Genomic DNA, 144,179 nt, shown 5'->3' with positions numbered 1-144,179 from the left:
CCATAAAAAGGAATAAAATTGGGTCATTTGTAGAGATGTGGATGGACCTAGAGACTGTCATACAGAATGAAGTAAGTCAGAAAGAGAAAAACAAATATCACATATTAATGCATATATGTGGAATCTAGAAAAATGGTACAGATGAACCTGTTTGCAGGGCAGAAATAGAGACACAGACATAGAGAACAAACATAGGGACACCAAGGGGGGAAAGGGGGAGTGGGATGAATTGGGAGATTGGGATTGACATATATATACTAATATGTATAAAACAGATACCTAATGAGAACATGCTGTATAGCACAGGGAACTCTAGTTCACTTTGCTGTACAGTAGAAACTAACAGCATTGTAAAACAACTATACCCCAATAAAAAAAAAAAAAAAAAAAAGAAAGAAAGAAAGAAAATCAACAGCTCACATCCTTTAGCTGAACAGGGCCACACACAGGGAGAACTATGTATATCAGGACTAAGCACTATTATAAAAGGAAGGAATTGCCACCCCTTCTGCTTAGGTGTAAGGAGAAGCTTAAACAAGCCATTCTTATACTATAACCTTATATTTACAGCCAGTGAAAAAGCCCAGTCATTGAAATCCAACTTTGTAATTCTCCATTGAGAATGACATTATAGGAAAAACATCATGTTTAACTCTGTCATTTGACATTTTTCATTCCAAGTGGGTGTGTTCCCTATTTGAATTTCAGCCACACAGTCTTATTACTGACCTACTCATATCTACCATGGTGATCTGAAAATAAAACTGGCTATTTGCCCAGATACCTCAGTGTACAAAACACAGCAAGTTAGAAGTAGAATGGGGATTTAGAACTTGAGAATTGTAAATCTGAAAGGGAATGTAAGTAGTTAATCCCTCCCACCCTGCTTTTTTATTTTCTAAATTGAGAATACCAAGGTTCCCAGCAGTTCTGCCTGAATTGGGTTGGTGCAGTTTCCCGGTGACTTGAACACAGGACAAGGTAGTATGAGATGCCCTAGGGGAGCTCCTCCCTGTATTCCAGACTTATCCTTCTTGCCCCCATGGTGTAGTACAACCCAATTCCCCCTAGGCTGTCAGGACCAATCAGCCCAGCCAACACACTAACCCCCTTCCTTCCCTTTTGATTCAAAGACATGAATATTACCCAAGATTACAAAACTATTCAGTGGGAAAGAGAGAACTAGAATTCAGAATTCACTCTTGTCTCTCAACAGATAGTAATTAAACAGCATTTACTGATGCTTACTGTAAGTCCTGCATTTTCTAAGCAAGTTCCATGGAGCATCTCATCTAATCCCTACAATAGCACTTTTAGGGAAGATGCTATTATTACCCCCATCTTACAAAAGGAAAAACTCAAACCGAGATATGGAGAGCTCAAGTTACAAGGTCACACAGTTGATCAGTGACAGAGCTGGGATTTGAATGGAGGTAGTCAGATGCCAGATCTCCACTCTTATCCTCTAGGTCTTACTACTTCCTTCCCATCTAGGTCTCCCAACCCAATGCCACTTCCACTACACAGGCTCAAAGGGGTCCTACCGCTTCATTTCCGGCCTCAGCACCCAGCACGGAGTCTGACACAGAATCGGCGCTTGGTTAGAGATTGATAAATAGGATTGAACTTCTCTAGGTAACAAAATTAGGCAACTCCAGAGGCACTGTTCTTAAAATCAATATGGAATTACATAACTCAGGAACAGTGACAAATTAAGGCTGATTGAAAACTTCCTGGCCTGAAGCCATGATATGATAAATCATAAAAGGTTTGGTTTGTGGGTTTGTTTGGGTTTGTTTCTTTAGTACTTCCAATGTGCCTGGACTGTACTAAGCACTTCACGTACATCATTTTATAGAATTGCTCACAACAACCCTGTAACGTAGGTGCTGTGATTATCCCCAGTTTGCACAGCCTGCGGGGGCTGGAGTAACTTGCCCAAGACCATGCACTAGTATGGGGTAGAGAGAAACTTTTAACACAGAAATGTTTCATTCCAAAGTGTGCACTTTTCTACTATAAATATAAAATATGTGTTAATCCAGCCATTTTGACTATTTTTTCCCATGTGGTGACTCACCATTTACTGTGCTGGTGTTGAAAAAGAGGATTAATACCTTCCTTGAAGAGCAACCCTGTTATATCAAACTTGTGTGGCATCATCCAGGGCACTAAGTGATTCACTGAAATGTGCGTTACAAAAATAGCATGACAATTAAAACCCACCACTACAAGGAGCCCTACATATATTATCCCTTTTAGTCCTCACATCCAAGTAGGCATGATTAATAGTGTTTACAAAAGAAGATCTGAAATCCAGAGAGGCAAAGGTACTTTGCCCGAGGTCACACAGAGGAGCAATGGTAGCCAGAACTAAGGGAATGCAATCCTGCAGACTTCCCAACTTGGCATACTGCCTCCCGGCATCTAACCCCAGTCCTTATACAGGCTGCAGGCCGTTCTGAGCCCCATGGGACATTAGTTATCTATGTGAGAAATGGGCTGTGATCCCAACTATTTATGAATATCATATCTTAAATATATGTTGTTAGCTAAAGTTAGTTGTTGAAAGATACAAAAACTTTCGAATGGCATGCCTTAAAAGGTAATATAGGGGCTTCCCTGGTGGCGCAGTGGTTGGGAGTCTGCCTGTCAATGCAGAGGACACGGGTTCGAGCCCTGGTCTGGGAAGATCCCACATGCCGCGGAGCAACTAGGCCCGTGAGCCACAATTACTGAGCCTGCGCGTCTGGAGCCTGTGCTCCACAACAAGAGAAGCCACCGCGATAGTGAGAGGCCCGCGCACCGCGATGAGGAGTGGCCCCCGCTTGCCGCAATTAGAGAAAGCCCTCGCACAGAAACGAAGACCCAACACAGCCATAAATAAATAAATAAATACACACATAAAATTTTAAAAAAAAAAGGTAATATAATTCAATGCTTCCATTTTACAGATGAAGAAACTGAGATCCAGGGAGGTGAACTGTCTTTTAATTCAACCAACAGTTACAGTACACCCACTTCGGGCAGAACTTTGTGCCAGCTCGCACAGGGTAGACACATGTTAGTAAAGGAGATAAAACAAATATGCCAATTATTAAAATAATAGGCAGAAGGGTTATAAGTAGCCATCCTCTAGGAATCTCTTCTAAGCAAATATAAAAAATGTGGTCAAAAATGTATATGCAAGCAAGTTCACTTTGTATTATTTATAATAGTAAAAACTTGATAGAAACCTAAATGCCTAACAGTACCAACAATAGATGAATGATTACGTTAATTATGGCACAACTATATCATGAAACACTGAATAACCATTCAAATCATATTTTATAAGACTATTTAATGATCTGAGCAAATGTCCATAACATAATAAGAGGTGAAAACAGCAGAATCCTATATTGTATGTACAGTTAGAGCATAATTAGGAACATTTTGCACCAAAATGTTAACAGTGGCTAATTCTAGGCAGTGGGATATGGGCAATTATTATTTTCCTCTTTATTCCTTACATTCTCAAAATTGTCTACAATGAGCAGGTATTACTTTCATAATTAGCTAAACAAGCAATATTTTTTCAAAGTGCTTGGCAACCTCTTCCAAGATTACTTTCCACTGGAGCCATCTGAGAGTAACACAAGAGTAGGCTGGAAAGGCAGACTTGGGCAAATAACCTGCTAAGGGCCTGAACTTCATTCCTTTAGCATCAGGACCCTGTTAAAGGTTTCTGAGCAAAAAGGTAATAACTAGGGCTGGGCTTTAGGAGCAGCATCTGCCATGGGGCAGAGGATAGAGAGGAAGGAATTGAAAGCAGAAGCCAGTCGGCTGTCAGAAGTGGTTAGGGCAGCCGTAGCTCATGAAGGCTGAAGTGCATGAGGACTGTGGGAAGGAGGGGAGCTGTGCCAGAGACATTGCACAGGATTAGTGCTGCCCGTTTGTGGAGAGGAAAATGCTGAACGTCAGTTAAAATGCGGTTTCAACATGGCCCTTTGGACTTCGTACTAAATAAATGAAACATAGGCATAGAAGAGAAAATATCGAATCAATAAACCCTGACAAAAATCATTTCTCCTTAGCTTAAAAAGCCAGGAGCTGCCATCTGACTCATGGTTAATTTCGTTCTGGTCATTCTGAATTGTGTTACTGACGTCACAGCTGTGCAGTGCAACATGTAATACAATCAATACTCTAATTACTCCTAGCCATGCCAAGCACAGTCCTTGGACAGAGGAGAAGAGTTGGCAAACTCCTCACCATGTCTTGTTTACCCTCTTCTTGCTCTTGTCCTCTTTTTTTTTTTCTTTTTTAGCTCTGAAATCTGCAGTTTTCCCCAATGACTGGCTATCAAAGTCACACCACGGAGGGGTTAAAAACACCGGAGGGAAAGTTACTGGAAGCATGTGCACCAGAATATTCACAGTGCCATCTGTAGGCAGTGGAATTCATGGTGATGGATGTTGTTTCTTTTTACTTAACCATATTTCTTAAGATTTTTCCAACTAGTGTGTATTAATTTTGGAATGAAAAAAATCATTTAAAAATGTCAAACCATGCAAAAAAAAAAAAATTTTATCAGTGGCTTGGGCATCAGAGCAGTAGCAGGAGAATTGGTGTCCAGGGTTGACTCTAGTGCCAATGTTTGCAAATAAGTAATTTAAACACAGCAGCTGCCACTTCAGACAAACTTATTCTTCCAACTGTTCCCTGAACTCTGGCTGCTTTTAGGTCCCCAGAGCTTCCTCATCTCTCCATAGCCTCTAATTATTTTCCATCAGACATTTCCACTTTCCTGGAATATCTCACATGGGGCATTTGGGTATTAAACTGCCTCTTTCCTAATGGAACAAAAAGGCTTTGCCCCATCATAGAATTTCTAGCATTTGGAAGACTTTCTATTGTTGTTGTTGTTGATGATGATGATGATGAAGTTGATATTTTTATCTGGAAGCTTCCTTTTCTTACTCTCTTGAATTACACATATAGACCCCTGTCTATCTTCTCAAATAAAGGTATATGTGTTATATAAATAAGTGATAATAAATCTTTATGAGCTGCAAAGCTAATCAATGCCTCAGGAGAAACAGAGCAGTTAGTTTCCTGAGGAATAAGAACTTAGGGGAGTACCCTGAGAAAACCATAATTCAAAAAGAGTCATGTACCAAAATGTTCATTGCAGCTCTATTTACAATAGCCAGGACATGGAAGCAACCTAAGCATCCATCAACAGATGAATGGATAAAGAAGATGTGGCACATATATACAATGGAATATTACTCAGCCATAAAAAGAAATGAAATTGAGTTATTTGTAGTGACGTGGATGGACCTAGAGTCTGTCATACAGAGTGAAGTAAGTCAAAAAAAAAAAAAAAAAAGGTCATGAAGAACCTAGGGGCAAGATGGGAATAAAGACACAGACCTACTAGAGAATGGACTTGAGGATACAGGGAGGGGGAAGGGTAAGCTGGGACAAAGTGAGAGAGTGGCATGGACATATATACACTACCAAATGTAAAAGAGATAGCTAGTGGGAAGCAGCCGCATAGCACAGGGAGATCAGCTCGGTGCTTTGTGACCACCTAGAGGGGTGGGATAGGGAGGGTGGGAGGGAGACACAAGAGGGAGGAGATATGGGGACATATGTATATGTATAACTGATTCATGTTGTTATAAAGCAGAAACTAACACACCATTGTAAAGCAATTATACTCCAATAAAGACGTTAAAAAAAAAAAAAAAGAACTTAGGGGAGTACTGAGGATTCACTCTTGCAACAAAATTCACTGATCCCAACAGTGTACCAGGCAGTGTGCTTTGGATTGAAGTGGAGCAGAGATGCCAAGATGAACAAAGCCCAAAGTCCAAGCATGTTCCTTGGGAACTCAAGGAAGGGCACCGCCAGCTGGAGAGGGGACCCACAAGGCTTCCAGAGGAGCTGACGGAGCTGGTTCTGGAAAATGAATGTGATTTCCTAAGAGCTGTCAGTGTGTGCAACGGAGGGGCAGCGGGTAGTGGCAGGGCCAGTTCCGTAGGCCAGGTGGCGTGCAGGACAGGGATCTGGAGGGTAATCGAGCTGATGAGCAATGCTGGAAGGCTTGAACTTCATTTCACAGAGCATAAGGAGCTATTAAAGGCTTTTGAGCAAGGAATAACCTGGAAAGACTCATATTTTAGCCATGTGGGAGATGGGCTGGAGAGGCAGAGAAGGAAAAAGGCTGAAGGTACAGAAGGTGCCTTTAGAGGAGTGGTTCTCAGTGGGAATATTGCTTCCTGAAGGATACTCTAGAAATTTATGAGACATTTTAACTGTCAAAATGATTGGAGGGCACACTGGCATGCAGTTGGCAGGGGCTAATAATGCTAGATGTACTGCAATGGGCAGCATAGTCTCACAGAAGGAAGAACTGCCCTGCCTCTCATGTGACTTTCAAATGCCCCACTGGACAAACATACAGGTGAAAAACCTGTTGACAATTGTCTGAGCCCAGAACATAATACCATTTTACATGCAAATACTATGCATAAATTTTATATATGCCATAAAGACAGGCATACAGATCAATGGAACAGAATTGAGAGCCCAGAATTAAACCCTTACATTTATGGGCAAATGATTTTGACAAGGGTATCAAGACAACTCAATGAGGAAAGTATAGTCTTTTCAACAAATGGTGCCGGGGCAGCTGGATATCCGTATACAAAAGTATCTTACCTCAAACCATACACAAAAATTAACTCAGAATGGATCAAAGACCTAAATGCAAGAGTTGAAACTACAAAAGTCTTAGACAAAAACATAAGCATAAATGTTCATGACCTTGGATTAGGCAATAGTTTCTTAGACATGACACCAAAAGCATAAGCAATAAAAGAAAAAAACAGATAAATTAGACTACATCAAACCCAAAAACTTTTGCATTGTAAATGATACCATCAAGAAAGTAAAAAGACAGTCCACAGGATAGGAGGAAATATTTGCAAATTATATACCTGATAAAGATCTAGTATTCAGAATATATAAAGAACTCTTAGGTCTCAATAATAAAAAGACAAATATTCAATTTTAAAATGGACAAAGGATTTGAGTAGACATTTCTCTAAAGGAGATATGCAAACAGATAATAAGCACATGAAAAGATGTTCATTAGTTATTAAGGAAATGCAAATCAAAACCACAATGAAATATCAATTTATACTCTCTAGGATGGTGGTAGTAAAAAAGATGGACGATAACAAGTACTGATGAAGATGTGGAGAAACTGGAAACTTCCTGTGTGCTGGTGGGAAAGTAGAATGCTGCTGCTGCCTTGGAACACAGTCTGGCGGTTCCTTAAAATGTTAAACATAGAGTTGCCATATGACCCAGCAATTCCACTCCTAGTATATACCCAACAGACTTGAAAGCATATGTCCAGACAAAAATTTGTGCACAAATGTTCACAGCAACATTATTCCTAATAGCCAAAAAGTGTAAACAACCAAAATGGCATCAACCAATGAGTGGATAAACAAAATGTGGTATATCCATACCATGGACTATTATTCAACCACAAAAATAAATGAAGTTCTGATACATGATACAACATGGATGAACTCTGAAAACATTATAAGTGAAATTTATGACACAGAAGTCCACATATATTATTGCATTTATATGAAATACTTGAAAAAGGCAAATCCATAGAGACAGAAGGTAGATTCGTGGTTTCCAGGAGTTGGGGGAAGAGGCAATGAGGAGTTACTGCTCATGGGTATGGGTTTCTTTTGGGGGTAATAAAATGTTCTGAAATTAGACAACTGTGATGGGTATGCAACTAAAAACCACTGAATCATACATTTTAAAAATGAATTTTATGACAGGTGAGTTATACCTCAATTTTAAAAATTTATATGTGCTGAATTTTTCAGAAAGGCAACTAACATACAAATCAAGGGCAAGTGGTATTAGGTTTAATTTGGAAGTTTTCAGAAAATCACTTCACTCACAAACCCTCATCGGTAGTATTTGGATCACCAATAGCCCGCAACTTTGTTACTTGTGGCTGTTGAGATCACCCTGGGCATAGATGCAAGTTTGAGTACTTCATTATGTTGTGCTTGAGCATTTACAGTTTGAAGAGCATTTTTATTATAAATTAATTGCCTTCTAGTTCTTCATACTACGAGGGCATTATATTGATTTTTCTTAAATAATGTCTGTGGGTTAATTATATTACCTATGAATTTCATGTCAGTATAGGAGTGGGTGTGACTCCCCATCACATTAATAATGTAATGTGTGCTATAAAGAAGCTGGCACTGAGGCTAATAGAATTGAGGACCTTGACCTATTTTCAAATCAACCCCTCATTACACACATACCCAGTCACAACCATCATTTAATTATAGCCCAAGATCTTCCTCTTTTCTTCATTGAAGCCTTCACCCATTAGGCCTCTGCCCCTGAAATTAGAAGATTTCCTGTAAAGAGCTTAAATTGCTTTTCTATCTTTGCCCTCATTCAGACTCCCCATGCCTCCGTGGGTTTGGGGTAAGGTGATTTTTCCTGATTGATCTACATATGCTTTCTCCCCTGCTCATGTTTTAAAGTATAGTGTGGAAGTGACCACAGGCACCATTGTTTATTCTCAAAGGATGCAATCTTCATGTCACTGTTCAAGCCACGTGCCTCTCTGTAGGATGTCAGGTGGGGATAACTGTTAGTATTCTTAATTTCTGAGATCCTAAATAAGTGTTACATTGGGGACATTTAAACCAATTTCCTCAGCTCTGGCTGAGTATAAAACCTGTAGAGGAACAGCCTGGAGAGGCAGAGAAGGGACAGAAAGCCAATGTCCAAATCTGGACCTAAGCTGTGTCATCATTAACAAGTCACTTTATGTCTCTAAACCTCTTTTTTTCATTTTTAGTTTAGGGATATTAATGCCTTACTTCCTGCCTTACAGACTTATGACAATTGAATGTGAAAATATTTACAAAGGGTTTTGCAAGGAATGTCAACTCATGTATCCATTCCTGTGTTGCCAGAAGTTCTGGCTTGGTGCTGGGGACACTACAGTGCCCAAGACAGACACAGCTCTGCCTTCATGGAACTCAGAGACTAAAAGGGACAAACTCTAATGAATAATGACACAATTAATTCATTTATTCCATGGAGTGTTCAAAAGGAGAAGTGTGGCGTGCTATAACAGCTTATAGAGGAGGGGGATAGGACCAAACTCATTCACAGATCAGAAATGATGCTCAGGTGAGGGCTGGGGGTCAGTAGGAGCAACTTAACCAGAAGTTTCAAGAGTCTGGTCTGTGATTTTGTTTAAAATACGGATTCTTAGACCCCACTCCCAGAGATGTGGAAAAGCCTGAGGAGCTCTGTTTGTGCTTTTGGTTTTTTGAGTTTCCTGGGTGATTTCTCATGTGCAGCCAGATGTGGGAACAACTGACCTCAGCAAAGAGTGGGGAGGATCAAAGCAGGTAAATAGAACAGCTACTGCAAAGGCCCAGAGGTGGGATTGAGTCTTGCTGCTAGGTGCAGACCAACTGCACAGACAGAGGCATTTTCTGGAAGCTTCTTAGAAACGCAGAATCTCGGGCACCATCTCAGACTTACCGAGGCAGAAACTGCATTTTAACAAGATGCCCAGGTGATATTTACATACATGTATGTACCCAGGAGCACTGGGTAGGAGAAGGCAAGAACTCTGGCTTATATATCTTGGTATTGTTAGCACCCAGGACACATTAGACCCTCTGTAAATGCAGCCTGAATCAAGTTTTACTGATGCAAATTTTTATTTTATGGGAACTGCCAATTTCAGAAGCTGTTAATACTGGCAGGAAGTGGGTACAGGCATATGACACTGAGGAGTGTGTAAAGTGCCACAATCTTTTGAAAGGACAATCTGGCAAAGGCACCAGAATGTAAAAGATGCATACCTAATTAACTTGGCAACTCCACTTTTAGGAACTTAGGGCAAAGGATTATACGGAAATGTCTGCAAAATATACGTCCACTGTGGCATTGCTTATGAGAGGAAAATAATGAGAAGAGCTTCAATTTCTATTAAAAGAAGATTAAACTAATTGTTGAATATAGATGTTCCTCTATGATGGAATTACATCCCAAGAAACCCATCATAAGTCAAAAATGCATTTAATACACCTAACCTACCAAAAATCACAGCTTAGCCTGGTGTAGCTTAAATGTGCTCAGAACACCGGACTTCCCTGGTGGCACAGTGGTTAAGAATCCGCCTGCCAGTGCAGGGAACACGGGTTCGTGCCCTGCTCCCGGAAGGTCCCACATGCCGCAGAGCAACTAAGCCTGTGCGCCACAACTACTGAGCCTGCGCTCTAGAGCCCGCGAGCCACAACTACTGAGCCCACATGCCACAACTACTGAAGCCCGCGCGCCTAGAGCCCATGCTCTGCAACAAGAGGAGCCACTGCAGTGAGAAGCCCGCGCACCTCAACGAAGAGGAGCCCCCGCTCACCACAACTAGGGAAAGCCCGCGTGCAGCAACGAAGACCCAATGCAGCCAAAAAAAAAAAAAAATGTGCTCAGAACCCTTATATTAGCCTACAGTTGGGCAAAATAATCTAACACAAAGCCTATTTTGTAATAAAGTGTTGAATATCTCATGTAATTTATTGAGTACTGTACTAAAAGTGAAAAATAGAATGGTTGTGTGGGTTCAGAATGGTTGTAAGTGTATCAGTTGTTTACACAGCGGCTGACTGCCACTGCCCAGCATCAAGAGACAGTATTGTACCACATACCGCTAACCCAGGAAAAGATCAAAATTCAAAAGTTGAAGTATGATTTCTACTAAATGTGTATCGCTTTCACACCATCATAAGTCAAACCATCGTAGGTTGGGGAATGTCTGTATACATAAAATGAGCAAATCTTTGCAGCTCTTTAAAATGAAGTACATCTACATTAACGGTCTTGATATCTCTAATACACTAAGTGAAAGATCATAAAATAGTGTCTCAATTTTGTAAAAATATATACATATGTGTGTATGCATGTGTGTGTGGTTAAAAAGAAATAGTAGTAGTTTTAACTTTCCTTTTTAGATCTCTCTAAATTGAAATTATTTATAATAGGTATATATTGTTTTGTTTACGGGAGATGGAAAATATTATCACGTTCATAAAAGAAAACAAAACCCTCCAATTCAGAAAGTGGAACTGACTCTCTCTGGCTTGTTGAGTCACCGCAGGAGATAGTGAGGAGGAGAAGGAGGAACAGGACAGGGTTCTGATGTCCTGAGGTTGCTGGTTGCTCCATCCAGGGTCTTAGTGCACTGGAATCACCAGGGATCCCCCCGTATCACTGATGCCAGGTTCCCAACTCAGACCAATTAAATATAAATCTCTTGGGAGTGGAACTGGCTATTGTTAGTTCTTTTTTTTTAAATTTATTTATTATTTTATTTATTATTTTTATTTTTGGCTGTGTTGGGTCTTCGTTTCTGCGCAAGGGATTTCTCTAGTTGCGGCAAGCGGGAGCCACTCTTCATCACGATGTGCGGGCCTCTCACTATCGCGGCCTCTCCTGTTGCGAAGCACAGGCTCCAGACGCGCAGGCTCAGTAGTTGTGGCTCACGGGCCCAGTTGCTCCGCGGCATGTGGGATCTTCCCAGACCAGGGCTCGAACCCGTGTCCCCTGCATTGGCAGGCAGATTCTCAACCACCGCGCCACCAGGGAAGCCCCTATTGTTAGTTTTTGAAGCTCCCCAGGTGACTCAAATTGTTCTAAAAGATTCTAAGGCTGAGAATGTCTGGGGGTCTAACATGAAAGACCAAGGAGATCTGTGTATCATCCACCTGCATGTGGTATTATTCACGGTGCTACAGCTCTCACCAACAATACTAGTCCAAGTCCAGCCTTTAGGCAGAAAAAAATGATTTGACAAGTAAAAGGCTGAACCAAATCACCTTCTAGAGCCAGCTGAGTATCAGTGTGAGGGGCCCCCCTCTGATTGCTTTATTGGTGGACACACCAGGAAACAGCATGGGTTGACAGTGGAATTGCTCCAGGAGGTGGCTTGGAGGTCTGACTGGGAATAGAAAAAGCTTCTGTTTAAAAGTACAATGCTAGATTTCATATCTTGAGAAGTTATAAAATGCCTTATCCCTTTCTCCTTCTCTATTTGTACTACCACGTGAATTTGTTCCCTCTAAAGAAGTCAGTGGAAATGAGAACACTAATTGACGTCATTGCTCTGAATTTTTAAGTACCATCAGGTTGGCTGTAGTTGCATAACTCAGTCATCATTTGAGATCCACCGAGTCCAGGGTATGTCACTGGGGAACAGGAAGCATCAAGGAGACTCAAACACAGATGCCCTTCCTCCCCGTTCTTCAATGTCCTAAAAGAGTCCTCCTCAGTCTCTTCTCAAGCTGCTTTCCAACGAACTCCTACTTTCCAGGTCATTGGAAATACTGGCTTGCTCCTCCCTACCAGGAAACATTAGATTCTGCCTCCTGTCTGGGAGTTGGATGAGTCTTGTCTCCAGATAAGACAGTGATAGCATTTTGTGATCAGATGGGCAGACTGTTATCTGAAGAAGTCACAGCGTTTCTTCTCTTCTGGTGCCAGAAAGGATTGCCTGGGTGCTTGAAGCCTGGGTACACTAGTATTTGAATTTGGGCTTTCTTTGTTGAATAGAGTTCTGTTTTGTCTGTTCATGCCCAATAGTTAAAGTGGGGTTTCCTATTCGCATAAGTTCTAAGTCACTAAAGTAACATAGAGGAAGGCAAATCAATGAAATGTTAATAGTTATTGAGAGGTTACTGGGTACAAGACACGGTGCTTGGCTCACCATGGGTTAACATAAAGTTGGTTTATTCAAAACTATGCTTTAGACACATGACAGTCTCCCAAACCATACATGATTGTCTATCTTTTCTTTAATAATACTGTTAGCAATGGGAACCTAATCGAAAGAAGCTTCTTTTTTTTTTTTTTAATTTTATTTATTTATTTATTTATTTATTTATTTATTTATGGCTGTGTTGGGTCTTCGTTTCTGTGCGAGGGCTTTCTCTAGTTGAGGCAAGTGTGGGCCACTCTTCATCGCGGTGCGTGGGCCTCTCACTATCGCGGCCTCTCTTGTTGCGGAGCACAGTCTCCAGACGTGCAAGCTCAGTAGTTGTGGCTCACGGGCCTAGTTGCTCCGCCGCATGTGGGATCTTCCCAGACCAGGGCTCGAACCTGTGTCCCCTGCATTAGCAGGCAGATTCTTAACCACTGCGCCACCAGGGAAGCCCGAAAGAAGTTTTTGTTCTGTTTTGTTTTGGGATGTTTTTCTTGGTGGGTGAGGAGTTCAAATTAAAGAACAAAGCTGGAGGTAGATATAACTTTAGTACTTTTAACCAAAGGCTGTTTTGATTTGGGGGCACATATTTTGTTACCAATGGTAAAAGAATTAGGGTGGGTTGAAAGGAGGAATAATCAAGAAGAAAGAGACAACAAAATAATAGTTTGAGGTAAGCCCTTAAGAATGTTAAGAATGAGTACACTACTTATTACCAAGCTGTTCCAGTTTAGTCAATGAAACTCTACAGGGCCATGCCACATCCCCCAAACATGTAGCATGATGTTCTGTCTCAAAGTGCTGTTCTACTGTTACGGCATTAATAATGAAGGAAGGGAAAAAGAGACTCTTTGATAAGGGTGAAGGAAGAAAGATAGGCTTTCTGATCCGGTTTGGAAAGAGATGAAGAGCCAGGAGAGTGGATGGGGGTCAGAGGCGGGGGTGTATCTCTGGTGACCACAGCACGTGGTTTTAGAGGCTGGCAGCCTGGCTCTTCCACGTTCCAGCTTCAGAACCTTGGATAAATCCTCAGCTTTACTGACACTCACTGTCCTCTTCTGGAAAGGATACCACCACCTTTCTGATGTTTTTTGGAAGTTATTAAACACAGACTCTACACCTATGTTTTCCAGTATAATAGCCACTAACCACATGTGGCTATCTAAATTTAAATCATTAAAATTAAATAAAATTTTAAATTCAGTTCTTCAGCTGCACTAGCCACATTTCAAGCGCCCAATAGCCACGTGAGGTTATAACTACCATATCGGACATCACAAAGAACACTTCATCACCACAGGACTCTGCTGGACATTGCTGCTCTAGATGGGCCACTGCTCTGGAGATACAAATCCTGGGTTCAAATCCCATATCTGCCACTTGGTAGCTGTGTCACTTTGAATAAATGCCTTAACTGTTCTGTACCTCAGTTTCCTCATCTTTCATTTAGAGATGGTTAAAAAAATGAATCTCCCTCACAGGGCTGTTGTAAGAATAATATATATATAAATCAGTTACAATTGTGCCTGGTACATAGTAAGCATCATATAAGTGGTGCTATTCTATAAGTGAATTGTTACCCAAGATAGGATATGGGCAGCATCTGGCACATAGAAGGAGATGGGCAAATATTTCTACCTGACGTGCGATGAACAGAAAAGGCAGAGAGGGAAGACCCTCTTTTTTAAGCACTATGACTTGCATTTTAGACATATAACCATGTAACCTCCCCGTTTTTAGCCTCACAATAAACGACTCTCTTTTTTGTCTATTTTACCCTATATCCATTTGCAACAGAATGAAATCCAGAGTTCAAAATAACAAGGGGGCTGTTTTAATCTTTTTATGTGTCCCAAAGGGAGTTCATCCCTTTTTACTTGGAGATTTTCACTAACTAAATAGAATGGGGTCCTTAGTCAGACCCAAACCACAGACAGGAAGAAATTACACTCTCAGCCCTTGCCTATGACAGGTGAGACCAATTAAGTGTTCTCAATACTGGGCTCTGAACAGAGAGGCTCATTTGTTGGGATACTCATCAGTTGTCAAAATATGACACAGAGTTTGACCCACCCTACCCCGCTTGGTGCTAGAGAGACTGTACTTCTTTATGTATCTCATTGATGCAGAATATACTGAAATGGGTCTTCTGGGGCTGGTTCTGAACACCAGACACCATGGCCTTCTCTTCTGGAGTAGACAGAGAAGAGTAGGTCACATCTGGGCTGGCGTCTTCCGGGGAAAGGGAGGAGGTCAAAGGCTCCAGGGCAGCAGGTCCACCAGCCTAGCTTGGAAAAGGGACTTTACACCTTCTACCAAGCTTCAGATCTCAGAGAAGGCAACAGTCTCAGACACATCAGTTCCAAGTACAGGTCAAGGTGCACGGATGACCAATAGTCCAGATGGACCTGAAAGTTTGTAAACCATCTAATCCTCTACCTCAAGGAATATTTTTATTCTTGTTTATATTTGTTAAGTAGATTCTCCCATTTCTTTTTCATGTTGAATGAAAGGGTGTCTTTTCCCCTTCTAAATCACTCTTTCAGCCAAGACATTCCAGCATCATGGCATAATGGTTTCTTGATGTTGACTCACACTGACCAATACATGGTTACTTGTAAATATCATCCTATGATTCCATTTAATAGTAGACCCCATATTAAGGACTAAAAATGTACCAGCAGTGAGGATCTTCTAGAGGATGCATTCTTCCTTTTAAAATCCCATCACACTAAAGAAGAAGAAGAAAATCACAATAGCTTATTCCTAATAGGAGGTCATCATCAAGCTTGCACACTACACTACACTCAACCCATGGCTCTCACTGCTATAAGATGAAATAAGAGTGTTTGAGAAGGAGGATGTGAACAACAGTGTTGAATGCCTCTGACAGGCCAAGGGAGGGAGATGAGGGCTAGAATATGTCCATTGGATTTAGCAACACAGAAGCCACTGATTACTTCAGCAATGCAGTTTTGGTGGCAGGGAAGATACAGAAGGCAGAACAGAGAAGGCCAACGACTGACAAGATATGAAGAAGCGGAGACAGCCTGGAGGACAATAGCTAAAGTGTGGCAATATCTAAAGAGGGCACGGCAGTTTGGGGGAGGAGGGGTGTTTTTACTTGTTTGTTTGTTTTTTGGGTTTTTGTTTGTTTGTTTGTTTTTTAACATCTTTATTGGAGTATAATTGCTTTACAATGGTGTGTTAGTTTCTGCTTTATAACAAAGTGAATCAGTTATACATATACATGTGTTCCCATATCTCTTCCCTCTTGCATCTCCCTCCCTCCCACCCTCCCTATCCCACCCCTCTAGGTGGTCACAAAGCACAGAGCTGATCTCCCTGTGTTTGTTTTGTAAGATGAAACTATCGAGAATAATTCGAATTCTTAGAACAGTCCAAGAAATTATCAGAATTAGCTGCCTTTGGGGGGTGGGGGATAGTCAACCCGGAAAGAAAGAAAACCAATCTAAGAGAAGCCAGGGTCATAGGGCTGAGGTATTTGCTTCGGGGGCAGATTCTATCTTCCTGTATTGGCCTGAGCTTTGTGTAGCAACTGGGAGAATCCTGACTCCAGGCTCCTGGTGATTCCAATCTGCTGTGTAAGGCTGATTCTGTAACCAAGTCAGAGCTCTCCTTGGAAATTCTCTGAAAATTCTATCTCCAAAGTGAAGAGTGATAATGATAATATTGGCTAATCTAATTCCATGAGGGAAACAGATCCTAAAACAGTTCCCCATAATGGAGATGCATGGAGACATAAATACAAAAACCGAGGATATATCTTCATTGCCAGGAACAGGAGCAGGCTGTTCTGATTTTCAATTAAACATTTTTCCCTGATTAAAAAAAAGATACATGCTGACCACAGAAAAGATGAAAATAGAAATCATTCTTAATTCTACCACCTACTGATTCCTCCTTTTAACATTTTAGCACTCTGCCTTCAGAAGAGAATGAAATTAAATCATACACTGTACAGTTTATATCCTTTATTATTGTTATAGTTGTTTTAAATTAATATATTCTGAGTAATTTGTTATGTCATTAAATATTATTTTAGAACAATATTTTATTGGATGCTTAAAATTTTATTCTTTGAATACCTCATAATCCATTTAACTCTGTCCCAATTTTTGGCATTTAGATTGTTTCCAATTTTTACCACTATAAATGATATTGCAGTGGCCCTTGAAAAAAAAAAACAGAACTTCTTTTGCACCTGATTATTTTCACATGATAGATTTATTTTCCAAAAACATTTATGTCAGCTCACACTCCCACCATCAGTGTACTGAAGTATCATTTCTTTGACCCATTTCTTTGATCCATATTACTGAATATTTGTATTTGCATTAACAGTTGCTATTTAATGTGCTCTATGAGGAATACATTTGAATTTAAGAACTTGCAGTTTACAAAAATTTTAACTCAACAGCTTGGAAGCAAGCACTTTTAAGTCAAATAGCTTGTAGGTTGGAAATTCATTTACAAGTCCCCAAATGGAATCTGGCATTCCTCTGTGAGTTAAGTGCTGTTGGCATTGAAATGTGCTCTCCCAGTTTTCAGATTTCCTAATGAACAGACATGCTGATAGTCAGGAAAGAAACCTGCCTCCAGAGAGGAGTTCTCTGGGCTGTGGATCCAGAGTATACCCCAAGGGCCTGCAGATCCACGAACCCTGAGTGGGTGCTATCTTCCAAGTAGACTCAGAAGCTAGAAATGAACAGTATACCCATAGGGCAAAGTGATCTCCATTTTTCAAAAACATATTAAATTCCAGGCTGTCAAAGTTCTCAACTATTTTCCTCCCAGATGAAGGAAAAAAAAAAAAAGCAATGAAGCAAACTAAAAATTGTACCTTCTCTTCTATGGTGCATACTCTATAATGTATGAGATATTTACTGCTCTGATTGGGTAAAAGACTGTTTGAAGTCTCCAAGGAGCTATTGTACATGAACCATCTATATCAAAATGTACAACTCTAACCTTAACTAGACGTAAATGTTTTAATGTTAAATATTTTAATATTATAATATTGTGGATTTTTAATTCAGTCTTCCCTTGACTTAATTAATATTAAAGGATCAAAAACACAGAAATGTTACTTATTTATAACTAGGTAATATAGATAATTTGGTTTTCCAAAGGGATTTGTGAAGGCAGTCAATGAGTTTAATCATTTGTAAAATCTGAGACTTGAATTAAATGATTTCTGAGGTTTTGTGTTCTTTGATGTTATGCACAAAGGGTACTCAACAAAGGAAGTCGTCTCACACTGTAATAAATGTCTCAAGAGAACACGGATTATTACAAACTCCTATTGTAAATTATATCTTTTATAAAGAAATATTTTATGCCAAATATTCTTTTTAGCTGTGGAAAAATCTTCATTCTACAAACAACTGTTGATTACCTACTGTTTGCCAGTCCCTGCTATGGTCCCTGGGGATTCAAGAAAGAACGAGACAGACAAATCCATACCTTCAAGGAGTTTACAGTCTAGAGAAAGGATACAGACAATGAAAACATAACTAAATAAATGTCAAGTAGGGATAAATTACTCAAAAATAAATGGATGGATAAATACATAAGTAGATGACAGACAGATAGAGAGATAGATAGATAGACAACAGAACTTGAGAGAAAGAGTCTGAAAGACCAGGGCTACTTTTAGCCCAGATGATCCTGGAGGGCTTCTCTCTGCAGAGGTGACATTTCAGCTAAGACCGGAATCAGGAGAAAAAGAAAGCTGTGCAAAGACCTGAGATAGGAGATTCCAGGTAGGGGAAATAAGTGCAAAGGCCCTGAAGCAACAGAGAATTTAGTGTGTTTCAAGAACGGAGAGGAGGTCAGTGGACCAAAAGGGAGGGTGGCAGGCAATGAACTCTGAGAGGAAGTAGACACCAGGTCACTTACGGCCCTGTAGGCCATTGTAAGGAACTTGGATTTTATTTTCTTTCCAAGACAAAACCATCTGGGGGGCTTTAAAGAGATCCAAGCCTTCAGGTGTATAACAATCTGTGGCAAGACACAACTTAACATATGCTGAGTTGGGGGAAATCAGAGAAGAGGAGTCCCAAGTGGTTAACATACATTTAATGACAGATGGGATATGAGCTGAGTGCCAAAAGAACATGAAAATATGGATAGCTTTGGGGAGGGAAAGAAGCAAGAAGCAAAGGCTAAGAAGTAAAATCTTGGTAGTCAGTGTTTACTTCATCATCATGCCTGTCTTCCTGGCCAGCCTGGGAGCTCCGAGAACAAGGGGGGCATCTTCTTCCTCTTTCTGTCTCTGCATCTTGCACACACGATGCCAGACATTTAGTAGGTGCTCTGAACCCATTAAAGAAGATGATGTGTATTGAAAACAGTACAAACCCGGAGCAGAGAGGGGTTGGGTATGTGGCGTCAGGCTTTGCTGAGAACCGAAAGTTCATGAGGCGTGTATAATAACCTACATCGATAAAATTAAGATTCTGTCCACTTGTCTGTTTATTGTTGTATCACATACAAACGGCCGTTATCAAAATTTGAAGGATCTGCTTGAAATTATCTGACTTAAAATGCAGACTCTTTAGAATAGTAGGAATTTCCTTTGGGGGGCACTGGAATGAATCTCAGAGACAAGAATCTCCAGAATAACTGAATCAAAGTACAAAGAGGCCTGGGTATGGGTTAAGACACAGTGAATAGGGAACACAAAAGGAGTTTCAAATATGGGCTCCAAACCCAAAGGCACAAAGCTATCCAAATTGCAGTTATGGATTTGTGAGGGAGCTTCTCATACGGGCAACTCTATTTAGCATATCCAGGGAGAGAAGCTGCAGGGATGTTATCTACTTAAGGATTTTCCTGAGCGACGCTGAGGAAGCCAGCTGGTTAACAATGAAAAGTGTTTATTAGACTCCTGCAAGACTCTTGCTTCTCCAAATTAGGATGAAGAAATTTCCACTGAAGCCAAGTCGACAGGAAAAGTTTTGAGGAACATTAAACACCCTCAGCTCCTTTAAAGGAACATTACCACATAGACAACTAGGTGAATGCCTCGTTATCCTTCGGGGATCATCCCAAGCCTGGCATGACTGTGATATCATACAAAGAAAAGGTAGGCAGCTCTGTCCACCTTCTTAAATATGAAGCAGTAGGAAGAGCACTGGCGTGAGGTCAGGGGGAGGAAGGAGGGGAAGATGATGTCAGGTGGGGATATCCTCCCTGCCTGGGTGTTGGAGGAGAAAGTGACATATATATAAAACTGAATCACTTTGCTGTACACCTGAAACTAACACAACGTTGTAAATCAATTTAAAAAATAAATATATATTTTAAAATATATATCAGAAAAAAGATAGATGTCATTGTTTTAACATATTGAAATTTAGGATTGCTTCTTACTGCAGCAAAAGCTGATTAATGCAGTCAATAACTTTTTAGAAACAGGAAAAGAAATAGCAAGCTTTGTAAAGGAAGCCGAAATGATACCACCTCTTTTGCATAGCTATTCAGTTGTCATAGATTCAAACTCTCCTTTAAAAAACATTCCAAGCAAAACAAAGCCAGCTGTGTCTGAGATCTCACATACAATGTAAATGGGCTAGCACACTGATAAGTAACGTGGTAGGTGATCAAGAAATACCTCAAGTGGACTTGATCAATCAAACACTTAGCAAAGACGTAACTGGGAAGATTGGCAATCTGAAAATCAGGAACCCTGGTTTTAAAGCCAGTTGTACATCTGAGTGAATTTGTCAGGCACCAGCATTGTATGATTTAGGAGGTTCATGCGTGCACACACACACACACACACACACACACACACACAGGGCCAGACTGATCAAAAACATCTCCCTTACCACTCTGTTATGGTCCAAAAATGTCACCATGATAAACTGCAGCCTGCCCAAGAAGTACAAATCAGAATGTGATTGATCTAGAAGCCATACCATGTGAGACACTGCTGATCACTGAAGAAATTGAAGACGTTTAGTCTGGGGAAGACAAGACTCCAAGAGATATGTTAGTTGCCTTCAAAAACTTGAAGACTTTCCTATAAACAGATTAACCTTAATCAGTACAGATACAGAGAACAAAACTGGGGACAACAGGAGAAATTTACCAGGACACAGATCTCAATTCAACTTACTAGCGTGTTCTGTTCGGACGCCGCAGACCCTGGGATTCACATATATCCGACCTGTATCTGGCCACCCCGTGTGAAATCATAGTGACTGACAGGCAAGTGACTCTGCAGTTGGGATACGAACTTAGAGCCATAACTGGCAAGTTTGGAAGAAACAGAAGAGCAACAGAAGCCAGGACCTCAGCAGAGAATCTGCCATCAAAGACTCTGGCTGAGTGAGCCACAGTAAGCCACAAGCAAGAAAGTCAGAAGGAGGTCGTGCTTTCAGGGATAGGGTGGTGACTGTAGGTGAATCCACCATGCCCTAGCCACCTTTGTGTGTGTGCATTTTGGGCAGAAAAGTCAAGGGTGTAAAGGAATGAGAGCAGATATAACATCCAAAGGTCCGAGCAGATCGGCTGGGGACACCCCTTTAGATAACAAAACACGGGAGAGGGGAAAGCCCTTCCCTAAAAGCATGAAAAAGGCAAGCATGAACACCTAGGGGTGAAATTCCAGGGGGTACAGTCTGCAGCCATAGAATCCTGGGGAGCTTCCGCAGAGAAGAGCCCTGGGTAAGGGCTGGGCAGTAGGCCGGGGGCCCTCCGAGAGCTGCCTAGGGAGGTGGGAGGGGGTGACCGCAGTCAGGGACGAAAAGACCTGGTCGTCGGCCAGAGGAGGGTGAGGCCGGCAGGCTGCCGCTTCCTGGCAGTCAGGTATGCCAGACACTGTGCTGAAAGCTCCACACACACTAACTTCTTCGCTCCTAACCAGCCCTGCGAGCCAGTTAGTGCCCTTATTATCCCATTTTATAGATGGCAAAACTGAAGCATGGAGAGGCTCTTAGCGAGTAAGTGCAGAGCCAGACTTTGAACCCGGGGGACCTGGCTCCTGAAGTAGGTTCTTAACCAGGAGCCAGGAGCTCAGCCCAGAGGAGAAGCAGCGGGGCTGGGGGGGGAGGAGGGCTAGCACACGACCCAGGGTACAGGAGTTGGGGGCGGGGCCTCAGAAGGCTCCTTCAGATCCTGCAGTCACCTGGAGGGGCTCACCAAACCTGGCACTTTCAACTGCAACCTCCTTTTGCCTGGGGACATCGATGAGAAGAATTTTGTTGCAATCCTAACTGTTCAACCACGTGAAGGGGCAGCTCCCACCAGCCAACGTTCCTGCTGCTCCAGATGTTCCAGCAAAGGCTGGACACCAGCTCGTGGGAAATGTCAGGAAGGGATTTTTGTAATCCCTTAGTGTATTTGCAAAATCAGGCAGGAATGATTCGAGGCTGTTTCATTAACCTTCGTTTCCTTCCTCTCTTCACCTCCAAACGCCGGCTCCAACCTAATTCAACAATCCTACCTAGTCGGTGAACTTCCAAGCCATAATTATTTTCATCCTCACACAAACCTGCTCTTACTGTCATTATACTTGGAGCCCACTGAACCCTCAAGCATGCCGCCAGACACCACAATGATGACTCCCTTCTCCCAGGGGCCCTGCAAGCCTTCCTTAGCGATAGCTGTGAAATATTTTGAGAAACTTAAATTAAAGTGCTAGAGAAAGCACAACACACATTTATTGCTCATCTTGGAAAGACAACAGCAATAAGCTTCCAAAACTCTCTTTGATTAACATAATCTGGGGGTAATGAATATGGATATTGTCAATAGTCACTTAGAAGCATGTTTTCTTTTGTACATTTTGTTCTCTCCAGTAAATTTCCAACCAAGAAAGGAAATGCCCCAAGCCCCTGTTTGCACCAATAAAGCAATCACTCAGAGGAATTACATGGAGGGAATGGAGCCAGGAAGGAATTCTACCACCTCCAACCTTTATTCTAGTTGATTCTCTATGTTTTCACCATGATTTCTAGTTATCTACCAAATTGAAACTGTCACGTCCCTAACCAGCCTGGTTCTTTTCTCAGTGTCTCTGTGACAGTTTCTGAGGAAGGGCTGATCAGGACAAATATCCCAAAGGGTATCTCCAGATCCACAGTCACCGCCTGCAGAAGACTTGCTGCTGAAGGGCCCAGTTTCCTGCCCAGGAAGAGAAACAGGAAGTACCTGTCGGCCTTGGGACCCCACGTGGAAAACCGCCATGGGTCAGTCAGGGTTCTCCAGAGAAAGAGAACCAATAGGATTTATACAGATACATATGAGGGGATTTCTTACATGAGGAATCGGCTCACATGTTATGGAGGCGAAGAAGTCCCATGACCAGCTGTCTGCAACCTGGAGAGCCAGGAAAGCTGGCGGTGTCATTCAGTCTGAGTCGGAAGGCCTGAAAATCGGGAGGGGCAGGTGGTGTGAGTCCCGGTTTGAGTCTGAAAGCTCAAGAACCAGGAGCACCAGTGTCCGAGGAGAGGAGAAGATGGGTATCTCAGCTCAAGCAGAATGAGTGAATTCGCTCTTCCTCTGCCTTTTTGTTCTATTCAGGCCCCCAGCGGATCAGATGAAGCCCACCCATGCAGATGAGGGGATCTTCTCTACTCAGTCCACCGATTCAGATGCTAATCTCTTCCAGAGACACTCTCGCAGACACACCCAGAAATAATGTTTTACCAGCTACTTGGCATCACTTAGCCCGGTCAGGCTGACAAGTAAAATTAACCATCCCAGGCAGTATCTGGTTTTCTACACCAGCACTTTAGTCACTACTCACAGGGCAGTGGACCCTAACTAACCCTGCTGTGCTAGAATCACCCGGGGAGCTCTAAGGATCTAAGGAATCCCTACATCTATGCCACACCTCAGACCAATTAAATTGGGATTTCTGGGGCTGAGGCCAGGCACCATTGTTCCTGAAAGACCCCCAGGTAATTCCCCTGTGCAGCCAAGTTGGAGAACCATGGCCGCCCTCAGCAGCAGGTCCGCACCTCACTCCCCTCTGTACCGATACATCTGTCCTGGCACTGACGCATCATCGGGCGTGAGTCTTCAGTTAACTGCGCAGCAGCTACAATGAGCTTTTAAAAATGTAAATCGTATCATGTTGCCCACCTGAATAAAACCCTCCCATGGCTTCTCATGGCTCTTAGAGTAAACACGAACCCCTTGTCTTGGCTTGAGAGACCCTCAGCAGTCTGACCCTGTGCCCCTCAGGCAGGAAAGCGTGGAATAACAGCTTGGCAAGTGGAGCCAAGGCCCAGCTCTGCCCTTATGGGCTCCATGACTTTGGAGAAGTTAGTGGACCTCCCCGGTCTTCTCTGCCTCATCTGTAAATGCAGATTTAACTAGTTGACTCATGTAAAGCTCTCACGTGGTACCTGAATCCTCCTCGTCACACTGTCCCAGTGTCACTCAGTTCCCAGAGCAGGCCACCCCGTCTCCCCGCTGGCCCAGCTCTGCGAGACACTCTCCCCTGACACCTGGCATGACTGGCTGCTTCCCGTCACTCAGGAGCCAATGCTGTGACCACAGAGACCCTCTCGCCCTTTCATCACCCTGCTTGACTTCCTTTATAGCCTGTATTCATTTGCTAGGGCTGCTATAACAAAGTATCACAAACTGCAAGGCTTAAATAACAGAAATTTATTGTCTGGAGTTCTGGAGGCTGGAAGTCTGCAATCAAGGTGTCAGCAGGGTTGGTTCCTTCTGAGAGCTGTGAGGAAGGATCTGTTCCAGGGCTCTTTCCTAGCTTCTGGTGGTTTGCTGGCAATTCTTGGTGTTCCCTAGCTTGCAGATGCATCACCCTGATCTCTGCCTTCATCTTCACAGCTCGTTCTCCCTGTGTGTGTGGCTCTGTGTCCAAATTTCCTCTTTTTATAAGGACACCAGTTGTATTGGGTTAGGGCCCCATCCTACTGCAATGTGACTTCATCTTAATTAATTATTCAGTACATCTGCAACGACTCTATTTCCAAACAACCTCACGTTCTGAGGTACTGAGGATCAGAGCTTCAACATATAAATTTTGGGGGGACTCCACAACATACCCCTTATCCCTCTCTAGAATGATCTGGTTTTATTTTTCTATCTGTGTGTTGAATTGTCTTATCTATCTTCACTGAATGTTATTGTTGATACTGCCTGATTTTTCTGCAATGGCCATGCTACATACATTTGTAATATGAAAAATAAGAAAAGACAAGGTTTTCAGAAAAAAAAAAAAAACCTTCTCCCTTGCATTGTGATTTGGGTGACCATCATCTCCAGTTCTAGACTGGAAACTCCACGAGAGCAGGGACCGTGTCTTTGCATCCCTGAGCCTAACATCATGCCTGGCACATAACGGATGTTCAGTACATGTTGGCTGGGTTGAAATTAAATAGATATGTACACTGATTTCCCCACAAGAGCTCAAGAGCTCAAGTTGAGCAGTTGTTCTTGCAGCCTTCCTGGTATACATTTTCTCACAAATCTGGAAATCTTAAAAAAAAAATGCTGGCACTCTAGGCTTTTGAATGACTCTGGTATATACAGTGGCACTATCTAAATGTACTGATATCTAAGATGTCAAGAATTAACACACAGCATGAAGCAACACTGTCAAATTTAGGAGGAAATTAAAGCAGTAGGTCCATCACCCAACCCCTGTGAACCAAACTGCTACATTTCACCTGATTCTTCTAATTAGGTTTTATCTACAAAGCTTTTAGAAGTGGACAAGTGTTACATTAAGTGCTAAGTAGTGTTAATTAATAATATAGGTAGATTACACGGGCTGGAACTTGCTGTAAATGTAAATGTCCTAGGCTTATCAGCACAGTACTTGGAATCAATGTTCCAGATGTACTTTAAAAATTCTTTATAGAATTTTATGAAGCTTCTGGCTTACAAAGAAAGTAACTTCATACAATCTTGGCATTTTCTAACTTGACAAAACTTTAGAAATCATCTAGTACAATAATTCTCAAGTCTATCAGACCTAGCACCTCTTTTTTGTAATACATGTTTTGATACACCCCTCTTTAATATCCTAAAGCAAAATTCATGGGTAACCTGCCTGTATATAACACATTTCAGTATTTAAACACTCAGGCAAGTACAGCTGTCATCATGAGATGCTTGCACTATATGAAAAAGTACTGTAAACGTGCCAGTTTCAAATGGCAGGCTGTTACAGGTGTGCTGAATGGGTGATGCAGCACCATGGGTTGCACTGAAAGGCTGTCTTGGTTTTCTAAAACAGTGATGAACTCCACTTAAGTTCAAAACTAAAGAATTTACAATCTTCCTTCAATTTATTCTATAATTGTCTTCCTGGAAAAGTCAAGGTACTTGTCTATTAAAACCATCCAAGGGCTTCCCTGGTGGCGCAGCGGTTGAGAATCTGCCTGCCAATGCAGGGGACATGGGTTCGAGCCCTGGTCCGGGAAGATCCCACATGCCACGGAGCAACTAGGCCCGTGAGCCACAATTGCTGAGCCTGCGCGTCTGGAGCCTGTGCTCCGCAACAAGAGAGGCCGCGATAGTGAGAGGCCCGCGCACCGCGATGAAGAGTGGCCCCCGCTTGCCGCAACTGGAGAAAGCCCTTGCACAGAAACGAAGACCCAACACAGCCATAAGTAAATAAATAAATAAATAAAATTAAAAAAAAAAAATAGGAATCTACCTTTAAAAAAAAAAAAAAAAAACCATCCAAAATAATCTCATGTGCTTATATGTAAAACAGAGTTAGGTTTTAGGTTCAGATCATCATAACCAGAATTTTCACCTACAAGAATGTCCAGGGCTTCCCTGGTGGCACAGTGGTTAAGAATCTGCCTGCCAATGCAGGGGACACGGGTTCGATCCCTGGTCCGGGAAGATCCCACATGCCGCAGAACAACTAAGCCCGTGGCCACAACTACTGAAGCCTGCGTGCGTAGAGCCCGTGCTCTGCAACAAGAGAAGCCACTGCAGTGAGAAGCCCATGCACCACAATGAAAAGTAGCCCCTGCTCACCACAGCCGGAGAAAAGACTGCGCGCAGCAACGAAGACCCAACGCAGACAAAAATAAAATTAATTAATTAAAAAAAAAAAAAGAATGTCTGATATCTGAAAATGGTACGACACCATCCCACACGTTTAAGATCTCTGGGGCCCACCAACCAAATGCCATGAACACTCCCCCTACCCAACCTCTGAGAGCAAAAAAATTCTCAAAACATCTTCATTTCATTTGAGAACAAAGTTCCAAGACAATCCCTTGGGGTGGCACTGCCCCTCTTGAGAGTCATAGATCTCACAAATCCTCACAAATGAGGATTTGTGTCCCCAGAGATTATGCCCAAGAATCACAGACCAAGTCTCGGCAGAGCCAGGTAAGAAGCACTTAAGAGTTTGACAGAAGAGCATTTCCCACAGGCCAGGCATTGTCTTAAGCTCTTTTTAGACAAACACTAATTTAATTCTCACATCGACACAAGGCAGGAGGCTTGATTATCCCCACTATGCAGTAGAAACTGAAGCACAGAGACATGAAGTAACGTTCCTAAGGTCCCAGAACCGTAAGTAGCAGAGCCCTGACTCAGACCACCCTCTTCGTAACGACTATGCCACACGGTGCAAACTACGGACTGTCATTTAGGACTGGAGGCAAGACAAAGGGGGACATGCAACCCTCCTGCATTATAAATACACAGGTTAGGTCAGTTCTACCAGTTCGGTACACTGACCTCCATCCGTGCCTTCAAGCCATGGTTTGTTTCCCACTTGGTCTCATCTTCCTTTTTCTTGTGTTTTTCCTGCAGACATTCATTCCCAGCAGAAGGCTGCCGTGGGTCCCTCTCGACCTTTCCTAAAAGGGACAGCCCTGGTCACTAGATGAGTTCCAGAAGCATCCACTAAGGCCTCTGCAGCCCTCTGCCATCAGTTGACCTTCACCACAAGCCGTCTCGCCCAGGATGAGTGGCTTCCTCGCCTCCCTGGACCCCCGGCGAGTGCAGTGGGGGGCTGCTTGGTACGCCGTGCACTCCAGGATCCTGCGCACCAAACCGGTGGAGTCCATGCTGGAGGGAACTGGGGCCGCCGCGGCACATGGCACCAAGCTAGCCCAGGTGCTCACCACCGTGGACCTCATCTCGCTCGGAGTCGGCAGCTGCGTGGGCACTGGGATGTACGTGGTGTCTGGCCTGGTGGCCAAGGAGATGGCAGGACCCGGCGTCATTGTGTCCTTCATCATCGCAGCCGTTGCATCCATATTGTCAGGTAAGCGTCCCGTGCAGGCGCAGGCCTGTGGAGAGCGTGCCTGCAGGCCTGTTACTGTTCGTCCCACCCTCCTAGAGTATTTAGTGGTGAGACGAGCCAAGTGGTCATCATGCTCCCTTTTTGCCTTGACTACCAGGGAGTTCAGCGCTAGGTTTTGGCCCATTGTAGTGGCTTCCTTTTTCTTTGGTTTTTCGATCCAAATAAATATTCTGGTGCCTAGCCATTGCCCAACTTCTCATTCCCTGTCATGTCCTAATGGCTCTATTTTTATTCTGTCTCCCTTTCACGAGAAGATAGGTCAGTCCTTTCGTGGGGGGTGGATATAGCCAGGATATAAATAATAAATACTGGATAGGCAGAGTAGCAAAATGACAAGTCAGTAAATCTGATATGATTGGGATTTGATGAGCCTCAAACTGGCATTGTGATCTCCAAGCAGGAGGAAACCAAGTTAGGAAATAAAGCCATTGTGAGAATCACAAAGCACCGTCTGCCACAGCACTTCAACAGACTGATATTCTGCAGAAGTAGCTCAGCTAGTCCCTTCTCTCTCCTTGAGAAAGAATCATAAAACTCGTTTGTTTGTTTTTTTTAATGAAGTACCAGGACTTACATGGTGATAATAGTTTGTGAAATAGCTCTATTTCCTTTTCCTCTTTCCTCCTCTTCTCTTGAGTTGGAATCCACAGTATCTTCCCAGATGCTGGGGATGGGTCAATGGACACCTTGAAAAAGAAAGAAAAGGAAAACTTCCTGCTTCTTGATGGTTATACTGCAAAAGCATGAGGCTTTGCTGGGTTTGGGATTGGCAGATCACGTGGGTCAACTCATGTCTTGGCAGTGAATGTTGTGGCCTCTTCAAATGTTTCTGGAGAAGTAAAGATGCCAACTTACATTGGGAGTCCTGTGTACTAATGCACACCATCACAAGAAGAGTTCTACATTAGTATCGTACATCCAGACTAAACAGTCTTCATCCATGTGGGATGCACAGACTAGGGATACGTAACCAGAAAGTGCACTCGTTTATATCTGACATCGTTTTAATGTGATGAGGAAAATACTTCCAGAACCGATTTTATTTATCTCCTGTCATGGCTTATATCCTTGTTGGTCTTACCACTATCTTTTCCTGAAGTCATTCTCTAATATGCATGAATATCCTAATAATTGAGATTCCTGCAGAATAGAGGATTTTTTCCTTATAGATGAAAATAAATTATTCACATGAATAAATTCGGTGGATGCTTGAAATTCTATTAATATTAACCTGATTGCAATCATTTTCAAACTTGTTTGGCAAGGAAAGTATTTGGGGGAAGGTGCCAGATTCTTACTCACCATAAATTTATAAATCTAAAAATGTTAGCACATAGAACAGAATAGCAGTGGTAAGACAAAAGACAGGCATGTAACCAGGGAGTCCTACAGAGGGCGTAGGGCAGACGGTTCAGAGTCCTGCCTGGTCAATGCAGACTGCACAATTCCCTCTAGATCCCATCCTATTAAGGCCCAGTCCCCCAAACCATGACAATTCCCACAAATGAATCACCCACATCTTATCCTTCAAGGTGCTTCATTACATTTAGAAATTAGAACAAGGCCCAGTCACATTCTGGGAGCCTGTCCCCCTGACATCGTGCTCATGGGCGCTGTGTAACCTAGACTGGGGCTATGGAGGGAGTATTTACACCACAGAAGTTTGCAAATGCTGTAAATCAGAGTTCGTTTGTTTGTTTGCTGTTTGTTTTCAGAGAGTGAGTTGTTAAACATTTACCAGCACATCACTGAACCAGCTCCACCGAAGGCCCTGGTACTGGCCAGTAATTGGTGCCTTCACCACGGCACCAGGTACCAAAAGAAAGCCCTGCTTCTGTCCCAGTAGGGGTGCCCCTCTCTGCACATGGGCTCACCCATAACACTTCTCTACACTTTGTAACTGACATCTCCCAGCTGAGGCCAGCCAGAATCCTCCTAGAGCCCCCAGCCAGGGACAGGACCAAAATAACTGTGCCAAAGTTAGCAGTTTTATATCAGGTATCTTCAACCAGGCCTCTCACTCTATGACCCTTTGTCATTAAACCAAGGAAAGTCCCCCTCCACCCTCTTCTTTCCACTCCCACACCATCATCTCCGTATAGCTTCTCTCTGGACCCAACTTCCCACTGCTTCTCCATGTCTGCACCTATCTCCAGCAATAACTGCTGCTTGGTTGCAAGAGTAGAATAAAGAAAAAGTTGGGATTGACTAGATTTAGCTTTTCCCAGGCAGAGAGAGAGGGGGAAAGAAGCAATGGGGCTAGGAATACTAGAAAAGGAAGAGGAAATACTGCTGGACCACACAACTTAGGTTGGATGAGAAGGGAAGTGAGAACATGAAGGTAGTGGTGATTTATGAGAAGTGGTAGGATCGATGAAGACTGGTGTTCTCAATGAGGTCAGGAAATCACTGAAGTAAAAACACTGAGAAAGTGAACTAGAAGATAGAAGTGAAGTTGAAGAGTAGGATGCTTGAAATTAAGATTTCAGAGTGGTAAAGTAATCAGTAACGATAAGTTTAGACTTGGAACCTGGCTCAGCCACTGACCAGCTGTGAGACCCTGAGCAAGTTCCATAACTTCTCTGAGCCTCAGTTTCTCCAACCTGAAAGTGGTGACAATAATACCTACTTCATAGAGCTGTTGTAAAGACTAAATGAGGTATCTGTAAAATGCCCATACAACACCTGGCACGTAGCACCTATTAAGTGGTTATTATTATTTTGTGCGAAACCCTATATTAGGAGCTTGCCATACGTCATCCCATTTAAAACTCATAATATCTCTTCAAAGTAGGTTTTATTATCTCCAGTTTTACATATGAGGAAACTGAAGTTTAAATAACAGAAGCTAGATTTGAATTTATTACGCCAGCAATATCTCTCAACCCTGACTATGAATTTAAATTACTTGGGGAATTTGCTTCTGAATAATGGATTGGGGGAGGGAGGCTCAGCTTTAGTGAGTTATAAGTACATACAGTAAAACTGACCCTTTTAAATATACAATTCTATGAGTTTTGACCAATACATACAATTGTGTAACCTCTAGTACAATCAAGATACAGAAGAGTTCCATCACCCCCCAAATAATTCCTTCATGTTACCTCTTTGTGATTTTCCCCTCCTGCCACCCCCAATCCCTGGCAACCAGAGACGTCTTCTGTCTCTATATTTTTGCCTTTTCCAGAATGTTATATAAATGGACTCATTCAGTATGTAACCTTTTGAGTTTAGTTTCTTTCACTTAGTATGATGCATCTAAGATTCATTCGTGTTACATGTTATCAGTGAGACGTTACACTGTATTTCTAAGTAGTATCCCACTGTATGGATATTCCACAGTTTGTTTTTTTTTCTTTTTAATTTGTTTTATTTTTTATTTTTATTTTTTGGTTCTGTTGGGTCTTCGTTGCTGCGCACAGGCTTTTTCTAGTTGCGGTGAGCAGCGGCTACGCTTTGTTGCAGTGCGTGGGCTTCTCATTGCGGTCGCTTCTCTTGTTGCAGAGCAGGGGCTCTAGGCATGCCGGCTTCAGTAGTTGTGGCGCGCGGGCTCAGTAGTTGTGGCGCACAGGCTTAGTTGCTCCGCGGCATGTGGGATCTTCCCAGACCAGGGATCAAACCTGTGTCCCCTGCGTTGGCAGGTAGATTATTAACCACTGCACCACCAGGGAAGCCCCCCACAGTTTATTCATTTACTAGTTGAAGGACAACTGGGTTGATCCAGTCTGGGACCATTATGAATTAAGCCATTATAAATATGTGTACAGGTTTTTGTGTGAACACAAGTTGTCATTTCTCTTGAGTAAATACCTAGGAGTGGACTTGCTGGGTTTTGTGGCAAGTATATGTTTAACTTTATAATAAACTGCCAGAGCTTTTCCCGAAGTGGCTATATTATTTTTGATTCTCACCAGCTATACATGAGAGTTCCAGTTGCTCTGTTCCTTGCCAGCACGAAGAATTGTCAGGTGTGTTTTTTTGTGGTTGTTTTATTTGTTTGTTTGCCATTTTAGAAGGTGTATAGTGATATTTCAGTACGGTTGCAATTTGCATTTCCCTAATTATGAATATTTTGAGCATCTTTTTACGTATTTATTTGCTATGCAAATATATTCTTTGGTAAAGTGTTCAAATATTTTTCTCATTATTTAATTGGAGTCTTCATTTTCTTATTAACTTTTAAGACTTCTTTATATATTTTGGATACAAGTTCTTTATTAGATATATGGTTTTGCAAATATTTTCTCTCAGTTTGTGACTCATTTTAAAATTTTCTTATAATTTCTGTTTATTTCTTTTTTAAAATACCGATGTTCAGGTTCTACGCCCTAGAGATTCTAATTCAGCTGGACTGGGGTACAGCCCAGGAACTGGCATTTTTTAAAAATTCCCCGGGGAATTCTAATATGCAGCCAGGGTTAAAAACTACTCCACTATAGGAACCAGGACCTACTTCTGGAATAGCCATGACCTACAAGAAGAGGAAACAGGAACTATTTGGCCAGCAGATTCTTCAGAGACTTTTGCCCTTGTGGCATCATCTCCCATGAGATGCAAACCAGCTTATAACATGAAACAAATCTAAGAGAGGGAGCCACTTTCTCTATAATTTGACAAGACCCAAAGTTACAAAAACTTCCCAGGGACTTCCCTGGTGGCGCAATGGTTAAGAATCCGCCTACCAATGCAAGGAACACGGGTTCAATCCCTGGTCCGGGAAGATCCCACATTCCGCGAAGCAACTAAGCCCCATGCACCACAAAAACTGGGCTCTGTGCTCTAGAGCCCGTGAGCCACAACTACTGAAGCCCACGCACCTTGAGCCCATGCACCGCAACAAGAGAAGCCACCGCAATGAGAAGCCCTCGTACCGCAACTAAGAGTAGCCCCCGCTTGCCACAAATAGAGAAGAGCCTGTGTGCAGCAACAAAGACCCAACGCAGTCAAAAATAAATAAAATTTTTTTAAAAAAAGAAAACTTCCCAGGCTCCTCCTACCGTTCCTGCCCCAACACCACAACTGCCACAGCCCTATCACAGGTGGAGGGAAATTTATCAGAGGAAGCAGCCTGTGCTGTAACCTTTACCCTTGTCCAAAAGGTCTTATCTACTCTTGAATAGCTCAGCAGCCCACAGCCAGACCCCGTGCCCATGCCAAACCTTAAAACTCTTTTGTATATACCAGACTGTATAAACCAGATAGGGGAAATAGTTTTTCTTCCTGGTTCCCACTGACAGCTTTGTTGCAAGATGAGGGATGGAAGGAGGGTAGTTTATAGAGGTTCTCTAGTTCACTGGCTTGGGATGAAACACAAAGCAAAGCCTCCGTGTCAGCGACACCTGGCTATTAAAAGTAATCTGCCCCAAGAGGCTCCTATGAACGGAACGTGAGTTGAGAAATAAAACTTGTTTATTTCCAGTTCTTTTAATATTAATAAAATTGAACCTCAAACAGAGTGTAGGTCTGAATGACTCCTAAGCTCTTGCACTGTCTACAACTACCCTTTCAGCCCATTTCTCAGGTGGTTTTGGTAAGGATTAAATGACAGTAAGCATGCATAGTATCAGTCCCCTGCCCAGTACACAATACCAGTAATTTTTATCATCTGCTCATGAGAAATAGTAGCAAAAATCTAATAAGATATGGTTTGGGAAAGCTGCATTGAGTACCTACCATATGCCAGTCCTGGAGCAATACCAAAAATAAATAAGAAATTGTCTCTACCTTAAAGGACCCATCATCTCCATTAATGGAGATGAATGCTAAACCTGATAAGTAATTATGGCAATAATAGTAATGATAATAATAATGATAGCAGCAGCTACCATTTACTGAGCACTTACTGTGTACCTAAAGAGTTCTAATTGCTTTACACATTATTTTACTCAATCTTCACAACAACCCCATGTGTAAGTGGTGTTATTTTCCTCATATTACAGATGAGAAAAAGGAGGCTTCTGAAACCTTTGGTAATTGGTTTAAGGCTCTTGTTTAAGAGGTGACAGAGCAAGGAATAGAGTGAAAGCAGTCTGACTCCAGAGCCCTCTCATGAATCACTCTGCTATTCTGCTACTGTATTAGCAGACTAGGATTAGGTTCAATTGATACAGCAGAAAACTAAAAAGGAAAGATAATTTCACTTCTCTCTTGTATAAAAGAAGTCTGGAAGGAGGCTGCTACTGTAGCTCTGCAGTCATAGGTAATCGGGCCCCTTGACCTTTCTGCTCTACCCTCTGGATACCTGGCTTCCATCCTCAAGGTGACTGCAAGATCCACGATGGCTGCTGAAGCTCCAGTCAACTTGTCTGAGTTTTGGAAGGCAGGAAAGAAACAGGAAGTTGAGGCAGGTCATTTCCCACCTTTCTGCCCCTTTTTAAAGAAGCTTTCTCATAAATCCTTTCCTATAACTTCCATTTATATTGCTTAAAACCTGAACACTTAAGATACAGCAAGTGAGATTGAGAAATGTAGTCTTCTGACTGGGTACATTGCCAACCCAAGTATTATAGGGGTTCTATTGGTGGGAAAGAAAAGGAAAACTAGCTGTCACTGCCACATGTATAATCGATGCATAGCCCCTAAGCCCTCCAGTTTGCTGAGGTCAAGTGGTTCTGAAACATTTAAGTAAAATTTGTTCTGATTCCCAGTAATGTACAATCAGAAAATCTAGAGTTTCCCTCAATAAACCTAGAGAGTTGTGAAGCTTACTTCCTCCTAGTTCCTCCAGCTCTGAATCTCTGCTTCCGTAGAGTCTCTGTCTCCACTCCATGTTTCATCGGCTTCTGCCCTTTTCTTCACTTCATCATCCAACTAGATGATACCCAGCCCCTCCCGTCCTCCAAGTAACAGCAAAGCTGTTAAAGCAAAGCAGGTAAAGCTGTATGTGCAGTGAACTTTATGGAAAGTTTGGGCCTGAGATAGGCGATATAATGCAGTTCATCCCAGCAGACATCAAGCTTACGATGGAATATAGGCTACTCCAATTCTCCCTGAGTTTAGAGAATGTCCATAAACCCTCTGTTCTTCTTGACTTCAGCCTCCAGCCCCACTGATGGGCAGCCTTCCTCCTTTAAACTGACCTTCTACTCCCTCACCTGCTCACCGTCAAGCCCTAAAACTCTTGTTCGTATCTTATCCAGAGCAGTCTACATATCTTTCTATCACCCTCCAAGTTCATCCTGGCCATTCTCCAAAGACTATCATCCCCTAACCAAAATGGTCCACCAGGATCATTCATTTAAACAAAGTGAGTTCTAGAAGGAGGGATTTGGGGGCCAGGGCAGGAAGGTTAGAGATCATTCTGTAGTCGTTGAGAAGTTCAGTGGCGTGACCAGATCTGTCTTTTGGTAACACAGTGGGGAGAGAACAGAGGTGGGGAATCTGGCAGTGTGCATATTGTACAGAACAGGCAAGAGACTACGAGGCTCTAGGCCCTGAAGTGGGGGCGGACAGGAAGCCTGGGACGGAGAAGAGGATCTGGGCATGGCTGGATGAGGGAGGGTGAGGGAGAAGGATAGATGCTCTTTCTAGCTGAGAAAAGGCACATAATAAATGAGAATTTTTTGAGAAAATGTCATTTGAATAATGGATTTACAATACCATCCTGGTGAAAGAAAGTGAAGGCAGAAGCAGAAAAGTCTAGAAAAGAGCCCCGCCACAGAACACCACGAGGTACAGTAAACTAATCTTTGTGTTCAGAACACTGCATACAGTGCTCTCGTGTAGCGCCTCCTCTCCATCCCCATCAAGCCAGTGGAAGGAGGGGTGATTTTAGTTCTGCCCTCAGATGAGAAGCCAGGAGGTCAGAGGTTAAAGTAACTTCCTGAGAAGCAGGCAGATATTTACTGGCAGAGCCAGAACTCAAATCTAAGATTGCAGGACTCCAAAATGCACGGTCCTCCATTTCAGCAAGCTGACTCTGAGATCTTTAAAGCAAAACACTCTTTCTCATTTGATGGGGATTAATAAATTGCAATGGATGAAACGGTCTAAAAGGCAGCAAAGGACCCTCACACCGAGCAGTATGTTTCTTGGCACTCTAAGTTTATTGTTCAGCACTGGGGTTGATCATTTGTATTTCCTGCCATCCTCACTTGCTCTTTAGCATCTTCTCAACCATCATTAGGTGAGCCCTGGTAACTGAATCCCTGGAGAGGTGGTAAGGGGTACAGAGCTCTTTCCCACAGACGAGGCTCCCAACTGCCTCCCTGGGCTTGTTCTGCAGACCTTCGCAAAGTTTAAGCAGAGTCTCCTCGTTCCAGTGTTCATCTCAGGTTGGATTTTCATGCCGAGGAAGATCGCTAAAGATTTAGGATCTATTTAGATAGTCTGGTGAGTTTCTTTGTTTTGTTTTTCAGAACAGACCATTTTCCCCTCCCCAAATTGAAGCCAGACCTGAGAGGTGACCACCAGAAGGGCTGGCCCTTCTGCAACCTATTTTCAATGACCAAAGATCACTCATTCATTCCACAAACTTGCATTTATTTGTTCCCCCAAACATATCTGAGAACTGCTCTTAACCACACTGGGGGGCGGGAGAGGCAGAAATGCAAAGTGGGTGAGAGGGTAGAGAGGAAATGCAAAGATGAACAAATTCAGGGCAGTCTTCAAGCTTCTTGAAAACTAGCTCTCCAAAATATTGTCCAAATACACAGCTGTAGGTTGAAATCTTAATAATGATGGCAGCTGCCCCTGATGTTTGTAAAGTCTCCAAGACATAAGTTAGTAAACACTCAATAAATGTTAGTCATTACTATTATTATTACTATTGTTTTTATTATCATTAGGCAAATTCTGTGCCCTGGGCACCATGCATATACTACCTCATTTAATCCTCTCAGCCTCCCTGGTAGGTGATAGTAGCTTTCCTGTAGTATGCCCAATCATAATAGCTAGGCCACTGAGCACTGATAACATGCCTGGCACTAGCTGAACACCAGCTGCACAGTCCTCTCAACAAATCCTACAAAATAAGTACCATTGTCAGATTCATTTTGCAGATGACAAAACTGAGGCTTGTGGGGGATGGGTGACTTGTCCGGGGCAACGAAGCAGTCAGCGGCAAAAGGCAAGTCTCAATTCGATTCTGCCTGCTCCAGAGACTGTTCCCCCCATGTTGCTCCATGCAGACACACCCCCTCAAAAAATTTAAAAACTGGCCAGAGAGAATCGAATGAATCAAGGAAACCCTCATTCTTGTTAGGGTTTCAAAAGAGCCTGTAGCTCATTCTATTCCATTGATTAGGAGAGCACTTTTCTAGCTCAAAACTTCTGTAACCCAGGTCATGAAAATGACTTCTAAGCTCAGCAGCTTTCTGTCACCTGTCAGCAGTGAGAAGGGTGTTGTGAAGTGCATGTAGCTCTTCTATGTGGGGCTGGATTGACAGCCCTGTAGGAAGGATGTCAGTTACCAGTTCAGAAAAGGTGAGCGCAGTTTAATAGAAATATGCAAGTTTCTCAAATTGCTGATTGTGAAAATGAGTTTCCTCCAGCAAACCCAGGAGAAACTGGGCTTCTTTTACATCTTCTCCAGCACTTGCTGGGGTGGACAGTGCATACCGAGAGCCCCCAGCACGGCTGTGAGAGGGACTGGCCACCGGCTCTGGGCTCAGCATGGCAGGGCACCGCAGAAGACAGGAAAGAACTCCGAGACAAAGGGCTTGGCATCGATGGATGCAAAGAAACAAGACAGGCACACGTGAAATAGTCATGAGCGCTGGAAGAGACAAAGGGCCTGGGTCAGAAGTCAGGACACTTGGGATCTAGTTCCAGCTCTGTCCCTCAGCAGCTCAGGACCCTGGAGCAAGTCATTCACGTCTCTTGACCTCAATTTCCTCCTATGCACAATGAAGAGTTCAGATTAGATTGCCTGTATGAGTTAGGGTGAAAAAGAGAACTCAGGGAGCGGAAAGATTTGTAAAGAAAGGTCCAATGCCTCAACTCCCCACACACACATCCCAACACCACGTAGCAGAGGAGCACCAGGTAGTATCAGAGCAATTAGTCCCAGAGCTGACCTACCTCACTTCAAGCCCTGCTCGGCCATTTACTACTTGTGCAACTTGAAAAATGTACTTAACCTAGAGCTTCCCAAGCAGGTTGCCAAAAATTATAGGTGTGCCAAGGTACTGCTCCCTCAGCCCTCAGGGCAGCAAGAGGTGGCACAGGCCAGAGGCTACTCCCCACTACCTGGGAACAGCCTCTTCCCTTTACACGTGACCTCCTTCCCACATCCGTACAAACGTCATTTTCTAGGTGTATTCTGTCAAGTGGAAAATATCGGGAAGTCCTGAGAACCTGTCTAGATCCTGGACTCATTCTCTGTAAATGGAAAATATTCTGTCAAGTGGAAAATATCGGGAAGTCCTGAGAACCTGTCTAGATCCTGGACTCATTCTCTGTAAATGGAAAATATTCTGTCAAGTGGAAAATATCGGGAAGTCCTGAGAACCTGTCTAGATCCTGGACTCATTCTCTGTAAATGGAATAATGATAGCCTCAGCATCATTACTATCTTGTGAGATTAAGATCGAGTATGTAAAGTGCTCAGTAGAGCTGGGCACACAGTAAATGTTTAGTAATGTTTGCTCTTATTTTTATCACTACTGCAACTACTGCTGGCCAGATCTCGAACCTAACAAGGCTAGGTTCGTTCTCAGTGCAAATGAGCAGGCCTTGGTTCAGATTCTGAAGCCCCTCAGTGCTCACCTAGTAAAAGACTCAGACCCACCTCCTACTCACTCTTTCTCCAGATAAACCTTGGACAAAAAGCATACTTTTGTTTCTGAAGGCATTTGCCCAAGAGGAACTCTCATCTCTAGCGGGACAGTCCCCTTCAAACAAGCTGTGCTGCAAAACATACAGAAAAGCTGTGCCTCAAGAAACAAGTAAATAAGTACATAAGAGAATTACAAATTGTGGTAAGTGCCCCATGGAAATTAAACAGGGTACCAGTGCAAAGTACTCTCTCTCTCTCTGAACAAGTGATAGTTAAGCAGCCTCCATTCTGTGCACTGAAACAGGGGCTAGAGGTGAGTCAGGCACAACAAGCAAGGATAACCACCTGAGACAGGAGCGCTCATGGAAACTCATAGAGGAGTTATGCCTAGCACCAGCTCCTGCCCTTGGGGCTCTGGGGAAAGGCAGACTACGTGCAGAGTCTAACTGGCTGGCCACAGCAGCTCAGGAGCTCTGCATGTGCCGGCCAGCAGCTCTGAACACCCTGCCCCACTCGGTGCCCCTCCTCACACTGCCAGGTCACAGAGGCTGGTGCTAAGGGCCCATGGCCAGCCGAGTGAATCAGGGAGGCCACTGCCCCCGCCCCGGAAAATTCCACCAGCCCTGGCAAGGGGGTGAGATCACCAAAGCAAAGGGGGTATGAAGAGAAAAGAACAAAGGGCAGAACTTTGTTAAATGGCTACAATCAGATGGAGATGGAGAAATCAAAAGCAATAATGGAGAAAGAAAAATGTAGGCAGAGGAGGAGGAGTGAAACTGAAGGAAGAACCTATTCTTACACATGGAACTGAAGAAGGTGTAAGCATTGGCGTCCCAAGCTGCAGGGACGCTGATAAACGGCCTTTCCAGTTGACAGCCTGTGGATTGGAGCTGCCAATTTCTGGGGTACAGCATAGACAAACACCGTAATACAAAGGGTAGAGCTGGCATGGAGAAGACAGAACAGCAAGCAGTAAAGTGAAACTTTGATTTAACAACCCAAGAAATGCATTCATCCTAGACACAGTCTGTGCCTGTGCTTTATTGAGTGTCCATGGGTAGCTGTATGTGTGTGAAAAGCAATGATTTGCTAGCATGCATCACAAACATTTCATACTCTACTTCACCACTGGCCATTTACATAGACCTGGCCCTCAAAGTCCCTTGCAAAGTAGTTGAAAACATATAAATATATGTATACATTTACATAAATATGTAGGTATACACATACACACATAAATATATCTTTATATCCTATCAACTCTTCAGGAATTTCCTATTCTGTAATAAATTCAATAATAGTCCTTGGTTATTTATCTTGAGACTTTATTTACAAGTACCCCAGTTTATAATCTCTGAGGCTTTGTAAAGAAAATAAACAATGCAATGAATTTCTCTTATGCATAAAACATAGATACAAATGCCTGCTCTTTTGCAAACACTTCTAAGCATGTTTTAATTATGAGAGCACTCGACACAATAAATCAGGTCAAGAGCACTCAGTGTTTTCCCTGGAGGGCATGCCTCTGTCCAGAAGCCACCAACATATCCAAGGGATTCACTGTTCCATTCACTGGAGTTGTCTTGTAGAAAAGTCAGCTAAAATCCCACCACTGCTATTGCATTGGTAGGGGCTGTCCAGTTGGAAGCAATCCATTAGGACCATCTAGGTGAGAATCTAGGAAGAACAGTTACCCCAGATCCTGGTCAGCTGTGCCCCAGTACTGTTTACCATGCACACCATCCTTCCATCCTCATGGACCAGGAGGCAGCAACACTCACTCCTTAGAATACGAACTTCATACTTATGCCCTACAGAAGGCCAAACTCTTCTAGAGTTTGTGAGCTGGAGAGTAGAAAGGGCGAATGAGAGGGAAGGAGGTGAAAGTGGTACGTGTTTGTATCCCAGGAGGGAGGAGAACTATAATAGAAAGAATTAGGAGCTGAAACCAAATCCCCACACCCAGAAGATTCTCTCTAACAACTTCCTGAATCCTGAGTCTCTGGTCCTCCCTCTCTGCATGTTGGCCCATTTTGGAAAAAAGTCAAGATGGCACCCCTTTTAGGAGGGGTTTCTCATGTCTCTGGGAAGGTCCTCCACTGAGAGCAGATCCACGCCCACGAGAGATTCTCTGGGTCTCACCCTCCTGGGCATCTGCCAAGAACGCAGCCTGTCCCAGTGGAACCTGGTCCCACGTGATTGTCAAATGGGCTGAGGAGGCCACACAAGGGCTCAAGTGTGTTCTCTTAGCACTCTCTTTTAGTCCTGCCCACTAAATTCTCAGGGCAAGGGAGTGATGGCCTGGTCCCCTCACAGAAGCTTCTTAGGACTGTCATCTCTGTCAGCGCGACTTTCCTCTGCTTCAGAAATGGGGGCGCTGCCTACTCCTGGAGAGATGAGCTGGAAAATCTTTGACTGGCTGTCACTTCAGTGCCTGCCCTCCTTGCCTTTCTGCACAAAGCCTTTTTGGCTCAGTCATCAGAGTCACCTGGACGAGGGGCAGTAGGTCTCATAAAGAAAGGTTCAACAAGAAAATGGGAACTTTCTCTTCACCCTCACAATTTCTAACAGGATTTGTGGAAAAGAACAGATGTTTCTAGATTAAAGATTAAGAACCTAGAAAGAAATTTTTCCAGGTTTTGATTTAGAAGTGAATCAAGCACACATAGGGCTTGGTCTAGATTCTAGATGACTTCTCTGCCAATGCTGAGTCTCTAAAACCTTCAGCCAACAATACTTGTTTCTAATCTCTTTTATCCCATCCACGAGGCAAAGGCTCCTGCACAGACACTCCAGAAGCTACTGCTAAGTAAAGCTCTCTGATATCCTTTTCCTCAACTGTAATAACCGCCACAGCTCCCGCTGGAGGAGTGCCGGCCCATGACAACCTGCACAGCAGGCATCGCCATCGCCAGTTTCCAGATGGAGAAACTAAGGGTCAGTGAATTGGGTGACTTGCTCAAAGCCACAGTTAGTAATAATTCTAGTTGCCATTTATCAAGCACTTACTGTGTGCGATGCACTGGGCAAAGTAATCTGTGTGCATTATCTCATTTAATTGTTATAAGCACTCTCTGGGTCTCTCTCCAGAGGCTGTGTGTCTTCTATGACACCTCACGGCTTCTCCTAAAGCGAAGAGGGGCTGCTGATGGAGGCCCCAACATTCCCTCGCAGCTTACCTGAGCATCAGATGAGGAGCCGTGTACAACGGGCCTACCATAGGTAGATGCCCCAACACATGTGTCTTTCCCTTTTTTAACATCTTTTCCCCTGCAAGGCTCTCTTTGATGTTAACCCAAGGTCACCTACATAAAAATGTTATGAGCAGAAAAAAGGGCAGTTCTAGCCCACCTGCCACCTCAGCAATGAAGAGGGACCAATCTGGGCCAGAAGATGGACTCAGGAACAGCTAACCCTGTAATTCTTCAGTTGAAAGCAACCATATGATCTTTATTATTATTATTACCATCTTCATTATCATTGATAAAGCAACAAAATTAATGTACACTGATGATGATATTAACAATAGCATGACCAGACAATATAATACTGGAATTCATCATGTTATGAAAACTGTACCTTCCAATAACCTCTAAAATATTTTCAAAGGGGAGATCTAGACAAGAGAGTAAACAGATAGTCTGGTCTTATTTCATAAGTAAATTAATAAACTTCCTTGACCTATTTTGGGGGTCACTTCTCTGACTATGAGGACAGCTTCTTTCCTTCCTGTTTATATGTTGATATATTGGTGCAGCAGGTTGGGGAACTTTCCAGTTCTCTGCTTCCTACCCAACTTTAATTGGAGGCCTGTCAGGTTCAGTAAGTAACAGTGTCACACACCCCCTGATTGAAGATGCCACCCATTCCCTAAACACAGGCTCTTACTGTCCACCTGGGACCTGCTTTGGCAGAAAAATTATGGCGTTCCCAGACAAACTGCTTTTCTTCCAGATGCATTTGTAAAAATTGCCTGGGCTTCACTGACAGGTGATGGAGTGACCAAGGTTACTCAGGTAGAAGAGACAGTCGAAGTGGGAGGGAGAGAGAGCCTGATGGATTACTCCCTGAAAAAGAAACCCACAATTTTCTTGGCTGATCAAGAGCATTGGGAAGAGGACATTGGTGCAGGGTCGCAGGGGGCTGAATAGATGTTTCTCAGAATCCAGCAACGTGCTTCTCAAGGGGGACAGTGATGATGGGGATACTTCATTACCAGCATCTGGAATTCAGTGCTGCAGAGAACACAAATGTTTCCAAGAGAATTCACACTCTCTTTCTCTCTAGGGTCCTGTGATTTCTCCTTATACCCCACTCCCAACCTACTAGCAGTACTAGCAACCATATCAGTATACACAACATGTATAGCCCTGCTGTGAATTTATTAATGGAACAGAGATATTTTAAGAAGACTAAGAAAATGAGTAGGAAATGGGTAACAACGATCTCAGCAAAATGCTGTCTTTGGTGAGGACTTCCTTAAAGACATGTTTGGGTCTAAGTGGTGAGTTGCACTGGTGTCATCCAACGGCTGATTCCTTCCTGAGTCTAGGAGACAGAGGATAATTGGCACTCAGGAGGAATTGACTTCATGGACAAGGAATCGCTGACAGATACAACATGTTCAAAACAACCAATCGGGCCTGTTATCTGTGACCTGTGGCCGGTCACCCCAGGCAGCCTCCTCTGAGCAACACACAGGCTGGGACTGATCCCAGAGGCCTGAATGAAACTGCAGAGCTGGCTAATCGTTTTCTTGGACGCTCCTCTCCACTCCTTCTCATACCTCCTGATGCCCTTTTCTCTATGGATAGTCCTTCTGGCTGGCTGAACACCTCACTTCAGAACTCAGGGTTGCAGTTCTTTAAAGCAGCCCATGCACTTTCCCCCACTCCCTGCAACTAATATCTCCTTTCTTGTTTTCTTATAATTGTTGCTTTTCTGGTCTGTCCTCGCCACTAGACTATAAGACCCACAGAAAAGGAACTGTATTCTTCCTATTCACCTTTCAGTCCCTAAAATCTAACATAGATGCATCAAGATGGCACCTTATAAATGTTTCAGATAAATGAATGAATGAATTGGAAAGCTCCTAGAACTGGGTATCAGGAGACTTCCATTCTAGCCCCTGCTCTGTCATTACCTGAATATGCAGCTTCAGGTCTGGGGCTCGGTTGCATCCTCTATCAAGTAAGAAAACCACCCAGATGAGCAGCTGATACCCCTCCCCACCCCGCGCTCAGTACAGCCTGTGGGTCCTCAGAGGATAGTCAAAAGCTCTGGGGAGGCGTGGGATGCGGGAGATCCCGGGCAGACCAGCCTCAGGTCTCCTACTGTCTCCTCAGACAGAGCACCCTGCTTTCACTTATTTATGTATTAAGCTCTCAAATAAGACTTTGTGGGCAGAGTGGGTTTGACAACCAAGAGAAAGCTGTACGACTATAGTAGATGAACCGTCCGGTCCTTTTCTGCTAGATTCCCCCAACCTATTAACCAGGTCCCGCTCCCTCAACACTCGATCCCGGTCCACCTCTGCAGACTCATCATCTTCAATCCCCAAAGCAGTCTATATGTCATTCCAGCTGTGCCCTTTCATCTGCCTGAGACCCCCCCCCTTTCCCATTTTGTTCTGCCTGGGAAAGCCCAGCTCACCCTTCAAGATGCAACTCAAAAGCCTCCCCGCTTCGTTTCCCCACTTCCCCGCCAACCAGAGAACCATGCTCCCTCAGAGCCATACTCACCCCACGGGGCTCCCAGAGCACCTCATAAATACCCTACAGCGTTACGTACCAGCCGCGTGGAATCTTCCGGTTATTAAGCTCTTTCCCGATTAGAATATAGACGCTTCAAAGTCAGGAGACCTGCCTTATTTTCCGTTTAAGTCTCTGATACTCACCACAGTGCCTGATTTAGTAGGCACTAAAGGAAGGAAGTTAGGAAGTCCGAAGTTATTCAGGAAATCAGTAAATTCGCTGATAAGTAGGTTAGGGAATTAGTCAATATGTTAAACTACATGGTAATGGGAAAACCTCTCTTTATCTGAGTAGAGTAATTGGTGTTCAGGTGTAAATAACCACTAGATTTAATCTTCCCAGGCCCAATTACACTTTTTTTTTTCCTTTGGTTAGTTTCTGCTTTATAACAAAGTGAATCAGTTATACATATACATATGTTCCCATATCTCTTCTCTCTTGCGTCTCCCTCCCACCCTCCCTATCCCATCCCTCTAGGTAGTCACAAAGCACCGAGCTGATCTCCCTGTGCTATGCGGCTGCTTCCCACTAGCTATCGGTTTTACATTTGGTAGTGTATATATATCCATGCCACTCTCTCACTTTGCCCCAGCTTACCCTTCCCCCTCCCTGTATGCTCAAGTCCATTCTCTAGTAGGTCTGTGTCTTTATTCCCGTCTTGCCCCTAGGTTCTTCATGACCTTTTTTTTTTTTTTTAGATTCCATGTATATGGGTTAGCATATGGTATTTGTTTTTCTCTTTCTGACTTACTTCACTCTGTATGACAGACTCTAGGTCCATCCACCTCGCTACAAATAACTCAATTTCGTTTCTTTTTATGGCTGAGTAATATTCCATTGTATATATGTGCCACATCTTTAACCATTCATCTGTAGATGGACACTTAGGTTGCTTCCACAAGTACACTTTTAAAAAGTACTTATTTGTCTGATGGCTTTCTTTGGTGGAAGGAAGAGGGAAACGTATTTCTCGAGTGGAGAAACCCTTCTCTACCTTTCACCTACCGCCAGTGGGATCTCTCTCCTTTACACCCTCTTAGGGTGGAGAATCTTTGCTTCCTGGTCCTGAGAGGGTACTAGAGAACCAGGGTGGGCAGGCTGTGAATGACAGGATGACATTAGACGGGGAGGAACTTGCAGAGATCATCTTAACTCTTGGGCAGCGCTGTCTTAGGTACAAGTTTAGAAAGTTCAATGTTGTTTGTAGGCTCCCTGGGAGTATCTAACCGAAGCCTGGCCTATTATACCTATATATGATAGGACCATAGACTCTCGGAGTTAAAAAGAAATTCACACTGAAAGGAACCAAACTCTTCTGAACGTCAAATCACACAATATTTGGGGTACTCACAAAGGGATTGATAGAGAATGTTTCAAATATGGAATCTTCTGGTATCTTGTCCCAACCCACTTTTCAATGTGTAAATCCTAAGTTTGACTGCTCTTCAGGCTGGGAATTACTCAATTTAACCAAAAATAGTTCTAGGTATGGAAATAAAACAGAATACTAGGGATAACAAAATGAGAACAGAGGTATGTTTACAATATACTTAAAAGGTAGATAACCGAAAAGGATATCAGAGTTACAGGCTATGAGGAACCATTCCTATTCTCTCTAGTCCTGCAGAAATGAATCCTCCATACTGCTCGAGGACTTGCCATTTCTGAACAACTCTAATGGGAAAACTTCCGTCATGTTCTCTGCAGCACGCTGTCGCTCGTTGATGGCCATCTGGCACCCCGACATTGTACTCTCTATTGATTTTCTCCAGCTACACGGTTATACTTTTGGAATCAATATGCCTCTCCCTCTCCAACCACTTGATGAATAGCCAAGGAATGCAAAGTCACTTTGATAATAGCATAAGGCAAATATGATTGGGAAGGTAACTCTGGGGCAAGAAATTTTTGAAATGCCTTACTAAATTGAGTAGAGATTGTTTATAAACTTCTCTCACATTTAGAATAGTGATTCTCCATCCTAGTACACCAAATCAACTTTAGATAATAAATACACTGCAATTCTTTTTCTACCATTCTGCAAAGCAAAGTAGAGATAATGTTACCTTCCTAAACACTAACTTTTTTTAAAAAAATCACCATGCCCTTTGTATAGAAGATAAATGAAAGAAAAGTGATTTCTGATAAAAATAATATATCAGCATGTGAATGCTGGGGCATAAGTACATTAGGGAACATAAGAGAGTCGTCAGTTGCCTGCCGTCATTTGTAGAACCACTATGAATGCAACTGCTACAAATGTACCTTCACACAGGTGTGCTGTTTGCTGCTCAAAGACCATGAGTCTTGAGCTGCTGCTGATGTGGTTTTCCCAAATGATGAGCAACTCCTGGTAAATTTTGAGACAAAACAAATTACAACTGTCCCTCAATCTACCCAGTTGTTACATCCCAGGAAAATTCAATGTATATAAAACCATACCAAAAAAACGCTTTGTGTTAATATGTAAAATGAAGATAGATTCAAGCTCAGAAATCATAAACAGTTTTTCTCTTACATGAATGTCCACTGGGACCTTCGGAATCATGTAAGACACAAGACAATGCCTCATTCGGTGGGACAGTCCCACACACTGCAGAATGTCTAACAGCCCAGGCTCCCACCCATTTAATGCCATGAGTGCCCACAATAATCATGTGAACCACAGACACCCTCACAGATTTCCAAAATTTCCCCTAGGAGGCAGTACTACCTTTCCCGAGACTACTGGCTTGCAGTATTTCCTACAGGGTTTCCCCCATTGACCCAAATGATTAAGAGTTGCTTCTAGGGGGGAGGAGAGAAGATGGCGGAAGAGTAAGACGCGGAGATCACCTTCCTTCCCACAGATACAGCAGAAATACATCTACACGTGGAACTGCTCCTACAGAACACCCACTGAACGCTGGCAGAAGACGTCAGACCTCCCAAAAGGCAAGAAACTCCCCCTGTACTTGGGTAGGGCAAAAGAAAAAAGAAATAACAGAGACAAAAGAATAGGGACAGCACCTGCACCAGTGGGAGGGAGCTGTGAAGGAGGAAAGATTTCCACGCACTAGGAAGCCCCTTCGCGGGCGGAGACTGCGGGTGGCGGAGGGGGGAAGCTTCGGAGCCACGGAGGAGAGCGCAGCCACAGGGGTGCGGAGGGCAAAGCGGAGAGGTTCCCACACGGAGGATCAGTGCCGAGCAGCACTCACCAGCCCGAGTGGCTTGTCTACTCCCCCGCCGGGGCGGGCGGGTATGGGAGCTGAGGCTCAGCTTCAGTCGGATCGCAGGGACAGGACTGGGGTTGGCGGCGTGAACACAGCCTGAAGGGGTTAGCGCACCACAGCTGGCCGGGAGGGAGTCCGGGAAAAAGTCTGCAGCTGCCAAACAGGCAAGAGACTTTTTCTTCCCTGTTTCCTGGTGCGCGAGGAGAGGGGATTCAGAGCGCCGCCTAAACGAACTTCAGAGATGGGCGCGAGCCGCGGCTAACAGCGCGGATCCCACAGCAACAGGGGCGCAGAGGGAAAAACGGAGAGGTTCCCGCACAGAGGCTCGGCGCCGAGCAGCGCTCACCAGCCCGAGAGGCTTGTCTGCTCACCCGCCGGGGCGGGCGGGGCTGGGAGCGGAGGCTCGGGCTTCGGTCGGATCGCAGGGAGAGGACTGTGGTTGGCGGCGTGAACACAGCCTGAAGGGGTTGGCGCACCACAGCTGGCCGGGAGGGAGTCCGGGAAAAAGTCTGCAGCTGCCGAAGAGGTAGGAGACTTTTTCTTGCCTCTTGGCAGGAGACTTTTTCTTGCCTCTTTGTTTCGCGGCGTGCAAGGAGAGGGGATTCAGAGCGCTGCCTAAACAAGCTACACAGATGGGCGCGAGCCGCGGCTATCAGCGCGGACCCCAGAGACGGGCGTGAGACGCTGGGGCTGCTGCTGCCACCTCCAAAAAGCCTGTGTGCGAGCACAGGTCACTCTCCACACCACCCCTCCCGGGAGCCCGTGGAGCCCATCGCTGCCAGCGTCCCGTGATCCAGGGACAACTTCCCCGGGAGAACGCACTGCGCGCCTCAGGCTGCTGCAACGTCACGCCGGCCTCTGCCGCCGCAGGCTCGCCCCGCCTCCTCCGTACCCCTCCCTCCCCGCGGCCTGGGTGAGCCAGAGCCCCCGAAGCAGCTGCTCCTTTAACCCCGTCCTATCTGGGCGGGGAACAGACGCCCTCAGGCGACCTACACGCAGAGGCGGGTCCAAATCCAAAGCTGATCCCCAGGAGCTGTGCGAACAGAGACGAGGAGGGGAAATCTCTCCCAGCAGCCTCAGAAGAAGCGGATTAAAACTCCACAAACAACTTGATGTGCCTGCATCTGTTGAATACCTGAATAGACAACGAATCATCCCAAATTCAGGAGGTGGACTTTGGGAGCAGGATATATTAATTTTTCCCCTTTTCCTTTTTTTTTGTGAGTGCATATGTATATGCTTCTGGGGGAGATTTTGTCTGTATAGCTTTGCTTTATAATAGCTTTATTTTACTTCACTATATTATAGCCTCTTTCTTTCTTTCTTTCTTTCTTTCTTTCTTTCTTTCTTTCTTTCTATTTTTTCTCCCTTTTACTCTGAGCCGTGTGGACGAAAGGCTCTTGGTGCTTCAGCCAGGCATCAGGGCCGTACCTCGGAGGTGGGAGAGCCGACTTCAGGACACTGGTCCACAAGAGACCTCCCAGCTCCACGTAATACCAAAGGGCAAAAATCTCTCAGAGATCTCCATCTCAACATCAAGACCCAGCATCACTCAATGACCAGCAAGCTACAGTGCTGAACACCCTATGCCAAACAACTAGCAAGACAGGAACACAGCCCCATCCATTAGCAGAGAGGCTGCCTAAAATCATAATAAGGCCACAGACACCCCAAAATACACCACCAGACGTGGACGTGCCCACCAGAAAGACAAGATCCAGCCTCATCCACCAGAGCTCAGGCACTAGTTCCCTCCACCAGGAAGCCTACACAACCCACTGAACCAACCTTAGCCATTGGGGACAGATACCAAAAACAACGGGAACTACGAACCTGCAACCTGTGATAAGGAGACCCCAAACACAGTAAGATAAGCAAAATGAGACGACAGAAAAACACACAGCAGATGAAGGAGCAGGGTCAAAACACACTAGACTTAACAAATGAAGAGGAAATAGGTAGTCTACCTGAAAAAGAATTCAGAATAATGATAGTAAGGATGATCCAAAATCTTGGAAATAGAATAGACAAAATGCAAGAAACATTTAACAAGGACGTAGAAGAACTAAAGAGGAACCAAGCAATAATGAAAAACACAATAAATGAAATTAAAAATACTCTAGATGGGATCAATAGCAGAATAACTGAGGCAGAAGAAAGGATAAGTGACCTGGAAGATAAAATGGTGGAAATAACTACTGCAGAGCAGGATAAAGAAAAAAGAATGAAAAGAACTGAGGACAGTCTCAGAGACCTCTGGGACAACATTAAACGCACCAACATTCGAATTATAGGGGTCCCAGAAGAAGAAGAGAAAAAGAAAGGGACTGAGAAAATATTTGAAGAGATTATAGTTGAAAACTTCCCTAATATGGGAAAGGAAATAGTTAATCAAGTCCTGGAAGCACAGAGAGTCCCATACAGGATAAACCCAAGGAGAAACACGCCAAGACACATATTAATCAAACTGTCAAAAATTAAGTATAAAGAAAACATATTAAAAGCAGCAAGGGAAAAACAACAAATAACACACAAGGGAATCCCCATAAGGTTAACATCTGATCTTTCAGCAGAAACTCTGCAAGCCAGAAGGGAGTGGCAGGATATACTTAAAGTGATGAAGGAGAAAAACCTACAACCAAGATTACTCTACCCAGCAAGGATCTCATTCAGATGGGATGGAGAAATTAAAACCTTTACAGACAAGCAAAAGCTGAGAGAGTTCAGCACCACCAAACCAGCTTTACAACAAATGCTAAAGGAACTTCTCTAGGCAAGAAACACAAGAGAAGGAAAACACCTACAATAACAAACCCAAAACATTTAAGAAAATGGTAATAGGAACATACATATCGATAATTACCTTGAATGTAAATGGATTAAATGCTCCCACCAAAAGACACAGGCTGGCTGAATGGATACAAAAACAAGACCCATATATATGCTGTCTACAAGAGACCCACTTCAGACCTAGAGACACATACAGACTGAAAGTGAGGGGATGGAAAAAGATATTCCATGCAAATGGAAATCAAAAGAAAGCTGGAGTAGCAATTCTCATATCAGACAAAATAGACTTTAAAATAAAGACTATTACAAGAGACAAAGAAGGACACTATATAATGATCAAGGGATCGATCCAAGAGGAAGGCATAACAATTGTAAATATTTATGCACCCAACATAGGAGCACCTCAATACATAAGGCAAATACTAACAGCCATAAAAGGGGAAATCGAGAGCAACACAATCATAGTAGGGGACTTTAACACCCCACTTTCACCAATGGACAGATCATCCAAAATGAAAATAAATAAGGAAACACAAGCTTTAAATGATACATTAAACAAGATGGACTTAATTGGTATTTATAGGACATTCCACCCAAAAACAACAGAATACACATTTTTCTCAAGTGCTCATGGAACATTCTCCAGGATAGATCATATCTTGGGTCACAAATCAAGCCTTGGTAAATTTAAGAAAATTGAAATCGTATCAAGTATCTTTTCCGACCACAACGCTATAAGACTAGATATCAATTACAGGAAAAGATCTGTAAAAAATACAAACACATGGAGACTACACAATACACTACTTAATAACGAAGTGATCACTGAAGAAATCAAAGGGGAAATCAAAAAATACCTAGAAACAAATGACAATGGAGATACGACGACCCAAAACCTATGGGACGCAGCAAAAGCAGTGTTAAGAGGGAAGTTTATAGCAATACAAGCCTACCTCAAGAAACAGGAAACATCTCGAATAAACAACCTAACCTTGCACCTAAAGCAATTAGAGAAAGAAGAACAAAAAAACCCCAAAGCTAGCAGAAGGAAAGAAATTATAAAGATCAGGTCAGAAATAAATGAAAAAGAAATGAAGGAAACAATAGCAAAAATCAATGAAACTAAAAGCTGGTTCTTTGAGAAGATAAACAAAATTGATAAACCATTAGCCAGACTCATCAAGAGAAAAAGGGAGAAGACTCAAATCAATAGAATTAGAAATGAAAAAGGAGAGGTAACCACTGACACTGCAGAAATACAAAAGATAATGAGAGATTACTACAAGCAACTCTACGCCAATAAAATGGACAACCTGGAAGAAATGGACAGATTCTTAGAAATGCACAAACTGCCGAGACTGAACCAGGAAGAAATAGAAAATATGAACAGACCAATCACAAGCACTGAAATTGAAACTGTGATTAAAAACCTTCCAACAAACAAAAGCCCAGGACCAGATGGCTTCACAGGTGAATTCTATCAAACATTTAGAGAAGAGCTAACACCTATCCTTCTCAAACTCTTCCAAAATATTGCAGAGGGAGGAACACTCCCAAACTCATTCTACGAGGCCACCATCACCCTGATACCAAAACCAGACAAAGATGTCACAAAGAAAGAAAACTACAGGCCAATATCACTGATGAACATAGATGCAAAAATCCTCAACAAAATACTAGCAAACAGAATCCAACAGCACATTAAAAGGATCATACACCATGATCAAGTGGGGTTTATCCCAGGAATGCAAGGATTCTTCAATATACGCAAATCAATCAATGTGATACACCATATTAACAAATTGAAGGAGAAAAACCATATGATCATCTCAATAGATGCAGAGAAAGCTTTCGACAAAATTCAACACCCATTTATGATAAAAGCCCTGCAGAAAGTAGGCATAGAGGGAACTTTCCTCAACATAATAAAGGCCATATATGACAAACCCACAGCCAATGTCGTTCTCAACGGTAAAAAACTGAAAGCATTTCCTCTAAGATCAGGAAGAAGACAAGGATGTCCACTCTCACCACTATTATTCAACATAGTTTTGGAAGTGTTAGCCACAGCAATCAGAGAAGACAAAGAAATAAAAGGAATCCAAATCGGAAAAGAAGTAAAGCTGTCAGTGTTTGCAGATGACATGATACTATACATAGAGAATCCTAAAGATGCTACCAGAAAACTCCTAGAGCTAATCAATGAATTTGGTAAAGTAGCAGGATACAAAATTAATGCACAGAAATCTCTTGCATTTCTATACACTAATGACGAAAAATCTGAAAGTGAAATTAAGAAAACACTCCCGTTTACCATTGCAACAAAAAGAATAAAATATCTAGGAATAAACCTACCTAAGGAGACAAAAGACCTGTATGCAGAAAATTATAAGACACTGATGAAAGAAATTAAAGATGATACAAATAGATGGAGAGATATACCATGTTCCTGGATTGGAAGAATCAACATTGTGAAAATGACTCTACTACCCAAAGCAATCTACAGATTCAATGCAATCCCTATCAAACTACCACTGGCATTTTTCACAGAACTAGAGCAAAAAATTTCACAATTTGTATGGAAACACAAGAGACCCCGAATAGCCAAAGCAATCTTGAGAACGAAAAATGGAGCTGGGGGAATCAGGCTCCCTGACTTCAGACTATATTACAAAGCTTCAGTAATCAAGACAGTTTGGTACTGGCACAAAAACAGAAATATAGATCAATGGAACAGGATAGAAAGCCCAGAGATAAACCCACACACATATGGTCACCTTATCTTTGATAAAGGAGGCAAGCATATACAGTGGAGCAAAGACAGCCTCTTCAATAAGTGGTGCTGGGAAAATTGGACAGGTACATGTAAAAGTATGAAATTAGAACACTCCCTGACACCATGCACAAAAATAAACTCAAAATGGATTAAAGACCTAAGTGTAAGGGCAGACACTATCAAACTCTTAGAGGAAAACATAGGCAGAACACTCTATGACATACATCACAGCAAGATTCTTTTTGACCCAGCTCCCAGAGAAATGGAAATAAGAACACAAATAAACAAATGGGACCTAATGAAACTTAAAAGCTTTTGCACAGCAAAGGAAACCATAAACAAGACCAAAAGACAACCATCAGAATGGGAGAAAATATTTGCAAATGAAGCAACTGACAAAGGATTAATCTCCAAGATTTACAAGCAGCTCATGCAGCTCAATAACAAAAAAACGAACAACCCAATCCAAAAATGGGCAGAAGACCTAAATAGACATTTCTCCAAAGAAGATATACAGATGGCCTACAGACACATGAAAGAATGCTCAACATCATTAATCATTAGAGAAATGCAAATCAAAACTACAATGAGATATCATCTCACACCAGTCAGAATGGCCATCATCAAAAAATCTAGAAACAATAAATGCTGGAGAGGGTGTGGAGGAAAGGGAACACTCTTGCACTGTTGGTGGGAATGTAAATTGATACAGCCACTATGGAGAACAGTATGGAGGTTCCTTAAAAAACTACAAATAGAACTACCATACGACCCAGCAATCCCACTACTGGGCATACACCCTGAGAAAACCATAGGTCAAAAAGAGTCATGTACCAAAATGTTCATTGCAGCTCTATTTACAATAGCCAGGACATGGAAGCAACCTAAATGTCCATCGACAGATGAATGGATAAAGAAGATGTGGCACATATATACAATGGAATATTACTCAGCCATAAAAAGAAATGAAATGGAGGTATTTGTAATGAGGTGGATGGAGTTAGAGTCTGTCATACAGAGTGAAGTAAGTCAGAAAGAGAAAAACAAATACAGTATGCTAACACATATATACGGAATCTAAGGAAAAAAAAAAAAGGCCATGAAGAACCTAGTGGCAAGACGGGAATAAAGACACAGACCTACTAGAGAATGGACTTGAGGATATGGGGAGGGGGTGGGGTGAGATGTGACAGGGTAAGAGAGTGTCATGGACATATATACACTACCAAATGTAAAATAGATAGCTAGTGGGAAGCAGCCGCATAGCACAGGGAGATCAGCTCGGTGCTTTGTGACCACCTAGAGGGGTGGGATGGGGAGGGTGGGAGGGAGGGAGATGCAAGAGGGAAGAGAAATGGGAACATATTGTATATGTATAACTGATTCACTTTGTTATAAAGCAGAAGCTAACACACCATTGTAAGGCAATTATACTTCAATAAAGATGTTTAAAAAAAAATAAAAATTAAAAAAAAATTTAAAAAAAAAGAGTTGCTTCTAGCTGTAAAATCAAAGAACAATAGCATGAGAAAGTAGCCTGAAGCTCATCTAGTTGGCACCCTCGTTTTACCCATGTGAGGTAAGTAACTTGCCTTTGGACACTCGGTTACCACATAATCTAGGATGAAAAACAAGGCTTCCCTTTCCGTGGTTTTTATTTCTCATTGAAATTAGAAAGGTACCCTTGAATGTGTCTCTCTTACACATGAGATAGTTGAAACAAACGATGAATGACTAACAACATTTTCCAGTTTTTTTCCAGGATACTTGGGGTTGAAATCACTCACTCCTGACCACTGAGCTTCACTGCCAAGCTGGAAACTTTCTAGTGTCCACTAAAAGCTTGGATTCCTGCATACAAATAAATCAGAAGGCTTCAAAAATAAAATCCCTCACAATGTGTTCAAAATGAGAATGTGTCCCAAAGAATGATTTATGGTAGCAGAAATCGTCCTACATGGTTAGTGGCTAATTGATTGTCCCACTGTTCTCCCCAGACTCCAGTCATCAGGATCGAAGCAGGTTTGGGGAAATGAGTGACTAAGATTCTATATGTTCCTGCACCGTGCACAGCACAGGGCCTCTTACTCCAATCCAGGAGATCAAGGGGCAGGTCCCTTCACAAGACCTAAAGAAGACTTGGCTCTTTGCTAATTACCCTTGGTCAGTGGGTTCTGATGGTGAATTGGGTGTTTTTTAATTTAATTTGTCATATCAAATATTAAGGAGAGAACATTTGACTACCCAAACTTCACAATATTGGCTCTCCAAATTAAATTTGCAATCAAACGGATGCCCATTTCAAAAGCATTCCTTGGACAAATTCTACTTATAAGCCTTGTACATTATCAGGTGGTATATAAGGATGGAGAGAAGAAGCTCACAGAATATAAGAATTATTGGGTATATAGAGATTGGTTCAAGATGGCAGAGTAGAAGACCATGCTCTCACTCCCTCTTTCGAGAGCACCAGAATCACAACTAACTGCTGAACAATCATCGACAGGAAGACACTGGAACTCACCAGAAAAGATACTCCACATGCAAAGACAAAGGAGAAGCCACAATGAGACAGTAGGAGGGGCGCTATCAAAATAAAATCAAATCCCATAACCGCTGGGTGGGTGACTCACAAACTGGAGAACACTTATACCACAGAAGTCCACCCACTGGAGTGAAGGTTCTGAGCCACACGTCAGGCTTCCCAAGCTGGGGGCCTGGCAACAGAAGAAGGAATTCCTAGAGAATCAGACTTTGAAGGCTAGCGGGATTTGATTGCGGGACTTCGGCAGGACTGGGGGAAACAGAGACTCCACTCCTGGAGGGCACACACAAAGTAGTGTGCATATCGGGACCCAGGGGAAGAAGCAGTGACCCCATAGGAGACTGAACCAGACCTACCTGCTAGTGTTGGAGGGTCTCCTGCAGAGGCAGGGGGCAGCTGTGGCTCACCAAGGGACAAGAACACTGGCAGCAGAAGTTCTGGGAAGTACTCCTTGGTGTGAGCCCTCCCAGAGTCCACCATTAGCCCCACCAAAGAGCCCGGGTAGGCTCCAGTGTTGGTTCGCCTCAGGCCAAACAATCAACAGGGAGGGAACCCAGCCCCACCAATCAGCAGACAAGCGGATTAAAGTTTTACTGAGCTCTGCCCGCCAGAGCAACAGCCAGCTCCACCCACCACAAGTCCCTCCCATCAGGAAACTTGCACAAGCCTCTTAGATAGCCCCATCCACCAGAGGGCAGACAGCAGAAGCAAGAAGAACTACAATCCTGCAGTCTGTGGAACAAAAACCACATTCACAGAAAGACAGACAAGATGAAAAGGCAGAGGGCTATGTACCAGATGAAGGAACAAGATAAAACCCCAGAAAAAGAACTAAATGAAATGGAGATAGGCAATCTTCCAGAAAAAGAATTCAGAATAATGATAGTGAAGATGATCCAGGACCTCAGAATAAGAATGGAGGCAAAGATTGAGAAGATGCAAGAAATCTTTAACAAAGATCTAGAAGAATTAAAGAACAAACAAACAGAGATGAACAATACAATAACTGAAATGAAAAATACACTAGAAGGAATCAATAGCAGAATAACTCAGGCAGAAGAACGGATAAGTGACCTGGAAGACAGAATGGTGGAATTCACTGCTGCAGAACAGAATAAAGAAAAAAGAATGAAAAGAAATGAAGACAGCCTAAGAGACCTCTGAGACAACATTAAACGCAACAACATTCCCATTATAGGGGTCCCAGAAGGAGAAGAGAGAGAGAAAGGACCCGAGAAAATATTTGAAAACATTATAGTCGAAAACTTCCCCAACATGGGAAAGGAAATAGCCACCCAAGTCCAGGAAGCACAAAGAGTCCCATATAGGATAAACCCAAGGAGAAACAGGCCGAGACACATAGTAATCAAATCGGCAAAAATTAAAGACAAAGAAAAATTATTGAAAGCAGCAAGGGAAAAATGACAAATAACATACAAGGGAACTTCCATAAGGTTAACAGCTGATTTCTCACCAGAAACTCTACAAGCCAGAAGGGAGTGGCATGATATGCTTAAACTGATGAAAGGGAAAAACCTATAACCAAGATTACTCTATCCAGCAAGGATCTCTTTCAGATTCAATGGAGAAATCAAAAGCTTTACAGACAAGCAAAAGCTAAAAGAATTCAGCACCACCAAACCAGCTCTACAACAAATGCTAAAGGAACTTCTCTAAGTGGGAAACACAAGAGAAGAAAAAGACCTACAAAAACAAATCCCCAAAAATTAAGAAAATGGTAATAGGAACATACATATCAATAATTACCTTAAACGTGAATGGATTAAATGCTCCAACCAAAAGACACAGGCTTGCTGAATGCATACAAAAACAAGACCCATATATATGCTGTCTACAAGAGACCCACTTCAGACCTAGGGACACATACAGACTGAAAGTGAAGGAATGGAAAAAGATATTCCATGCAAACGGAACTCAAAAGAAAGCTGGAGTAGCAATACTCATATCAGATAAAACAGACTTTCAAATAAAGAATGTTACAAGAGACAAGGAAGGACACTATGTAATGATCAAGGGATCAATCCAAGAAGAAGATATAACAATTATAAATATATATGCACCCAACATAGGAGCACCTCAATACATAAGGCAACTGCTAACATCTATAAAAGAGGAAATCGACAGTAACACAATAATAGTGGGGGACTTTAACACCTCACTTACACCAATGAAGATCATCCAGAGAGAAAATTAATAAGGAAACACAAGCTTTAAATGACACAATAGACCAGATAGATTTAATAGCTATTTATAGGACATTCCATCCAAAACCAGCAGATTACACTTTCTTCTCAAGTGCACATGGAACATTCTCCAGGAGAGATCACATCTTGGGTCACAAGTCAAGCCTCAGTAAATTTAAGAAAATTGAAGTCATATCAAGCATCTTTTCTGACCACAATGCTATGAGATTAGAAATCAATTACAGGGAAAAAAACGTAAAAAACACAAACACATGGAGGCTAAACAATACGTTACTAAATAACCAAGAGATCACTGAAGAAATCAAAGAAGAAATCAAAAAATATCTAGAGACAAATGACAATGAAAACACGATGATCCAAAACCTATGAGATGCAGCAAAAGCAGTTCTAAGAGGGAAGTTTATAGCTATACAAGCCTACCTCAAGAAACAAGAAAAATCTCAAATAAACAATCTAAACTTACACCTAAAGGAACTAGAGAAAGAAGAACAAACAAAACCCAAAGTTAGCAGAAGGAAAGAAATCATAAGGATCAGAGCAGAAATAAATGAAATAGAAATAAAACAATAGCAAAGATCAATAAAACTAAAAGCTGGTTCTTTGAGAAGATAAACAAAATTGATAAGCCATTAGCCAGACTCATCAAGAAAAAGAGGGAGAGGACTCAAATCAATAAAATTAGAGATGAAAAAGGAGAAGTTACAACAGACACCGCAGAAATACAAAGCATCCTAAGAGACTACTACAAGCAACTCTATGCCAATAAAATGGACAACCTGGAAGAAATGGACAAATTCTTAGAAAAGCACAAACTTCCAAGACTGAACCAGGAAGAAATAGAAAATATGAACAGACCAATCACAAGTAATGAAATTGAAACTGTGATTAAAAATCTTCCAACAAACAAAAGTCCAGGACCAGATGGTTTCACAGGTGAATTCTATCAAACATTTAGTGAAGAGCTAACACCCATCCTTCTCAAACTCTTCCAAAAAATTGCAGAGGAAGGAACACTCCCAAACTCATTCTATGAGGCCACCATCACCCTGATACCAAAACCAGACAAAGATACTACAAAAAAAGAAAATTACAGACCAATATCACTGATGAATATAGATGCAAAAATCCTCAACAAAATACTAGCAAACAGAATCCAATAACACATTAAAAGAATCATACACTACGATCAAGTGGGATTTATCCCAGGGATGCAAGGATTCTTCAATATATGCAAATCGATCAATGTGATACATCATATTAACAAATTGAAGAATAAAAACCATATGATCATCTCAATAGATGCAGAAAAAGCTTTTGACAAAATTCAACACCCATTTATGATAAAAACTCTCCAGAAAGTGGGTGTAGAGGGAACCTACCTCAACATAATAAAGGCCATATATGACAAACCCACAGCAAACATCATTCTCAATGGTGAAAAACTGAAAGCATTTCCTCTAAGATCAGGAATAAGACAAGGATGTCCACTCTCACCAATATTATTCAACATAGTTTTGGAAGTCCTAGCCACAGCAATCAGAGAAGAAAAAGAAATAAAAGGAATACAAATTGGAAAAGAAGAAGTAAAACTGTCACTGTTTGCAGATCACATGATACTATACATAGAGAATCCTAAAGATGCCACCAGAAAACTACTAGAGCTAATCAATGAATGTGGTAAAGTTGCAGGATACAAAATTAATGCACAGAAATCACTTGCATTCCTATATACTAACAATGAAAACTCAGAAAGAGAAATCAAGGAAACACTCCCATTTACCACTGCAACAAAAAGAATAAAATACCTAGGAATAAACCTACCTAGGGAGACAAAAGACCTGTATGCAGAAAACTATAAGACACTGATGAAAGAAATCAAAGACGATACCAACAGATGGAGAGATATACCATGTTCTTGGATTGGAAAAATCAATATTGTGAAAATGACTATACTACCTAAAGCAATCTACAGATTCAATGCAATCCCTATCAAATTACCAATGGCATTTTTTATGGAACTAGAACAAAAAATCTTAAAATTTGTATGGAGACACAAAAGACCCCGAATAGCCAAAGCAGTCTTGAGGGAAAATAACGGAGCGGGAGGAATCAGACTCCCTGACTTCAGACTATACTACAAATCTACAGTAATCAAGACAATATGGTACTGGCACAAAAACAGAAATATAGATCAATGGAACAAGATAGAAAGCCCAGAGATAAACCCATGCACCTACGGTCAACTAATCTATGACAAAGGAGGCAAGGAATATACAATGGAGAAAAGACAGTCTCTTCAATAAGTGGTGCCGGGAAAACTGGACAGCTTCATGTAAAAGACTGAAATTAGAACCCTCCCTAACACCATACACAAAAATAAACTCAAAATGGATTAGAGACCTAAATGTAAGACTGGGCACTATAAAACTCTTAGAGGAAAACATAGGCAGAACACTCTTTGACATAAATCACAGCAAGCTCTTTTTTGATCTACCTCCTAGAGTAACGGAAATAAAAACAAAAATAAACAAATGGGACCTAATGAAACTTCAAAGCTTTTGCCCAGCAAAGGAAACTACAAACAAGACGAAAAGACAACCCTAAGAATGGGAGAAAATATTTGCAAATGAATCAACGGACAAAGGATTAATCTCCAAAATATATAAACAGCTCATGCAGCTCAATATTAAAAAAGCAAACAACCCAATCCACAAATGGGCAGAAGACCTAAATAGACATTTCTCCAAAGAAGACATACAGATGGCCAAGAAGCACATGAAAAGCTGCTTAACATCACTAATTATTAGAGAAATGCAAATCAAAACTACAATGAGGTATCACCTCACACCAGTGAGAATGGGCATCATCAGAAAATCTACAAACAACAAATGCTGGAGAGGGTGTGGAGAAAAGGGAACCCTCTTGCACTGTTGGTGGGAATGTAAATTGATACAGCCACTATGGGGAACAGTATGGAGGTTCCTTAAAGAACTAAAAATAGAATTATCATATGACCCAGCAATCCCACTACTGGGCATATACCCAGAGAAAACTATAATTCAAAAAGACACATGCACCCCAATGTTCACTGCAGCACTATTTACAATAGCCAGGTCATGGAAGCAACCTAAATGCCCATCGACAGATGAATGGATAAAGAAGTTGTGGTACATATACACAATGGAATATTACTCAGCCATAAAAAGGAACAAAATTGGGTCATTTGTAGAGACGTGGATGGAGACTAGAGACTGTCATACAGAGTGAAGTAAGTCAGAAAGAGAAAAACAAATATCATATATTAACGCATATATGTGGAAGCTAGAAAAAGGTACAGATGAACCGGTTTGCATGGCAGAAATTGAGACACAGATGTAGAGAACAAACGTATGGACACCAAGGGGGGAAAGCGGCAGGGGGTGGGGGTGGGGGTATGATGAATTGGGAGATTGGGATTGACATGTACACACTGATGTGTATAAAATGGATGAGACTAATAAGAAAAAAATAAATAAATAAACATAAAAATAAATTATTGGGTAAAGATGTGGATCCTGCACTGCAGAGAATAAGTTAGTTACCTCCTAAGCCCTTTCTTATACTGCACTTAAAAAGAAACCTACTCTATGTGCAAACTCAACTCCCTTCAGGAGAAAAGAACACATAAGTTACACAAGTCCACCAAGCATCCAAGAAAATATCACCAGGTCTCACATTCAGCACTTACACACTCTATACTTTCCTTATAGAGTTCCTCGGGCCTTCCTTCTGACACCACTTCCTCTTAATTTTAGACTCACCCTAACAATTTAAACATCAGGTGTTGGAAGCAGCAATTTAGAATAGGAGGAGGTCCGACTGCTCCATGTAAGCCTTGCGACAGCAACAAGAAGAAACAACTGAGAGGCTGACCTCCAGGAAGTGGATGAAAACTATTTTACAAAGTGGAGGGAAGGGGGATGACATAGGAACTCAAAATAAATAGCAGCCTAGGCCATTCAAGGTAGGGACAAACAGCTTTGCTAGCCTTGAGAGCATCTCCATAACACAGGACAATACAGTAACTAATGTAAAAGAAAATTATGTTCAATATATTTTGTAGCAAAATTCCATATAACAATAGAATCTTCGATTGTCAGAGTAGAAAGACACTTAAGAGAGCATCCCAGCCTAATTCCTTTACTTTACAAGGAAGGAAACAACATATAGGGGTACACAGGTTCAAGGTAGAGTTGAGACAAGAGGGCAGCCCAGCTGGTCCAGTTCTCCTTCCACACGGACGCCCTGACACTGATGCCACTGAGTGGAAGGAAAAGAGACAGTGCATCACATTTAATCATTCATTGTGTCCACGCTTTTGACATCTCTGTTTTTGCTTCCTTGCATTGATTTTACTCCCTTCAAAAGGAGAAGAAACTTGTTCTCTTTAGTCCCAAAAGAGTGAACAATTTTTCCGTGATTTGTGATGAGAGAACCTCAAGGTTGGCTCTTAACAAAACTGGGACTGAAAGTAAAGCTTACTTTGAGTTCCCTTCTACCTCCTCCTATATCCCACTCCTGGTGTGTTTCCTCCAAGCTGTCTTATGTCTGTCCTTCCACTTGGTACCCCACCCACTGGCCCCAAATCCAGAGTTCCTAGTACAATGTAGAATATTCTCCCAACTTCCAGAAGTTTGGTGTATTCCCTGTCTCTTTCTAATTTGATCTCTAATTCTATAAAACAAAAAAATGAGGCAATATACCAGTGTTTCTCAAATATAAGTGGGGAGCTTGTTAAAATGCAGATTCCTGGTCTCCATCTCCTGAAACTACAGTTCAACAGATGACTCTGGTGGAAGGGGGCCCTGACCCACTTTGGAAAACACATGGCTTCTGCTTGCCTCTCCAGCCTCAGATCCTCCCAGCACCCCCAGGCACAACCCACTCCACCCGAAGCTTCATACTCTCTCTCCCCACCATGTCTTTGCCTCATGTTCCACCTTCTGAGTGTAATTAATTCCTCCGTATACCTCAAAACCAGCTGAGGCACATGTCGTATCTCTGCTCTCCTTGTTCCTGTACGTCTCTGCATTATTGAGCTTATACAGCCTACGATGTGAGCTGATTTCCTGGTATAGCTCCCCTTGAAGGCAGGGCCCTGCCTCACTTGTCTTTTTTTAGTCCCAGCACTTAGCACCCTCCCAAGCACACAGTAGGCACTCTAAAAGTGTTCATTAAATTATCTTTTGTATGTGCTAAATTTCCTAGTTAATAACTAGTCATTTATTTATATTTGCATTGTTATTACCCACCCACACGCCAGTATAGTACAGGATTTTCGAGGGTTGCTTGAGGTATCACTCTCAAATGAGGAACACCTTTTGTAACAGGTAAAAATGAAAGAGAAGAATGCTAGCATAATCTAACCCTGGTGCCATCAATTGTGGGGTCATAATGAGTTAGATCCATGCTCACTCAGGATATCTGACACCTAAGGAACAATGACAGAGACACATATGATAACCGGGAGTTTTCCTAATGAAGAAGATCAGCTTCTAATAGTTCCTTAGAATTAGTTCTGGCATTCACGCAGGTTAAAAAGTTTTCCAGAAGTGAAGCTGGAACACATTAGAACTTCGGATTGATTCATTTATATAAAACTTTGCCCATTTGTTCTAAGATCCCAGAGATTTCCAGTATTTTCTACCCAAGATGGTTAACCACCAGAAGTTTAGCTCATCTCCTGAAATCCATCATCCATGTGTGTGTCCCATGCAGGTGTCTGCTATGCAGAGTTTGGAGTCCGCGTCCCCAAGACCACGGGGTCGGCCTACACCTACAGCTATGTCACCGTCGGGGAGTTTGTGGCATTCTTCATCGGCTGGAACCTGATCCTGGAGTACCTGATTGGCACCGCGGCCGGCGCCAGCGCTCTGAGCAGCATGTTTGACTCACTGGCCAACCACACGGTCAGCCGTCGGATGGCAGACAGCGTGGGGACCCTCAACGGCCTGGGTGAGACTGCCACAGACTCTAACCCCAACATGCAAACTTGCTGAGCCAAATAAATGGGTTCCTCTTTCAGGATGCAATTTGGCAAAATGTATCCAGGGCCTTAATACATCTTCTTTTGCCAAGTAATTCCCCTCTGAATCTAGCCTAAGGAAATTATTCTAGTTTCCATAAAAGCTTTATATGAAAAGATGTTCATCACAGCCTTATTTATAATAACAAAAAATTAGAAACAGCTTAAATATTCTACAGTGATTACATAAACTAGGGCAGCATATTATATAGCTAGCAATTAAAAGGAAGACCAGGAAGACTGCTGTAATAGCATGGAATATGTTTTTGATGCGATGTTGTATGACAAAGGATACAAATTGGACATGCATCATGTTAGTAACTATATAAAAATAAAACTAATACAGGAAAAAGAACTATAAGGAACTTCTCCAGTGGTTTCCTTAGAACATTTTTTAAATTTTTCATAAATAAGCATGCATTAATTTTTAAATAAGAAAATATATTTCTAAAAGAAACAGAATGGATGAGTAACCGAAATGAGTGAATACTAAATAGTCAGAAGCTCATGTAACAAATACCTTGAGACTTCAGGCTCTGAGCCTCACTAACCACCCACTTTCCATCCTGATGTCTGACTATCCCTTTACATTCAAGGGAAGCTAAACAGCAGTTGAGGAAGCTTTGGGGTCTTGCCCCAGAACTTCCAGGAACTAATTCAGTGGCTGCATGCAAGTCATTTGACTTTGGTGCCCCTATCTCAGAAGAACTGACCAAAATGCTGAGCACCTAGATACCATGAGAAGATAACAAATATGAAGACCACATTTTCTCAGTATAATGATTTCATAGAATTTTAGGTCTGAAAGTGTCCTCCAAAATCAGGTAGCCCGCCCTTTCACTTTACAGATGAGGTCCGGAGAAAGGAGGCACTTGCCCAAGGCCACACAGCTGGTTACAGGCAAGAGTTCAGCTGAAATCCAGGAGCATGACTGCTGAGGCAGTGCCGTCTCCATTCTATAGAGGGCAGGAGTCCACTGGCCAACAGACAAGACCAAAAAGGCGGGGCATGTTCCCCGGCCATCTTCTCCGCAACCACATTCACTCAAATGGAAAGAACACCCTTCTTCCAATAATTTTCAAAGACACGTATTTCTAAATTTGCTAACAAAGAGAAATTTATGGACTATAAACTAAACAACAATGAAGATAAAGCAGTGCAAATAACATGTCAGATCCATGTATACATCTGAATGTCCTGGGACAGTCCTGATTTTGGATGTTCCGTGCAATGGTTCCACAGGCACTGCTGTAATTGTCATATCATGTGTCCCAATTTTTGGTCCAGGATATTAGGCCACCTCACCTATACACCAAAACCTTCCCATTTGCAAACAGACACCTGTGGACCACAGTGGAGGCGCACACACACACACACACACACACACACACACACACACACACAGTTCCTTCTCCCTCCGTAACAAACTGACCCCCTTTCTCTGAGCTGAGCGCAGATGCACCGGGGTAGGCCTGGGAGTTCTTCTCCCTGGACAATATTAGCTCATGTCTTTCCACTCTAGGGAAAGGAAAACAATCATACCCGGACCTTCTGGCTTTGGTGATCGCAGTCATCGTCACCATCGTTGTCGCACTGGGGGTGAAGAATTCCGTGGGCTTCAACAACGTACTCAATGTGCTGAACCTGGCAGTGTGGGTGTTCATCATGATTGCAGGCTGCTTCTTCATCAACGGGAAATACTGGGCTGAGGGCCAGTTCTTGCCCCACGGCTGGTCAGGGGTGAGTTCATTCCTAAATCCCAGTGTACCTGTTGCACGCTCTGCCTTCCACCCTGTGACAGTCTGAGACATACTTTCAAGAAGATGCTGCTTGTCTCATAACCTTCATGGCACTCTTTTCATCACCTTTTATCTGAATTTAATTGGAATGTTCTGAAGAAGTGGTTCTTTTTTATTTATTTGTTTCACAAACATTTGAGATCCTATTTTATGTGGAAAACAATAATAGACTTGAAGTTTTGGTCACTTGCAATATACCTAATATTACGCTAAGTGCTCTGCATATAGTATCTCATTTAACCTTCCTAATAACCTTGCAAGGAGGATATTTACATTCTGGTCTTACAGATGAAAAAAACTCACACTCAGAGAGGTCAAATGGCTTGCTATTAAGCACACAGTGTAAGTGCCCAAGTCAGGACCCAAAGCCAGGACTGTCTGACTCCACAGCCTGTACATGAGCAGCTCAGTCCTACAGAATCTCTCTACAGTCTATTCAGACAGTCCGTAAATACGCAAGGCAGTAAAGGAGGCCGGGAGAGTGGGCGGGTGAGGAAAGCAGGAGTGTTGCCTGGGTATGGAACAAGAAAAGAACAGTTTTCAAATCTAATCCCAACATTTGACCCAAGGTGGAGAGCCCTGCTGGGTCTGAGAGCAGAGAAGCCCACCTGGTGTGGTCTGGGGGTTGGCAAGAGAGTGCGCTGGACCAAAAGGACATTTTCAGATCTCATCCCTGTGATCTGATGGTGTGGTTTATGCTAAAGAAAGATGGGAAGGTCCGAGTGGCAAATTCTTTATACTGAGAAGTACTAGTTCTAAGTTGCACCTGGATTCTTTCTCTAGCACGACTAAAAATGCTTACTTTATGGATTTACTGGTAAAATTCACCAGCTCATTCTTCTTTTTTTCAAATAGTAGAATATAAATCAGAGAATTTTGAGTTAGAAGGGATCACAGAGGTCACCTGGTCCCATCCCCTCACTTAACAGGTAAATAAACTGAGGCTGGGAGAGGCACACCCACCCAGAATCAGTGACAGAAGCAAGTCCAGGATTCCACCCGTTTTGCTTTTGTAATTTTTGCTTACACTGGTTTTCCTCCAAGAGGTCCAGGGACCAGAAATAGCTCTTGGAGAACACTCAAAATAACTTCTGTGTATTCTAAACCATGCCACGCTGTTCAATGCAGAGAAACAAGCAAGGAAGCAATTTAAGCCAAGATTTCTAGTCTTCTGCTTATCAGTAAGAATTCTGCAGAGTTCATCCCTCTCCCCTGAAGTGAATAAATCCTAAAACTGGTTAAAACCAGAAGAAGAGACAAAGAAACACTGTTAACCCCATTGTGAATTCCCAAGTCTATATTTTCTTATGATACAAATCATTCCCTTCCTATCAAATAAGAAAACAACAAATTATAATAATGAAAAAGAAAGAATGTTTTCCCAGAACTCAACTGCATTTTCATCATAGCACATGAAAATGTTCTCACCATTTTCTTAACAATGTAAGAAATTACTGGGTCATGGACCTACTACGAGACTTTGGCCAACAGTTAACTTCTGTGCTTTCAGGTTTTCTCACCTATCAAGTGGTAAAACTAATGACAACCAAATGTTTGCAAAAAAAGAATAAAATCTCAGATGTCTTTATGTGCACACTGTGTGGTTAGCAACAGCGATCATGACAGGAGGAAGCAGCTAGAATTTACCCACTACCTGCTGGGTGCCCAGCATTCAGCTCTAGGAATATTATCTCACGCTTATAACAAAACTTTAAAGCAGGTGCTGCTATCCCCAACTTACAAATGGAGAATTCAAGGCTCAGAGAAGCTGGGTAACTTGCCTGAAGTCACTTAGCTAGTCGGTGCCAGGACTGAAATTCCCACCCAGGTGTGTGGCTCCAACGTCCCTTCCACTACACTGAGTACCTTATGTATGATGACCCCTCCCTTCTGAGCCTTCTTTAAAAAAAAAGTAAGAATGTAATTAATCTGACATGTTACATTTTCATTTCCTTTAAGCCTTCACAAAGTCTTGGGGTCTTGGAGCTAGAAGGAGCATTAAGATGGGGGTATAGTTAAGCCAGCCCAGGCCAAATGTGCATTTTTACTAAGACATCATATCAAAGCAATTTGAAAACTCTTCTTAATTACTCAGATCATGTTTAATTTTCAAAATCTTCCTAATAACTTATCTAAATGGCACACACTGTAGTCTAGGCCCCATGTGAAGACTGGAAATAGTCAATATCCTCTGTGTAGATACCCTTTGCCCATGCTGAAGAAGATGAACCAGTCTTTTAGCTCTTCCTTTTGTGCTTTGTTCCGGGGTCTTTATTCTCTTTGCGGGGTCTCCTCTCCCTGCTCAGGGGCTCCACATCCTTCCTCAGTCAGGAGCTGCCTCATCACGGAAGGAGCTAATCAAGCCAGGTTTAGGGGCTTCCCATTTACCCAATCCCAGTTCTCACTAGCTTCTACAGCAAGAAAAGAAAATTGGAAATCAGGCATAAAAAAGAAAGGAAGGATGCCATCCCTAACGATTTTTTCCTTATGACATACTCTTTCACATACACTTTTCATTTACTCTTGACCACAGCCTTGCAAGATAAGGACAATGATCTCCACGTTTATATCGAAATAACTGAAGTTTAGAAAAGTTAAGATCACAGATCTAGACTGTAATAGAGTTGAAATTCAATCCCAGTCCTAGATGAGCCAAAGCCCTTATTTACTCCATTACGTCCAGGTTTGCACGCATCGAACCAACTGTCTTTTTTGGCACCTTTGGCCACTGACCTCACTCCAACCCAAACCTGCTACCTGGAGTAGGCTTGTCATTGGTCACCAAAAAAGCTTGGCTGGCATTTTGGATTTTTCGCTGCAAATCCATATTCCCTGCAAGAAATTCAAATATATGTCCTAGGGCTTCCCTGGTGGCACAGTGGTTGAGAATCTGCCTGCTAATGCAGGGGACACGTGTTCGAGCCCTGGTCTGGGAGGATCCCACATGCCGCGGAGCAACTAGGCCCGTGAGCCACAACTACTGAGCCTGCGCGTCTGGAGCCCGTGCTCCGCAACAAGAGAGGCCGCGATAGTGAGAGGCCCGCACACCGTGATGAAGAGTGGCCCCCGCTCGCCACAACTAGAGAAAGCCCTCGCACAGAAACGAAGACCCAACACAGCCATAAATAAATTAATTAATTAATTAAAATATATGTCCTAGTGGCTGTGCCTAAAAACATCACTGAGCACAAAGGACAGCCCAGTGTGAAGATGCTGCTGACGCATCCTCCCTGCTATCCGCCTGGCCCTGGCTTTCTGCCTTGTACATTTCCTCTACAGCCGACTGCCTAGACCTGTTCTTTCTCGACTTTGGTTTCAGGTCGCTTTTCCAGTCCAGCAAGGCCACTTTGAATATGGATGCTGTTTTTTAAGATCTGACACCTTCTCATGAGCATGTCATCCACCAAGTGAATAAACACACTCCCTACTCTGTCATCTGACAGTTGTCAACAAACTCGAGTTGCCTACTTGGCAGCTTCATGAGCTTCTTCACTCCTTACGGAAACTCTGACCCCCACCCGTGACGAGGGGACAAGTGCAGAGTTTGAGTCCACTTTCTTCTTCGATCCCTTTCGGTAGGACGGGAGGGAGGAAACCACTGTGGACAGAGCAGTTTGTAAGGATACCACTACATGACTTGAAACACAGTTTTCAAGGACTCTGAAAGAGTTAAAGAGCAATCCATCCTCCGGCCATGGACCCCTGAGAAGCCTACTCTTTCCCTGCTCCAACCACTTCCTTCCAAAGAAAATAGCATAAGGAATGGTTTACTCACTTACAGGTTCTGGGTCAAATGCTTCTTTGGTCTTGAAGAGCTTAAGAACAACAAACATTTTTTTCCCTATATCAAGTAACTGCTGGCCCTCAGCTGAACCCCTGCTTCCATCTGCAATTCCTCAGCCCTCGAACATTGTTGCATGCGTATTCGCTATATGTTATTTGTTCTCGATGCTATCTTATGGTTTCTCTTTAACCAAATAAGACACTCTACCAGCACAAATAGCTCCCAGGAAAATGGTTCAGAGCAAGTATTTGTGGGGAATGCTGACAGCCTCCAAACAAAGGAAAACCTGTTTCCCATGTCTCCACATTTGAATCCACTTGTTGGAACCTATTAGCACATTCCACTGTCGCTGTGGACAGGCTGCTAATAGATCTGGAGCATGAGGGTGGTAGGAAATGCTGTTAAAGCTGGAGTTTTGTCTTGTGACCTTGAGAGTGAATTATAAAAATGTGCCTAATGATCTCCTAGGCACATGTGGCAGACACGCCAAGGCAGAATACAGAGAGCTGCCTCATCCTAATGCCTCTCAAATATCAACAAGGCACAAGGGCCAGCTTTTAGGGATCCCAGACGCTGAGTAGCAGGCCAGCAATGACATTCTTGTGTCAACTAATTAAGCAGCGGCCCGCCAGCAACTGAGGCACGTGCTGTTTCCCCACAAACCTCTGTAGAGGGAAGGAGCCATCTGGATCGCCTGGCTGAGCAGCTACACCAGGTGGACTTTGGAAAGCAATTTCCATTAATGTCATCAAATAAAAATCAATACTGGTTTTTTTTATTTATATAAAACATTAAAGGAAAGTTAGGATAAAGTACAGATGAACCCAGAAACACACACACACACACACACACACACACACACACTTCACCCATCAATTTAATTCACAGATGCTCACCCCTAGGTACCACACACATTCTTTCATGCATGGAAGTGTATCCTAATCGTAAATACAAGAGGCCGGATCTGAGATCTGGGTAGAGTGAAGTGGAAAGCAGTTTTAGTGGGTATTTGGGTAGAGACACATCCATACACAGTTTCATTTCGTAGTTCTTTTGTATTTACCAGAGATTATTTGCTTACAAGGAAGAAAAACTCATTCAAACTAACTCAGGTACAAAGGTGACCCTATTTGCTAATTGTATTATCTTTTCTTACATAATCTGTTTATTTAATTTATATCTTGTTAGGTCAGAGTCTGTTTGATCTTGGCAGGTGCGCTGATTTTTCCCCACTTGCCCACAGTCCCCAGATCCGTTCTCTACCCCCTCATGCTCTGTTCTGTGCTCCAGAAGACCCCCTGCTGGTTGCTCCCTGTTGGGTTTAGCCAATAGGTGATATCATCAGAAGGTGAGAAGAGAACAAGGCCAGGGTATTTCTTCCTCACTTCTTCCCAGCCTTGACCCCTACAGTGCCTTCATTGAAATCATTCATTTGAACCATCTGAATTAAATTCCGTGTCCTGCCTATCACAGTCGAACCTCCAGATGTCCTACCTTTGATCTGTTTAGTCTTTCTTCAACCATAATTTCTTTCTAGTTCTACACGTGCAAGTTCAGGCTAACAGACATTCTCTTTGCAAACTTATTCTCTCTCTTCCCAACTTGATCATAGTTAATTTTCTGGTATCTAATCATTATCAGTAATTGCCATCCATTCTTTCATTCATCTGGGAAATAGTAGCATCCTTGTTTTACAAATAATATAGATATTTATTAATCTTGTTCAGTTTGTTACCACAGTCAAGGTAGCATTTCGGGTCGTGCAGTGTCCTCTAGACTCCAAGCACCAGGAAGTCAAGAGTACTCAGAGTACTTTTTGCACATAACTGCATCCACATCACCAAGCACAGTTCCTGGTTCATGGGAGCAGTTAATAAAATGTGTCAAGTTCTAAAAGAAAAATAAGGAGGACGAGGAAGAGGAGGAGGAATTTGTGCCCTTGGTTTCATCTGTTCTAGAAAAACTTATAATAGTAATAAAATACTACTGATAAGAGGAATATTTATGAAGTACGTATTGTATTCTATGACTGTGGTTGACCGTATTATCTCATTTAATCCCTGGAACAATCCAACGAGCTAAACACGATTTTTATTTCCATTTAAATGATAAAGAAAATGAGACCCCAAGGGGTTAGGAACTTGTTCTAGGTCACCAAGCTAGTACATGGCAGAACCAACCTAGGTCTGACAGTCTACAGAATCTGCACTCCTAACCAAGTCCTATGCCACCCATTTGCATGGCTCTGTGATTCCCTCTGGAGACTTCAAAATTGGAAGGTGTCCCTCCAATTCTGTCTGGAGGTATCTTCCACTGAGTCTTCTTTTTCAGTTAAACATCCCCTGGTCCTCAGTTAATCTTCATATGGTACGGTTTACAGACTTCTCACCTTTTTCCAGGGTAGATTGGCCCTATAGTTCTTATTTAGGACCTTCCTACCCACCTACCCTCAGCAGGGAGCTCTTATAGTATCTATGACCTTTCCATCCAGCACTGATCACACCAAGTGGGCATGGCACTGTAGCCCTGGGACATCCTAATCGGGAGCAATGCATCTTCAGACTGATTGTCAGAAAAGGTCACTGTATGATTTACAAGAGGGTGTGTGTGTGTGTGTGTGTGTGTGTGTGTGTGTGTGTGTGTGTGTGTGTACGGGAAAAAAGATGTTAAAGGAAGAGAAGACAGGACTGTTTTCTGGAAGCTGTCTTAAAGCAAGGCTTTCCTTGATTGGAGCAGCTTAGTGAGCCTACAGTCCCAGCAATCATTCATCCCTGAACACCAGAGACATTTTTTAGACAAATGAAAACAAGCACGTTTCCAAACCTGTGAACCTCCACGTATGATGAGGTGAGATCTGTTTGACCTCCTTGTCTGGATGCCAAAGACACTTTCCACATCCTCAAATGGAGGACTTTGCTGGTGTGAAATTGGGAGTTATCTCCTCTCCCAGAAAGTATCCCCCTGGTGACAACTGCTTGTTTGAGAAGTTCTTTCTATTAGAATAGATCAGGAGTTCTTAGATTTCTTTGTGTGCAGTGGACTCCTTGGCAGTCTGGTGAAGCCGATGGACTCCTTCTGAATTATGTTTATACTATGTATAAATTGTGTTTATAAATGAATAACCTAATTACATAGGAGTTCGAAAGAAATCATTTACAGTTAACCTCTGAACAACACGAGTTTGAACCAAGCAGTTCCACTTAGGTGGATTTTTTTTCAAAAGTAAATACTACAGTACTACACCGGTCAGTGGTTGGTTGAATCTGCAGATACAGAACCACAGATATGAAGGAACCGAGTACATGGGGGAACCACAGACACAGAGGGCCAGTATAAGTTATACTCAAATTTTCAGCTGTGCTGTGGTCGGCACCCCTAACCCCCATGTTGTTCAAGGGTCAATTGTATATTGAAATATAGTTATAAAAATATTTTTAAATTGTGATATAACAATGTGCTTTGTTATTAGTGCTTTAAATATTAATATCTATGTCTAATAACTGACATAAATTGGACGTCACAATGAGCACAAGTGGTATTTCAAGATCTCTGCAACAACTAATACGATGGGAAAATAGCTGATTGCTATTGGTGACAAAGTCACAGGTACTGTTAGTCACCTACACTCATAATTGAAAGAAATGATAACATTCAGTTGAAGGGTAGTGAAAAGAAAGATGTATTTTTTTCTCTGCAAAATTCTCAGACCCTCTCCCACGAATTGCATGAACCCCAGAATAAGAACTTCCAGTTAGAGAACTGAAGCATTAAAGTCCTGACAGGAGAGACTGTAGAAGAGACCAACTCATTTTACAGATGAGCAAAGGTTGCTTTTGAAAGTTTGAGATGATCTTCCATTTTGTGATGTTCCTTGTAGGTTCCAGTTCTCAGTATTTTGCCTTTTACCTATTGAGAAGTCAGTAGGAAAGGTAAGAGTGAAAATTTAGGGACAGGTGTCTGCTTGGCACGTGTTTAGAATTTCATCATTTAAAACCGAATATGGAGAAAAGGAAAAAATGGTCAGTCCACAATGAGCCTCACTCCTGGACCCCTGGCTAGAGCTTGCAGGTTGCCAAATCCCCTCACCCCATACAAAAAAGCCCAGAAAAATCTCTTTCATCTTCCCCAAATGGGACACCCCCAAGCATTCAAAGAGGCACATTTCTTACTTTCAGCTGATAATGAGAATGCTAAGGTGGGAAAACATAATTTAAACTTCGATAGATTCTTCGGAAGAAAGTCACACGCTCCTCAATGGAAGATTTTCACTGCTTGACTCATCAAGTCACAACCACCCTTGGGATCACATAGGCTCTTGTCAGACAGACATCCAGCAGATGTCACTGGATACCATCTCCTCAGCTTCACACTGCCTCACTCCTCATCCTTCCCCTGCCTTGTAGCCCAACAAGGCCACTCAAGCCCCCAAAAGGAACACTAAAATCAAATTGTCTCTCCCTGTCTTCCCATGAAAGACACTACACGATTTGAAGATCTGAAAATCTTTTATATCATTTCACATCTGGAAGATGCCCTGGAAATGATCTACCAGGGTCACTAATGGTAATTTGGGCAGGACAATTTGTTCAAAAGCATCTGAGCCCCCGACACTAAATGCCAGAAGCGCCCACCCCATGTCTCTGTGGTGGTCACAAGTACCTCCCTACATTTCCAAACATCTCCCTAAGGGCAGTCATACAGACCCTGGTTGTGACTGAGAACCACTGAATGAAAACAAAGCACAGAGAAGTTAATGAGTTTCCCAAGACATAGGGATAGCCAACTTATTGATTTATTTATAACCCCACTTACTTCCAAAAATTATTTGAATGTGCTGAATGACCTAGTTTTTATTTGGATCTAATTCCTCTTATCTTCATTTTACACATGGGGGAATTTCCCAGTGTCACACAGCTAGAAAGTAGAGATCAGAACTCAAGCGTTTAGCACAAGTTCCACCATGTTACTCCTTCTACCACTCAGTACTGTTTGCCGGGCACCAGGCAATTCTGGGGACCACGTCAGGCCCTGGTGCTGCCCTGACACTCTGAGTCTGATAAATGTCTTCATCCCTATAGGTGCTGCAAGGAGCAGCCACATGTTTCTATGCGTTCATTGGCTTTGACATCATCGCCACCACCGGAGAGGAAGCCAAGAATCCCAACACATCCATCCCTTATGCTATCACTGCCTCCCTGGTCATCTGCCTGACAGCATATGTATCCGTAAGTACCAAATGCTTGTGTGACCCTCCTCGTGGCCTTTTCATATTTGACCTTATAATGTGGCTCTGGGACTGGGTTTCCTTCTGTCAGGAAGTAATCCTTTACTTGTGCCTTCTCGGTGTTTGTACGCATATGTTTCGTGTTGCTCCCTCTTTTTACACTGGCTCAAGCTCACCCCACCCACCAATGACAAGGAGAAAATCAGGGCTCCAAACTGGAGACGGGAGAAGCCCCAGGTCCTCACTTCAGCCATGGCCCGCATCCCTGCTCCGTCCTATGCACAGGCTCTTGGTGTCCGCTGCTGCCCAGGGGAGAGTGTGCAGGGAGTGGGCTGCCGTCCAAGGAGCTCAGATCCCAGGCTGGCAGTAACGGGCGGGTGTGCAAGCAGAGGCACTGTGGGCCTCTGCGCACCCTTCTCAATGCTCTTCTGTCTTCTGGGAGCTTTGTGGCAGCAAAGAGGCAAGACTCTCCCAGGGTGGGGAAAGAGAATTCATCGTCCTCTAGAAATGCTTCTCCCTTAACTCTCGGGGGTGGGGGGTGCCGAGTGGGAGGAGATGTAATTTCTTTCTGCTGTTGCTCCCTCTTTTTACGCTGGCTCAAGTTCGCCCCTTCAGGTTTCCCTGCCAAGGAAAGTCCTTAGAATGGAGCCTTCAGGCTGTCTCCTGAGGATCACGCCCCTCAGACACTCCTCACACTTCTGATGTGTCATGTCTCAGCTCCCATCCCAGAATTTCTATCACAGAAATAGTTCAGCCACATGCAACATCCCCCTCAGCCCCTGGCAGCGGAGAGGACCAGCTGGTAAGCTGACAGATGTGTGCTTATACAAGTCGCCCCAAGTCCTGGGGGTCCCACTCATTTCAGTCACCACAATTATCATAGAAGGAGCCAGCAGCCGGGGTGCACCCTGTCAGCCCTGCCGCTCCTGCTGCCACGGCGTGCGACAAGAACCTCCTAACAACCCCGACCAAAAACACGGGAAAAACACCTTTAGCAACAACCTGAAGAAACCAGGCCAAGGGATCATTAAGGCAAGCTGCAAAACAGGATTGTCCTGGAAGCCAAAGGAAAACATGAGAGCAGCACTGGATGTGGTTTGCCCACCCAAATCTTTACGGATGGGTCAATTATCACCACCACCCCCACCGCCGCTGCCCCATGCACACACATGCAACTGGCTTCATCTTATCCAACCCTGATGATCCCTGCAGACAGAATGTTCAGGAACAGCTGGGGGTGGGGGAAGCAGGCAGGGGTAGCAGCGGAGACACTCTGCTCTGCATTCCCCCTCCTACTCCTCCCTCACACCTCCCCTCCCCCAGGAGTCAGCCATTGTAGCACACACAGTAAAGTTAATAATCACAGCTCCTTCCTTAGAACAGTGCTTTATAGACTACAGAATATGTCTACACATCTACCAACTTTTGCCCATCCTAATCTAATGTGGGCAGGAGACACTCCGAGAGTTGCTGTAAGAATCTATCCCTCTCTCCTCAGGTCTACCCCGATGTTGCTGGGAAAGATTCCCTTTTAGAATGCGTGGGCCCTAACCATGCCTCCGGGGTTGTTTGGTCTTGTGTTGGCCAGCAGGCTGCCTTTCTACCACCAGGAAAACAGTCAAATTGCTGGGCTGTGGTCATTCATCCTGCTGTCCTCCCTAGTGGCGCACGGCTTCACTGGAGGATCTTGGCTCCTGAGAAATAGGCAAAGAGGTGATCTAGAAATGAACCACTCTCTCCTTTTCAGGCTCTGGACTCCCTCACTGATGCCAGGATTGGCCTTCACAGGCCAGGGGGCACCTGGTCTTATGACTGGCAGCTCCATCACCTGGGGCCAATTATGACGGGAGGGATGTTACAGCAGATCTATGACGTGTGAGGAGAAATAGGTCCTGGTTAAGCAAAGCCATAGTGGTCTTATAGCCCACAGTAGCACTGGATTCCATCCTGATGCCATAATTTATTTCTTGGCCTGCCTGGTTCCTGGGACTGAGCTACAGAGAGGAAATGGAAACATGAGTCCCGTCAGTTAATCGGTTGTGGATCTCCTACGCATTTATCTTTAGAGTTTTGATCTCTGGTCTTTAGGGTAAGATCTAGTACAGTTAAGATCCTGTAGGACCCTGAAAGTATAAAAGAAATGAGACTCTTGTCCATGCGGACATGGTGCTCATGGTCACTGCCAGGCCCTGGCTCTAGTGACTTTGGCTGCAGCTCCTTCCATCGGATAATATCTGCCCTTCATTGAACTATCAGTGTAGCTCTGCTTTCATGGAGCTGAAATACCTGCAGACTTATCCCTCAGATACAAAAGGGTCACAGAGAGATATTACAAATGATTTGGTCTAGTCCACTGAATTCACATGTGGGGAGAAAATACTGAGACCAAGCGTTCCAAAGGCCAAATAACTGGTCTAAAGTAAAGGCACGTGCCAAGAAGTGGCAGATCCAAGCTCCCATGCAGGACCAGGCCTCTTTCCTCTCCTATGGGACCTCCATCTATGCTTCAGACAGACCCCTCTACCTCCAGCCATGTTTCCTCTTGTTTTAACAGGTGAGCATGATCTTAACTCTGATGGTGCCATATTACGCAATTGACACGGAATCCCCGCTCATGGAGATGTTTGTGGCTCGTGGGTTCTATGCTGCAAAATTCATAGTGGCCATCGGGTCAGTTGCAGGACTGACAGTCAGCTTGCTGGGCTCCCTCTTCCCAATGCCGAGGGTCATTTATGCCATGGCTGGCGATGGGCTCCTTTTCAGGTAAGGGGTATGCTCAGTGGCATTTATTCTATCCTTCCATGCCTGCCCAGGGAGACTGTCACCCACTGTCAGCCTGACTGTAATTTTGATGTGAGTACCTGTCACATAGACAATGGAACTTGTCATATATCTTGGCAAAGGGTTTGAGGGAAATTAGTTTAGGTCCTAAAACAGCCCCTCCATTTGATTCTGGGTCCCTCAATCTAGCAACAAACTAATATGTCCCCCCAATGGCCCCCTCCCCTCTTATTTGACATTGTATAAAGATGATGAGTGCCAAAATGCTACATTGGGTGGCCTCCAGAAGGAAGAACCCATCCCAGGGGCATCTGAGGCTTGCCCTCACATTGAGGCCTGACGACTACCCCTCTGAAGCTGAAAAAGTTCACAGTTACAATTAAAAAGAGGATAAGACCGTCTGAACAGAGCTTAATAACAGTAGCAACAATTGCTACCATTTATTGAACATTTGTGTATCCCAGGTATATGGTATCCCATTTAGTCAGCACAATAACTCTATTTTACAGAAGAGTATACTAGATGAATATACTCAGAGAGGTTAAAAAAAAAAAAACTTGCCCCAAATCCCCCAGCTGCTGGGTGGCGGGGTCAGGATTTGAACCCAGGACTGTCTGACCCCGACAACCAGACTTTTAACCACACCAATATACTGACACTTCCAGCCCCCTAAGCTGACCATGAAGTAGCCTATCTGCCCATGGTACAAGGGGATGTGGCCCCATCTCTTGGTTCCTAGTGTGTACTGTGTGAAGACCTTGCAGGGAAGGCATTCTTCAAGCGCACAAAACAAGGAGTAAACCTCCAAGGAGCTCTCAGGAGTGCAGAGGGATCCAGCTCAGGGACTTTATCTCTGCCATAGGCTGTCACATTCTGCACCGTTTCCTCCGCATACCCCCTGAGGTCACCACTGCGCTGTGACCTTGGGGGAGCTGGAAAGATCAAGAAAAGACTGACTAGCTATCTATTTTATATTTGGTAGTGTATATATGTCCATGCCACTCTCTCACTTCGTCCCAGCTTACCCTTCCCTCTCCCCGCAGCCGCATAGCACAGGGAGATCAGCTCGAGCTTTGTGACCACCTAGAGTGGTGGGATAGGGAGGGTGGGAGGGAGATGCAAGAGGGAGGGGATATGCGGATATATGTATATGTATAGCTGATTCACTTTGTTATAAAGCAGAAACTAACACACCATTGTAAAGCAATTATACCTCAATAAAGATGTTAAAAAAAAAAAAAAAAAGAAAAGAAAGGGCTGACCATAGTGGAGGTGTGACAACTTCACACATTCAAAAGGTTTTTCAGCTATCAAAGAAAACCAAGAGGAAAGATGCTGGGGCTCCGAGCACAGTTTATAGTCTTGTTTGAATCATGGAAATAAGGGAGGAATGGAAGAGGAGGGAGGAGGGAGTGCCAGAATGAAAGAGGAGGAGGGCGGGAACCTACCTAAGCCTCCAGGAACTGCTAAAGAAGGGTGCCATTCAGTCACCCGTGTTGGTCTTCTCTATCTTCTCCAGTTAGTAAGTGGCCGGATTTAGCCTTCATCCAGGAGCACATGTTCTCAATGACTGTACTATTTTGCCAACCAAATCCCTGTACTTCTGTTGTAGAGCAAGCGCTTCTCAAGCTTTGGCATAAATCAGAATCCTCTGGAGGTTTTCTAAAGCGTAGAGTTTGATGGGCCCCGCTCCCAGACAGCCTGACATGGTAGGTCTCAGGTAAAGCCTGAGAATACATATTTCTAACAAGTTCCAAGGTGATGCTGATGCTGTTGATCCACGGACCACACGTTGGGTCAGACAGGTGTAGAGGACCCCCAAGCGGATGTATGACTTCGCCAAGTATCCCTTCTTCATAGCAAAACCTATGCTCAATTTAGATTTCTGAGAACCCCCTAGATTCAATCAACCCATCACATCACATAATGAAGTAGGAATTTTAATAAAGAAGTTTGGCTCAAACTCAAGGAATTAAAGTAAATTCTGTTTAAATTATATTCCGGGAACCGAATCCTGGGGTAGGAATAGCAGCTGTATTTAAAGCAGTGAATCCAGAAGTAAGCTGGAGAAGCAGGACCAGGAGGTGTTAAACCATGTTGAATCAATCCCCACGTGTAGCTCACCGTGAACCCTCTGCTTGCCCCTCCCTTCAGGTTCCTGGCTCACGTGAGCTCCTACACGGAGACCCCAGTGGTGGCCTGCATCGTGTCAGGGTTCCTGGCGGCTCTCCTCTCCCTATTAGTCAGCCTGAGAGATCTGATTGAGATGATGTCCATCGGCACCCTCCTCGCCTACACCTTGGTCTCTGTCTGCGTCTTGCTCCTTCGATACCAACCAGAAAGTGACATTGACGGGTTTGTCAAGTTTTTGTCTCAGGAGCACACAAAGAAGAAGGAGGGCATTCTGGCTGAGTGTGAGAAGGAAGTTTGCTCTCCCGTGAGTGAAGGGGAAGAGTTTTCCGGCCCAGCCAGCAACACATGTGGGGCTAAGAACTTACCATCCTTGGGAGACAATGAGATGCTCATAGGGAAATCAGACAAGTCAACCTACAACGTCAACCACCCAAACTACGGCACCGTGGACGTGACCACAGGCATAGAAGCCGATGAAACTGAAAACATTTATCTCATCAAGTTAAAGAAGCTGATTGGGCCCCGTTACTACACCATGAGGATCCGGCTGGGCCTTCCAGGCAAGATGGACCGGCCCACAGCAGCGACAGGGCACACGGCGACCATCTGCGTGCTCCTGCTCTTCGTCCTCATGTTCATCTTCTGCTCCTTCATCATCTTCGGTTCCGACTACATCTCAGAGCAGAGCTGGTGGGCCGTCCTTCTGGTCATTCTCATGGTGCTGCTGATCAGCATCCTGGTGTTTGTGATCCTGCAGCAGCCAGAGAACCCCAAGAAGCTGCCCTATATGGCTCCCTGTCTCCCCTTTGTGCCTGCCTTTGCCATGCTGGTGAACATCTATCTCATGCTGAAGCTCTCCACCATCACGTGGATCCGGTTTGCGGTCTGGTGCTTTGTGGGTAAGCAACTTCCTTTGAAGCCTTGAGAGTTCCCTTCTAAGGCCTTGATCAGGCTTATCTCAAAATTACCTCCTAGCTGGACTGGGCATCACTATTCCGAGAGAAATCTGGCTGGTTCTGTGGATCCCTACTTCCTGCTTTAGAGTCAAAACAGCCAATTGTGCCCTTTCTGCCTGTTATGGTCTTGGTTGTTAGTCTTGAAGAATGATACTGATCAATCCTTCACTTCATTGAATACTATTACTGGATGTTCTTCTTGTGGATAATTAGTATCATAGAAAGTCCACTTAAAATGAATCCACATTTTTAAAAAGGACAAAAATAACATATAAAAATGAGGGTGGGAAAGGCTGGCTGGAACTCTTAAAAACTAAAAACTATGAAAAATTTTATTTATCTTACGTTCAACAAAATTAAAATAGCAGTCATGCCATATTTTTTTAAATGAGCAAACTATGAATTAAGGATGGGGTTTTAGGCACAGTTTTTTGACAAAACTGTATCATGGCACCATTTAACAGCCCTCACTTTTTGTTGACTTTGCAAAATATTCAAGTTTTTCATTTTTTCCCAAGATCTTTCTTCATCCTTTGATATTCCAGTCATTCTCTTGGGAAGTACCCATCATACCATCATCCTTGTTGCTTTTCTCTTCTTCTATTGATAACTGATAGGACTCTGTTGGGTCATCAACATCCACAGCTTTGAGTGAATTACTATTGCTCTCTCTAAACTCACTTTCACTGCCTTCAGGAAGTCCTGTATCATTCCCAAGATTTCTAGTTTTCCTTTGGGATCAATTTATATTATATTCACATTACATGTTTATCCTATATGACCATCACTGATGTTTATGAAATTGCTGGGGATTGGTGCTTGTGATAACTTGAGACGGATGTTTAAGTGAAGACTAATTTTAAAGTTCCTTAGTTATTATTTTCATATTTCCTATACAACTTGGTAACCCTGGGGTCTCTGGCAACAAATATTTAGCTAAGGAGAGTCCTTAGGTGCTTTAAGGAATAGAAAAGTAAAGAATAAGTAACTCAGCCTTAAGGGAGGCAAGACAAATATGTGTGAATCAACCAGCCTGGGCAAGGCAGCATAGAGAGTCATTGAGTTGTAGCCCATCCACTCCTTGAGGTCAGGGATATGGGTGTTCAACCCGGTGACCTCTGTGCCGGAACATAGTTCGTGCTTAATAAATACTTTTCTATGATTGTAAAGCACTCTTCAGATGAAAAAAAGGAAACTTCCAGTCAGAATAGCTGGAAAGGACTTTAAGGAGGTAGAATTTGAACTGGGCCTATAAGATAGGATTTAGGTAGAAGGAAGTGGGGGGGAAACACAGTATTCAAAGGAAAGAACATATGTCTCCCAGAAGACTCCTCACATCTGAAGGCCATCCTATGCCTTCCTGTAAGCATTTTGTACCAATTTTTCACTACCCTAAGCCTCATCCTTTGTTAGACTTTAAGGGATCTCTTGAGAGGACCCCACCGACTCATCAAAGTTCTAAGCATTTATATGATTTATTCACAATCTCTCTTTTCTGTTTAAACATTTTTCCACTGGAACAAGAAGCTAACCAATGGAAAGATGTTATTATGGGCAGAAATGAATGAAGTGGGTAGAAATATTACAGTCATGTATTTGTCAAATGAATGAAGGCACAGACACAAATACACATGAATTTATTCATCTTTTCCTGGACTATTTAAGCTAGAAGAAGCCTCCAACATCTAGTACAGTGTTACCCACAGTGTGGTGACCATTCCATTGTTAATATTTGGACTGATTTTAGAGAGTATATGAATGAACTTTTTAAAATATTATATGATTATTATTCACTTTCACAAATACTAGAAAAATATATACATTCAGATGAATCTGGTGATTATTTTTAAATTTTAAAAGTGAGTCAAGGAGATTCAAGATGGCAGAGAGTAGGTGGACGTGGAGTTCATCTCTCTCCACGGATGCATCAGGAATACATCTGTAGAAGCAACAATTCTCACAGAACACCAGCTGAAAACTAGCAGAAGACCTTGGACACTGGAAAGGACTATAAAGATCCCTGCATAACTGGGTAGGATGGAAAAAAAGAAGGGAGAAGGAGGAGGAGAGGAAGCGGGACAGGACCTGCACCCCAGGGAGGGGAAGCTGAAGCAGAGGAGAGAGCCCTGAATTCGGGGAAACCCCCTCTCTGACAGGGAAATAGACTGGGACAGAAGGGAAGCATTAGAGGCTGTCAGAAGAGGGTGAAGCGGCCAGTCTGTGGCAGACAGGACAGAGTGAGAAATACACAGACAGTCCGTACTGTGGCCATACGTGCCTGGGCCTGGGACATGTATTCACAGGTGTGCAAAGGGGCTGGGAGCTGGTGCGTGGGGACTGGAGAACAGGCTCAGAGCGAGAACTGCTGTTGGCTGTGGGGAGACGGACTGAGGGGACGGGAGGGAGGAAATCTGCAGCAGGGAATGCCTAGGGAGGAAGACCGGACGGCCATGGAAGCAGGGTACTATTGCTCAGTCACACGCAGGGGGAGGAGCCACTACTGTAGCCTCTCTCTACCTACACACCGGCACCTGCCAGTGACAATAAAAGAAGCCCAGGGGGCTTCCCTGGTGGCGCAGTGTTGGGAGTCCGTCTGATGGTGCGGGGGACACGGGTTCGAGCCCTGGTCCTGGAAAATCCCATGTGCCACGTACCAGCTGGACCTGTGCACCACAGCTACTGAGCCTGCGCTCTAGAGTCCGCCAGCCACAACTACTGAAGAGCACGCACCTGGAGCCCACGCTCCGCAACAAGAGAAGCCGCCACAATGAGAAGCCTGTGCATCACAACGAAGAGTGGCCCCTGCTCGCCACAACTAGAGAAAGCCTGAGCACAGCACGAAGACCCAACACAGCCAAAAAATAAACAAATAAATAAAGAAATTTATTTAAAAAAAAAAAAAAAAAAAAAGAAGCCCACTCAGGGCTGGCTCTTGTGCGCTGGCTGCTGGGCAATAAAAAAAGCCCCCTCAGGGCTGGCCCTCATGTGCCTTATGCCAGGCAGCAGAAAAGGCCCTCATTAGGGCTCTTGCACCCGTGGCCGCCAGCTTCGCTGCGCATTTGGTGCACCTGGGGCTCCCATGATCCAAGCAGTCATACCACCTCTGCGCCCGGTCCTCACAGGGGCAGACCCAAGAGCTCCAAGGCAGACTCAGGACAAGACTCCTGTAGGTGGACCACGTACAGAGCTGGGGATAAAACCAAAACTGAACCCCAGGGATGGGGTGACTAAGGAAGAAGATGGAAAATCTTTCCACCAGCTGTACAAGCTGCAGATTAAATCCCCACAATCAGTTAGGTAGACCCTGCGTCTATGGAATATCTGAGTAGACACTGAGTGTTCCCACAAATGAAAACGGTCTAGCTCTGGCAGCTGTGGACGTTGTGGGCAGCACACACAGGAACTGGGCCAGATCAGAGCCTGAGTGGTCCCCACAGTGCCCACAGCAGGTCCAGAGACCAGCCGGGAGGCAGAGGGGGGGCTGTGGCTCACGGCGTGTGCAAGGACACTTACAGCAGACATCCCACGGAAACATAATTATTACTATTGACTTTATTATGTTTTGATTCATTCTGTTGTTGGTTCTAGCTTTTTTTTTTTTTTGGTTTCTTTTTCTTTCTTTTTTTGTTTGTTTCTTGTTGTTTTAAGGGGTTTTTTTGTTTTGTTTATTTAGTCTTTTGGGATCTCTGTTTTATAACTTTTTTAATTTTTTTTATACATTTCTATTTATACTTTGCTTTTCTGTTGTTCTGTGTTCTTTTCCCTTATTTTTTTCTTCCTCTTTTTCTTTAATATATTTTTCTTTTATATATATATATTTCTATTGCTACTTTGCTTTTCTGTTGTCCTGTGTTTTTTCCCTTTTTATTTTAGTTTATTATTATTATCTTTTTAATCATTTTTATCAGTTTGTTGTTTCCTTGCTTTATTCTTCAGTTGGCACACTGCTTTGGTTTTGTTTTTAGGTTATGTGTTTTTGTTACTTTTAATCCTAATTGTTTGATTTCATTTTTGAATTCTTCTATTTGTCTGGTTGTTCTCTGGCTTTTTGTTTTATTTGGCTCTGTTTTTGTTCCTTTTATATGTGTGTTTCCTTGTTTCTGTTTATGTTTGATTTTGTTTTTACCATTTCTCTGGGGTTTTGTTTGTCTTTTTTTTCTTTAATATATTTTCTATTTTTTTAAATATTTGTTTCTATGTTGCCTTTTTGCTCTTCTGTCTTCTTTCCCCTTTCTGTTTTTCTTTTCTTTTTTTTAAATATCATTTTTGTTGGTTTGCTTTGTTTCTTTGCTTCATTCTTCAGTTGGCACTCTGCTTTGGTTTTGTTTTTTGGTTTTGGGTTTTTGTCAGCTTTCTTCTTAATTGTTTGATTTTCTTCTTGGGTTCTTTTGTTTGTCTGGTTGTTCTCTTGCTATTTGATTTATTTTGTTCTGCTTTTGTTTCTTTTCTGTGTGTGCATGTTTCCTTGTTTCTGTTTCTGTTTGTATGATTTTACTTTTTACCATTTGTCTGGGGTTTTGTTAGTTTTGTTTTTTTTTTTCCTTAATCTCCCTTATTGCTGGGACGAGCGACTTGTGGGGTCATGGTCCCTCAAACAGAAGTCGAGCCTGAGGCTCTGGAGTGGGAGCACTGAGCCCAGGATGCTGGACCACTAGAGAATTCCTGGCCCCAGGGAAGATTAATCACCAAGAGCTCTCCTGGAGGCCTCTTTCTGAATCCAAGACCCAGCTCCACCCAACTGCCAGCAGCTCCCAATGCTGGACACCTCACACTAAACAACAAACAAGACAAGAACAAAAACCCACGCATCAGCACACAGACTACCTAAAGTGATACTAAGCTCACAGACACCCCAAAACATACCACATGACATGGCCTTTCTCATCAGAGGGAAAATACTCAGCTTCACCCACCAGAAAGCAGGCACCAGTCCCTCCCATCAGGAAGCCTACACACGGCACTGGACCAACCCCACCACCGGGGGCAGAGAACAGAAGCAAGAGGAACTACGACCCTGCAGCCGAGGGAAAGGAGACCTCAAATACTGTAAATTAGACAAAGTGAGAAGACAGAGAAATATCTTACAGGCAAAGGAGCAAGATAAAAACCCACAAGACCAAATAAATGAAGAGGAAATAGGCAAACTACCTGAAAAAGAATTCAGAGTAATGATAGTAAAGATGACCGAAAATCTTGGAAATAGAATAGAGAAAATACAAGAAACATTTAACAAGGACCTAGAAAGACTAAAGAGCCAACAAACATTAATGAACAACACAATAACTGAAATTAAAAATACTTTATTTAATTTTTTTAATTAAATAAAAAATACCGAAATAACTGAGGCAGAAGAGTGGATAAGTGAGCTGGAAGATAGAAAGGTGGAAATAACTGCCAGGGAGCAGAATAAAGAAAAAAGAATGAAAAGAATTGAGGACAGTCTCAGAGACCTCTGGGACAATATTAAGCATACCAACAACGAATTATAGGCATACCAGAAGAAGAAGAAAAAAGAAAGGGTCTGAGAAAATATTTGAAGAGATTATAGTTGAAAACTTCCCCAACATGGGAAAGGAAACAGTCAATCAAGTCCAAGACGTGCAGAGAGTCCCATACAGGATAAACCCAAGAAGAAACATGCCGAGACACATATTAATCAAACTAACAGAAATTAAACACAATGAAAAAATATTAAAAGCAGCAAGGGAAAAGCAACAAATAACATACAAGGAAATCCCCATAAGGTTAACAGCTGATCTTTCAGCAGAAACTCTACAGGCCAGAAGGGAGTGGCAAGATATATTTAAACTGATGAAAGGGAAAAACCTACAACCAAGATTAGTCTACCCAGCAAGGATCTCATTCAGATTTGATGGAGAAATCAAAAGTTTTACAGACAAGCAAAAGTTAAGAGAATTCAGCACCACCAAACCAGCTTTACAAAAAATGCTAAAGGAACTTCTCTAGGCAGGAAACGCAAGAGGAGGAAAAGACTTACAAAAACAAATCCAAAACAGTTAAGAAAACGGTAATAGGAACATACATATCAATAATTTCCTCAAATGTAAATGGATTAAATGCCCCAACCAAAAGACACAGACTGGCTGAATGGATAGAAAAACAAGACCCATATATATGTTGTCTACAAGAGACCCACTTCAGACCTAGGGACACATACAGACTGAAAGTGAGGGGATGGAGAAAGATATTCCATGCAAATGGAAATCAAAAGAAAGCTGGAGTAGCAATACTCATCAGATAAAATACACTTTAAAATAAAGACTATTACAAGAGACAAGGAAGGACACTATATAATGATCAAGGGATCAATCCAAGAGGATATAACAATTGTAAATATCTATTCACCCAACACAGGAGCACCTCAATACGTAAGGCAAATGCTAACAGCCATAAACAGGGAAATCAACAGTAACACAATAATAGTGGGTGCCTTTAACACTCCACTTACACCAATGGACAGATCATCCAAACAGAAAATAAATAAGAAAACACAAGCTTTAAATGACACATTAGATCAGATGGACTTAATTGATATTTATAGGACATTCCATCCAAAAACAACAGAATACACTTTCTTCTCAAGTGCACACGGAACATTCTCCAGGATAGATCACACCTTGGGTCACAAATCAAGCCTCAGTAAATTTAAGAAAATTGAAATTGTATCAAGCATCTTTTCCAACCACAACACTATGAGACTACATATCAATTACAGGAAAAAAAACTGTAAAAACTACAAACACATGGAGGCTAAACAATACGCTACTAAACAACCAAGGGATCACTGAGGAAATCACAGAGGAAATCAAAAAATACCGAGAAACAAATGACAATGAAAACACGACGACCCAAAACCTATGGGATGCAGCAAAAGCAGTTCTAAGAGGGAAGTTTATAGCAATACAACCCTACCTCAACAAACAAGAAAAATCTCAAATAAACAACCTAACCTGACACCTAAAGCAATTAGAGAAAGAACAAAAAACCCCAAAGTCAGCAGAAGGAAAGAAATCATAAAGATCAGATCAGAAATAAATGAAAAAGAAATGAAGGAAACAATAGCAAACATCAATAAAACTAAAAGCTGATTCTTTGAGAAGATAAACAAAATTGATAAAACATTTTTCCAGACTCATCAGGAAAAAAAGGGAGAAGACTCAAAGCAACAGAAATAGAAATGAAAAAGGAAAAGTAACAAGTGACACCACAGAAATACAAAGGGTCATGAGAGACTACTACAAGCAACTATATGCCAATAAAATGGACAACCTGGAAGAAATGGACAAATTCTTAGAAAACTACAACCTTCCAAGACTGAACCAGGAGGAAATAGAAAACATGAACAGACCAATCACAAGCACTGAAACTGAAACTGTGATTAAAAATCTTCCAACAAACAAAAGCCCAGGGCCAGATGTCTTCACAGGTGATTTCTATCAAACTTTTAGAAAAGAGCTAACACCTATCCTTCTCAAACTCTTCCAAAATATAGCAGAGGGAAGAACACTCCCAAACTCATCCTACGAAGCCACCATCACCTTGATACCAAAACCAGACGAGGATGTCACAAAAAAAAGAAAATTACAGGCCAATATCACTGATGAACATAGATGAAAAAATCCTCAACAAATACTAGCAAACAGAATCCAACAGCACATTAAAAGGATCATACACCATGATCAAGTGGGGTTTATCCCAGGAATGCAAGGATTCTTCAATATATGCAAATCAATCAATGTGACACACCACATTAACAAACTGAAGAATAAAAACGATATGATAGTCTCAATAGATGCAGAACAAGCTTTTGACAAAATTCAACACACATTTAAGAAAAAAACTCTCCAGAAAGAGGGTATAGAGGAAACCTACCTCAACATAATAAACTCCATATATGACAAACCCACAGCCAACATCATTCTCAATGGTAAAAAACTGAAAGTATTTCCTCTAAGATCAGGAACAAGACAAAGGTGCCCACTCTCACCACTATTATTCAACATAGTTTGGAAGTTTTAGCCATGGCAATCAGAGAAGAAAAAGAAATAAAACGAATCCAAATTGGAAAAGAAGAAGTAAAACTGTCACTGTTTGGAGATGACATGATACTCTCTATATATAATCCTAAAGATGCCACCAGAAAACTACTAGAGCTAATCAGTGAATTTGGTAAAGTAGCAGGATACAAAATTAATGCACAGAAATCTCTTGCATTCCTATACACTAACAATGAAAACTCAGAAAGAGAAATCAAGGAAACACTCCCATTTACCACTGCAACAAAAAGAATAAAATATCTAGGAATAAACCAACCTAAGGAGGCAAAAGACCTGTATGCAGAAAACGATAAGACACTTACGAAGAAAATCAAAGATGATACAAACAGATGGAAAGATATACCATGTTCTTGGATTGGAAGAATCAACATTGTGAAAATGACTATACTACCCAAAGCAATCTACAGATTCAATGCAATTGCTATCAAATTACCAACGGCATTTTTCACAGAACTAGACCAAAAAATTTTACAATTTGTATGGAAACACAAAAGACTTCGAATAGCAAAAGCAATCTTGAGGGGAAAAAAATGGAGCTGGAGGAATCAGACTCTCTGACTTCAGACTCTACTACAAGGCTACAGTAATCAAGACAGTATGGTACTGGCACAAAAACAGAAATATAGATCAGTGGAACAAGCTAGAAAGCCCAGAGATAAACCCACACACATATGGTTACCTTATCTTTGACAAAGGAGGCAAGAATATACAACGGAGCAAAGACAGCCTCTTCAATAAGTGGAGCTGTGGAAACTGGACAGCTACATGTAAAAGAATGAAATTGAACACTTCTTAACACCATACACAAAAATAAACTCAAAATGGATTAAAGGCCTAAATGTAAGGCCAGACACTATAAAACTCTTAGAGGAAAACATAGGCAGAACACTCTTTGACATAAATTGCAGCAAGATCTTTTTTGACCCACCTCCTAGAGTAATGGGAATAAAATCAAAAATAAACAAATGGGACCTAATGAAATTTAAAAGCTTTTGCACAGCAAAGGAAACCATAAATGAGACGAAAAGACAGCCCTCAGAATGGGACAAAATATTTGCAAATGAAGCAATGGACAAAGGATTAATCTCCAAAATATACAAGCAGCTCATGAAGCTCAATATCAAAAAAACAAACAACCCAATCCCAAAATGGGCGGAAGACCTAAATAGACATTTCTCCAAGGAAGACACACAGATTGCCAACAAACACATGAAAGGATGCTCAACATCACTAATCACTAGAGAAATGCAAATCAAAACCACAGTGAGGTATCACCTCACACTGGTCAGGATGGCCATCATCACAAAATCTACAAACAACAAATGCTGGAGAGGGTGTGGAGAAAAGGGAACCCTCTTGCACCGCTGGTGGGAATGTAAATTGATACAGCCACTATGGAAAACAGTATGGAGGTTCCTTAAAAAACTAAAAATGGAACTACCATATGATCCAGCAATCCCACTACTGGGCATATACCCTGAGACAACTATAATTCAAAAAGATACATGTACCACAATGTTCACTGCAGCACTATTTACAATTTCCAGGACATAGAAGCAACCTAAATGTCCATCGACAGATGAATGGTAAAGAAGATGTGGCACATATATACAATGGAATATTACTCAGCCATAAAAAAGAACAAAATTGAGTTATTTGTAATGAGGTGGATGGACCTAGAGTCTATCATACAGAGTGAAGTAAGTCAGAAAGAGAAAAACAAGTACCGTGTGCTAACGCACATATATGTAATCTAAAAAAAACGGTACTGATGAACCTAGTGGCAGGGCAGGAATAAAGACGCAGGCATAGAGAACAGACTTGAGGACACAGGCGGGGAAGGGGAAGCTGGGACGAAGTGAGAGAGTAGCAGTGACATATATACACTACCAAATGTAAAATGGATGGCTAGTAGGAAGCTGCTGCATAGCACAGGGCGATCAGCTCGATGCTTTGTGACGATCTAGAGGAGTGGGATAGGGAGGATGTTAGGGGGGCTCATGAGGGAGGGGATATGGGGATGTATGTATACTTATAGCTGATTCATTTGTTGTACAACAGAAACTAACACAACCTTGTAAAGCAATTATACCGCAATAAAAGTTTTTTAAAGAGTCAAATTGAAGAAAAAACTAGTACTAGTACATGTGCCATATGATTCAAAGTAATAATTAACACTTATATAGCTCTTGCCACATATTAGCCATCATTCCAAGGACTTTACTTATGTTAACTTATTTAATCTGCACAACCACCTGCATTTCACAGATGAGGAAACTGTGGCACTTGACTGAGGTCACACAGGTAGAATACAGCAAAGCCAAATTAGAACTCAGGTGTGTGGGTCCAGAGTCCATGATCATAACCACTATACTAAAAATGTAGTATATGAATATAAATAACATATAAATAAAGTTTGAGAAACACTGACATGGCCCACCACTTCCCCACTTCGCCCTCTCTCAACCTTACAGATAAGTAAACTGAACCTCCAAGAGGTTAAATAACATGCTCAAGGTCAACAGGAATAACAGGAAGTTATTCATAGAGCTATTACTGGAATCCAGAATCTCCATGCTCAGATCTGGGGCTCCTACCTCCCCACCAGGGTGCCTCTGAACAGACCTTCTTATTTGCTCAGAATGTTTGATATGTAGTCTCTGCAGATTAACACATAACATCAGGGCTGGCCCCATGGGTGGATGATCTGTGCAGTCACACAGGGCTCTGCACTTGGCTTAATGCTCTGCTGCTGTCTTCTTGAATTCTTAACAATTTTTTAACAAGAGGCTCCATGGTTTCATTTTGCACTGGGACCTACAAATTATGTAGTCAGTGCATAATATCTATGTTTCTGGAGAACCAGAGGAATTTTGCAAAAGTGATGAGGTGGCAGGAACCCACTGCCTATGGTTTTGTTTTTTTGTTTTTTTGATACAAAGCTAGATTTTATTTGAATTTTTTTTTAATGTTAGCATATCTAAATTCATATATGTAATTGGTTTACAGTTTTTGTTTTTGTTTTAATTTTTATTAGAGCATAGTTGCTTTACAATGTTGTATTAGTTTCTACTGTACAGCAAAGTGAATCAGCTATATGTATACATATATCCCCTCTTTTTTGGATTTCCTTCCCATTTAGGTCACCACAGAGCATTGAGTAGAGTTCCCTGTGCTATACAGTAGGTTCATTAGTTATCTATTTTATACATAGTATCAATAGTGTATATATGTCAACACCAATTTTCCAATTCATCCCACCTCCCCCTTTCCCCCTTGGTATCCATGTTTGCTCTCTACATGTGTCTCTATTTCTGCTTTGTAAATAAGATCGTCTATACCAATTTTTTCAGATTCCACATATATGCATTAATATACCATACTTGTTTTTCCTTCTTACTTCACTCTGTGTGACAGTCTCTAGGTCCACCCACATCTCTATAAATGACCCAATTTCGTTCCTTTTTATGGCTGAGTAATATTCCATTGTATATATGTGCCACAACCTTTTTTTTAACATCTTTATTGGAGTATAATTGCTTTACAATGGTGTGTTAGTTTCTGCTTTATAACAAAGTGAATCAGTTATACATATACATATGTTCCCATATCTCTTCCCTCTTGCGTCTCCCTCCCTCCCACCCTCCCTATCCCACCCCTCTAGGTGGTCACAAAGCACAGAGCTGCTCTCCCTGTGCTATGCGGCTGCTTCCCACTAGCTATCTATTTTACATGTGGTAGTGTATATATGTCCATGCCACTCTCTCACCCTGTCACATCTTACACCTCCCCCTCCCCATATCCTCAAGTCCATTCTCTAGTAGGTCTGTGTCTTTATTCCCGTCTTGCCACTAGGTTCTTCATGACCTTTTTTTTTTTCCTTAGATTCCGTATATATGTGTTAGCATACTGTATTTGTTTTTCTCTTTCTGACTTACTTCACTCTGTATGACAGACTCTAGGTCCATCCACCTCACTACAAATACCTCCATTTCGTTTCTTTTTATGGCTGAGTAATATTCCATTGTATATATGTGCCACATCTTCTTTATCCATTCATCTGTCGATGGACATTTAGGTTGCCTCCATGTCCTGGAAATTGTAAATAGTGCTGCAGTGAACATTGTGGTACATGTATCTTTTTGAATTATGTTTTTCTCAGGGTATATGCCCAGTAGTGGGATTGCTGGATCATATGGTAGTTCCATTTTTAGTTTTTTAAGGAACCTCCATACTGTTTTCCATAGTGGCTGTATCAATTTACATTCCCACCAGCGGTGCAAGAGGGTTCCCTTTTCTCCACACCCTCTCCAGCATTTGTTGTTTGTAGATTGTGTGATGATGGCCTTTCTGACTGGTGTGAGGTGATATCTCATTGTAGTTTTGATTTGCATTTCTCTATTAATTAGCGATGTTGAGCATCTTTTCATGTGTTTGTTGGCAATCTATATGTCTTCTTTGGAGAAGTGTCTATTTAGGTCTTCTGCCCATTTTTGGATTGGGTTGTTTGTTTTTTTGATATTGAGCTTCATGAGCTGCTTGTATATTTTGGAGATTAATCCTTTGTCCATTGCTTCATTTGCAAATATTTTGTCCCATTCTGAGGGTTGTCTTTTCGTCTCGTTTATGGTTTCCATTGCTGTGCAAAAGCTTTTAAATTTCATTAGGTCCCATTTGTTTATTTTTGATTTTATTCCCATTACTCTAGGAGGTGGGTCAAAAAAGATCTTGCTGCGATTTATGTCAAAGAGTGTTCTGCCTATGTTTTCCTCTAAGAGTTTTATAGTGTCTGGCCTTACATTTAGGTCTTTAATCCATTTTGAGTTTATTTTTGTGTATGGTGTTAGGAAGTGTTCAATTTCATTCTTTTACATGTAGCTGTCCCGTTTTCCCAGCTCCACTTATTGAAGAGGCTGTCTTTGCTCCATTGTATATTCTTGCCTCCTTTGTCAAAGATAAGGTAACCATATGTGTGTGGGTTTATCTCTGGGCTTTCTAGCTTGTTCCACTGATCTATATTTCTGCTTTGTGCCAGTACCATACTGTCTTGATTACTGTAGCCCTGTAGTAGAGCCTGAAATCAGGGAGCCTGATTCCTCCAGCTCTGTTTTTTTTCTTTTTTTTTTCTGAAGATTGCTTTTGCTATTCGAGGTCTTCTGTGTTTCCATACAAATTGTAAAATTTTTTGTTCTAGTTCTGTGAAAAATGCTGTTGGTAATTTGATAGCAATTGCATTGAATCTGTAGATTGCTTTGGGTAGTATAGTCATTTTCACAATGTTGATTCTTCCAATCCAAGAACATGGTATATCTCTCCATCTGTTTGTGTCATCTTTGATTTCTTTCATCAGTATCATAGTTTTTTGCATACAGGTCTTTTGCCTCCTTAGGTAGGTTTATTCCTAGGTATTTTATTCTTTTGTTGCAGTGGTAAATGGGATTGTTTCCTTAATTTCTCTTTCTGAATTTTCATTTTCAATGTATAGGAGTGCAAGAGATTTCTGTGTATTAATTTTGTGTCCTGTGAGTTTATTAAGTTCATTGATTAGCTCTAGTGGTTTTCTGGTGGCATCTTTAGGATTTTCTATATATAGTATAATGTCATCTACAAACAGTGACAGTTTTACTTCTTCTTCGCCAGTCTGGATTCCTTTTATTTCTTTTTCTTCTGTGATTGCCGTGGCTAGGACTTCCAAAACTATGTTGAATAATAGTGGCGAGAGTGGATAGCCTAGTCTTGTTCCTGATTTTAGAGGAAATGCTTTCAGTTTTTCACCATTGAGAATAATGTTTGCTGTGGGTTCGTCATACGTGGCCTATATTATGTTGAGGTAGGTTCCCTCTATGCCCACTTTCTGGAGAGTTTTTATCGTAAATGGGTGTTGAATTTTGTCGAAACCTTGTTCTGCATCTATTGAGATGATCTTATGGTTTTTATTCTTCAATTTGTTAATATGGTGTATCACATTGATTGATTTGCATATATTGCCTTTGGAGTCAGACAGCCCCAAGTTCAATCACAGCTCTGCCACTTCCTTGTGACCTTGGGAAGTTCACTTAACTCCTTTGGGCCTCAGTTTTCTCATCTGTAAAAATGCAGATAATTCTTTTAGCCTTGACCTAGTTGCTGTTTGGGGCTTAAATAAGAAAATATCAGAGAAAGCAGTAAGAAATATTGTTTTGCTGCCTTTCTTTTAAAAAGCTAGAATGACTCATTGTCTCCCAGACTAGCTATCACATGCCAAAGTACAACATGAACCTGTTCTGACTCAGGCTGCCTTCCCAGTTATGAGGCAGAAGAAAACTCCCAGAGAACCTTTTGTAATCTTGCTGATAGCACAAACTTCAAACTAGCTCCAGAAACTGATACTCCTTGGCATGTGAGGATGCCACCCTGCAGCTTGGGCTGGCCAGACAGAGGGCAATGAAGCCTGCAGTTTAAGAAGCACCCAACTGCTAGCTATTAACTGCTTTGGTATCATGATCTTTGAAGGCTGGAATATAAGTAAGTTTCACCTAGAACAAAGATTCTCAACCTTGACTACACAACAGAATCGTGAGAGTTGCTTCTGAAACATTCTATGACCAGGATCCCCTCACAGAGATGTTCTGATTCAATTGGTCTGGTATGGCCAACTATTGGGTATTTTTAAAGCTCTCTTAGGTAATTTTAATGTGCAGCCAGGTTTACGATGATCTAGAACAGTGGTTCTCAAAGTGTGGTCCCAGACCAGCAGCATCAATATTATGTGGAAACTAGTTAGAAATGCAATTTCAGAGCCCATCCCAGACCTACAGACAGAATCAGAATCTCTGAGGGCAATTTAGATTTTAACAAGCCCCCCAGGTAATTCTGATGCATGCTCAAATTTGAGAGCCACTGATCTAGAGAGAAGAATAAGAAGGGCAGATAATTTAATTACAAAACTCCCTATTTTTGGATATATAAAGTATATCCATCCCACAACCCCAAATTGGCTTGTAAATTTTTTAACTATCTTGTAGAATAAATATCCCATCTCTAAACATCTGAGCCTCCAAAATGCCAGATTATTCTTCTTAATCTCTCTATTCATAATATAAGTTTCCTGGGGAGAATAGTAGAGAGATTTCTAAATGGAGCTTAAGAAACTTCTGCTACTTTTTAAAAAGATTTACATGGTTAGGCTGAGTCATAAGTTGATAATCTTCTTAAACACATTTTTTTATCCAAATTTCTCTAAATGAATCTTAATTACAGCATTTTTGTGACAATGTTTTGCTAAGCTTTTGACCTTGAGAAGAGCACAATTCACAGCGAGAAACGAGGCACGGTCCTAACTAGACACCCAGCACTTGTTTATCTTCCTTTTGACAAGAGAAATAACACAAATAGCAAATGTTTAATAATCCCCAACAAAATGAACACAAAGCGGCCTTCATCTACCTTTTCTCTTCGATGATGCAGTTTTGTAAAGGAATACCTCAGGGGTTGGGCAGGGAATATGAAACTAGGAGGGACCAGTAAGAACACTATACAATGGTATTTTCCAGGCATGTGTCAGGTCTACTGGTCCCTGTGGGCCTTTACTGTAAATGAATCATCTGTTAGACCAGCTGTGGGCGCCCTTACTTTGGAGTCTGTCAAGTTTTCACCTGGAATTTTTTCAGTCCCTCTGAGGAAAACAAATTACCGTCTATAGCTTTAGAGAACAGATAGGACTTGTGATTTGGGCAATGGACCTCATAAATCCTGTACTAAACCATCACTATCCCAAAGAGAAGGCATACTTTACGGTCTTTGCCTGAGCTCTCATCCGAAATCCTATTGGAAACTGACCCAAAGCAGCCACTGTGATGAACGGAAGAGGAGGGAGAGAAGGGGGCCATGAATTCGACCTGAGAGGGCACCAAGATAAACAAATTCCTGATGATATGTCCATAAATAAGTTTGAAATTCTCCTTGTAGGAAACAAGAAAACAACTGGCAGCTTCAACATCAAAATCATGCTCAGAAGAGCAACAAAAATCATGGAGGCCAGAGTGAGGATGGCCACAGGGCCAGGGTGATTCCAAGAGGGAGGGAGGGAGGAGGTGAATCGTTCAGCAGCTGAGGCTGCCTGCTGGCAGAGGTGCTGGGCTACACAGGGAGACACCTGGCTGAGAATGAAGGGAGAGGAGACCATGGCAGTGGAAGGCCCTGGAGCGGGTGTGTGCCGTGCACCCTTAACAGACAGCACTGTGAAAGAGTGTGTGATGGGCTTCTTTCCCTCAGCATTACATTTGTGAGATTCATCCGACCTGTGCTTGTAGTTTTAGTTCATTTAGTTCATTCTCCTTGCTGTCTAGCATTCCACTGTGTTGATATACCACAATGTATTTATCCATCCTGGTGTCCATGGATATTTAGCATGTTTCCAGTCAGGGCTGTTAGGAGCAGAGTTGCTACGAACATTCTTGTACATGTTTTCAGTGGACACACAGACATATTTCCCTTGGGGTTCTGTTGAGTTAGAGGTGGAACTGCAGGCTTGGATTACTGGACTTCTTAATACGTCTTTAAACAAGATTGCATTCTGTCTCACAGCCATTATACTCAACAAATAACATGAGGGTCTCCAGCTCCATTTTGCAGGTGGGAAACTGAGGCATAAAGAATGCGACTTTATGTTAGATCAGCTGCAGGGCCAGAAGAGAAGCTCCCCGGGTCCCCATTCCATCCTGAGCCTGCTCTTCCTGGCCACACCATATTAAACAAAACTTACTGTTATTTCAATCAACAGGGCTTGTGAGTATTTAAAAAATAACCAGCAGAGTGGGAGCTGGTGGGGATTGTGCTGGATGGGAGGCCACCTTCTCATTACCATCTTCATTTCTGCATTGGCAAGTGTCTGTTTTGGAAAGCTGATCCCAGAGTAGTAAAAATAAAAAAGCCTCCGGGCATAACAAAGCGCATCGTTATCTTCAGCGGGCAGAGCTTCCTGCTGGAAATCGTGCCCCAGGAAGAGGCTGCTCCACCCAGCCTGAGGTCAGTGGCCCACCTCTTTTGGCCCTGAGCGTGGAGCCATGTTCAGAGGACAGGAAGCTCCTGGGGGACTCCAGAGGTCAGGGACCTTCTTCATAACCTGAGCTTGTTCCTGCAGGATTAGAAATCTGCCTAGACCCAGGTCACCCAGGCTCTTTTCAGCATTGAGTTTTTGTTCGGCATTTCTCCCATATGATTCAGAGGACCCCCTACCCCTCCCCCTCTCACTTGTAGGTTTGTGGTCATTTGCTTAATTTGCACAGGATGGACCGAGACAAGTGGAGTAAGTAGGTGTTTCGCCAGCTGACACTGAGGTGCCCTGAACTCGTGAAGGCAACTTGGCGTCCCGAAAAGCTCTCTGGAAGCCCCTGGGTAGGATGGGAGCAGCCCTCCATTTAGACTCAAGAGATGTGAGTTCTGGTGCCATTTCAATCCCTGCATATTGCACACTTCTTAACTTCTCTGGGATGATGGACGAGGTAGTGTGTTTGTATAAAGGGCCTTCTGATCACAAGGTATTCTGTTACATAAAGAAAGCCCGTTCAATTGCTGAAGGCATGATTCTTCATCTTGTCTAGCCCGAACCTCTCAGGCTAGACAAGATGAAGACAATATGGCAGGCATATTCCCCACCCGGGAACTTCTGTCCGGAAAAGAAGCCAGAGCCTCCCTTTGAATACGTCCCTTCAGCGCAAACAGCCTCTCACGGGACTCACTGCCATTACTGGGTGCCCAGTACAGCCGTGTCTGCTGTTAAAATATTGCAACACGTCTGTGCCGGCTGCTAACTAGTCAATGCCTTGCGTGCTTCCTCCCCTCCACGATCCAGCAACTAAAACAATAACTCCAGCCCAGCAGGGGGGCCTCCAAGACCCTGCTGCAACACAAGAGCTGATTCCCTTCTGATTTTTAACATCACACCTGCCTTTCATTCATTCAGATATCAGATGTATAACTACAAAGCAGTGGATCTAAGTTTTTATGGAACTGGAGAACTAAGTACCCAAATAGAATAAGTAATATTATTTATCAATCAGCCATCTTATTCTTGAGGCTTGGTTCCAAATGACTTCTGGCTTATGCTAAAAGCAAATCTACTTTCAAAAGATAAAACTTTGCCATCTGTAAGGGTTTACAAAAGAGTAAACCCAATCCCAGTGACAACCTAAATGACAGGACCCAAAAACTATTTCAAGCAATGACAGCATCACTGCAATAAGTATATAGCTTCAAAAAGTGAAGAGTTTATCCAAACATAATAATTTGGGGAAATTTTAATGCTGCTAGATATCAGAGGATATTAAGGAATTTTTTAAATAAATTTCTTTTTTTTTTTATAAATTTATTTCTTTATGTATTTTTGGCTGCACTGGGTCTTTGTTGCTGCACACGGGCTTTCTTTTTAGTTGTGGCGAGCGGGGGCTACTCTTTGCTGCGGTGCGCGGGCTTCTCATTGCGGTGGCTTCTCTTGTTGCGGAGCATGGGCTCTAGGCACACGGGCTTCAGTAGTTGTGGCGTGAGGGCTTCAGTAGCTGTGGCCCGCGGGCTCTAGAGCACAGGCTCAGTAGTTGTGGCGCACGGGCTTAGTTGCTCCGCGGCATATGGGATCTTCCCGGACCAGGGCCCCATGTCCCCTGAATTGGCAGGCGGATTCTCAACCACTGCACCACCAGGGAAGCTCGATATTAAGGAATTATTATCAGTTTTTAGATGTGACAATGATACTAAGTTAAGGTTTTTAAAGGAGTCTATTTTACAGATACATACTGAAACATTTACAGATGAAACAGGATGAAAGGGATTTGTTTCAAAATAATCTAAAGAGAAAGTGGTAGGGGAGTGGGTGTCGGGAGGGAGCGGGCTAGCGATGAACACATAGGCTTTTTTATACTATTCTCTCCACTTCTTTATGTTTTAAATTCTTCAAAAGTAAAGTTCAGCAAAATTGTTTCCAATCAGTCTATACCTCCCAGCCACCCCTGGTAGGTGGGAGAAATAACAATTGGAAGCAGCCTGGATTAGGACATGGAGGACCCGGAAGGATCCACAGTCCGAACACTATCTAAACACCGACTGTGTAGCTGTGCAAAGTCCTGTACTTCGTCCTGTGCCGCAGTTTCCTGTCTGTGAAACGCACATAACCTTAACCTACACACACACACACACACACACCCCATTCTGAAACAGGCCAGGAGGAGTCTAAACAAGACAACATTTGTAGAACATTTTGCGTTCCTTGGGAGAAAGGTGTGACATAAAGGATGCATCACTGTAGGACCTCAGCACCCAGAGGGGTTGTGTGAAGTTTTGTTCAGATGATTCAGGATTCCCAGAAGCTCCCCACAGATTTTTCAGAAACGACCTCATGCTTCGTTCTCTAAGCCAACTGAAAAAAGGAGCAGAAACAAAACACCCTGCTTCTACACAGGAGGCTTTTAGCAGCTCTGTTTACTCCTCCAACACAAAGCCCTTGTTTATGTGTGACAGATGGTAATACATGTTTCTCTCTTCTCTCCACCCCCGCTCATTTGTTCCCCTCTGTTCCTTTGTCCCCCTCCATTCTTCCTTTTCTCCAGTCCTTCTCTGCCTCACACCACTTTTCCTGAACTGATTCAAGGGCCAGGGAGAAGGAAAAAGGCAGACAGAACGCCAAGCCCTAGGAGAACGCATTTGCCCAAGTCAGCTATTCATGCTGTCAGGCCGATGCACACAGTCGATTCTTGGTTCACAGCACTCATATTTGAAATGTATTTTTGAAGACAGAGTGACACACCTTTGAAACTGTAGGGGGCTCAGAACAAACATTAGAAGGCCCATAAATATTTATGTGGTAGGTTTCCATGGATTGCTTTCCCAAAGTAATCACAGACGACACATTTGCGTACTAACACACACACACACACACACACACACACATCCATACTCGTGTTCCTTCCAGGCCCAGCCACTCCCCAGATAGAACCTAACCTTGTACTGAATATTTTTGCACTAGGCACAGTCTATAACGCAGCAGGGGAGGGGGTGTGAAGGGCTGAATAAGCTAGAGCCTTCTCTCTACCCTCATGGAATGCTGCTGCTGTCCCTCACAGACCCAGGCAAGTGACTTAGTCGTTCCCAGCCTCCATTTCTTCATCTGTAAAATTAAGGTATTCAAATAGGTAAATGACATAGACTCTTTTCCAGCTCTAAATATCTGATTCTATGAGTAATCACACCAAGGCTCCCAGAGAATTCCCATAAACCGATCTACCTGACACCCCAATACTTGGTGGGGACAGGGGAAGGTTTGTCAGAATAGATGTCAAACCAGTGCTCGAATGATGACCCGTATAGTACAGAAGAGAGAAGCTAGGGGCAAAGGGGGAAAGAAAAAATGGTAGTAAGTTTAGTAGGGAAATAACATGCTTATAAATAGGATCCGAGAAGGGGATCAAAGAGGAAAGAATTGATGTAATAGATACCAAGCCGAAGGAGAAGGCAGCTTTGGCACCTGCCTGTATGTCTAAGAGAAAAGATAGCAAGAAAGAAAAATTGGGCATAAGGAGGTGTGTGCCTGACGATAAACTCAGTCTCCTGAAACAAACATGCTTCCAACAGAGGCATTCTCCAAGCAGCAGCATGCTGGCCCTTTTAAAAGAGGCCTCAGTTTGGTGCCTTGTTCTACACGAGGATAATAACTATCCCCCACGGCCACACCCACCCCCAGACAAGAAAGAGTAAAGATCCATGCTCAGGAAAAATGAAGTCGCTATTTGAGAATAGCTACATCTGCAAATGATTAACTCCAGGATTTATTACCAATTAGGACTATAAATCTCTGTTTACTTTGGCTCCTGTAAAGTTGATTTCACTGGGGGATGGGGGGGGGAGAGAAATCTAAGCTTAAAAAGACACACTGCAAATTCAAAAGGAAGCAGGATACCTCAAGCACCAGAGCGGAAAGCAGGCTTCACCTTGTGGTTCTAAGCAAACAGCCCAGCAGATGCCCACAGGGTTAGCAAAGTCAACGAGACTAGTGCCACTGAGAAGAGGGCGTTGGGGCCTGGAAGGAGGGTGCATAAGTGAGGGGCCCCCAGCGGCCAGGCCACAAAATGGCCAAAGTTGGCAGCGAAGCGTGCGCATCAGGAGTTGTTTTTTTGTTTGTTTTTTTTTCTGGCCACGCCCCACGCAGTTTGTGGGATCTTAGTTCCCTGACCAGGGATCGAACCCGGGCCCGTGACAGTGAAAGTACAGAGTCCTAACCACTGGACCGCCAGGGAATTCCCACATCAGGAGCTTTAATGTTCCTGATCTCAGGGGTTCTCAGCCTTGGCTGACCACTGGAATCACCTGTGAAGCTTAAAAAACACCTATGCTTGGGTCACACTGCAGACCAATTAAATCAGAATCTCTAGAGGGTGAGGCTCAGGTATCAGGATTGTGCAAAAACTCCCCAGGTGACCCTCCAGGTGCAGCCAGGGTTGAGAACCACTGCTTATCTCGTTTCCTCCTCACAGCAACCCCAAGGTATAGGTACAATACTCTCATGGTTTCATAGAAGAGAAAGCTGAGGCACAAAGAGGCTCAGTAACTGGTCCAGGGTTACACAGCTAATAGTGACGGAGGCATGATTTGAACCCAGACCTCACACTCTTAACCATCACGCCCCATGGCCTCCAAGGCTATGGTTCTCAGCGTTCCAGGCCCTGAGCCTTCGTGGGCTTTTCAAGGTAGAAAATGGGGCCTCTCAAACTATTTTCATATATCTTTTCTTAAAAATTCTAATAGAAATGAAACATTAGCCCATATTAATGCTACGTGTTAACTAGGAAGGCAGGTTTCTTTCCTTGGCTTGGAATGAGAAGATGCACTGGACACTGCATGCTTATCAGGAGTTCTCATTCATTCCTTCAACAAACATTAAGTGCCAGTTTTCTGCAGAGTCTATAAAATAGAACCACCCTGGGCAGATAAGCACACAACAGATATTCTAAGGGCCGAAACAGTGGCATGCACTAGACACTGTGAGAGTCCACAAAGGAAAGTGGACAGCTGAGTGGCAGTAATGTATTATGACTTTGGTGAGTGAAAAATGGCAAAGTAAATCGTAGGATCATATATGCATGTTGCTACGTGGTGAAATAAAAGATGGAGTCCCTAAGTGCAGGTATGGGATAATAAGATGCTATGAGAAGGTTGGGAATACACTGCTGGTGATCCGTAACTATTTAATCCAGAGTAGAAAATGCAAATTCCTGGCTAGCACCTACTTGAGTACAGTGAGCTAGATGTCAACAGGGGAGGGGGGACTGAGGTGACCTCAAGAGCCCCTATCCTAACTAAAGAGGCAGCCAGTTCTCACCTCCAGCCAAACGTCTCCATATCAGAATGTGGGTACAGTGTTGTCAGTCCTTCTGACTTTTTTAGGGGAAGCTGTAAATATGGGTTGCTTAATGCAAGATCTCCCAATTTTTAAATGGCATCTAATTCGAGTCTTTTCAATACACTGTGTAGACCAAAGAAAACACATCCAGCACCAGCTCTGCTTTCACAATTGAGAGTGAGCTCCCTGCCTGACCCGTGGATCCTAAAGCAACTGCTTTTATCCCACCTGTGCTTCCCCCCCCCCCTCACCTACAGGTATGCTCATTTATTTTGGGTACGGCATCTGGAACAGCACCCTGGAAATCAGCGCCCGAGAAGAAGCCCTGCACCAAAGCACGTACCAGCGTTACGACGTGGACGACCCCTTCTCAGTGGAAGAAGGTTTCTCCTATGCCACAGAGGGCGAGAGCCAGGAGAACTGGGGCGGGCCTGCCGAAGACAAAGGCTTCTATTACCAACAGATGTCAGATGCACAGGCAAACACCCAGACGAGTAGCAAGGCGAAGAGCAAAAGCAAACACAAACAGAACTCAGAGGCCCTGATTGCCAATGATGAGTTAGATTACTCTCCAGAGTAGGAGCAAACACACAAGAAATGTGTAGAAATGACGGTGATTTATTTTCAGTAACTTAACCTGTGGGCTAGAAGGTGGAAACGTCTTTGGCTCTCATTTCAAAAACCCAGGCTTCCCCAAAGTCAGTCCCCAGTCATAGCCTGTCATCTGCCAGTTCTGCTCTTCAGGATAGTTCTGTCCAAGGGCTTAACCCAGGTCCCATAGCTGGTCCCCTTGTAAAAAACAAAAACAAAAAACAAAAAAACTAAACAAGAAGCTACAAGAAGTTCTATCCTAGGTGCAACCATCAGAGCTGATTGCAGCAAACGTTTCCCAGGCCTTTGCTTTGCTGGTTGAATCTTTTCGCTTCTTACTAAGGCCCCAAGAAGCAGGGAGTAAACTTCTTGGACCACACTGAGGCTGCAGCTCCTCCTGGAGATGTGCCAAAGCAGGCAGGGGTGGGCACAAGGCAGCATTTCAACCACCTGAGACCACAAGGGCAAAGCTCTGTTCTCAGCATGCTGGGCTGAGAGCTGCTCCCTGAGGCCAGGCGGCAAGTGGCACTCCCTCAGCAAGCCACATTTTGTCCTGAAATCTCACAAAAACAAATTCATGGGGATGCATGCCTCTTGTTCTTCGCCAAGGTTCTCACAGTCTCCCAACTAGAACTTTAGGACACAGCAAAGGTCAGGGACTCTGAGACCATGACCCCAAAGATTTCAGACTCACCATAAAGCAGTCATGCAGACCCAATAATATGGTGAGAAGCACCATCAAAGCTCTACTTAAATGGCCAGAAAAAAAAAAACAACAACAACTGAATAACCATCTCTTGCAGTGAAGGCCAGAAGGGCATTGGCAAAAATTAACTCTCTGTCATGCCTTCTCTTATACCAGACTCTAAGCTCCTGCTGATATGATGAAAGAGGGCAAAGTAGGAGCATGATTTCATGGCACTAATATGCCTTGAAGAAGTAGGCTGTTTGTTTTATGATCAGATAAAAAAGCTTTACAAGGAGAAGTGACCCAGCCACTGAGATCACATTGCAAACTCTACTTCAGATTTCTAAAACTATAAATTCTGTAGTTTTCTGAGATATGCAACCACTTGATTGGTGGGTGCTGCTCTGAAAACAAAAATACTGAAGCACAGCTACTTAGTAACTGCATTCCACGAGATCACATTTCACTTCTGAACCTTATTCCTCTGGAGTAGCTCACTTTTAGATGCGTATTTGTCCTTTTATTTCCCAAAGTAGTTTCACTGAAGCCAGAGAAAAATCTGGTAAGGTCTAAATCTGGGCCATAGAGGGGCTCTTAAAGGTATTTTTTCAGAAAGAAGCTGGAAGAGAACATTTGCAACAAGAAAAAAACACATGGTCTATGCATTCTAGTCCTGGGTTACAGGGATTACAACACTGCCTTGAGATGTGCACGCATGTATGTGAAGGCACAATTTGGATCAAGCTAAAATCTTTGTGAGAATTTCCTGAAAGGGAGGCGCAATAGCAAATTCTTTGCTCTCTCTGTCTCCTGGATCTAGAGTTATGCCAAAAGTTTTCCAGAACATCAACTAATGTTTAAGTCTATTCTTTCTTAAAGGTTGAGGTTTGTGCCACCTTGGCATGTTTCAGGATTATAAACAGGAGGCAAAAGCACATTTTTATGCAAAACTAACACTGATCAAGAATGTACCGAGTCTTAAGCAATGCGAATAAAAAGAAATGTAACATCTGTCCTTGGAGGCTCACAGCCCAGGGAACGGGGAGCACCAGAGCCTGATAAATGTAGATAAAACAACCGAACCTGACAAGTCCTCTTGGTTGATACCCTGGGCTTTAACATAATATTTTTTAAAAGATCAACTGAAACTAGTTTTTTAAATAAACTGCATATCCCACCCATAGCCAATGTATGCCATTTAAATTCGAATAATTACTGTTTCCAGATCTTCTTTTTCATTCCTCTATATTAAGTGTTTAGAGCTCTGGTTTCCTGAGGTCATTTTTTCCTCTTAATGCAATGCTTGGCAATGCCATTTTTCTCTCGCCTAAGATTAACCATAAAGATACAGTGCCTGGTGTGTGAAATACACCCTTGGGGATTAAATTCGCTATCAGTAATTTTTGTGAAGACAAAGTTTCGAACTGGTCTTAGGACTCAACAAATCTGCCTAGTTTAAATATGATCTGTTAAACTTGAGACACATCCAGACAGATGGGATGGGGCTGTATTCCTTAAAAGTGTTCAAAGAGAAATATGAATGCAAAAATAACAAAATCTTAACGTGAGTGAAAGAGCTTCCTTTTACTAGTAAGGTGTAGGTATTAGCGTAACCATTGTCTGGTGGCAGACGTATGCAGTTTCTGCAGCATGAGAAGAGAGAAGGCATGCTTTGGTAAACCCCGTTGGTACTGATTTCTGGAAGGCCTTCTCTCAATCACTCTCATTTCAGGAGTCATTTCTCACCAGTAGCATCTGTATATTTTTTTAAGCTTTGCTCTCGTTATTGCTCTAAAGTTGATCAGTCATTTCACCAGTGACCTTGGCTTTTAAAAAAAATTAGTCAATATGATAGAAAAAGTTTTTCAAGATAAATAGACATGTTTTTCCCTCATGCTTCCCAGCCTCTGTGCAACAGTCCTAGATTTCACAATGCAGTTTTCAAATACCATTAGCCACTAGAATGATTATAGTAGCGTTTCCTAATTAATTTTCTTAAGACCATATTTGTGGGACCACGTTATAAGTAAGATCACCCTATAATTACCTCAGAAACTTAGCCCCTTGAACAGAGTCCAAGAAAGACCTATATTTTACTGAATCCTCTGTAGCAAGAGCTCTTTCAGTGAGATTTCATCATGTGGATTTATGATTTGGAGGCAATTACCTGATTTTTTTTAATTGTATGCTCTTTATTAGCACTCTGCTTCATTTCAAGAGGATTTCAGGTGGCTATAAAAATACATATAGTACAAAAAGATTAAGCGAGGAACTGAGGCAAATAAAAATAGAAGTAGAAAGGATAAGACAAGGCTAGACGTGTATTTAGTGCACAAATGCAGAACCTTGACATGCATTGCTAGATCTGCCAATGAGGAGGCAACTTAGGAAATAATGGAATTGTTGGTAATAACAACAAGAAGTATTCCTGGATGATAAGAATAAATCCTTCCCCATGAGGGCAGAGAATTGCAATACCACAGATCACTGAAACCCACAGATAAGCTTCAGAGCTAGATTTTACCAACTACATGTGCCTGGCATATAGTGGATGTTCAATAAATATCTGATGGTCAGATGGATGGGTGGATGGATGAATGAAAGGAAAAGGAAATATCATTTATTCAACAATTTTTTGTGGAGAGCTTATTATGTGCTGTAGGGGTTCAAATATCGAAGAGACCTCCCTCCATTGGAAAGATCATAGAGAATGCAGCCCTTGTGTTGAGCCTTGTGGGATGGGGAGAATTTTGCCAGGTAGAAATGAGGGAGATGCCTGCCAGATGCAGGATCAGCGTGAGTAAGGTGTAGACTGTGGCTAACAGCTGTCTCCTGACTAATAATTTCTACTGTGCCTCCTTCAAGGGAAAGCAAGTAGCTAGTTTGACAGGAGCACATGATTTGTATTTAGAACTATAGGAAATTATGCTGAGAAGGCAAGTCAGGGCTCACGCACAGATAGACGTGAATGTTGAACTGAGCTGGCTGGCTCTCCTTGGGTGAGGAAATGATGAAAGTATGAATCAGGGAAGGCTGGACTTTAAGAAGCTGGGGCAGTGGCTTCATCTGCCTAGCAAGGAGCTAATAAATTACACACACACTCCCAAGTTGATTTAACATACCTAAAGGGGGAAAATATCCATACTTAAAACAATGTATGATTCTTCCTTTGAAATCCTGTCTGATTTCATCAACTTAGGAGAAGTATAGTCATTTAACATGTGGACAGACAACACAAAGTTATTCCCAGCCACTTTAAAATTTTCAACAGTAAATTTAAACAACCAAACCTAACAACATTTTGTATCTATCTAACCTGAACAGTAAAACCGCAGCTCAAGATTTTACTCAACTTGAGTGTAAAGCCACTTTGTGAAAGGAAAGGAATGATAGAATTAGGTCAAGAATCCAGTTCTACTTCTTAGTAACAAACTAATAGCTAATCAAATGTCAACATAATGGTCATGATGAGCCTCTTTAATAAACAGGGGGGGAAAGGTTGTTGAATTTAATGATCCATCTTTCTCTAGAACCTGTGGGTTGGTCAGGATATAAACCTACTAATATTGGGGAAACAAAGCACAAACTCCTTCAAAGAAATGTCTTTCCCCCATTCTGAAAAGAGTTGATGAGCTTGAACTCCTTTACATCCCACTTTTAAATCTACTTTACAAGGGGTCACCTCTTCTCCGCATTATGAAGAGAAGCTACATGAGTTTGAGAATCTGTCTAAAAGACTAGAGGAAATTGCTGTCCCCTTTCCCACTAGATTTTAGCAGGGCCGAGATGTCAGTGGAAGCCCACTGAGGGTCACCCACACGTTTACTAATTCTGTGTCTCAGATTAGAATGTCTTGTTGGGTGGAGATGTCAGAATGTGTCTGAAGCCACAGCTGGGGTCAACTCACCGAGTCCTGGCGGCAGTTAACAGTCCACGCTGGGATTTAAGCCCTCGGGCTAGTGCGCACTCCGAAGACCAGCTTAACTTCTTATGCTAGAGGAAAGGGCGGAGCAAATTCGCCGCCCTCCAAATTCGTGGCATTCGCACTCCATGGCGTTTAGAACAAGACTTGTCCAGGAAGGTTTTTCTATCTCAAATTTCCACGGAGACTCAGTTTCTCCCATATGCATGCACCTCCCGCACGCTGAGGACCCCTTTGCCTACTGGCAAAGAGAGGCGCCAACGGGTAACCAGTGGTGGCGCCGCCGTGAAAGAGCCAATAATGTGTAAGGAAACGACGCGCAAGCGCAGGACAGCATCCCAACGCGCAAGCGCAGGACGGCATCCCAACCCGCAGGTGCCGCCGCAAGCGGAAAGTTGGATGCTGGTTCCCCAAAGGAGTTTGTATTTCTCAACTGGAACGGTGATGGGTAGCAGAAAGCCCCTTTCGTGTACAAATTTGTTAGTCCTGTGTCTACTTTTATTGTCTCTAAGACTTTTGAGGAGAGGCTCTTGTAATTTTTCCCCCCTCAGGAGCAACTTCGTTTCTTAAAGGCTTTCCTCTTCTTGCCCGGCTTGAGTAACTCACTCGTCGTTCTGAAATACCTAGGCACTTGCCTTGTGCCATCACTACTTCTCTAAGAAAATGTTTTCGTTTTTTAGGACTTAAAGCCCAAAGGGGATTAGTGGAAGTTTTGAAGACCGTCAAAAGTGAACATATATTCTGTAGCATCAGCTAAAATAGTGTTAGAAATCATTAAACAGTATGCTACGTGCATGGAGTTACAAAATTCACATAGGGCCTTCGCAAAGACAGCTTTGGGCTTGAAGTCTTCTGAAGGCAGGTAGCTGTAATTTCTTATTCTATGAGAACGTTTAGTGCATTCTGATACAATAAGGAAAGAAAATGGCTTGATATTAGAACTAGGAAACAGGGGCAGCCTGGATTTTGTCATTAGGGACTCCCTCTGTGCTTTTTTTTCCCGTTTTCCTGACATTGACATTGGTGGCATTGACTAACGGGAATTGTGCGTCATGTGAATTTCCCAGGAAGTGAAGACTATGAAGGACTATGTTCATTCTGAGAAGGCCGCTCCTTGTACATCTACTACTAATTGGTCGTGGCAGTTGCAGGTACTTTGTCTCATTCACTCACGCTTCCAGAGGCTAGACTCTACCCTGGAAATCATAAACACCCACCTTCCAAAGCGAAAACACAGTTAATGCTACGATGGCGCATAAATACCTCAACCATCTGGGCTGATAGAAGGGGCTGCAGGTCTTTTAAAGAGCAGCTATAGTCCTCATCCCATATAGGCACACCATCTAACCAGGACTCACATTCTAGCTTTTCTCACTGTGGAAAAGAAACGTTACTGTTTAATTCATATCCAAAGTTATAAATACAGCTTGTAAATTTTACTAACGTGTTTCATTTTTGTTTGGTCCTTGAGAGCTACAACTTGCTTTTTTGCAGATGGTAACTTCTGGTGTTGTTCTCTGCTTTTTTTTTTTTTTTTTTTCTGGTATGAACTTGCTGTATTTGTTAACGTTTGTTTTGTGGTTCCTAATTCCCATTGGTGCACTGTACAATGGGGTGTGTAGTGTCATGAAGAAAGAAATAATATGCAGCTATGTTATGAAGTGTGTTTTATTTTTAAATGACTGTGATGTTGACAATATATTGATTTATTAAGACACTAAGGGAAAATTCTAAATTTACCAAAATGTGTATATTTTAATAAATGCATAAAGCTTTATTGTGTGCCTTTAAATTTAAAAATGGGTTTATAAAGAGAGTCAGAAACAAGTGTCTTACTATAAAATATCCATAATAATGTAAAGCTCTTACACAGGAGATGACCAATAGAAAAAAGAAAAGAAAAAGGAGCTTTCCCATATTTTGTTACCTTAACCAGTATCTGAAGTCTGCTACTTTCTTTCCATCCTAAAATGGAGATGAATAAGTGAATCTTGCCTTAAATGTTTCAACTGTCCTTTGTAGAAAAGCCAGATAAATGAGCTCATTTTTTGGAACTAATTGCATTATTGTGGAAAATTCGTTTTCAGAATAAAAATATTTTAAAAATGACAGCTAATCGACTATTAAAATTTAAATTTGAAGCAAGTGCCATCCTACCTTATAAAGTTCACTTTACTTCTGTGAAGAAACTAAAATTCCGCTTTAGCAGACTCTTGGGAGAACGTGACGTGATTCCGTCTCCCTCTCACCATTTTCCTCCAACAAGGTACAGGGCTCTCCCTGGGACCCTGCTCACTATGGTGCCTCATGAGTTACCCCATTCCCAGTTCCAGCTCCCAGTCACAGCCACACACCACTCCACCCTCAGCACCACGGAACATTCGAGTCATTGTCCTCCTTCATTTTTTGGACAAATTGCAGGAACATTACCTGCCTATAGTCTCAAACCCAATTAATGACAGTAGCATTCATTTATTTTACTTTTTGATGGCACAGGTAGTGACACCTGGAGAAAAGGTAGAGGGGCGTATCAGGGTCACATATTGCCCACACTACGTGAGATGCGAAGAACCTGCCATGTCTTTATCCTACAACTCCTTAATCTCCCTTGCAAACGTTCACCCCCCTGGATGGCAGGGGAGAGAAAAACGAACTTTAAACATATTAATTTATGGAATCACAGTTGCCTTCCAGTTTGGCCTCTTTTTAGATGATCTAGTCTCTTTGGGATAAATTCTCCATCTTCTGGATCCCCTCCCTTCCTCCCCCTTGCTTCTCTCCAAAATGGCATCTGGGAACAGAGCCTATGAGATCTCCAAAGAGGGGGGAGTTGGGGTGCAGACGAGAACTAGGGTGTTCTGGACCCTTAATGGACACTGCTGAAGAATGGTTACCGGGACGGCTCCCTGGACAGATGACCACTGAAGAACGACTGGCCATGGGGGTTTCATGATGACATTCATTTCCAAAGTCCATAGGCCTTTCTTCTCCTTAGCCCACATGCATTTAACTCCAGAAAAGTTTCTGCACATTGATGCCTCTTCATACGGACTCCAGGCCTTTGCTGGTCCACTGAGGCCTCAGCATTTCCACATTAGAACCCACTGCATCCCACCCCACATACCCTCTGGGCCTGGGGAACCAGGAGCACCACCTGGGGCTCAAGTAGCAGCCACTCCCTTCACTAATGATGCACCATCATTTCTGGGCTGTGTTCATGGAGGCTTACAGCCAGTGGTGTGCAGCAGCCTGCACATGAGAATGATGAACTTTCCGTGAGTTTTGTGAGTCAGTTCCTGAAACAACCATTATTATTTTTTTTGAATTTTATTTTATTTATTTTTTTATACAGCAGGTTCTTATTAGTTATCCATTTTATACATATTAGTGTATATATGTCAATCCCAATCTCCCAATTCATCCCACCACCACCACCCCCGCCCCCCTGCGCTTTCCCCCTTGGTGTCCATACGTTTGTTCTCTACATCTGTGTCTCTATTTCTGCCCTGCAAACCGGTTCATCTGTACCATTTTTCTAGGTTCCACATATATGCATTAATATACGATATTTGTTTTTCTCTTTCTGACTTACTTCACTCTGTATGACAGTCTCTAGATCCATCCAGGTCTCTACAAATGACTCAATTTCATTCCTTCATATGACTGAGTAATATTCCATTGTATATATATGTGCCACATCTTCTTTATCCATTCACCTGTTGATGGACATTTAGGTTGCTTCCATGTCCTGGCTATTGTAAATAGTGCTGCAATGAACACTGGGGTGCATGTGTCTTTTTGAATTATGGTTTTCTCTGGGTATATGCCCAGTAGTGGGATTGCTGGGTCGTATGGTAATTCTATCTTTAGTTTTTTAAGAAACCTCCATACTGTTCTCCATAGGGGCTGTATCAATTTACATTCCCACCAACAGTGCAAGAGGGTTCCCTTTTCTCCACACCCTCTCCAGTATTTGTTGTTTGTAGACTTTCTGATGATGCCCATTCTAACTGGTTTGAGGTGATACCTCATTGTAGTTTTGATTTGCATTTCTCTAATAATTAGTGATGTTGAGCAGCTTTTCATGTGCCTCTTGGCCATCTGTATGTCTACTTTGGAGAAATGTCTATTTAGGTCTTCTGCCCATTTTTGGATTGGGTTGTTTGCTTTTTTAATATTGAGCTGCATGAGCTGTTTATATATTTTGGAGGTTAATCCTTTGTCTGTTGATTCGTTTGCAAATATTTTCTCCCATTCTACAGGTTGTCTTTTCATCTTGTTTGTAGTTTCCTTTGCTGTGCAAAAGCTTTTAAGTTTCATTAGGTCCCATTTGTTATTTTTGTTTTTATTTCCATTCCTCTAGGAGGTGGATCAAAAAAGATCTTGCTGTGATTTATGTCAAAGAGTGTTCTTCCTATGTTTTCCTCTCTGAAACAACCATTATTAACACTTAACTTCTACAAACTTACAATAAGTTATATTAAAAATAAATGTGATAAATACTCAAAACTAATTATTTTATTACATGTAACCATTATCTATGCTCTTGAGGTTATTTACAACTGTTACATCTGTATGGGGGAATTACTATATAATGATATGCTATTACACATTTCTTCCCAGCTCCATGTTCAATGAGTTCACATTGATAGACTGAAATCAGCCACGGTGGAAGTATTTACACTCTGCAAATTGGCACATGCTGCAAAATCAGGATTGGTTTTTGTTTTTTTGGTTTTTTTCCAGAGAGCTATTAAACATTTATAAGCACACCATGGCTTATATCCTTTCCAGCTAAATATACCATAACCCTTCTGATGTTTTCAGGTGTTCTCACTCCTATCACACCCCTGCACACAGAGCGGGGAAAGCCTGCACAGGTATTTGTCCCTCTCCGTCTTACCTCTATTTCTCCTCCTCTCTCCACCATCCAGCAAGACCATCAGGGGCTGGCTTTCCACTCTTTTTTCCATCTGCCAAGGATTCCCCTACATATTATCCTCCTTCCTGGGGGCAATAAGCCTTGTAATTTACTCTTACTGGTGGGAGGGTTGCCCATTTGCCTGTTTACAAATAGTATCCAAGAAGAGTCACAGGGCAACCTGGAACTAGGGATTATCAGGATCAAAAATAATTGAGTTGATATACCAAAATACAACCTCATTACATGGGTCTTAAAGTTGAAATGTTATTTAATAACAACTACTGGCGACTATGTGGGGAAAAGGAACACTTGTGCACTGTTAGTGAGAAAGTAAAATGATGCAGCTGCTGTGGAAAACAGCTTGGCAATTCCCCAAAGTATTAAAGATAGAACTACCATATGATCCAACAATTCCACTTCTAGGCATATATCCAAAAATAATGAAAGTAGATTCTCGAAGGTATTTGTTCATAGCAGCATTACTCACCATGGCTAAAACATGAAGGAAACCCAAATGTCCATCAATGAATGAATGAATAAAGAAAATGTGGTCTCTACATACTGTAGAATATTATTCAGCCTTAAAAAGGAATACAATTCTGACACATGCTGCAACATGGAGGACATTATGCTAAGTGAAATAAGCCAGTCACAAAGAGACAAATACTATATGACTCCACTTATATGAGGTACCTAGAGTAGTCAAAATCATAGAGACAGTAAGAAGAATGGAGGTTGCCAGGGGCTGGGGGAGGGGAGAGTGCAAACTTATTGTTTAATGGATATAGAGGTTCTGTTTGAGTTTGGGAGAGGATGGGGTTGATATTTGCACAACAATATGAATGTACTTAATACCACTGAACTGTACTCCTAAAAATGGCTAGTACAGTAAATTTTATGTTATGTATATTTTACCATAATTCCAAAAATTGAAAAAAAATTAAAAGGTTATTCAGAGTACTGAAGCTGTTTTAGAGGCATCTTCTCCTTAGTCTGTAACTCAAAACCATTTTAAAAATTAAATACCCCATTAGAAATTTAAGAAATCCCTATATACCAAACATTAAGTTGACAAACATTAAATTGACAGCTTTTGCACATGTTATTTCCAACTATTAGCAGTTCACTGACTGGCAATGAGAGTATTTTCTGTGTCAAGTTCCCTTCCTCTCCTTAGCCCACATGCGTCTACCTGAGGATAAGTTCCTTGCATTCTCATATTGGCCTCAATCAAGTCAAGAAAAACTCTAAGCTATGATGCTCAGAGAGAAAAAAAACTCACACCCGCATTTCTATGACCTAGAAGTTTGAATTCTCCAAGCTTTTATTTCATATATGTGTAAGCCTGATGCTTACCCATCAGAGCCATTTAGGGTGCTTTCAGGAAGGGATGAGCCCTCTGGAAGTCAATTAACTGGACAGGATAAGCCCTGTGGCAGGCTTTCCTCCAGAGAAGGGAAATACAGATGATTTGTGACACTAATGAACTTCAAACCCAGCAACAGGAATACAATTTGGAACAGAATCCAAAGAGGAAATAGTCCATCCAAATTCAGTTCTGGTGACTGGAAGACTGTAATTGAATTTCTTTCCTAGAGGAGACACTCCTCACAGGGCAGGTGGGGAGGGGGAAGGGAGTTTCCTAGCAATGGGTTTCCCTGTTCTCTGAAGCTCTGTGTTCGAAGCAGCCCCTTTAATATGCTGGAAATAAGTTCAAGATGTGGATACAATGTCCTCAGCTTTCTTGCCCAGCCGCGTTGACCTTGTACTTAAGGAAGAGGAGATTGGGCTAAGCAGCTATGGTGGAAATGGTGTGCGGGAAGGTGCGCTGTGAGCTTTGAGGACCAGCGGAGGACCCTCTGTGCTCCCTGATACCCAAAATGCCTCCCCTGGAAACAAGGTCTGGCATTCCTCAATAAGAAAGAGATCTTCAGATGCCTTCACAGTTAACGCCCCTTGCAAGAAGAAACACAGTGTCTCAATTCATCCACATTGACATATGAGTGACTGATATCAGTTCCGTCCCAGAAAGCAGGTTTTCACAAGTCATGAGAAAAGATTATGAGGTCTCTGGATGCCTGAGAAAGGATTAGGGGACTCCAGGAGGGGAAATGGCACAGAAGGGGGAGGCCAGGGCCCCAAAGACACACATGGCCCCATTCACTTGACAACCTTGCCAGGAGTTAGATCTAAATACAGAAGACACCATAAACCAGCCCTGATCTGATGCCCTCAAGATCACACTGAGGGGAGAGATGGCTGGTGGGGGGCAAAGAGGCTTGAACTGCAAGAGAGAAACCTGTATTCCAATCCTGTCTCTCCACAGCCAGCTAGGTAAAACTGGGCAAGCTGCTTCCCCTGTTTCCTTATCTGTAAACAAGAAGTTGACCCGTGATTTCTAACTTTCCAGATCACTGCCATGAGTGCAATGAACACATCTTTCTTGCTTCCTGCTGCACCTTGGCACCTAGTGCAGAGCCTGGGATGAGGAGGCATTCAATGAATACTTGTTGAAGGAATGGATGAATAGAAGTATTCTCTCATCATCCAGAGGCCCTCCCTATGATTTTGCCAAAGTAAAGAACAATTTCAATCACTTTGTTTAAATATTCAACAGTTCACCTCTCTGACAGATTTCAGATCTTTTCAGAAATTGATCCTACGAAAATAGATAATCAGAGATATGGTCAAAGATCTATGCCAAAGAATACCTCTGTAATTACGGGAAAAAATACCAAAAAATTGGAATCAACCTAATGTCCCAAACTGGAAGTTGTTTAAATAAATTATAGTGTAACTTTAGAACTCAGTACTGCACAGTCATATAAAAATGTCTTCAAAGAATGTTTCATGACATGAAAATATTCACAAATTATATTAAATTTTTAAAGTAAGATGCAAAGGTTACATACAATGTCTTTCGTTTTGAAAATGTATATATTTTATATATGCATATAAAAAATATTTAGGAGATTATATAAAGTATTAACCATTGTTACCTCTGAGAAGTCTGACTGGGGTGGTTTTGCATTTTCTTCTTTATGATTTTCTGTTCTTTGCAAATGTTCTTCAAAATACGTTTTATTTTTATTTTCAAAGATACAATGTAATTAATGTTTATTCCTTATGACATAAGGGCCTTTTCAAATATTTGCCACATCCTAAATGGCAAACCAACAAGGCACCTTGGCAAGTCTTCCCAACCAACGACACAAATAATAGAATCTCAAAGCCATACCGTAGACAGATTTCTCTCTCTACATTGGCACATGTAAATGTAGGATGCTTATATTCCTTCAGCAGACGGAATCCATACTCAAGTGGAGTTCATAAGCTTGGATACTTGGCTCACATATGTATTGTTAAGTATTAAATACCAGTGTTAATTTGTTCCGAATGTCAAGGGTATCAAAGAGACATCACAAAGCTAAAGGATAAATGCAGATATGTGTGTATTTAGTTGTAAATGTTCAGTTTAATCCTTCTACCAAGTAAAATATGCACCATTATACCTTTGTGTTGCCTTGGGGATACTGCCTGTCACACAGAATATGGTCAATAATTATTTGTTAAATTAGATTGAACAGAATTTCACCCACATCTGCCAAAAGTGTAATTATTTTCAAAATGTGCATACTGTTCATGATTTATAAATGAAATACATCCTTCACTGAGGTCATTCCTCTACTTCAAATCTCCAGTGGCTCCCACTTGCCACAGAACGAAGCCCTTCACTGCCTGAACCCCGTCCATCTCTCCAGTCGCGTGTCTAACTCTCCCCGAGGTCCGATATTCGGACCACAGAAGACTCCTCGGGGTTTCCTGGGCACACTCTCCTGTCTTCCTGTGTCTTCTTGAATGTCATTTACCCCCTTGTCCACTCAGCAGTCTCCCATTCATCCTTCAAGTTCCTCTCAAATGTATCTCCTCTCTGAGTTTCTGGAATTTAACCTCTGCCCTACCCTCTCCGTCCCGACCACATGATCCCATAGCATTTTTATTTTTTCATTTACATGTTGAATACAGTTATTTGTTTATATGTCTCTCTCCTGCTATAGATCAGAAGCCTCCAAAAAATACGAAAAATATAATATTAGAACTATTTTTCTAAAATATTTTTAATCTAAAAATTAAGAACAAAATTAAGCCTTATATTCAGTATAATATTATATAATATTAATATATAGTATAATGTACTGATTATAGTATATATTAAAGTATTAATATAATATGTCGATTAAGATATATTAACATTGTTATAATAATATTTTCAGTGTTAAGTACAATGCATAATTTGATTTGTATTGTATTGTATTATGGAGCTTATTATGGATCTATTGAGCCACATATTCATCAGACCATTCCTCTGAGGGTCTAATGATCATCTGGGTCTTCAAGAGCTCCTGAGGCCAGAGGACCCTCTTCAATGATGGAGGGTAGACAGCACCACCCTCACTATTTCATTCAAGTTATGATAGTTTGTATAATACAAATACCTATTTAAGTGGATTTATAGATTGCATTATCTGTTTTTACCAAACTAACCTCACAGAAAGAGCTAGTCATCTAAAAAGACTCCTGCAAAGAAACCATAAAACAGCCTTTGCAGCAAAAACAGTGAAGCTAAAAAGTACAAAAGTTTGCTATCTGACAAGGATTTAAAACAAAATAAACATTGTTAATCTATGATCTTATACAATTCATGAGAAAGCAATTGTTTTTTGAAGGAAATTAGTGCAATGGAGAGATCATTTTGAAAAAAGATGTTTGGACATGTATGTGATTTTCTTACTGAAAATAATATGTATCAAATATAAAAACAGGTCTACTGTACATATAGAAAAGTTTTAATTTTAAAATCTGATTAAGAAATTTTACAGAGAGTCTCTATGGGTTTTCAAACAATTTTTTAGAAATAAAAACATGCAACCTACCTGATTAGTTTGAAAAAACAACTGAAAGGCATCAAGGAAGATGGAGAACTGCCGAATTTTAATACAAATCTTTGCAAAATTTGTGGAGGAGGTTGACATGAGAGTATAATGATTGAGGAAGGCAGTCAATGATGTACTTCTTCTATATGGTTCTATGTATTCATATGAAGTATCTTTTTTCAGCCAAAGCAGCTATGAAAACCAAGTAGTATAATTAACTGAACTAAGAATCAGACTTCTGAATATTTTTATCCCAGTATTAAATAATGAAGTAGGTTCAAACTCATGGCTCTCATTAAAATATTATTACTAGTAAAAAGAAAAAGAGTTCGTATCATTAATAAATTAATAATGTGAAATAAAATTAAAATGTTTCATTTTTCCCATTCTTTCAACTTTTTGTACATTTTGTGCTGTGCATAATACATTAATACAGTTGTTCATCTATAGAGATAAGTAAATCAACATACATAGGTATATCTAGAGACAGAAGAGATAGTTCATAAAAGTTTGCAGAGTGCAAATCTTCTTATAAGATTTAATAGCAGAGACATAAAAAGTGCCCACGGAGCCTGTGCATAGAATGTGAAAAAAACATAAAATAGGGGGGGAAATACTTTTAGGTAGGCCATGGTCTGTTTACTTTGTAATAATCAAGAGGAGAGAAATCCTCTCTAAAAATTTTGGTGTCCTAGAATTTAAACTATAGCACTGAGTAAAAGATTAGAATGTAAACTACAGCACTGTGTAAAAGATAAGAATGTGAAACCGTATATTCAGCTAAGAAAATGTATCAGAGAGGAATTAAATATTGAAGTTTAGTGGCATTTTCTGACAAACTCTCAAGATCTCATCATTAAATAAATTCACTTGACCAAACAAAGACACATTCTAGTATCTGTCCTCAGAGCACACTAATTTGAATTCATGAATATAATGAAAGTCTGTTTCCAGAAAATTCCCAGAGGGAAATAAGAGGCATTTTTATCACTTATCATTATATAGCAATATAGTGCTTCGAAAATGAGATTCAAACATGCTTTGTTTTCTTTTCTTAAACTCTGTGGAGTTTTGCTTCCATTTAACAGATTAGAAGATGTCTGCATTTGAAGCTAATTCACTTATTGCTGTGCCCAGATCTTCTATCGCTACAGAATATTTACCCACTCTTCCTCCCCAAAGCTGCATCTCAAAAGCTGCTCAGTTGCTGAGATCAGCTTATTGACCTATGAAAGGAGGTGAGCAAACTTAGTGGCAACCAAATGAACTCTTGTTGAGACAAAAGCAACCAGCTTACTGGAGACAATTTGAGGACAAATAAAAGGAATAACTACTTTCACCATGGGTGGTAAACATATGGAACTTGTTAACTCCAAGTGACAGTGCTAACTCAAGCATAAATGGGTTCAAGGAGGGTTCAGATGCATTCTGAGAGAATAACTCTCTAAAGGGTTGTTAAATGAAAATTAAGTTTGTTCGGGGAAAACTCCATGCTCTGGAGATGGACCTCAAGGAGAACATGAATCCCACTCCTCTGTCCATGAAAAGCACTGCGGCTACTCTGGCCTGACACAGAGCAAAGTTCTTTTGTTCTTACCATGACATCAGAAATAAATTCCAGATCCTATTACACAGAGGGTGTCTTTGATAGCCTCCCAGGTCTTGGCACTGCCCACCCTCCTTGGGCTGGGGAGGAAAGTACGTGACTAAGAAATCAGAACTCTTGCTCTCTCTTTCCCATCCTGAAGCCAAATATACTTTTTAAGCAAAATCAAGGCCCTACTTCCCTTCAAGGGGCCTTTTGGAATTGAAAGTAGCTCAGAAAGACCTCCTGACCAACAGTGCTCTTTTTTTATTTTATTTTCAAATTTTAAGCCAAAATTGGTTAACTTCAAAGAGGCTCTGTGCAAAAATCATAGCATTATTTTCCTAAGGAGGCCTTATTGAATGATTGATATTTTTAGGGTTTTCCAGCCCAATGATCTCTGCTAAAAACAGCATGTACTGACTCATCTTGGCATTTGTTTGCAAACAAAACCCACAGTCTGAACTCTGTTTATCACCCCCCAACACTGGAGTTGCTAACAAGTAGTGATCACAGTGGCCCATGCCTAGCAAAAGGTGCTCCCCTGTGACTTTGTTTTTTACATACAGATTATAATCTCTGTCATTCATTGGAACTTCAAAGCCTACAAGAGACTATACTCCCTTCAATAGCTAATTCCCCTTATTTCCTGAAAATCTGTTTGCGGAGAATATGAGTCTACATTTCCTCTTTCAGAGATATAAATATTCACTAACCCTTATACTATAGAGAAGTTTGAGCTTCCTCCACTTTCCAGGTGACCACAGATAAATGATCTATTTCTAAGAACATTTGTTTTGAAGACTAACAGGTCCAGAATTTAAACCTACCCCTAAACTAACATTTTCAATTGGGAGAATATTTATGTTAAAGAATCTTAAGCTAATTTGAATCTGTCCTTTCATTAAATGGCTTTCTGTAGTAATTCATTCCCCTTTCTTTTTTTTTTTTTAATTTACTTATTTTTATTTGTTTTTGGCTGCACTGGGTTTTCGTTGCTGCACGCGGGCTTTCTCTAGCTGCGGCGAGTGGGGGCTACTCTTCATTGCGGTGCATGGGCTTCTCATTGCAGTGGCTTCTCTTGTTGCAGAGCATGGCCTCTAGGCACGCAGGCTTCAGTAGTTGTGGCGCATGGCTTAGTTGCTCTGTGGCATGTGGGATCTTCTTGGACCGGGGCTCGAACCTGTGTCCCCCACAGTGGCAGGCAGATTCTTAACCACTGCACTGCCAGGGAAGTCCCATTCCCCTTTCTTAAGGAATAAATTCCACTTGAAAGCTAGAGCAGTGGTCAATACTTCAGGCTTTACAGTCAGGCTTGCAAGGCTGTGGAACCTTAGGCAATCTACTTAACCTCTCCATGCCTCTGTTTTCTCATCTGTAAAATGGGTATACGGTAGCCATTAACTCATGAAATTGTTGTAAGAATTAAATGAACAAATACATGTATGGTGCACTCTTATGTTACTATCGATATTTCAAGTAAAATTTATGCTTATCTTTAATAGCCTATGAGAAAGAGGCATACTTCTGACATTTTTATTCTACTGTATTTTGTTAAACATAATTTAGTTTCATTTCATAAATTCCAAGTATGCTGTAGCAGTATGAGAACTGGCCTTAGCATTGGAAGAGATGGGTTCAAATCTTGACCTTGATACTTACTAGCTTGTGGCCTAGACTCATTACTTCACCTCCCTGAGCCCCAGTTTCTTCACATAGATAAAAGGGATGATACTGATGGCTGAATGGACTGAATGCTTGTGTGCTCCCCAAAATTCATATGCTGAAGCCCTAATCCTCAATGTGATGACATTTGGAGGTGGGCCTTTTAGGAAGTAATAAGTTTAGATGAGGTCATGAGGGTGGGAGCCCCTGTGATGGAATTTGGGTCCTTGTAAGAAGAAGAAAGACTAGAGCCCTCTCTCTCTCTCTCCCTCTCTCTCTCCCCACCAAGTGAGGACACAATAAGAAAGCAGCTGTCTGCAAACCAGGAAGAGAGTCCTCCCCAGACACCAGATCTGCCGACACCTTGATCTTGGACTTCCCAGCCTCCAGAACCATGAGAAATAAATGTTGACTGTTTAAGCCACCCAATCTATGGTATTTTGTTATAGCAGTCAGAACTGACTAAAACAGATGCCCTCTTCATAGAATGTCAGAAGGTATGACATAGGCTACAAGTTTCCCTCAAAATCCACTCTTTTCTTCTTACAGACTTAAACAATTAACCAGGCACACAGGCAGATAGAATAAAGGCCAGGTCCAGCTTCACGGACATGCCACCTGTATAGTCTCACAAGCCCCACAAGCAGAAGGACCATTAAACCCTGGCTTAATTCTCTGCTGTTGGCATCTCGGATTCTTAATAATTTTATCATTGAACTTGTGTTTTGTAAGTGAAGTCTAATGGGACTTGTATTTTGTAAGTGAAGTCTAATGGGGTCATAGAGCATGCATGTGAGCTGAGAAAATATGTGCAATGCATGTGTCCATCACTTCTTGCCACCTTATCTGTGTTCGTGATTCCCACGAGCACAGATTTCTGATGGATCCACGATGTATGGGAGTTCAGCAGGACTCAAAGCAAGTTCAGAGTAAGTATGTGTTTGTTATGCCTATGACTGAGTGCCATGGTTTGAATGTTTGTATCCTCTCAAAATTCATATGTTGAAATCCCAACACCCACAAATGATGGTATTAGGAGGTGGGGCCTTTGGGAGGTACTTAGGTCATGAGAGTGGAGCCCTCATGAATGGGATTAGTGATTTTATAAAGGAGGCCCCACAGAGCACCCTCACCCCTTCTACCATGTGAGGACACAGGGAGAGGGTGCCAGCTATGAAGCAGGAAGAGGGTCCTCATTAGGTGACCATGCTGGTGTCTTGATCTTGGACTTCCCAGAACTGTGAGAAATAAATTTCTGTTGTTTATAAGCTTCCGGTCTGTGGTATTTTGTTATAGCAGCCTGAACAGACTAAAACTAGGTAAACAGGTACACGGACAGTCCCCAGAGGCCACACTTACCATTCAAACCACAACTTTCTTCAAATAGAGAAAGAAGACGATGGAATTCTAAGAAACATGAATGACCAAGGAACACTATCTTTGTATTAATTCCCTGTATTCACCAACCACTTTACACTGAAAATGATGACATAGAAGGAAAGGGAAAGATAGGGCAACTTATAGGTCCTATTCATTTCAATCCTTCCTTACTCATCAGTAAGCTGAAGGTAGAGCGTGCTGGCAGAATGTGTGCATATCAAGAAGTAAAATAAAAAATTAGTTACTTTTGTGCAATGTTTCCACCGTCCTAATAAGAAATACTAATATGTGTACATGCTACCAAATAGAAATTGTGGAATTTTAGTGTTTCCATGTAAAAGTGAACTGTTCTTTTATTTGCATTTAAAACAGACGTTGCACAACAGAAAGAAGAATGGTAAAATTCAGGCTTGTAATTTAAAATTTTAATTTTTCTTTACTTAGAACATTAAATAGCAAAAAAAAAAAAAAAAAATCCACCATGACAAGTCAAGAGAGAGACCACAAAAAAAGGAAAAAGCTTTATGTTTTAAGTATTTTTAACCACACTTTTTCCCTGCTTTTTGTAAAAGGAGCTACATATTTTCATTCTATCCTGGGCACTGCAGATTATGTAGCCAATCTTGATAAAGACCATACTTCCCAGCCTCTCTTGCAGCTACATGTGGCCATGTGACTTACTGCAAGCAGATTCCTGCAGCAGATTCAGGGAACTATCTTAGGAGATGGTGGGCATGAGCCTTTGGCCCTTTTCTTTGATCCTTTCTCCACCTGCAATGTAGATGCTGCCATCTTGCACCATGAGTTCAAGAGTCACCCCCTGGGGCTAGCGAAGTGGTGAGTTGGAAGGAGCCAGCGTCCCTGAGGGCTTTGTGAAGAAGAACCATCTAATAGGCCAAGACTGTGAATTGCTAAACTTTTACCATGTGTAGAATGGATTTCATGAAATGACTTGGTAAGAGCGTGTGCCTGTATTAGTCACTCAGTGAATGCCTAGATTTTTATTTTTATTGTTTGTTTTTTAGTCAGCTAAGAAAAGAAATATTATTCTTCATATTTTTCTTGGGAACAGTTCAGCACCCATGGACCATCTACAATTCCCAGCATGGGGGTCACTGCTTCAAGTTTCCATTTTGCTCACCATATCTGGCCGAGCCTTCTACGACAAGTCAGTGGCAACTGACTTCACTGTTCTTGTTGCACCTATCGTAATAAAAGCTGAGCTCTGACACCTGGAGAGGAAGTTTTTATATCAAACAAGTTTTACATTCAAACAAGAAAAGATTGACACCTTCAACTAAATTCCACCCCTAAAAAACAGCATGCTCCTCTGTGGAAGGTCTCAGCAGGACACGGTGGAGAAACCTGGAGAAGGCCTTCTCTGCCCATTCCTCACTCTTCTGTGCATAATTAAATCAACAGAGTTTAAGGAGTTTGGGGATTGGCTGACTTTCAACACCCATAAAAAAGGTGCAAAGTTGGGAGAAGATCTAGTCAATATGCCTCATATATCAAATATTCTGTAAACTCTTATCTTTAATCTGTGCACTAATGTGCTTCTGCTGGTATTTTATTTTCTCCTCTCAGTCAGGGTGTAACTTTCCAAAGTAGATTAAAGATGGCAATGTTAAGAAGCCAACGGCATCATGATTCATGACGTTCCTGACTACACCACTAGGCTGTGAGTTAACTGAGGGCTGGGATTGACTTTGAGATTCTTTTTCATACCTGGTGGCTAATGCATGGCTGGCACATAACAAGTGCTCATCAAATGTTTGCTTAATTAATTAACAAATCAATCAATTAATGAATAAATAAATACTTTTAACAGATGCTCTTAAAATCCATTTTAGGATGACTAAAGTTCTAAGAGCTTGTGACTTGTCTTTTTCTACAGTGTTCAAATTTTCTTTAATGAGTGTATACGACTCCAGGTATGAGTCTAGACCAACAGAATCAGCATCCCCTGAGAGCTGGTTAGATATGCAGAGTCCCAGGCCCCACCCCAGACCTGCTGAATCAGAAGCTGCATTTTAACCAGACCCCTAGGTGATAGGTATGAACATCACAGTTTGAAAAGCAAAGTTGAATGTAACTTGACATAATAACATTTTAGTTAAAGAAAGCCCCAGACTGTGACAACTAGGTGCTCTTTGCCATTTGGAAGGTAATTTTAATATAAAGCATAAGCAATTCTTACCTTCTACAATCCTCTAGAAATGGCTTACGGTTTCCATGTTTTTCATTTCAACAATGCGGCATGGAGCAGTGACAAGTCCCTCCATCTCCACGCCCTCCCCCAGCCCCAGGGCCACAAAGCCTGAGCTCTGAGATTCTGCGTGAGGTAAAGAAATATAGATTCCTCAAGAGCTGCTATTCAAGCCATAAGCAGCATGTGCCAATGTTCCCCCCACAATTCTGGTTTAGTCTCCTTTAAGCTGCACATCTGGCTGTCACACACTCTTTTGTGGGGACGTCTCAATGGCAGCACTGATGCTGCCTCTGCCCAAAGCCAGCCCCACAGTGGCCTCCCTGTCCTCCCAGCATGTGAGGTCATGAGCATGAATGTCCTGCCAAACATTTAAGATGTTGCAGTTCACATTGTGTACATTGTATAGAGAAACACTGAAACGCAGATTTGAAAAAAAAAAAAAAAAAAAAAAACTACAGGGCAAGATACAACCAAACCTTGTTCTATTGTTATCCCTAACTACCAGTTCAGCACAAATATGTAACTTGTATTCTTAAAGTAGACAATCTTCTCTCTCTCTCTCTTTTTTTTTTTCTGTCACTGTAACTAGCATCTGTAGATTCAGAGATTTCCTTGAAACATTCTTTCTCTAATGTGGTTTCTATCAAATTCTTGGAAAGCGTGAGCAGAACTGGTTCATTTCAAACCAAAGGTCCCCTGCATGTGGTCCCTTCAGAATAGGCCAAAGAGTTGGAGGGAAGCTGCATATAACTGTTAGAGTAATCTTGCCTCCGAGGACCATCTAAGAGGGATGAAGGAAGGGATTAGCTGCACTACAAAAAGGCATGAGGAAGAGGTCCTTCCCTTCACTGTTTATCAAAGTGTGGCGTGGGAACCACCGCTTCAGAATCACTGGGGATGCACAATAAAAATGCAGCTTCTTGGAAAACAACCCATATCTATTGAGTCGGTGTCCAAGGTGAATCTGCAATTTACCTGACTTCCTGTAGCGATCCTTATCTTGGAGAACAAGGGCTTTAGAGCTAGACTTGAATCCAATTTTAGTTCTCTACAGGGGCGATCTGACCTTGACAAATAACCTAAACTCTCTACACGTTCTTTTCCTCATCTATACAGCAGGGACTGTGGGGAGGATTGAGCGTGTGAAGTTCCTGGCACAGACAGGTCTCAGGAGCAGGGCTTCGCTTTTCCCTGTTATTCAGGTAGAGCTCTTTGGGTCTGCCATTTTACCTGTGACCAGGGGTCATTGTCTTCCCCTGAGTGACGGTTACTATATGTGCCAGGTTCTAACGGAGCTCTAATGAAGGCAGCTAAAATCATCAAGACTGAATCCCCTTTGGTTGCTAAGGGAGAACCTGCTGCTCTGTAGCTGTACTGTCCAGTCCGACAGCCATTAGCCATATGTGGCCATGGCCACCGAGCACCTGCCGTGTGGCCAGGACAAATGGAGAGGTGCTGTAAGTGTAAAAGCCACGCTGGAATCCAAAGACTTAATGCAAAAAGAAGAGCATAAAATATCCCATTAATAATTGATTACAGGGGGCTTCCCTGGTGGCACAGTGGTTGAGAGTCCACCTCAACGCAGGGGACGCAGGTTCGAGCCCTGGTCCGGGAAGATCCCACGTGCCGCAGAGCAACTAAGCCCGTGCACCACAACTACTGAGCCTGCGCTCTAGAGCCCACGAGCCACAACTACTGAGCCCGAGTGCCACAACTACTGAAGCCCACGAGCCTAGAACCCATGCTCTGCAACAAGAGAGGCCACCACAGTGAGAAGCCCACGCACCGCAATGAAGAGTAGCCCCCACTGGCTGCAACTAGAGAAAGCCCGCGTGCAGCAACGAAGACCGAACGCAGCCAAAAATAAATAAATAAAATAAATAAATTTAAAAAAATAAAAATAAAAATAAAAAAAATAATTGATTACAGGGAATTCCCTGGCGGTCCAGTAGTTAGGACTCCGTGCTCTCATACTGCCAAGGGCCTGGGTTCAATCCCTTGTCGGGGAGCTAAGATCCCACCAGCCGTGTGGCACAGCCAAAAATAATAATAATAATAATAATAATAATAATAATAATGGATTACATAATGAAATGATAATATTTTTGATGCATTGGATTAAAATAGAATATATTAAAATTAATTTTGCTTGTTTACTTTTAGCTTTTTAATGTGGCCCCTAGAAAATTTTAAATTACACACGTGGCTCATATTACATCTCTACTGGACAGTGTTGTTCTGGAGGAACAGCTACTCCTCCCTCCTTCCTTCACACTGATAATAAAACCCAACACTGGAGTTATGACCTACAATATGGGATTCCCTAACCAGGAGGGCAACGATCACCTTGGAGAGACTGGGGTATCTCTTCTCCTGCTGTAGGGAAAAGTGGGGCTCCTAAAGCATACCCCCTCACGAGAGAAAGCAAGCAGCAGCCTCAGGGAGGGAGGTGGGTGAGTGGGCGTATGCATCCATAAGAGGACACTTCTGATTCAAGCCAGTGGTTGTGAGGAGGGGGACGGTTGTGGGGACCTAGGGCCTTCCTTGTCCACGCCCCCTGAGAGCCTCCTGCTCTATCCATGTTCCCAATCATTACTCCCTGGCAAGTTTTCATGAGGTAGGGAGCGTCCTCCAAAATAATCACACCACTTGTGTCCTTACAAGACTGTATCATTATTAAGCAAATATTTTGGCCAACAAGAAGATTATCTTTTCTCCATAAGTAATTTAGAAATAGTTTCCACCAGGTCATAATCTCCTGATGTACACAGATCTCTACAAAAATGACTAGCCCAAGTGGATATTTCCGAAGAGGAAATGTTTGCCAATCATTATACTATCAGCTAATGAAATTAGTATTTTTGGAAAAATACGGCCAAAATAGACTATAATCTGTTTTTTTAGAGCAGACTTGTAACTTGACAGAGTTTCTGGTATAGAAAACACACATAAATCAATTCAATGTATTTGTCTTTGTTCAAAATTACCAAACATATACATGCATATGTTTGAACGAAATGCATTTAGATATTCTGACCTAAAGATCCAATAAAATGGGATTGTTTTATAGTTCCTTTTATACCTAGTCAATTCCTTCACTAAGCACTCAACGTAGATAAAGGAGTTTGACTGTGTGATACTTGGCACTTGATATCTGATGGCTGCCTATTTATATATGACTTAAAGAAGCCATAACATCCGCACTTAAGAGGCCTAGAGAGCATCTAGGTTACATTTTTACTACCACACATTACCACCACGATACCGTGAATAAAATATAACTTTTCAATTATTCATGGCAGGGCAGAATGACTTGTTCTTGAACCCCTGACCAGATTCCCTATAAATTACTAGTAGAGATTAATGAAAAATTTTTCAATTGATGGATGATACCTCTGGATACAACAGAATATTAAAGGCCAGTTTTGCAGACAGTCCGTTATTTTATTGCACAGATTTCATTTAAAGAACAAAATGCACCATTAATGTTTGGAGAGTTTGGGGTCTCAGATACTGATACACCATCAGTGTTTGCACCCATAAAGCCAAATTCAACAGTACAATTTATGTTAAACAATATCGCTTCAAGGCAGCTAACAGAATGAAAATAGAGAGAAATGGGGAAAAGCTTCTAAAATGTGTTAAATTGAAGCACATGCAAGTGTAGGATTCAAAACTACATCATACAAACCTGGAAATCAAAAACGTTTTGTGGAATGTCAGTTAGCGTTATACTCACTTGTACTGTTACTTATGGTATCATTAAAGTCTATTTGGTTCATTTCCTTCATACTGATGAATTGAGAATTTCAGGAAAACCATGGTTATAAAAATGAGCAATCTTGAAAAAGTATGTACAGATAAATGTAAAATCACAAACTAAAAAATATCTCCACCCCTTGCCCTCAACTTACAAAAGGGAAACTTTCCCATGGAGGGAAAGTTCCACAATTCCCCTCCCTTCCCCACCCCATGTTCCCAACTCTATCTTTTTCTATTGGTTATAACTAAGTGACCTTGGAGCTGAGAGAGGAGGGAGGGAACAGAGAGGCATCTTTATGAGGCTCCCATTGTCATCTGTAACAGTTTGAAAGTGTCTTTTATTTCTCTCCCCACACCCAACTCAGCAATGTTTGCAAGATATTTAAAAGTTAAAGAGAGAGGGAAATTTTTTTCATATATACATATATATATATATATATATATATATATATATATATATGTATATATATATATATGACAAAGGAATGCCCCAGAAAAGAGCTAATAGTGGGCAAAACCATGGAAAAAGTGTGTGGCATCTGAGCTAAAGATTTCTTTTAAGGCAACAAAAGGAGAGGGGGTGTTAAGACTACAAAATGCCAGACAGGATGCTTTTCTAGACCTTTGGCTTTGGAGCCTGGCAGAGGAGTGGGCTTCCCACCCCCTCACTGTGGCAAGCAAACCTAGGGCCATGGGCCCAGCATCTATAGCACCTCCATGGGCAGGCTGGTGGCTCTCTTATACATGGGCGCTCTTGGCATGAGTGGGGGAACTGGAGCCCGAAGAGTAGTAGAAACGGTTTTCACCGAACGACTGGGCATCTCCGGCGCAGCAGATGATGACACAGCCACCCACAAGGCACAGCACAGCACCGATCCAGCCCGCGTACAGGGAGTAGCCAAAGCTCACGATGGTGGTCTCACGGTGGGCGCACACAGGAAACCAGATGGTGGCGACAATGGCACAGAGAGCTGGGGAGACACGGAGAGGGCTGTGACTGGGCATCCCCATCACACACCAGCAGCGGGCAGGTTGCCCTTCACTCCACATGCCCACCCCTCTGGCTTCCAACCAACTCCAAAACCTCAATACACTCAGCTCTGCTCCCGCAGGGGCAATCTGAACCTAAAGGTTTGACTCCATGGAATAAGCTGATCAAAAGCTTGTACCAAACTGCTAGGTCCTTATTTTTTCAACAGGTGGCGGAGACAAAAGAACTCTGATGTAAAAACCTAGAAATAAATCATTTAAGCCCCAAAAAATATGTATTTGTATTTATTTATATATCTTGACTTTATATACCTATAGTTATACTTCTACTCTTACACTTACCTAATTGCATTATAATTATCTCTTTACATGTTTACTTCCCATTCCAAGTTCTGAGTTCCTTGAAGGCAGGGCCCATGCCTTATGTTTGTAAAGTCAGAGTTTAGCTCAGTACAAAGCACAGAGTATGTGCTCAGTGCATACCAGTTGAATGACTGGATGACCTGAGCTATTCGAAAATGAGAAACAAGACAGTGCCCACTCCAATTTCCACTCTATTCTTTCAATTTGGTCAATTCATAGTACAAAGACCGGAAGAAGCTATGGAAGTTCTCTTGCTGTGGTGAGTACTGCCAGACATCAGTGGAGTATCGGCTAAGAGTCTGAGTTTGTATTATGCTGCTCACAATCACAAAATCTCCATACACACATGAACAGTTCTCAGAGTAAAAGAAGTTACCTATTCAAGGGTTGTGACCCATCACAGCAAATATCATCATCATAAGAAATAGCCTCAAAAGAAAAAAAAAAAAAGAAATTGCCTCTACATCATTTAGTTCTTCCCCTCCTCCCAAGCATAGAAAAAAACAGGGCAGGCAGGAGCCTATAAAGACTTGAAAAAACATTTTAAACCTCTACACTAGCACTGTCAAATAGGGTAGCTACAAGCTACATGGGCTATTGAACATTTCTTATGAGGCTAGTGAGACTGAAAACCAAATTTTGAATTTTAATTAATCTAAATTTAAATGAACACATGTAGCTAGTGGCTAATGTACTACACAACAACGCTCTAGACAAAGTAACTCTATTCTTCTTTTGGTATCATCTGATCTCTCACAGCTACAGCAGGACAGAAATTTTAGTTAAAGATGTAGGTTGGGATGGCACATTAAAGTTGACAGACCAAAAAGTAATAATAATAATAATAAGGTTTCTAATTGTTAGTCATAAAGCCTTTGATAAATTCATGGCAGGGCATTGCACTGTTTGCTACCTGGGGTACCCTTGTCACTTTCAACCCAGCAAGCTTTTTTCTGATTTCTGCTCATACTGAGTAATTTTCTAACTTACTTCTATGCCCACAGAGAAAAAAATGTAATTTTTCTTTAACATAGCACTCAAATCTAACAGCCCTGTACATTAGTTCTAAACTGAAGAAAAGATTTAAGTCTTACCCATTTTGAAAGACCTTTTAGACTATCTCATTGCACTTGTGTAGCTTGTAACATAGGGTTTTGTTGACAACACACTAAGCCCATCCCCACAAGGTGTGTATAGATATATATAAAGAGATGTGATTCCTGTCCTAAAAAAGTATAGATCCCAAGTGGAAGTCAGAAGTAAGAAAGTTAATTTGGGGGCTTTGAATTGCTCCAACTGGCTTTCTAACAGCCTAAATTCATTCCATTAACTGTGAACTATTCATATATTTAAGCAGTTTATATGTTGATAGATTATCTAAGAAGCTAAAATCTATCCACATGTTAATAGCTTCACTTAAAGAGTAAAGCACCATCATGCCAGCTTCTGTAATATTTTTATACGAGATACCATAAGAAGATGTATTTTCCTTCTGTGAATAGAGTATTCTCAAGAACACTAGTTGATCTGGTTGATGGAACCTTCCCTTTCCAACGCAGGGCTTTGAATACTTAAGATACATTTTTTTTCTTTCTCTTCCTCTGGCCACAGATTCCAAATCTGGCACTCTTGGAGAACTGCTTGGCTATTGTCATAGTTATACTCTCAGTGAGGCACAGAGAAACGCCTTTTCTCTATCATGAAAGGGGCACAAGCTTTTTCTAGAGTGTTTGAGCCAGAAAGAATTCCTCTAGATTCTTCATATCAAGACACAATCCAGCTACACACCCCTAGATGCCAAAAAGGGGCATTCGTTCTGATATGGGCAAAACCAGCAACCTAGCAAGGGCTTCCAAACACCCAAGCTTGATTAGAGGGAAAAGTGAGGAGGGAAAAGCCGAATTCCATAGGGAAAAAAAAAAAGATTTGATTCCCAGTTGATTTGGTTGAATCCAATTGATCTTTCCTATAAACTATTAACTGGATTCAAAACAGGTTATGGTTCAAATTAAGTTTTACGTTTTTCAATTACTTTGTATTTATATATACCACACACACACACACACACACAAACAAAAGCATTCTCCACATTTCATTTAAACCTCACTTAACTTGCAGGTTGGTTTAGATTTTATAGAATAAGATTTAAAAGTTGCCTCTAATTTCACTGAATTCTTTCCCTTTTCCTAAGCAAAGTAATAAAGCTAGGTTATTTTCACGTAGGGAAAGAATCAGGCTTGCTATTCAAAAGTAATTATCAGTCTTGATTTTGAATGTTCTAGAGATTTTGTTAGATTTTATTCCTATATAGTTCACTAGAAAAAGGAAAAATCATAAAAATGTCAACATTGAACTTATAGGACTGGGTGAGTGAATGGGTGGGTGGATGGACAGACAGATGGATAGATGAGAGGTAGATTCATTTCCAGTCTATTCTCCACCTCATCTACACCAAAACTGACTTCCAAAATTATAAAACTTTAATGTGACTTTAACACACTCAAAGCTACAAGCTCATGATTTGCCTCATTAAAGATTTCCTTCTTTTACAATCCATGCAAAACAAGGCAAATGAGCACCAGCAGGATCTTTATTTCCCAGTAGATAATTGAACTCTGGGTGGAATTCCTGTGGCTCTCAAAGATGAACCACATCAAAAACCACTAGAAGATGACAGACTGCCACACAACATAAAGGGAATGAGAGGTTCACTGGGAACAGTGACCTTCAACTGAACTCACAATGAAGAATGTTTAAAAACTAAAAAAGGAGTTTACTCAATTTCAGCATGGTTTGAAGGGAAAGGGGATTTACTGATTTACTAGTTTTAATCAGTAAAGTTAAAAATGCAAGTCATATCATACTCAACTAAAAGATGTGACATATTAATGGAACTGGCAGTAATTTGGGGCTTTCTTAAAGACATAGGAGGCCTGCTAGAATTATTTTTATTCGCAGACACAAACACACACACATACAAAGAGTTTGTAATGATTCTCTCCATACTTGGGGAAAATAAAGAAAATGTTTTTCTTAAAAAGTCACAGTTACCCATAAGGTAAAGAACATTGAAGGAAGATAAAGGGAATATTCATTTCTTTTTATGTCATCAGAATTTAGTTTTAAATTAAGTCTCTAAAAATAGGACAGGGGGAATTTTAACACTTAGATTTTTCAATTTGTTTCTCCTCTTCTACCTTCAGAACATGCAACAGTTAACTGCACAAGAAGAAAAAAATTCTGCCACTTGTGGGGGAGTAGAATGTGAAAATTAGGGATATCGTCATCTGGAAAAACAAAAGAAGGAGAAGGGGAGAAGAAAGCTTCACTGGGTAGATATAGATTCATCTGGACTTGGTCCTCTCACAAGCAGAATTCCTTGCTCTTCATAGAATAAAATTGTTTGCTCTTTTTGATAAATTTCAAATAGTTTAAATATAATCAGTTCTTTAGTTGATAGGAAATACCCTTATTAAAAGTTAGCAATGATCTTGATGTAGCCAAACACAGAATATATTTGGGAAGGCAGTTTAAGAGCAATGAAATGTAAGTGTAGCTTTTCATCTATTTAGGGATTAGATGACACAGGGTAATACATGGAGTTAAATAAATGTGATGAAGTTAAATAAAATTGGTACAGGTGTGTTTGGCTTTGGAGGTAACAACTTAGAGAGAGAGCGAGAGAAGGACAGACAGACAAAGAACCCAGAAAGACGGAAGAGCAGCAGACCCTGACATTTCTTCCTTCCTCCAATGAACACCTCTGTTTTCAGGCTTTGTCACTTTCAGTACTAAGCACTGAAAGAACTTTTAAAGGTATCATTTCCAGCACAAAGCAATATTTTCATTAAAATAACTTAAATTACTCTGACTTACATTAGTAATACTGGAAAAAATCTTCCTTGATCTGATATCTGAGATTTGCTTCAAAAAAATCTGCGGACTGGGAGAAAAGTAGACGTATAGAGACGAAGCAGATTGAGTGTGAGTTGATCATTATTGGGAATGAGTTTGGATTCACAGGGGTTCATTACACTAGCCTCTACTTTTGTGTATGTTTCAAATTTTCCACAACACCTTTTCTTAAAATCCCCCTCCATTAGGTATTTGTAATGAGGTGGATGGAGTTAGAGTCTGTCATACAGAGTGAAGTAAGTCAGAAAGAGAAAAACAAATACAGTATGCTAACACATATATATGGAATCTAAGGGGAAAAAAAAGGTCATGAAGAACCTAGTGGCAAGATGGGAATAAAGACACAGACCTACTAAAGAATGGACTTGAGGATATGGGGAGGGGGAGAGTTGAGATGTGACAGGGTGTGAGAGTGTCATGGACATATATACACTACCAAATGTAAAATAGATAGCTAGTGGGAAGCAGCCACATAGCACAGGGATATCAGCTCGGTGCTTTGTGACCGCCTGGGGGGGTGGGATGGGGAGGGTGGGAGGGAGGGAGATGCGGGAGGGAGGAGATATGGGGATATATGTATATGTATAGCTGATTCACTTTGTTATAAAGCAGAAACTAACACACCATTGTGAAGCAATTATACTTCAATAAAGATGTTTAAAAAAAAAAAAAAAATCCCCCTCCATTTAACATTTTACAATGCACCGAACGCCATCTTCCGCAATTGATGCTATTATGTCATACAATCTAACTAGCGATTCACTTTAGCTTTTCACAAAGAAGCCAGTTAACTCAAGACAACAAGTAATCAGATTTCTAACCAGCTGTTGGTTGGAGTCATATGTATTTGTTGTTTCCTTATAATTTGAAACCAGAAAATTTTTTCTCTTTCTTTTTTTCATTTGTCACTGTCTAAATTTTGACTTAAGAAAACAGCTGCCAAAGGACACAGGCCTGTATGCAATGACTTTGATGAAGATCTAATATTTACAACAATCATCAAGTCAATGGAATATTTGAGTACATTATTTTCCTGGCCTGCTTTCAGCACTTTTTTTCCCTTTATTTCTATTCCACACATCGTTATCTCTTTTTTTCCTACAATCTTTTTTAAAAGCCAGCTTCATGGTTATTTGTTAATTTTTTAAAAAACACTGAAGTTAGAGACAGTAAAGACCTCATAAAGCACTTAATTCCTCCAATTTTACTAATAAGGTCATTTTAAGCCACAACCATACTAAGATGCTACATCCTTTCTTCTACTCACATGAAATTTGATTTAGATTAGGAAATTTGTGTAAAGTTAATGAGTTTGAAAGAAGACTTTTTCTATTATCTCAATACTCCGGGATTAAGGGCATCACTGTTTATTTCACACCCAAGGATTCCCAGTCCCCCTAGGACATCCGATTCTCTGCGTGTGACAAGCTCAATTTTTCCCACATTTGCATATACCCTTTATTTTACGGCACTTTCATTATTAGCCTATAAGTTCCAAGTTGAAAACTTTTTCCCAATACAAACAGGATTCCTGAGGCCATACTTTTTAAAAGGAGGAGAGAAGACGAAGGATTCCACTTAGGAAGGAAAACACATTTCCTTTCCTTCCATTCCCTACCCCATCTCCCCAAGAAACACCCAAATCAAGTACTTTGTAATTTATAGTGAGATGAGAATTAGACTGAATCAGAACTAAGCTTGAGCGTTTTCAGTTGGGTAGCTTATCATGACTTTTCATAATGGAATAAGTCAAAAACTCAAACTATTGATCCCTACACTCTGGTTTTTACAAAGAAAGCAAAGAAAACATTTCCATTAGACCAGGATGTGACCTGGTGTTTTCAGGAACAGTTCGTCATCTCTCCTTACCAGTTCCACGTGTGGAGATGACCCTGCAGAAATTAGATGTGATGGAAGGAATACCCAGTTGCCTTCTAGGTTAGCTCTCTATTTCCTCTAAACAACAACAGCTATAAAATAGCAACCAGTTGTTGAGCACCTACTAGGCGCCAGACACCATGCACGCTAAATAACTTGCATACATCATTTCACTATTGTTACCAACCTCAGAAGTAGGCAGTATTGTCCCCATTTTATATAAAGCCTCAGAGACATTAAGTAACTGGCCCCATTCACACAGCTAGAAAGCAGTAGGTCCAAGATTTAGTACAGTTGGTCTGACTCCACATGATAAGATGAAGCATCTCAGGGCATAGATATCTCCCACCTCAGCAGGGGCTCTTGAAAAGCCACTGATTAGAATTAGATTTGCCTCCGCTCCATCCTGGATCTGAGCAGCCTGCTGCTGCTTGAACTACTCCTCTGGCTTAAGAAGTCAGCAGCATCAGGCTCCCATTCCTTCCCCTACAGCAGGAACCAAATCCTCACAACACTGAACTCAGACTCCTGAGAAGATAAGCTGTTGTACCACAGACATAATTTTTTTTAAGCTTTCTGAAAAATAATCAAAGGTTTTCAGAGTCAGGAAGAACTGATGACACTGTTTCCGGTTCCCAGGCTCCCACACCCCAGTGTGCCTGGTCCCCATTGGTCGGGGACCACACCTCAACTGGAGCACCTTTGGTGACCCCTGGGACAGAAGCCCATCCTGAGCCACACAAAGGGAGGCTTCACTCTCTCCTGCTCCTCCCACCCACTGCCCAGCAGGGGACACAAGGCACTCGGGCTCCCTGCCGAGAAGACCCCTAGGGGAGGCCAGCAGGTGCCACACTTGAGACAATGAGCTTTACATTTCCAGAGCGAGCAAGCAAGCGAGCTTGTTCCAGTCTAAACAACATCCAACCCAAAGGCAAGCCGAGACCCACTGAGAAAAAAATCCGGACAGGAGCAATCAAAGAGGACACAAGTACCGCTGGAGATGCAAGGCTACAAGAGGGCAAGGAGCAGTGCCCTCATCCCATGCTTACAGCGAGTGGCCAGAAAGGGGCAGCCTCCCTGGGGGAAGGGGTGTCAGATCACTCAATGCCGCCTCCATCGTCTCCCTCTGGGCAGCAAACAAGGGCTGAGGAGCTCACACCCATACCTGCCCACCCCTCTCACTCTCCCCTCTATGATTCTGTCTGCATCCACCAACCCACTTGAAAAAGATGGGAAAAAAACAGTATTTAATTCGTCTAGGAAATTTCAAACAACTGGTTGTTATTTTCTAATAATCATTATATTCAACTGGACAATTAAGTTGTTTTCAGGGGGGTTTTAAATACCAATTTGTCTCTGTGGCTTTGCTTTTATATCTTTATTTTCTACAGGGTTTGGGTTTGGGGTTTTCTCATGTATTCTCTTACTTGTGGATATTCTGTGCCTCTCATATGGAAGGCTAGGATTTCTAAAGATGAACACTCAACACAACGGACCCATCCTTTGGTTTTGGCATCCTCAGAGCTAAAGAGAAAGCCTTCTGGGGCTTCTGTAAGAATGTGAGGAAAGTTACAAACAACCGCAAATATCTAGGATGAGAAGGGTTTCACCTGGATTCTGCAAACCAGTTTACTTGTAGAGCTTTTGTCTACCTACTGGAAAGGGAGTTCAGATACAAAGATCTGACCACCGAAAAGCACTACAAGGAAGGACCCTGTGAGTTGGATGAAGCGCAGGATGTTGATTGTGTGTTCCGTGTGGCACTCCCACACAAATTCTTTGTGGCTGGAACCAAAATGTCCATGCCCAAATTCTTCTCTGGAAATTACAGAGAAATTTCAGAGGTAATTTCAGAGGTAATTCTTCTCTGGAAATTACAGAGGTAATTTCACTCCTATTAACACACACACACACACACACACACACACACACGCAAGCCCCTCCTCTGAATTCTCCGTGGCTTCACAAGCCTCTAAAAACCTCCATCCCTTTGCAATCAAGGGAAACCTTACCCCTATGTCTCATGTCTCCTCACCTCACCGGTGTCACTGTGTGTGACCATCACTAAGTGGCACTGATCCACACAGAACCTTGGCTCCTTACCTTTCCCCCTCAAACACATGGTCTGATACCAGTTTGGGGATGGGAATTTCCTGTCCCACGAGAACATGATTTATACCTAACTCATATCCAAACCAATATCTCCTCACAATGTGTCAGGGCACTTGGCAACAAGAGCTGCTGTTCTTAAAATGCATGTCAGAGAGTAGAGCTAGAAGGACCCTCCCTAGGTTGTTAAATCAAGACCCCCGGGTGCAGGTGTAATCAGGAACACTGAACAAGCACATGTCGTGTCCTTGGCCTGAGCTGTCCCTCTCTCCGATCCATGACCTGACCACCTTCTATCCAACTCTCAAAATTCATCGCTAGGGTCCTCTGCTCTGGAAAACTCCTCCAGTCTGGATCAGGTGCCTTCCTATGTGTGTGCACAGCCTGTGTACCTTTTTTAGGTGAGCACGTACCACACTATATCAAGATGTCCACGTACACTCAAAGCAGAGACTACCTCCTTTTTTTCCAATATCCCCAGTGCCTACCATAGTTCCTGGCACTCAGCAGGTGCTCAGTGGATGCTTACTGAATAAAAGATGGAATCATCACCTAGTGATCTACCACCCTCAGCGTCTTACTTTTATCTTGCCCTCCTCTGTCTCTGGTCTTTCTTTATAGGGTAACTGAAGTTCCCAATCCTGGTTGCCCTCAAGAGTCACCTGGGAAGCTTTCAAAAAATATATTTGCCTGGTCTGATGCCCAGAAATTCTGACTCAATGGACCTGCAGTGGGACCTGGACACAGGTGTTTCCAAAAAGGTATTCCATCGTGAAGCCTGAGTGGAGAGCTGCCCTGTAACTCTCTTCTGCCTTCTGTTCTCTCTCTTAGGTATACCCTCAAAATCCTTTTTGTTTGGTTTTTTTTAACTTTTTTTTTCCTTGGCGGCGCCAAACAGCCTGTGGGATCTCAGTTCCCGGACCAGGGATCGAACCTGCACCCCCTGCGGTGGACGCACAGAGCCCTAACCACTGGACCGCCAGGGAAGTCCCTTAACTTACTTTTATGTTCAGTGACTCCCACAGACATTACTTATCCCTCTGCATCAACCGCCCAAGAAACATAAAGGGAAACACATTGTGGGGGGCTTTTCCCCCAGTGGATTCACATGCCTTCCTCGCACTCGTCTCTTGAACTCGATGAAGCAGCAGCAAGACCCGAGATTCTTCAGGTTCGCTGGGAGTTGGGGTGCTCTACGGAAAGCTGTCTTACCCAGCAGAATGAGTATGACGCCAGCCAGCTGGGCCCGCCTGTACTTGGCCACGCCAGGCTCTTGGCCCATTCGGATGCAGGGGAGGACCGTCAGCAGCAGGAGAATGGCCGGCAGACCCAGGACTGAGGCAGCGATCATCAGGGCTCGGCAGGCCTGCACGTAGCCTGGGAACAAGAGCGCAGACAGGGTGGGTTAGGCCACGGGTCCCCTTGGATCCTCAATCCTGCCTCACGGGAATTCAGCACCATCTGCCTTCCTCCCTCTTGCCCCACTCCAGGACTTATAATGTGTTAAACGTTGTCCAAGATCACTTTGCAGGTTCAACTTTTAAAGTGACTCAGTGACAAAAAAAGGAAGGTTGGGGGCTGGAGAGACTGGATGGGGATCCCTGGTTTAGACCACTCATCCAAGCTTCCGAGATGAAGAGGCCAAGAGTACAATTACACTGTTACATCACCTTGTGAAAAAATTCAGATTAAAATTCAAATCTTCGAAGAAGTCTCCTGTGATGGTCTGTGTTGATCCCAGCCTGCTGTTGATATGCTCTACCTGTGTGACCTTGGGCAAGTGTCTCGACACTTTCCTCACCTATAGAGTAAAAATAATAATAGTACCTACATCTCTCCAATGGAATTCAACTGAGATTAAATTCGTTAATTCATGAAGTGCTCAGAACAGTGCCTAGCACATGCTAAGTACTCCAAAAAGGGTCAGCTATTATTACTGGTATTCCTAATATTACTCTGTGTCAAGGCAGTACTTTTATCTCCAGGTGTACTAGGTGATTTTGTCCCTTAACCATGTGCTTTTAATTCACATTGTGTATAAACAGCATGTGGCCCTCTAGACTAAGCTAAGACTCAGGCTTCCTCTCTTGATATCTCCCCAGATGCTGCTTGCTCATGAATCCTGTCCCCTATAGATGGTCAGGTGCCATCTCCTGCCTCCCCGACTGTGCCCTGGGCATGCTTCCACAATGGTCCATTTTCCATAAAGGCATCTCTCCAGCCCCAGGGATTCCCAGAAGGCAGACACCTGCCTTGGTCTTCATGGAGTTAACACAGTGCCCACAACAGATGATGTAAACATACAATTATGAATGAAGGAATTAACGAGTTGAAGAATGAGAGTGGAGCAAAGCTACCTGAACTTTATACTGTCAAATAAAATGCCAGGTAACTACTTTATTAAGAAACAGATTATAATATGTGCAATATTTATGTAAAATAAATCTGACAAGGTGCTGGGAGAATATGACACACTTAAATGTATCGTTTCTCACTAAAACACTCTCCCTCCTTCAAAAAAAAGGGCGTGGGGGAGTTGTAACTCTCCCTCTTGACTCAGAGGAAAGTAGAGCTAGTGGCCTGGGGGAAGCAGAGTTAATGGCAAACCCAGAAACAAGCCCCAGCTTCTGCCTCATGTGCCAGGACCCTCACACCAAATCCGGCCAGCCTACCTGTGCACCAAGACCCAACTGCAAGATTGCCTCTTAACAAGATGCGTTTTGCCAGAATTCAGACTCCACAAGGGGCACGCTCCCAACAATTGCCCAACTCAGTTTCTTCTGAATTAAGGGTAATCAATCAATCAAGTATCTGTTGACTTGAAGACCCCCAGAAAGGAGCCACAGGAGGTCTGAGGCAAGACCTCTGACCTCAGCACTAAGCCCCTGCGACTGGTCAGAGAACCAGGGCTGGCATAAAGGAGAGTCAGCTAGCCACCCGGATTCTGAAATTCATGGCACAGTCTGTGAACATGCTAGGTGCCAAGGCCACATTTGAGAATCTAAAGATGGAGACTGAGGTCTGTCCCTGTCCCCACCTACAGTGTGAGGGAGGGGACCACAGGAAGGATTAGGCCCTCCCTAAAATGTACTCCCTCTGTAGGATGGTCTATGTTCTCTAAAAATAAACCACTTGTCACTGGATGCTCAGCAAACTTAATTTCAGGAGAAAGGAAGCAGAGAGTAATTTTATGCTTCAAGTCAGATTCTTAAAAATACCATGCCCGGCTTTTAATAAAAAATAGAGCTACCATTTATGGAGCCTCTACTACATCTAAGGAGGCTTACATTTCTCATCTCATTTAATCCCCAAAACAACTCTGAAAGATAGGGGGTTGGTTTCATTTTAATTTTTAAAAGAAGACAACTGGGGTTCATAGAGGCTAGGAACTTGTCCCAAATCACTCGGATGGTGAGCACTGGATCCCAGAGTCTGACCCAGGTCTACCAACGGCAGCTTTAACTAAAGGTGGGTCCACATCTGGGTTCCCCAGACCTCTGTCATTCTGCAAGTCCAAAATGGAGGGCAGGACTGGCACGCACTGTGCGTACCTGCTGTGTGTCAGGGGCAGTGCCAGGTGCAGGGGAAGATGCAAAGAGGGTAGGATGCTATCTATATCTTTGAGGAATTTAAAATGTGGTAGGAGAACTTGACTCACAAACAATGAACAGAAAAGTCGAAACGTTCACTGACGGGGATAGGGGTCAAATACCAGGGTTGCAAGGAGGAAGGGCGGAGAGATTCCGACTACAAGGACCTGGAAATAGGAAGCACTTGAGGTGAGGCTTAAAGAGGGGCAGTCTTCGGGAGAGAAAGGCTCATCCAGGAGAAGGCCAAAGCCAAAGTCTCCCAGACTGGCGGCCTCGGGGGCCAGTTACTCCAGCCGGCCGACCGCCCAGTTACTCCACTTGTTAAGGAAACCGGGATAGGCCTTTAAAGGCGCACCATCCTCAAAGGCTAGCGAGACAGTCGTGCTTAGGCCTGGGCCGGGATAAGCCAAGATTCCGAGCAGAAATCCTGAAGGGGCTCCGGAGACCTTGCCAATCATCCAACTGGCTCGAGGTTTAAATTTGAACTGAAACTTGCCCAGAATTTTTCAACGGGGCAGCAAGTTAAGATTCGGCACCGGCTGGCGTCGGGGAAGGTGGAAACTACGCAACTCTTTCCTCCCCTCCCCACTCTGAGGCACAGCCATAGGGGAGGGGGCGACCCGCGGAGGTGCGCCTTTTCCCAAGGTGAGTGGGCCCTCCCAGGGGCGCCCGTTCTTCCCTCTCCGATCCCAGGGTGCAGAGACTGGGAGGGGAGTCTCGGCAGGCCCGAGGACCGACGCCCTCCATTGCGGGGGCAAGGGGTGGGGGAAATGCAACGGGCCCCGGGGCCTGTGGGAACCGACTGAGCGCAGGTAGGAGGGCCCTAACTTGGCCAGGACACCTGGGCCGTCCCACAAGGACTGGGAAACTCAGCCTGCGCCTGTTCGGATAGCTGGAATGCTTTTGTTTCTCTCTTTCCTCCTCGCCTCTGCGGGTGGATTGTAACAGGGAAAGCAGGGCACCTGCAGGAGGAGGCCGGGGGATGAAGTACTTCTGATCCACCCACAGTGGGAGCACGCGGCGGGTGAGGCTACGGTAATTAACATGCACGGAGTTCCAACTATGTGTCTATGTCTCCGTTCATTACCTTCTCAGGGTGACTCGGCCAGTGGCCACCACTGTCATCCCAAATTCCAGATAAGAAAACTGAGGCTGAGAGAGGTTAAGTTCAGGGCTACCTAATTCCTCCTCAACAAAGTAGGACTGAAGGTGTCAAAAGATGCCCCAAAGTCTTCAAGCCCCCCTATGATTCTGTGAACGCTGCCTAATGCTCCCCTCCCCCGTCCAACCGGAAGGAAAGGGTTTATTTAGGACAGCCACTTGCAAGGCAGGGGCCTTACCCGGCAGGATGAGGATGTCCACCAGGGGCTTGCAGTGGTACAGCCCCGTGGCCAGGACGCAGTCGGCCCACAGCCCCTTGGAGCCCAGCTCGTCCAGCTTGCGGCAGGTGGGGATAGTGTAGCCGCAGGTCACCACCCAGTCATTGGTGGACGTGGTGACGATGATGCCGATCCAACCCACGAAGCTCGTGACGAAACCCACTACCTGCAGGCATGTGGCCACCATCGTGGCCGTCCTGGAGTCCCTGCGCCTCGCCCCTCACTAGCTGTGCCCGCGCCCGGGCTGGACGGCGCCTGCCCCGGTCCTCCTTCTCCCGCGCTGGCGAGCCGCTGGCCTGCGACGGCGAGATGCGGGATGCTGGAGGAGGCGGGAAGCCACGAGACGCAGCGAGCGCAGCTGCACGACGGGCGCGCGGCGAGGACAGCAGCGCGGCTGGGCAGCGCGCCCCCGCCCCCCTCTTTAAACCCCGCAGTCCCGGCCGGCGAGCTCCAATCCGCGACGGCCCCGGGTCCAGCAGGCCAATCGGCGGGCGGGGTCAGGAGTGGGATGTGGAGGGAAGCAGAGTTAGGGAGGGGGTGATCCCGCCGCCCCGCCGGCGAGCGTCGCACGGTTAGTGTTGGAAATAATACAATTTGGAAATAAAATAATTCGATCCAGTTCCAAGTAATGGACAGCGACAAGAGGGCCCGCGTCAGGCGCGAGTTCTATTTTGCTGCGAATTCTCTCTCTTCTTGCTGCCCCTCTCTCATCCTATCTCTGGGTCTCCGCTTCGCTCCATCCCTCCTCAGCTTCTCCCTACTCCTTCCCAGCTGAGAGCAAGGACCGTGGTACTCCCAGGAGCGCCCAGTACAGTTTTCCTCCTTGGCCCAGGATTGGGTTTTTTTGGTTTGTTTTTGTTTTTAAATACAAATTATTGGAGTATAACTGCTTCACAGTACTGTGTTAGTTTCTGTTGTACAACAAAGTGAATCAGCCATATGCATACATATATCCCCATATCCTCTCCCTCTGGAGCC

At 42.5% G+C, this 144,179-nt stretch overlaps 2 protein-coding genes across 2 annotated transcripts; one reads left to right on the top strand and one right to left on the bottom strand.

Moving 5' to 3' along the window:
• Positions 1-27,769: 27,769 nt before the first annotated feature.
• SLC7A14 (solute carrier family 7 member 14) lies at positions 27,770-103,894 on the top strand. The gene is made up of 7 exons (XM_059921998.1): positions 27,770-28,073; positions 63,888-64,124; positions 65,717-65,934; positions 74,856-75,002; positions 77,556-77,764; positions 79,937-80,814; positions 103,572-103,894. The coding sequence occupies exons 1-7, from the start codon at positions 27,770-27,772 to the stop codon at positions 103,892-103,894; spliced, it is 2,316 nt and encodes a 771-aa protein (XP_059777981.1).
• Positions 103,895-128,648: 24,754 nt separating this feature from the next.
• CLDN11 (claudin 11) lies at positions 128,649-143,585 on the bottom strand. The gene is made up of 3 exons (XM_059921997.1): positions 143,163-143,585; positions 139,445-139,609; positions 128,649-129,948 (listed from the first exon to the last, which is right to left on the bottom strand). The coding sequence occupies exons 1-3, from the start codon at positions 143,386-143,388 to the stop codon at positions 129,716-129,718; spliced, it is 624 nt and encodes a 207-aa protein (XP_059777980.1). The 5' UTR covers positions 143,389-143,585; the 3' UTR covers positions 128,649-129,715.
• Positions 143,586-144,179: the final 594 nt, after the last annotated feature.

Source organism: Balaenoptera ricei, chromosome 4 (assembly GCF_028023285.1).
Source record: "Balaenoptera ricei isolate mBalRic1 chromosome 4, mBalRic1.hap2, whole genome shotgun sequence".
NCBI lineage: Eukaryota > Metazoa > Chordata > Mammalia > Artiodactyla > Balaenopteridae > Balaenoptera > Balaenoptera ricei.
The sequence above is the reverse complement of the archived record's forward strand: the minus strand, read 5'-3'. Positions and strand labels throughout refer to the sequence as shown.

Coding starts and splice junctions, on each gene's coding strand:
- CLDN11 (XM_059921997.1), bottom strand. CDS start 143,388: ATGGTGGCCACATGCCTGCAGGTAGTGGGTTTCGTCACGAGCTTCGTG. Junction 139,610..143,162: donor GGACATCCTCATCCTGCCGG/GTAAGGCCCCTG, acceptor TCTTGTTCCCAG/GCTACGTGCAGGCCTGCCGA. Junction 129,949..139,444: donor CGTCATACTCATTCTGCTGG/GTAAGACAGCTT, acceptor GTGTCTCCCCAG/CTCTCTGTGCCATTGTCGCC.
- SLC7A14 (XM_059921998.1), top strand. CDS start 27,770: ATGAGTGGCTTCCTCGCCTCCCTGGACCCCCGGCGAGTGCAGTGGGGG. Junction 64,125..65,716: donor GGGGACCCTCAACGGCCTGG/GTGAGACTGCCA, acceptor TTTCCACTCTAG/GGAAAGGAAAACAATCATAC. Junction 65,935..74,855: donor TGCCCCACGGCTGGTCAGGG/GTGAGTTCATTC, acceptor TCATCCCTATAG/GTGCTGCAAGGAGCAGCCAC.